Source organism: Ranitomeya imitator, chromosome 6, assembly GCF_032444005.1.
Source record: "Ranitomeya imitator isolate aRanImi1 chromosome 6, aRanImi1.pri, whole genome shotgun sequence".
Lineage (NCBI taxonomy): Eukaryota > Metazoa > Chordata > Amphibia > Anura > Dendrobatidae > Ranitomeya > Ranitomeya imitator.
This window is the reverse complement of record NC_091287.1, coordinates 315,277,860-315,422,038: the sequence shown is the minus strand read 5'-3', so window position 1 is coordinate 315,422,038 and position 144,179 is coordinate 315,277,860. Positions and strand designations below refer to the sequence as shown.

At 44.7% G+C, this 144,179-nt stretch overlaps 1 protein-coding gene across 3 annotated transcripts; it reads left to right on the top strand.

The window, feature by feature from the left end:
• Window positions 1–46,790: 46,790 nt before the first annotated feature.
• On the top strand, window positions 46,791–136,862 carry LOC138642549 (serpin B6-like). 3 transcript variants are annotated; one of them, XM_069730767.1, is made up of 8 exons: window positions 46,795–46,924; window positions 97,179–97,356; window positions 99,831–99,968; window positions 100,945–101,062; window positions 117,711–117,853; window positions 123,146–123,313; window positions 128,485–128,674; window positions 135,913–136,262. In XM_069730767.1, exons 2-8 carry the CDS (start codon window positions 97,189–97,191, stop codon window positions 136,134–136,136), a joined length of 1,149 nt encoding a protein of 382 aa, XP_069586868.1. In that variant the 5' UTR covers window positions 46,795–46,924; window positions 97,179–97,188; the 3' UTR covers window positions 136,137–136,262. The 3 variants fall into 3 exon arrangements, with proteins under 3 accessions (XP_069586866.1, XP_069586868.1, XP_069586867.1); XM_069730765.1 differs by lacking the exon at window positions 135,913–136,262 and having other exon boundaries at window positions 46,791–46,924; window positions 128,485–131,812; XM_069730766.1 differs by lacking the exon at window positions 128,485–128,674 and having other exon boundaries at window positions 135,732–136,862.
• Window positions 136,863–144,179: the final 7,317 nt, after the last annotated feature.

Sequence of the window (144,179 nt, the reverse complement as noted above, 5' to 3'; positions counted from 1 at the left end):
CTAGAGAGGGCATCAGCCTTAATATTCTTAGAACCCGGAAGATACGAAACTACGAAATCAAAACGGGAAAAAAACAAGGACCATCGAGCCTGTCTAGGATTCAGCCGTTTGGCAGACTCGAGGTAAATCAGATTCTTATGATCGGTCAAGACCACAATACGGTGCTTAGCTCCCTCAAGCCAATGTTGCCACTCCTCAAACGCCCACTTCATAGCCAACAACTCCCGATTGCCGACATCATAATTGCGTTCAGCAGGCGAAAACTTACGGGAAAAGAAGGCACACGGTTTCATCAAGGAACCAACAGGATCCCTCTGAGACAAAACGGCCCCTGCCCCAATCTCAGAAGCGTCAACCTCAACCTGAAACGGAAGAGAAACATCCGGTTGGCGCAACACCGGAGCAGAAGTAAATCGACATTTAAGCTCTTGAAGGGCAGAGACAGCCGCAGAGGACCAATTTGCCACATCAGCGCCTTTCTTCGTCAAATCTGTCAAGGGTTTAACCACGCTGGAAAAATTAGCAATGAAACGGCGATAAAAATTTGCAAAACCCAAAAATTTCTGAAGGCTCTTCACGGATGTGGGCTGAATCCAATCATGAATGGCCTGAACCTTAACCGGATCCATCTCTATAGACGAGGGAGAAAAAATAAAGCCCAAAAAAGAAACCTTCTGCACCCCAAAGAGACACTTAGACCCTTTCACAAACAGGGCATTGTCACGAAGGATCTGAAATACCATCCTGACCTGTTCCACATGAAACTCCCAATCATCGGAAAAAATCAAAATATCGTCCAAATATACAATCAAGAACTTATCAATATAAGTCCGGAAAATATCATGCATGAAGGACTGAAAAACAGATGGCGCATTAGTGAGCCCGAATGGCATCACAAGGTATTCAAAATGGCCTTCGGACATGTTAAACGCAGTTTTCCATTCATCACCCTGCTTAATACGAACAAGATTATATGCCCCCCGAAGGTCAATCTTCGTAAACCAACTAGCTCCCTTAATCCTAGCAAACAAATCGGTAAGCAAAGGTAAAGGGTATTGAAACTTGACCGTGATTTTATTCAAGAGGCGATAATCAATACAGGGTCTCAAGGAACCATCTTTTTTAGCAACAAAAAAGAACCCCGCTCCCAACGGTGAAGAAGATGGCCGAATATGCCCTTTCTCCAAAGACTCCTTAATATAGCTCCGCATGGCGGTATGTTCAGGCACAGACAGGTTGAAAATTCGACCCTTAGGAAACTTACAGCCTGGAATCAAGTCAATAGCACAATCGCAGTCCCTGTGCAGTGGAAGGAAACTGGACTTGGGCTCATCGAATACATCCTGAAAATCAGACAAAAACTGTGGAATTTCAGAAGAGGAAGAAGATGAGATTGACATCAAAGGAACATCATTATGAACCCCCTGACAACCCCAACTAGTCACAGACATGGACTTCCAATCCAACACAGGATTATGTACCTGCAACCACGGAAAACCCAGCACGATAGCATCATGCAAATTATGCAACACCAGAAATCGACAATCTTCCTGATGGGCTGGCGCCATGCGCATGGTCACCTGTGTCCAAAACTGGGGCCTATTTTTAGCCAAGGGTGTAGCATCAATGCCCCTTAAAGGAATAAGGTTTCTCAAAGGCTGCAAGGGAAAACCACAACGCCTGGCAAACTCAAAGTCCATTAAGTTCAAGGCGGCGCCTGAATCCACAAACGCCATGATAGAAAATGATGACAATGAGCAGATCAAGGACACAGATAACAGAAATTTAGGTTGTTCAGTACTGATGGTAAATGAACTAGCGATCCTCTTTGTCCACTTAGGGCAGACTGAAATGACATGAGAAGTGTCGCCACAATAATAACACAACCTATTCTGACGTCTGAATCCTTGTCGTTCCGTTTTAGACAGAATCCTATCACACTGCATTGGCTCAGGAGTCTGCTCTGAGAACAACGCCACAGCGCGCACAATTCTGCGCTCCCGTAAGCGCCGGTCAATCTGAATGGCCAGAGACATAGAATCACTCAGACCGGAAGGCGTTGGAAACCCCACCATAACATCTTTAACGGATTCAGAAAGACCCTTTCTGAAAATTGCCGCCAAAGCATCATTATTCCATTTAGTCAACACAGACCATTTTCTGAATTTCTGACAATACAATTCTGCCACCTCTTGACCCTGAGACAGGGCCAACAAGGTCTTCTCAGCTTGATCCACAGAATTATGTTCATCATATAATAATCCTAAAGCCTGAAAAAAGGAGTCTACATTAAGCAAAGCCGGATTCCCAGATTCCAGGGAAAACGCCCAATCCTGCGGGTCGCCACGCAGCAGGGAGATGACGATTTTAACCTGCTGAATGGAATCACCAGAGGATCGAGGTCTCAGAGCAAAAAATAGTTTACAGTTGTTTTTAAAACTCAAAAATTTGGACCTGTCTCCAAAAAACAAATCAGGAGTAGGAACCTTCGGCTCTAAAACAGGAGTTTGAACAATATAATCAGAAATACCCTGTACCCTAGCAGCAAGCTGGTCTACACGAGAAACTAATTCCTGAACATCCATGCTTGCACAAGGCTCCTCAGCCACCCAGAAATAAAGAGGGAAGAGAAGATAAAGCAGACTGAAGAAAAAAAATGGCTCAACACCTTTCTTCCATTCTTCTGAGATGCATTTAACTCATTATTGGCCAGTTGTACTGTTATGATCCGGTGACCTTGGAGCAGCATGAAAACTTTCACTGGAGTAGGTGGTAACTATACTGACCGCAAATCCTGATCTTAACACCGCAACTAGAAGTAGCCGTGGGGTGTACCTAACAAGCCCTAGACACCTCATCACAGCCGGAGGACTAAATACCCCTAAAGATGGAAATAGGAATACTATCTTGCCTCAGAGCATAACCCCAAAGGATAGGTAGCCCCCCCCACAAATATTGGCTGTGAGTAGGAGAGGAAAGACACACACAGTCAGAAAACAGGATTTAGCACAAGAGGCCGCTCTAGCTAAAATAGGAAAGGATAGGTCAGAGTTCTGTGCGGTCAGTATTAAAACCCTTCCAAAAATATCCACAGCAGATTACACAAAAATTCCTCCATCTAACTAAAGACGTGGAACGTACTGTATATCTGCAACTCCAGAGACTACCAAACTCAGAGCAGGAATACAATCAAAAACAAGCACACTGCTTGTGTGTCATAGAAAAAGAAACAGACACTTATCTTTGCTGAATTGGCAGCTAAGCAGAAGCCAGACAGAGATCAAATCCTTCCCAAGAAACATTGACAACTGGCAAGGACTAATGAGTCCTGCAAACCTAAATACTCCAGTCAGAACTGCAATCAGTAGATACACCTGTCCAGGACTGCAGCCCAGAGACAACTGCATTACCACCTACAACCACCGGAGGGAGCCCAAAAGCAGAATTCACAACACATTACATTGCCTCCACCATGCTTGACAGATGGCGTCAGACACTCTTCCAGCATCTTTTCAGTTGTTCTGCGTCTCACAAATGTTCTTCTATGTGAGCCAAACACCTCAAACTTGTATTTGTCTGCCCATAACACATTTTTCCAATCTTCCTCTGTCCAATGTCTGTGTTCTTTTGCCCATATTAATATTTTCCTTTTATTATCCAGTCTCAGATATGGCTTTTTCTTTGCCACTCTGCTCTGAAGGCCAGCATCCCGGAGTCGCCTCTTCACTGTAGATGTTGACACTGGCATTTTGCGTGTAATATTTAATGAAGCTGCCAGTTGAGGACCTGTGATGCATCGATTTCTCAAACTACAGACTCTAATGTACTTGTCTTGTTGCTCAGTTGTGCAACGGGGCCTCCCACTTCTCTTTCTACTCTGGTTAGAGCCTGTTTGTGATCTCCTCTGAAGGGAGTAGTACACACCGTTGTAGGAAATCTTCAGTTTCTTTGCAATTTCTCGCATGGAATAGCCTTCATTTCTAAGAACAAGAATAGACTGTCAAAGTTCACATGAAAGTTCATTCTTTCTGGCCATTTTGAGAGTTTAATGGAACCAACAAATGTAATGCTCCAGATTCTCAACTAGCTCAAAGGAAAGTCAGGTTTATAGGTTCTCTAATCAGCCAAACTGTTTTCAACTGTGCTAACATACTTGCACAAGGGTTTTCAAGAGTATTCTAACCATCCATTAGCCTTCTTACACAGTTAGCAAACTCAAAGTACCATAAGAACACTGGAGTGATGGTTGTTGGAAATGGGCCTCTATACACCTATGAAGATATTGCATTACAAACCAGACATTTGCAGCTAGAATAGTCATTTACCACATTAACAATGTATAGAGTGTATTCTGAATCATTTAATGTTAGCTTCATTGGAAAAAACTGTGCTTTTCTTTAAAAAATAAGGAAATGTCTAAGTAACCCTAAACTATTGAACGGCAGTGTATATTTTAAACTATCTAATAAAAGTTAGATTTTATCATAATAGTCCATACAGATCAGTGATTGTATTTAATATTGTGGATCTATTCATACATTATGGGTATATATCTGTGATATTTACCGTATTTTGCTGTTTATAAGACGCATCGGATTATAAGATGCATCCAAAATTTTGAGGAGGAAAATAGGAAAAAAAACTTTTTAATAAAATGGTGGTGCGTCTTACAATCCATGCATCTTATTGCTTACCGGGAATGGTGGCTGAGGTGAAGCGGGGTCCCAGGGTCGCTGGTGGCGGAGGAAGGAGTGGGGCAATGCTGTGGATCCAAGACTGGGAGAAAGGGGTGTTCAGATTAGAGTTGAGCGAATATGTTCGGGTTCTCTCTTATTCGGCAAGCTATAGCGTTTACTGAACAAGCTGCAGAGGGAACCCGGCTTCCTGAATTGCGCCGACTTATCAGCTGATCGGCGCCGCAGCTGCAGTGTGTCGCGGCTGTGTGACAGTCACAGCACATGCATGGAGAGCCTGTTTGTTGGGCCTGTGGCCTGCAGCAATGCTCCATTCTCATCTCCTTCAGCAGCGACCCTGGGACCCTGCTCTACTGTGGCCGATAAGGTATATTCGAATTATTGGACGCACCTCCTTTTACCAAAAACAGGGTAATCTCTTTGCCTACATCATGATGCTCTCAAATAAGGTAGCAAAAACTTGGCGACATATTCCCTTTAACCCTTTTACTCCCATGGGTGGTTTGTACGTTAATGACCAGGCCAATTTTTACAATTCTGACCACTGTCCCTTTATGAGGTAATAACTAAGTCTGGAACACTTTAACGGATCTTTGCGATACTGAGAATGTTTTTTTGTGACATATTGTACTTCACAGTAATGGTAAAATTTCTTTGATTTTTTTGTGTAAAAAACACAAATTTGGTGAAAATTTGGAAAATGTAGCAATTTTCAAACTTTGAATTTTTATGCTCTTAAATCAGAGAAATATGTCACACAAAATAGTTCATATATAACATTTCCCAAATGTCTACTTTACATCAGCACAATTTTGGAAACAATGTTTTCTTTTTGTTAGGAAGTCATAAGGGTTAAAAGTTGACCAGCAATTTCTGATTTTCACAACAAAATTTACAAAACCATTTTTTTAGGGACCACCTCATATTTTAAGTCACTTTTAGGTGTCTATATGACAGAAAATACCCAACAGTGACACCATTTTAAAAACTGCATCCCTCAAGCTGACCAAAACCACATTCAAGAAATTTATTAACACTTCAGTTGCTTCACAGGAATTAATAGAATGTGAAAGGAAAAAATAAACATTTAACTTTTTTTCAGTAAAATGTAACTTTAGAGCTTGGAAGGGAAGGGGCGCCGTTTGACTTTTTCAGCACAAAATTGGCTGGAATTGAGATCGGACATCATGTAGCGTTTGGAGAGCTCCTGTTGTGCCTAAACAGTGTAAACCCCCCACAAGTGACCCCATTTTGGAAACTAGACGCCCCAAAGCAACTTATCTAGATGTGCGGTGAGCACTTAGAACCTCCAAGTGTTTCACTAAAGTTTATAATGTAGAGCCGTGAAAATAAAAAATCATTTTTCCACAAAAATGATTTTTAGCTCCCAATTATTTACTTTCCCAAGGATAACAGGAGAAATTGGACCCAAAAAGATGTTGTGCAATTAGTGCTGAGTACACTGATACCCCATATGTGGGGGGAACCACTGTTTGGGTGCATGCCAGAGCTCGGAAGGGAAGGAGCGCTGTTTGACTTTTTCAAACCAAAATTGTCTGGAATTAAGATCGGACGCAATGTCAAGTTTGGAGAGCCCCTGATGTGCCTAAACAGTGGAAACCCACCACAAGTGACCCCATTTTGGAAACTAGACCCCCAAGGAACTTATCTAGATGTGTGGTGAGCATTTTGAACCCCCAATTGTCTCACTAAAGGAATCAATATCACCATTACACACTGAACGGGAAACCACTGGGTAAATCTGACAGGGAGAAGGACTTGGGAATCCTAGTTAATAATAAACTTACCTGGAGCAGCCAGTGCCAGGCAGCAGCTGCCAAGGCAAACAGGATCATGGGGTGCATTAAAAGAGGTCTGGATACACATGATGAGAGCATTATACTTCCTCTGTACAAATCCCTAGTTAGACCGCACATGGAGTACTGTGTCCAGTTTTGGGCACCGGTGCTCAGGAAGGATATAATGGAACTAGAGAGAGTACAAAGGAGGGCAACAAAATTAATAAAGGGAATGGGAGATCTACAATACCCAGATAGATTAGCGAAATTAGGATTATTTAGTCTAGAAAAAAGACGACTGAGGGGCGATCTAATAACCATGTATAAGTATATAAGGGGACAATACAAATATCTCGCTGAGGATCTGTTTATACCAAGGAAGGTGACGGGCACAAGGAGGCATTCTTTGCGTCTGGAGGAGAGAAGGTTTTTCCACCAACATAGAAGAGGATTCTTTACTGTTAGGGCAGTGAGAATCTGGAATTGCTTGCCTGAGGAGGTGGTGATGGCGAACTCAGTCGAGGGGTTCAAGAGAGGCCTGGATGTCTTCCTGGAGCAGAACAATATTGTATCATACAATTATTAGGTTCTGTAGAAGAACGTAGATCTGGGGATTTATTATGATGGAATATAGGCTGAACTGGATGGACAAATGTCTTTTTTCGGCCTTACTATGTTACCATGTTACTATGTATGTTACTAAAGTTTATAATGTAGAGGCATGAAAATAACCTTGGTCTGGGGGGCTCCAAAGGGGGCGTAACTAGTGAGCCCCAGGTAACCGCAGTATGATCCCTTGAAGAGGACCAGAGTGGAATACCTGGGGGACACAGGTGCTACCTCCAGTTAGACCCTGGACACGTTGCCTCTGTCTCAGCAGGACAAACGATAACAGATATAACAGATATGGTGTAGCTGACAGATGGACACCGGGTATGAGATATGAAGCTGGATCTGGCGAGGGAAGTCACATTCCGGGTAGATGGGAGATGGGAGGAAGCTGGCTCCGGCACCTTTAGCGTTGTCCAGGGGTTCGGATGGCGAGTGGCGGAAAGGGATGGCACTTGAGTATAAAGGTACATGTGTCGTCTTAGGATAGCCGAACAACTGGTCACTGATATTCTGCAGAAACCAACAGTAAAAGCAGAGTGCAAAATGGAATGCTATATCAGCGCATACAGAACAGGAACAGAACCGGAAATAACAAGAGCAGATACTCATTGCTCCGGCACCCTCCCTATGATGGAGGGGCCAGAAGTAGTAATCAGTTCGCTGTCATTGGTTAATTGAAATTTTAAAACAATGTGCACTGTCCTTTTAATAGACTTAAGGTAAGTGTGCATGTCCTAAGCATTCTCCCTGGAGGCCTGCTGGTAGCATGCAAGGAAGTGGGGGAGAGAGAAGCAGCAGCAGGACACTGAGGGACAGACAAAGAGGGTATGTGCACACGTCAGGATTTCTTGCAGAAATTTCCTGAAGAAAACCAGAAATTTTCTGCAAGAAATCCGCATTTTTTTTTTGCGTTTTTTTCCTGTTTTTTCTGCGTTTTTTTTAGCATTTTGCAAGCGAAATTAGCTTGCAGAATGCTAGTTATCCAAGCGATCTGTAGCATCGCTTGGAAAACTGACTGACAGGTTGGTCACACTTGTCAAACATAGTGTTTGACAAGTGTGACAAACTTTTTACTATAGATGCTGCCTATGCAGCATCAATAGTAAAAGATAGAATGTTTAAAAATAATAAAAAAAAATAAAAAAAATGATTATACTCACCTGCAGACAGCCGATCTCCTCAGCGGCGTCCGTTCCTATAGATGATGTGTGTGTGCAGGACCTTCGGTGACGTCGCGGTCACGTGAGCGGTCACATGAGCGGTCACGCGACCAATCACAAGACGTCGACGTCATCGCAGGTCCTTCACACACACCATCTATAGGAACGGAAGCGGCAGCATGCACCGCTGAGAGGCGGGAAGACTCCGGGGCCATCAAAGGTGAGTATATCACTATTTTTTATTATATTTCTTTTTTTTTACCAATTATATGGTGCCCAGTCCGTGGAGGAGAGTCTCCTCTCCTCCACCCTGGGTACCAACCGCACATAATCTGCTTACTTCCCGCATGGTGTGCACAGCCCCATGCAGAAAGTAAGCAGATCAATGCATTCCTAGGTGTGCGGAATCCCCGCAATTCTGCAAATTTAATGAACATGTTGCTTTTTTTTCCGCAATGCGATTTTTTCGCGGAAAAAAATGCAACATTTGCACAAGAAATGCGGAATACACTGTAAATAATAGCAGGCATATGTAAGCGGTTTTTTGTGGTTTTATCACGTTTCTATAGTGAAAAAAGGCGAAAAAAACGCGAAAAATACTGAACGTGGGCACATGGCCAGAGTGAGGATCCAGACAGGGACCTCGCAGAGGTACAGGAACAGCCTCGGGAGCAGGAGCAGGTGAGGGACCAGAACTGGGGGCAGTGCCAGAACTGGGTGTAACAGTATCCCCCTCTTGACGCCCCCTCTTTTTCAAGCTTGCGTGAAGTCTTTTAAGAAGGAGAGGGGCCTGCATGTTCTCTTTGGGCTCCCAAGACCTCTCCTCAGGACCAAAGCTCTTCCAGTCCACCAGGTAATAGGTCTTACCCCTAACTTTCTTAGTGGCCAAGATATGTTTTACCTCAAAAACATCATCCTCAGAGACAGGATCTGGAGTGGTACCTGGGTCCTTAAAGAAGGAACTCAAATCTACTGATTTGAGGAGGGAAACATGAAAGGAGTTAGGCATATGTAAGGAAGTAGACAATTTCAGTTTGTAAGAGACTGGGTTGATTCGTCTCAAGACTTCAAAGGGCCCAATGAAACGGGGACCCAATTTGTAGGATGACAACTTCAGACAGATGTACTTCGAGGAGAGCAATACCTTGTCTCCATGGCGAAAGGTGGGAGCATCCAGGTGTCTTTTGTCCACATGCCTTTTCATACATTGAGAGGCTTTCTCCAAAGCAGTCTTAGCATCCCTCTAGACTTTCAGTAAAGGTATCGGCTGCCGGAACGCCAGATGGTCCAGAGATAGGAAGAGGAATTCCGGTTTGGAGTCCAAATACAATCTGAAAGGGAGATTTTCCAGAAGATTCACTCACTTGGTTGTTGTAGGAGACTTCCGCCCAGGGCATTAACTCTACCCAGTCATCGTGGTGTACGTTGACGAAATGGTGCAGGAATCTGGCCAGGATTTAATTGGTCCTCTCCTCTTGCCCATTGGATTGGGGATGGTATGCCAAAAAAAAATCCAATTCTATTTTTACCAGTATACTGACCTCTCTCCAGAACTATGAGGTGAACTGGATGCCCCAGTCGGACACAATATGGAGAGGAAATCCATGGAGATGGAAGATGTGCTGAATGAAGTGATCTGCAAGTTCAGGAGCAGACGGGAGACCGGGTACCGGAACGAACTGAGCCATGTTAGAGAAACGGTCCACCACAACCCATACCACTGAACAGCCGGAAGAAATAGGAAGTTCCTTGATGAAATCCATCGCGAGGTGCTGCCAGGGAGCAGAAGGAATCAGAAGAGGCTGAAGCCTACCGGCTGGTAGGCATTTATCAATATTGTTATGGGCACATGAAGGACAATCTGCGACATACTCCTGGATATCCTTACCCATGGCAGGCCACCAGTAGTAATGGGTGATAAGTTGCTGAGTCTTTTTCTGACCTGCATGGCCAGCCACCTTGGAAGAATGACCCCACCGCAGGACACGATTACGTTCCGAGGCGGTCACGAGAGTTTTCTCTGGGGGAAGCCGGGCAAGATCAATAGAGGCAACTGAAACTAACCTTGAAGGTTCAATAATGTGCTGAGGTTCTTCTTCCAGCTCAGGAGGCAAAGAGACCCTGGAGAGTGCATATGCCTTGACGTTGGATGGAAATGAAGGACAAAATTAAAACGAGCAAACAACCGGGCCTGACGGGGGGGATTCAGCCTCTGTGCGGATTGGAGGTGAGCAAGCTTTTTTATGATCGGTGAATATGACTACCTCATGAAGAGCTCCCTCAAGAAGATGTCTCCATTCCTGTAAAGCGAATTTAATAGCCAACAACTCCCAATCTCCAACGGAATAGGTTCTTTCTGTGGGGGAAAAAAACCTTAGAAAAAAACCCACAGGAGATCATCTGACCGGTAGACGATTTCTGGGTGAGAACCACTCCTGCACCTATGGAGGAATCGTCTGCCTCAAGAAAAAATTGCTCACTAGAATTTGGACGATGGAGAAGGGGTGCGGAAGCGAAGGCTTTTTTGAGAGAAAAAAGGGCCTTTTCTGACTCAGGGGACCATTCCTTGGAGTTTACCCCTTTAAGGGTTAAAGCTGTGATGGGTGCCACTCAGGTGGAAAAGTGTGGGATGAATTGCCGGTAGTAGTTGATGAACCCTAGGAATCTTGCATGGCTTTTAGCCCAGATGCACATGGCCACTTGAGGACGGCAGACAACCTCTCTAGAACAGGTGTTTAACTAGAGGTGTTTTATTGTCAGGAAACATTAAAGATACATTTTAATAATTACAGGTACATAACATTACACATTACAAGAACACTAAACCATTTCATCTTGCCAGGACAGACGTCCACTCTCAGAAACAAAGTAGGACACAGGGGGAGATGTTCCGGGGAGAAGATCAATCGGACAGTCATACGACCTGTGTGGAGGTAGTCTATCAGCCTCTTTTTTCCCCAAAACATCAGAGAAGGACCAGTAAGAGGAGGGTAACCTTGGCAGGGAAACTGGTCGCACTGGAGGCGTAATGGGATGAATCCGGGTTAAGCAACGTTGCATGCAGCAAGCTCCCCAACACAGAACCTCTCCTGTTCTCCAGTTTAGGACCGATTCATGCATCTGAAGCCATGGTAGACCTAAAAGTAAAGGATGAGACAAACCAGGATACACATAAAAATGGATTCTTTCAGAATGCGTTAGACCTACCCGGAGTTCCACAGGCTTGGTCTGGAAGCAAACGGGCTTGGTCAGTGGTTTGCCATCTAAAGCGGTCACCTGCAACAGATCAGGAAAACATTGGACTTGGAAGCAGTAACGATGCACAACTGCCTGCTGGATGAAGTTCCCTGCAGCTCCAGAATCCAGCAAACAGAGTTCAGAGAATTCTATTGCTCTGACAGACACGGTGACCGAGATTTGCAATGATGGAGAGTAATGTTCTCTACCTAGGGTGGCCTCTCCAACCAAACATAGGCACTGGAGTTTTCTGACCTATTTGGACAGGTACGAATCAGGTTTTCGAAACAACCGCAGTAGAGACAACTTCCCTTTTTGAGATGCGCCTCCTGGCGGTGGCTGGTCAAACTTACATGATCAACCTCCATGGCCTCAGGGGAGGGAAACGAGGGTGACTTAGGTGAAGTATAGCCCAGGTGGTAAGGCCTTTTTTCTCATTTGATCTCCTTGGCACGTTCCAGAAAATGCAGATCTATTCGGGTTGCAAGGGATATCAGGTCATCCAAGGTGGTAGGCCTGTCCCATCCCTCCAGCTCATCCTTGATTCTTCCCAACAAACCCTCCCAGAAGGGTAGCCAGCAAGGACTCATTGTTCCAGGAAAATTCGGACGAGAGACGAGAGAGTGCAGAACCAAACAGCATACTGAGCCACCGACAGTGTTCCTTGACGTAGGCGGAGCAGAGCTGAAGCTGTGTACGTGACATGACAAGGTTCATCAAAGGTCCTGCAAAATGCTTCTGGGAAAGACTGGAGATCATTAACCAGAGGATCCTCTCTCTCCCATAGAGGGTTCAGACAGGTGAGCACCTCTCCGGCAAGGTGTGACATTATGAAGCAAACATATGACCCAGGATTTTGAAGTGCAGCGTGCACTGATTAATGAAACCCCGACACTGAGTGGGATCGCAATGGAAGCAGGTGGGGGCTGTCAGGTGAGGACCTTTACCTGCCATGCAGGCGGGTACCTGGGTGTGGGTAGACGAGTCAGTTGCTGTCGGGGACAGCAGGGAATCCATGCGGGTAGACAAGCTGTGAAGATAAGTAGTGATCTTATCCTGTTGATCCTTTAGACGGGTCACCTCTTAGCAAAGTTCCACAATCTGAAGTCTCTGGGATCCAATGAGTTCCATGACTGGAGCAATCTGTAATGAATGGAAGCGGAGGCACAGGTGATGAAGTTCACATTTGTTTTTCATTTTTTGAGTGGAACCTCGGTTCTGGGGGCTCTGAAGGGCACGTAACTAGTGGGCTCCAGGTATTCATAGCAAGATCCCACGAACAGGACCAGAGTAGAACACCTGGGGGACACAGGTGCTACCTCCAGTTAGACCCCGGACACATGGCAGCTGTCCCAGAGGGACAAATGGGTAAACAGATATAACAGATATGGTGGAGCTGATCGGCAGACACCGGGTATGAGATATGAAGCTGGATCTGGCAAGGGAAGTCACATTCCGGGTAGATGGGAGGAAGCTGGCTCTGCAACCTTTAGCATTATCCAGGGGTTCGGATGGCAAGTGGCGGAACGGGATGGCACTTGATTATAAAGGTACAGGTGTTATCTTAGGATAGCCGAACAACTGGTCACTGATATTCTGCGGAAACAAACAGTATAAGCAGAGTGCAAAATGGAATGCTATATCTGCGCAGACAGAACCGGAAATAACAAGAGTAGATATCCTATGACGGAGGGGCCAGAAGTAGTAATCAGTACGCTGCTATTGGTTAATTGAAATTTAAAAAAAGTGTGCTGTCCCTTTAAGATACTGTAGGTAAGCGCGTGTGTCCTTAGCATTCTACCTGGAGACCTCCTGGTAGCGTGCCAGGAAATGGGGGAGAGAGAAGCAGCAGCAGGATGCCAAGGGACAGACAGAGAGCGGGGATCCAGACAGGAACCTCGCAGAGGTACAGGAACAGCCTCGGGAGCAGCAGCGGGTGAGGGACCTGAACTAAGGGCAGCGCCAGAACCGGGTGTAACTCCTTGATGTGCCTAACAGTAGAAACCCCCCACAAGTGACCCCATTTTGGAAACTTATCTATATGTGCCTACACAGTGGCAATGCCCAACAAGTGCCCTATTTTCGGACCTAATCTACTGTTTCCTGGTACAGTGGGGGGAAAAGTATTTAGTCAGGCATCAATTGTGCAAGTTCTCCCACTTAAAAAGATGAGAGAGGCCTGTAATTGACATCATAGGTAGACCACAACTATGAGAGTGAAAATGAGAAAACAAATCCAGAAAATCTTGCAAGATTTATTTTGCAAATTATGGAGGAAAATAAGTATTTGGTCACCTAAAAACATTAAAGATTTCTGGCTCTCACAGACCAGCACAGCAGCAGATCCTGTAGCATGACAGCACTGCAGAAAACCTCAGCTACTGTGATGACCTGAAGCACGGTTACAGACAGGTGACAGAGTGGTCATACCGCTGCTGTGCCGTCATTGGTTCAATCGATCGCACAACTCAGAGCTGGCCCTGGTGATACTGGCATTGTCAGGCAACAGCCTAGAATCAGAGCTCTCACAGCCCTGTGGCTTTGCCCTGTGATTGGCGAGATCGATGTAATCATCAATTTCGCCAATCAGTGGGTGCTCTTACAGCTCCGATCATAGGCAAGTCACAGGCAGGGCACAGCGCTGTCACACTGCGGCTGTGCACTGTGATTGGCGCTATCAAAGTAATCGTATATCGCGCCAATCAGAGTCAGTTCAGGCGATGCCAGGAACCAGCCTAGTATCCGTGCTCCTGGAGCACCGATCGTAGCCTGTGACATCAGTGTTTCAGGCAATCTGATTGCCTGAAACATTGAGAAATGCTGCGAATTGCTGTTCAGAATTAAACAGCAAATCACAGCAATCGTGGTTGTCGGAGGGTGGCGACACCCCCCAGGATGATGGCACCATCTACCCAGAGGTAAGATGGCACCGGAATTTTAATGCGATTACTGCGACTTCGGTCGAAGTGTCGCATTAAAAAATGGCGTAATATTCCGTCCATGGTCAAATAGGCCCAGGTCACAAGGACGGAATATTACATCCAACGTCAGAAAGGGGTTAAAGCTCTATTTAGCCATAGTGTTTTTCTCCTATTTTAACTTACTTATTCCCGTAGGTTATATATTGTGCAAAGAACCCATTCAGGATGCTTATAAAAGTACAGTATCCTATATTCTGTGTACTTTAATTTTTAAGGATATTGTGCAACTTTATGGCATTCAAGTGGTTGTACACTTTCAATTAAATTTCTTCCTTGCCAGCATAAGAATGGCTTGGTAGAGGTCCACTGATTGGCTGCTCAGCTGCCAAGGTGATGTCAGTGCCACAGCCTATGCCAGACACCGAGAGCAATGGCAAGGACTTGCCGGTGGACTCAGGAAGGGCAGTACAGATGTTTGTTTCTTTATAGGGAACAGCAGTCAGAAGAGAAATTTAATTGAAAGGGAACCACTTCTTTAAGATCAACTCTTAACTGATGCTTAGTGTTTTTGTAACCTTTATGCTGAAAAACTTGCTAAAGGATATTTGATAACTCATTATGTATAATACTATTATTACATTGTGGCCACTATTACACAAGTGACCCAAAATGTGCACATTTGATACTATGTTTGGCCTATTGGTTACAATTACCATATTTTTTGGACTATAAAACGCAATGGACCATAAGATTCACCTAGGTTTCAGAGGAGGAAAACAGAAAAAAAAATGAAAGCAAAAAATGTGGTCTATTCTGTACTAATATCCTCCATTCTGGTGTATATGTATATATATACAGTTAGGGCCAGAAATATTTGGACAGTGACACAAGTTTTGTTATTTTAGCTGTTTACAAAAACATGTTCAGAAATACAATTATATATATAATATGGGCTGAAAGTGCACACTCCCAGCTGCAATATGATAGTTTCCACATCCAAATCGGAGAAAGGGTTTAGGAATCATAGCTCTGTAATGCATAGCGTCCTCTTTTTCAAGGGACCAAAAGTAATTGGACAATGGACTCTAAGGGCTGCAATTAACTCTGAAGGCGTCTCCCTCGTTAACCTGTAATCAATGAAGTAGTTAAAAGGTCAGGGGTGGATTCCAGGTGTGTGGTTTTGCATTTGGAAGCTGTTGCTGTGAGCAGACAACATGCGGTCAAAGGAACTCTCAATTGAGGTGAAGCAGAACATCCTGAGGCTGAAAAAAAAGAAAAAATCCATCAGAGAGATAGCAGACATGCTTGGAGTAGCAAAATCAACAGTTGGGTACATTCTGAGAAAAAAGGAATTGACTGGTGAGCTTGGGAACTCAAAAAGGCATGGGCGTCCACGGATGACAACAGTGGTGGATGATCGCCGCATACTTAATTTGGTGAAGAAGAACCCGTTCACAACATCAACTGAAGTCCAGAACACTCTCAGTGAAGTAGGTGTATCTGTCTCTAAGTCAACAGTAAAGAGAAGACTCCATGACAGTAAATACAAAGGGTTCACATCTAGATGCAAACCATTCATCAATACCAAAAATAGACAGGCCAGAGTTAAATTTGCAGAAAAACACCTCAAGAAGCCAGCTCAGTTCTGGAAAAGTATTCTATGGACAGATGAGACAAAGATCAACCTGTACCAGAATGATGGGAAGAAAAAAGTTTGGAGAAGAAAGGGAACGGCACATGATCCAAGGCACACCACATCCTCTGTAAAACATGGTGGAGGCAACGTGATGGCATGGGCATGCATGGCTTTCAATGGCACTGGGTCACTTGTGTTTATTGATGACATAAGAGCAGACAAGAGTAGCCGGATGAATTCTGAAGTGTACCAGGATATACTTTCAGCCCAGATTCAGCCAAATGCTGCAAAGTTGATTGGACGTCGCTTCATAGTACAGATGGACAATGACCCCAAGCATACAGCCAAAGCTACCCAGGAGTTCATGAGTGCCAAAAAGTGGAACATTCTGCAATGGCCAAGTCAATCTCCAGATCTAAACCCAATTGAGCATGCATTTCACTTGCTCAAATCCAGACTTAAGACGGAAAGACCCACAAACAAGCAAGACCTGAAGGCTGCGGCTGTAAAGGCCTGGCAAAGCATTAAGAAGGAGGAAACCCAGCGTTTGGTGATGTCCATGGGTTCCAGACTTAAGGCAGTGATTGCCTCCAAAGGATTTGCAACAAAATATTGAAAATAAAAATATTTTGTTTGGGTTATGTTTATTTGTCCAATTACTTTTGACCTCCTAAAATGTGGAGTGTTTGTAAAGAAATGTGTACAATTCCTACATTTTCTATCAGATATTTTTGTTCAACCCTTCAAATTAAACGTTACAATCTGCACTTGAATTCTGTTGTAGAGGTTTCATTTCAAATCCAATGTGGTGGCATGCAGAGCCCAACTCGCGAAAATTGTGTCACTGTCCAAATATTTCTGGCCCTAACTGTATATATATATATATCTCCCCAATCCAGGTATACATGGCCCCCTCTTCACCATCCTGTCACGGTGGCTGACCCGGTCCGTGGCCCTAGGGGAAAGGTCTTTAAAGGGATAATGTTCTTGATGCCACCTGTGGTATTCGGTCAGGGTGACCGACGCTGCTTAGGGGTCCGCTGGGGTGATGTTATGGCAGCTAGATGGTATACCTTCCCACAAGTGAAGTATGTCCCCAGGGCTTCCCAGTGTATAGATGGTGGATGATGTAAGGCGCAGTGAATAACGAGGACACAAGGTTGCAGTCTCTTTACCTTTACTGAAGGCTTCAGCATCCACAGTCCAGGGTAGGGACCACAGGGTAGGCAGAGTCCGGCTGGTCTGAAGGCAAATCCAGAGTCCCCTTATCCAGGTGGAATTCAATAGCCTTCCTCTAGCGCCTGGGCATTGTAGTACCTCCCTGCTGAGCAACTCGGTAAGGTCCTCACAACTATTGTAGATGTTAAGTCTCTTCTCTCTGTCCCCCTGACGGATAGGACAAACCCGTCTGACTGGTGGCCTGAGGCTTTTTATAGGGACCCTAGAGACACCCCGGCCTCCACAAGTTGCCACCCTGCCTCCTGGGTATATGGTCGGGCAGTCAATGTGGAATCAACTGTCCTGCCAGTCTCTGAAGTAACGGCATAGAGATCCTTACTCCCTCGGTGTTCTGGCTACTGGTAGTGCGCTTCAGAAGGAGGCAGCCTGCATCTAGCTGGTCTCCCACTGATGTTCCTCTCCTGTTGATATGACTTTGTTGCTCACTCACTGCAACACAATTCCTTTCAAAGTCTCTTTCTTGGGATGCTGCCGCATGGGATGCAGGCGCAGCTCCGTGTACCCTCGCCTTCCGCAGGCTGGAGCATGGGCGGACATACCGCCGGTTCAACCGGTGCAGCTGCACCGGGGCCCGGAGGCTCTGGGGGGCCCCTGCAGGGCGGCCAGGGACGCTGCTACCATTAGGCGATTTGACTATTTGAGCCCTTTGGCTCAGGCGGCAGAAGAGAGAGGGCGGCAGACTACTGGATTTGCGCTGCTAGGTTTTTTTTTTTTTTTATAAAACTCCGGGGTCAAGTGCCCGCCCCCCCTCCTGCCCGCCCCCCTCCTCCCTCCCTCCTGCCCGCCCCCCCCCTCCTCCCTCCCTCCTTTCCGCCCCCCCTCCCTGAAGACGTAATACTCACCTTCCTCCAGCGGTGGCTGCAACTGCGTCTCAGCGCCGGCAGCGCGTCCTGTCTTCAGCGGTCACATGGTACCGCTCATTTAAGGTCATGAATATGCGCATATTCATGACCTTAATTAGCGCTATCATGTGACCGCTAAAGACAGGAAGGAAGACGCTGCAGAAGAGATGCCAGGAAATTCTGTTCTGTGCCGCGCGGTGAGAGGTGAGTATGACAGGGAAAAAGGATGGGGAGCCATGCACACAGGGAAAAGGATGGGGAGCCATGCACACAGGGGAGAAAGATGGGGGAGCTATGCACACAGGGGAGAAGGATGGGGGAGGCATGCACGCAGGGTGGGAGGATAGGGGAGGCATGCATGCAGGGGAGAAGAATGGGGGAGCCGTGAACGCAAGGGAGAAGGATGGGGAGCCGTGAACGCAGGGAAGAAGGATGGGGGAGCCGTGAACGCAGGGGAGAAGGATGGGGGAGCCGTGAACACAGGGGAGGATGGGGGAGCCGTGAACGCAGGGGAGAAGGATGGGGGAGCCCAGCACGCAGGGGAGAAGGATGGGGTAGCCATGCACGCAGGGTGGGAGGATAGGGGAGGCATGCACGCAGGGGAGAAGGATGGGGGAGCCGTGAACGCAGGGGAGAAGGATGGGGGAGCCGTGAACACAGGGGAGAAGGATGGGGGAGCCGTGAACGCAGGGGAGAAGGATGGGGGAGCCGTGAACGCAGGGGAGAAGGATGGGGGAGCCGTGAACGCAGGGGAGAAGGATGGGGGAGCCGTGAACGCAGGGGAGAAGGATGGGGGAGCCGTGAACGCAGGGGAGAAGGATGGGGGAGCCCAGCACGCAGGGGAGAAGGATGGGGGAGCCCAGCACGCAGGGGAGAAAGATGGGGGAGCTGTGAACGCAGGGGAGGATGGGGGAGCCCAGCACGCAGGGGAGAAGGATGGGGGAGCCGTGAACGCAGGGGAGAAGGATGGGGGAGCCGTGAACGCAGGGGAGAAGGATGGGGGAGCCCAGCACGCAGGGGAGAAGGATGGGGGAGCCGTGATCGCAGGGGAGAAGGATGGGGGAGCCCAGCATGCAGGGGATAAGGATGGGGGAGCCGTGAACGCAGGGGAGAAGGATGGGGGAGCCGTGAACGCAGGGGAGAAGGAATTACGGGAGCCGTGAACGCAGGGGAGAAGGATGGGGGAGCCATGCACACAGGGTGGGAGGATGGAGTATAAATATGGAGTATAAATACTAGGCCCTATAGGGGGGACACAGTGTGAGAGGACAGTGTGAAGAGAGGGCCGGTATAGAAAGGAGAGGTCAGTGTGAAGAGTATGTACCATAAGAGGGACAGTGTGGGGGTCATATTTTGTGCAGACAATACAGTGAGGGGCAATTTTTTTTCCGGAGCATTATAATGACACTTGTATCTTTAAGGGCGTCATGTGGAGACTTTCTGCAAAAGAGCGGAAAAGATGGAAGTCTGCAGAGACGCTGTGGCTGAGAAAACTCATCATGGGGTCTGGACAAGATGAAGAAAAGAAGAACGGCTCCAGAGTCAACGCCATCTATAAGGTAACTGGATGTAAATGTTATTTGTGATACTAATTCTCATGTTTTTATTTATGTTAGGAGCATTAAAGGGGATGTCCAGGTTTGTAATGAGTCTGCAGTCATTCTTTGTGACTGCAGACTTCTGACTTCTCACAGTGCGCACTGCACGCTGTCAGGATTCTCTTGTGCTGGTGATTTACATACATGCGGTCATGTGCTGACTAGACATGTGTAGCCTCCATCATTGAAAATGAACTAAGCGAGGCCGGGCACGTCTAGGCGGAATGTGGTCAGAAGTAAACAAATCACATGCTTGTGCTGACATGACCGTCCACCGGCAAGGGAGAACCCTAGTAGTGTGCAGTGCATGCGTTGTGAGAATTCAGAAGCTGCGATCTCAGGATTCAGCTCTGCAGGTTCCAGTAGTTGTCACATGGACACTTCACTCATATGCGACTTTCATACTTATGGTCCTGTGACATCGAGCTTCTCTTCTGCGTCTCTCAGTTTATCACTGAACATTGAGAGCATTAGGGAGAGGAGCTCGTGGGCACATGACTGAGTGTGCAAATCGCATATGTCCTTGGCGGAGGGGGGGCACCAAAATGAATTCTTGTCCCTGGTGCCAGAAACCCTAGATACACCTCTGCTGGTATGCTACTGCGAGCGGCGATTACCGGGTCCGGTGGAGGGATGTGTGTGCACAGGCAGGGACTGTGGGGGGGGGCGCCATTTTTCCGTTCGCCTCAGGCAGCAGAGAGGCTAGGTTCACCCCTCAGGGCGGCTAATATAGAGGGCAATCTGGCCAGTCTATCCGGCCCCGAGGCTCCGGGGGCCCCCTGGCCAGATTGCCCTCATGTGCGGCAGGCAGGGAGCAATCCCTGCAGCTCCGCTGCCTGCAAGAGAAAATGGCAACGGATCTGCAGGGAATGGATGCTTCCTGCTTCCTTTCTCACACAGACAGCAGCGGCTCAGCTGAATGACATCATCATTCCGCGCTGCGGCTGTGCGAGACAGGAAGCTGCCGGCGTGCAGCTTCAGGATAGTATCCGTGCGCAGAGGTCTTCTTCACGGCTGCTCCTCCTCCCGGCTCGTCCTGTCTGGCACCTTCTCCCTGCACACACTTCCAGCCTGTGCAGAACGGCGTCTGCACACTCATGTCTGGAAGGAAGCTGCAGCTGTGTGCAGGACCTCAATCACCCCCTGAACAGGAGGTAAAGAACGGTCTGAATGTGACGGATTGTTTAGAGAGTTAAGAGAGGAGGCAGGTGCTGCAGTCAGAGACTAGAAGCAGTGATTTACTGACTGTGACCCCCGGAGCTTTGTGTTCTCTGGTCAGTGCAGGATTTTCATCCACACACAGCAGGGACCAGAGAGCTCAGAACTTGGGAACACAGTCAGTAAATCACTGGGTCTATTCTCTGACGGGACTCCAGTCATCACTGCAGTATCAGATCCAGGCTGGGACTGACCCCTGAGCCCATCCCCCAGTGAAGACTTTTTCACATATACTGTATCTGTTGCATTAAACACACAGGTACAATACATAGACACATATAAGGGTATGTTTCCACTGTCAGTAAACTCTGCGGATTGGACGCTGTGTACATCCGCAGCATCCAGATGTTACAGCATAGTGCATGAGATTTCAAGGAATCCAATGTCCACTATGTATGCAGCGGCACCCGCAGCTTCCCTGCAGAGACGGACATGCGGCACATCTTTCTAGACCGTAGCATGTCTATTTATCTTGCAGAGACGCTCAGTCTCCACAAGATAAATATCACAGTCCAATGTATAGGATGCGGTGATTCCGCATGTGTTCAATGAACACATGCGGAAGCATCACTCGTACAAAAGCCGGAAGCGCTTTGGACCGAGCGGACATGTGCTGCATCCAAAGCGCTGCCGATTCCTGACCGTGGAACCATACTCTTATACATTAATGTATACTATGTCACATATGCAGTAGACACAGGTGTTTATTACACATGGGCATATTCTACAGATATATATATATATAATGTAGCTTTGTCGCCTTTAAATAAGGGGGGCCCAGACACATTTCCTGCACAGGGGCCCCAAGCTGTCTGTGTCCGCCCCTGGGCTGGAGCTGGCTGGAACCCACTTCAACCAGCCTCTGCCAAACTCGGTCGGGACTCCCTGACTATCTCCTACTCCCTCCAGTCAGCTTCTGTCTAACTTCCTAACCAACCCACCAGTTTTACCTAAGTGTGAGGAGTGCCCTAATAGATAGAAGCATGGCTCCCCCTGGCGGACTGGAGTGTGAAGTGTGTTTTGTGGTTGTGATACCTGGACAGAAGATCTCCTTCATTGCCTTCAGACGTAACATCACTCCCCCTGGTGGAAGAATAACATTACTGCAACGACCAGGACTCTGGGGTGCTGCAGTCCCCTCATCCCCATCCTAGTATGCATGGCCCCCCTCATCCCCATCCTTGTATGCATCGTCCCCTCATCCCGATCTTGGTATGCATGGCCCCAATCCCCGTTCTTGTATTCATGATCCCCTCATCTCCATCCTGGTATGCATGGCCCCAATCCCCATCCTGGTATGCATGGTCCCATCATCCCCATTCTGGTATGCATGGCCCCCTCATCCCTATCATGGTATGCATGGTCCCCTGATCCCTATCCTGTTATGCATGGCTCCGTCATTCCTATCCTGGTATTCATGGTCCCCTCATCTCTATCATGGTATGCATGGCCGACCCTCTCATCCCCATTTTGGTATACATGCCCCCCTCATCCCAATTCTGGTATGCATGGTTCCCTCATCCCTATTCTGGTATGGATGGTCCCCTCATCACCAATCCGGTATGCATGGCCCCCATCCTTGTATGCATGGTCTCCTCATCCCTATCCTGGTATGCATGGTCCCCTCATCCCCATCTTGGTATGCATGGCCCCAATCCCCATCATTGTATGCATGGCCCAATCCCCATCCTGGTATGCATGGTCCCTTATACTCATCCTGGTATGCATGACCCCCATCATCCCCATCCTGGTATGCATGGCCTTCTCATCCCTATCCTGATATGCATGGCCCCCATCAGAAAAACAAACCCTTCTACTAACCTTCCCTGTGCTCCCTCGCAGTGTCCTGTTCTGTTGCCAGCAGCTGATTTATGCTTGTAAGCAGCATATAGCAGTGACATCATGTGCTGCTTACAAGTAGAGGACAGCTGCCGGAATACTCACTGCTCTCCACGCCCGGGGACAATGTGCTTGTGGAGCAGTGAATATTCATCTTCTTTCATACCAGGCACACTGTTAGCCACAGCTGCCGGCTTCAAGCGGCCGGGCGATCATGTATGCCCTCTACTAAAGAGAATGAATATTCACTGCTCTCCACTCCCATGGGCGTGGAGAGCAGCGAATATTCATTCTCTTTAATAGTAGACACAGTGATCACCCAGCAGCTGCAGGAAGCCGGCGGCTGCTACCACTGTGCCCGCTATTAAAGATCAATGAATATTCACTGCTCTCCACGCCCATGGAAGAGAAAGCCATGCCTTTCTGTTAGCTCCAAGATATCATAATTTTCCTTCGGCCTCTGAAGTGTCACACAAGGTACATTTTGTATTTCAGAGAATACTATCTTATTGCTTAAACTTATGGCCTAAATCTCTGAAATCATTTTTCAGGAACATCCACTTACCACTATCTTTGTCATTGGTGCCAATATGCACCATGATGGCTAGGTCCTTCCCAGTAATCTACAAACCTGATCACTAAACCTGAAACACTATTTGACAATATATTTCTTTGTGACAGATTGCCCTATCTGTTCTCCTAATAATTGAATGCTGACTACCAGACACTTTCCGGGTAGGCTCTTCACTGGCTTTCAGAGGTCACTCTGATGGCTTTCAGAGGACATGCCTTGCTGCAGAAATGCTACCCCTGTACTGACATCCCCTTCATTAGCAAACAATCTTCTCTATACCCCACCTTCTATCACCCAGCTAGCTGCTTCATTGTCTTGTTCTTCCATGCTACCATACTCCTTGCACATCACTGAATCTCAAGTCATAAGTTTGGACAAAACACACTTAGATCAAAACACTTGCTCACTTCCTTTTTCAGAAGCTTTTAAATGTATTTTCTTATCTTTAGCTGCAGTACATCCTGAAATTCACGGCTTTTTTTGGCAAAGATGAACAACATTTCATGTTATTGCAGTGCACTCTGCACCTACAATAATTATATATTTTACAAGTTTCTTCTGCGCGGTTTGCTGATGTAAAACTCTATATGTGAGTGTTTAAATACAAATCTTGCAAACAGATTAAAACATCTCAACAAAACCACTAAACCACAGGATTTGAAATTCTATTACATAATGGACACATACCAACTGTCATTTTTATTGTTTTTTTTCCATCTTAAAAGCATTGTTTATTATTACTTTCTTCAAGGTCAGTTAGGGCCAATTTGAAAGAGGTTCACACCTGAAAGTGGTTCACAGCTATTAAATGTTAATGCCCACTATTTCATATTTATGTGTTGATTTAATTAATAATTGAACATTTTTGCTATTCTGATCTCAAAAAATAATGTGATAATTTAATCTTGTCTGCCTGCATGCAACTCTAGTGGCAGACCTTATTTTGCCTTTATTGGCAGTTTCACATCATGCAGGAAAGTTCAGTGCTGAGATCTTTATAGCACTCATATACATGAGTGGGATTGTTGATAAACTGAGGTTCATTAGCGAAATCTGTAGGTTTCAAAAATTCATACACATATTTTTGTCCACTATTGTATTACTGTACGTTCTTGTACTACTATAACAAGAGACTGACTGAACGTGTGGCCGGGGCACAAGTGATCAGCCGACATCAAGTAAAGCAGGTATTTGTGGTCTATATATAGAGCCGATTCCCATAACAAGTATAACCGCATAAAATTTGAAAAACAAAACATAAATCTTTATTCACATAAGGTTAAAGTACAATGTGTATATACTAGGGGGTGACAAACAGCAGGAGAAGATGTGAAAATAAACCAATACACTTAATTATAATTTAATCCATACAGAGCTAATTCATATAAAGTGCATAGTGCCAAAAATAAATATATATAATATATACAGTTATATGATAAAGTTTGGGCACCCCTATTAATCTTAAGCTTAATGTTTTATAAAAAAATTGTTTTTTTTGCAACAGCTATTTCAGTTTCATATATCTAATAACTGTTGGACACAGTAATGTTTCTGCCTTGAAATGAGGTTTATTGTACTAACAGAAAATGTGCAATCTGCATTCAAACAAAATTTGACAGGTGCATAAGTATGGGCACCCTTATCATTTTCTTGTTTTAAATACTCCTACCTACTTTTTACTGACTTACTAAAGCACTTTTTTTGGCTTTCTAACCTCATTGAGCTTTGAACTTTATCGCCAGGTGTATGCAATCATGAGAAAAGCTACTTAAAGTGTCCACTTGCAAGTTGTTCTCCTGTTTGAATCTCCTCTGAAGAGTGGCACCATGGGCTCCTCAAAACAACTATCTAATGATCTGAAAACAAAGATTATTCAACATAGTTGTTCAGGGGAAGGATAAAAAAAGCTGTCTCGGAGATTTAACTTGTCAATTTCTACTGTGAGGAACATAGTAAGGAAATGGAAGAACACAGGTACAGTTCTTGTTAAGGCCAGAAGTGGCAGGCCAAGAAAAACATCAGAAAGGCAGAGAAGAATGGTGCGATCAGTCAAGGACAACCCTCAGACCATCTCTAGAGAGCTGCAGCATCAACTTGCTGCAGATGGTGTCACTGTGCATCGGTCAACTATACAACGCACTTTGCACAAGCAGAAGCTGTATGGGAGAGTGATGCGAAAGCAGCCGTTTCTGCAAGCACGCCACAAACAGAGTTGGCTGAGGTATGCAAAAGCACATTTGGAGAAGCCAATTTCTTTTTGGAAGAAGGTCCTGTGGACTGATGAAACCAAGATTGAGTTGTTTGGTCATACAAAAAGGCGTTATGCATGGCGGCCAAAAAACACAGCATTCCAAGAAAAACACTTGCTACCCACAGTAAAATATGGTGGAGGTTCCATCATGCTTTGGGGCTGTGTGGCCAATGCCGGCACCGGGAATCTTGTTAAAGTTGAGGGACGCTTGGATTCCTCTCAGTATGAGCAGATTCTTGACAATAATGTTCATGAATCAGTGACAAAGTTGAAGTTACGCAGGAGATGGATCTTTCAGCAAGACAATGATCCAAAACACCGCTCCAAATCTACTCAGGCATTCATGCAGAGGAACAATTACACTGTTCTGGAATGGCCATCCCAGTCCCCAGACCTGAATATCATTGAACATCTGTGGGATCATTTGAAGAGGGCTGTCCATGCTCGGCGACCATCAAACTTAACTGAACTGGAATTGTTTTGTAAAGAGGAATGGTCAAAAATACCTTCATCCAGGAACTCATTAAAAGCTACAGGAAGCGACTAGAGGCTGTTATTTTTGCAAAAGGAGGATCTACTAAATATTAATGTCACTTTTCTGGTGGGGTGCCCATACTCATGCACCTGTCAAATTTTGTTTGAATGCAGATTGCACATTTTCTGTTAGTACAATAAACCTCATTTCAAGGCAGAAACGTTACTGTGTCCAACAGTTATTAGATATATGAAACTGAAGTAGCTGTTGCAAAAAAAAAAACAATTTTTATAAAACATTAAGCTTAAGATTAATAGGGGTGCCCAAACTTTTTCATATAACTGTATATACTATATACAGGAGATAAATCACCGAAAAAAGATATCTTCACATACGGCCAATAAAATTAACATAATCTTTATTAAGCATATTAAAAACAAATATATGGGTATGTTCACACGTTCAGGATTTCCATCCTTTTTTTTTCAGGACAGTTTTTTTTAAAAAACTGCAGCTCTTGGCAGAAAACGCAGGTCCTTTTTTTGTCCTTTTTTGATGCGTTTTTGATGCGTTTTTTGATGCGTTTTTTTATCCTTTTTTTACTGTGTGTTTCCTAGGAAGCTTTTTAGGGCTAAAATGGCTGAAAATACCTAACCCTACCCCTAACCCTACCCCTAACCCTACCCCTACCCCTAACCCTAACCCTACCCCTAACCCTACCCCTAACCCTACCCCTAACCCTACCCCTACCCCTAACCCTACCCCTAACCCTACCCCTAACCCTACCCCTAACCCTACCCCTAACCCTAACCCTACCCCTACCCCTAACCCTACCCCTAACCCTACCCCTAACCCTACCCCTAACCCTACCCCTAACCCTAACCCTACCCCTAACCCTAACCCTACCCCTAACCCTACCCCTAACCCTAACCCTATTCTAACCTTAGTGAAAAAAAAAAAAAAATTCTTAATTTTTTTTATTGTCCCTACCAATGGGGGTGACAAAGTGGGGGGGTGTCATTTACTATTTTTTTATTTTGATCACTGAGATAGGTTATATCTCAGTGATCAAAATGCACTTTGGAGCGAATCTGCCGGCCGGCAGATTCGGCGGGCGCACTGCGCATGCGCCCGCCATTTTGCAAGATGGCGGCGCCCAGGGAGAAGACGGCCGGACGGACACCGGGACGCCGGGTAAGTATAAGGGGCGGAGATTAGGGCACGGGGGGGGGCATCGGAGCACTGGGGGGGGGCATCGGAGCACGGGGGGGGGCATCGGAGCACGGGGGGGGCGGGATCGGAGCACGGGGGGGCAGCCACACTCCGCCCACGCACTTCCGCCCGCTCCCCCGCACTTCCTGCTGCAGCGGTTCTGCACATCAAATCGCAGTAAAACCCGCAGATATATTTTTGATCTGCGGGTTTTACTGCGATTTTGACCTCACAATGGAGGTCTATGGGTGCAGAACCGCTGCGGTTCAGGAAGAAGAATTGACATGCTCCTTCTTTTTTCCGGGAGCTATTCAGCGCGTCTTTTTTTTTACAATTTCCGGACCATGTGCACAGTGTGTCCTGTTTTCCATAGGGTACAGTGTACTGTACCCTGCATGGAAAACAGCTGCGGAACCGCAGCCGCAAAACCGCCGCGGTTCCGCGGTAAAAAACGCACTGTGTGAACATGGCCTATAAGTACAACAGGTATATAACCACAGGCACAGGTAACAAAAGGTGGGTACCCCTGGTAATAACTCCAAATAGTGCATATATGTAATAACTCACAAGGTACTATGTAATAGCTCACAAAGGTACTGTGTCTAACAACTGTGTAACCATGCACGATCAAGCACAAAACTTGAGACAATAAAATACAAGTGTGTATAAGTATCAATATTATAGTATAGTTACCAAGGAGCACTCCTGGGGACCCACCACACCCGACGCGCGTTTCGCATGGAAATGCTTCGTCCAGGGGTGGTTGGGTGCTGGCCAGCTATGGTAATATATCCCCTATGGACCAATAGGACAAGCGCACTAATCAGACGGATAATAAATACCTGTTGTGCAAAGACATATACACATGGAATGCCGAAATACCGGAAATAGATCGCCACTAAAATGAGGAGCGCAGGCGCATACAATCCACTCCACCGCCCAAACATGCGGCCGCCATGTAACATGGAGTAAGGGCCGCTGACGTCATATCCGATGCGCACCTTCTAGTCATTGGGCACGACTCCTAGGAACTACACACTGCCGGACGGAAAGGCGCATGACCGGAAGTAGAAGCAGCTATGCGCAATAGCAGCACCGCATTCACTCAAAAACCGTGGAGTAAAGGCATCTGATGTCATATCCGGAGCGCACCCTCTAGTCATTGGGCGCGACTCCTAAGATAGACTGCCGGACAGAAAGGCGCATGACCGGAAGTAAAAACACCTAATGCGCAATAGCAGCACCGCATATACTCAAAAACCGTAATAAGCAGCGTAAAAAAGTGCGTAAAGTGAATAAAGTGCGTTGTGCAAGAAGAAAAGGTACAGGACCTATGGAAGAAAGACATTAGGACATATACAACGATACGCATATATATATATATATACACATACATGTGATAATTGTATGGACAAGTGGATTGTATGCGCCTGCGCTCCTCATTTTAGTGGCGATCTATTTCCGGTATTTCGGCGTTCCATGTGTATATGTCTTTGTACAACAGGTATTTATTATCCGTCTGATTAGTGCGCTTATCCTATTGGTCCATAGGGGATATATTACCATAGCTGGCCAGCACCCAACCACCCCTGGACGAAGCATTTCCATGTGAAACGCGTGTCGGGTGTGGTGGGTCCCCAGGAGTGCTCCTTGGTAACTATACTATAATATTGATTCTTATATACACTTGTATTTTATTGTCTCAAGTTTTGTGCTTGATCGTGCATGGTCACACAGTTGTTAGACACAGTACCTTTGTGAGCTATTACATAGTACCTTGTGAGTTATTACATATATGCACTATTTGGAGATATTACCAGGGGTACCCACCTTTTGTTACCTGTGCCTGTGGTTATATACCTGTTGTACTTATATATTTGTTTTTAATATGCTTAATAACGATTATGTTAATTTTATTGGCCGTATGTGAAGATATCTTTTTCGGTGATTTATCTGGCATTCGCTTCATGGCCCTATATATGGGATATACTTAGGTGTGTTTATATACAGGAGATGACACATAGGTATATACAATATACAGGAGGAGATGACATACAGCAGGTATATACTATTTACAGGGGAGATGACATACAGGTATATACTATATACAGGAGATGACATACAGGTGTATACTATATATAAGGGAGATGACAAACATGTATATACTGAGGGGAAAATGAGAGGTGTGAGGTGAAAATGAGGGGTGTGAGGTGAAAATGAAAAGGTGTGAGTGCAAAATGAGAGGAGTGAGGGAAAATAGTGGAGTGATCGGAAAATGACAGATGTGAGGTCCAAATGACAAGTGTTAGGGGGGAATGAGAGGAGTGAGGGGAAAATGAGAGGTGTAAGGGAGAAAATGAGAGATGTGAGGGGGAAAATGAGAGGTGTGATGGGAAAATAAGAGAAGTGAGGTGCTATAACTAACCACAGATACTTACTATGCCCAGGCGTTATATATGCCCAGTATATATATATATACAGTGGGGCAAAAAAGTATTTAGTCAGTCAGCAATAGTGCAAGTTCCACCACTTAAAAAGATGAGAGGCGTCTGTAATTTACATCATAGGTAGACCTCAACTATGGGAGACAAACTGAGAAAAAAAAATCCAGAAAATCACATTGTCTGTTTTTTTATCATTTTTTTTGCATATTATGGTGGAAAATAAGTATTTGGTCAGAAACAAACAATCAAGATTTCTGGCTCTCACAGACCTGTAACTTCTTCTTTAAGAGTCTCCTCTTTCCTCCACTCATTACCTGTAGTAATGGCACCTGTTTAAACTTGTTATCAGTATAAAAAGACACCTGTGCACACCCTCAAACAGTCTGACTCCAAACTCCACTATGGTGAAGACCAAAGAGCTGTCAAAGGACACCAGAAACAAAATTGTAGCCCTGCATCAGGCTGGGAAGACTGAATCTGCAATAGCCAACCAGCTTGGAGTGAAGAAATCAATAGTGGGAGCAATAATTAGAAAATGGAAGACATACAAGACCACTGATAATCTCCCTCGATCTGGGGCTCCACGCAAAATCCCACCCCGTGGGGTCAGAATGATCACAAGAACGGTGAGCAAAAATCCCAGAACTACGCGGGGGGACCTAGTGAATGAACTGCAGAGAGCCGGGACCAATGTAACAAGGCCTACCATAAGTAACACACTACGCCACCATGGACTCAGATCCTGCAGTGCCAGACGTGTCCCACTGCTTAAGCCAGTACATGTCCGGGCCCGTCTGAAGTTTGCTAGAGAGCATTTGGATGATCCAGAGGAGTTTTGGGAGAATGTCCTATGGTCTGATGAAACCAAACTGGAACTGTTTGGTAGAAACACAACTTGTCGTGTTTGGAGGAAAAAGAATACTGAGTTGCATCCATCAAACACCATACCTACTGTAAAGCATGGTGGTGGAAACATCATGCTTTGGGGCTGTTTCTCTGCAAAGGGGCCAGGACGACTGATCCGGGTACATGAAAGAATGAATGGGGCCATGTATCGTGAGATTTTGAGTGCAAACCTCCTTCCATCAGCAAGGGCATTGAAGATGAAACGTGGCTGGGTCTTTCAACATGACAATGATCCAAAGCTCACCGCCAGGGCAACGAAGGAGTGGCTTCGTAAGAAGCATTTCAAGGTCCTGGAGTGGCCTAGCCAGTCTCCAGATCTCAACCCTATAGAAAAACTTTGGAGGGAGTTGAAAGTCCGTGTTGCCAAGCGAAAAGCCAAAAACATCACTGCTCTAGAGGAGATCTGCATGGAGGAATGGGCCAACATACCAACAACAGTGTGTGGCAACCTTGTGAAGACTTACAGAAAACGTTTGACCTCTGTCATTGCCAACAAAGGATATATTACAAAGTATGGAGATGAAATTTTGTTTCTGACCAAATACTTATTTTCCACCATAATATGCAAATAAAATGTTAAAAAAACAGACAATGTGATTTTCTGGATTTTTTTTTCTCAGTTTGTCTCCCATAGTTGAGGTCTACCTATGATGTAAATTACAGACGCCTCTCATCTTTTTAAGTGGTGGAACTTGCACTATTGCTGACTGACTAAATACTTTTTTGCCCCACTGTATATATATGCTGGAGACATATCTCCCATCCCTGGACCCCCACATCTCATACCTCCCATTACTACTCCCTCCTATCACTCACTATCCAACATGAACTTCCGCACTCTTTCCAACATAAAACACGTGCCCCTGACGCCCACCCCCCTGCTTCCTCTCTCTGGAGCACTCTGGAATGCCCGCTCAATCTGCAATAAGCTTCATGGGATTCACGACCTTTTTCTCTCCCGCAATCTTGCCTTCCTTGGCCTCACAGAAACATGGCTAACACCCTCTGACACCGCCTCCCCTGCTGCGCTGTGTTACGGAGGCCTCCACTTCACCCACACCCCTCGACCCGGCAACAAACATGGTGGAGGAGTGGGTCTTCTCCTTTTTTCAAACTGCACCTCTAACCCAATCCCACCTCTTCCCTCCCTTATCCTCCCCTCTTTTGAAGTCCATTCTGTCCGCATCTACTCTCCCTCCAACCTCCAAGTGGCCGTCATATACCGACCTCCGGGCCCGGCCACTGCCTTTATTGACCAATTCTCCACCTGGCTTCTTCACTTTCTCTCTGTTGACACTCCCACCATCATCATGGGTGACTTCAACATCCCCATTGATACCCTTCAGTCAACAGCCTCCAAACTTCTGTCCCTTACCTCATCCTTTGGACTTACTCAGTGGTCCTCCGCAGCCACCCACACAGATGGGCATACACTAGACCTGGTATTCACCCGTCTCTGCTCTCTATCTAACTTCACCACCTCCCCTCTCCCTCTATCCGACCACCACCTGCTCACCTTCTCATCCCTGTCCTCCTCACCAATCATCCATATCCAGCAACATGCGCACCCACGCAGAAACCTTGCACACCTAGACACCCACACACTCTCTGACTCCATCCTACCACTGGCATCCATATCCTCACTCCACGACACAGACAGTGCTGCTGCTTTCTACAATGCCACTCTCGCATCAGCTATTGACACGGTTGCCCCTCTCGTCCATGGAAGAGCGCAACGTATCAATAGACAACCTTGGCATAATAACACCACCAAAAAGCTAAGGCAAGTGTCCAGGGTTGCGGAGCGGCGTTGGAAGAGAACACACTCGCAAGACGACTTCACTGTATTCAAACAAGCAACACTCGCTTTTAAATCTGCACTCACCTCTGCTAAACAGGCCTACTTCACAACCCTCGTATCTTCCCTATCCCACAACCCCAAACAGTTATTCAAAACATTTAACTCCCTCCTCCGCCCCCCACTGCCCCCTCCAACCTCCCTCATCTCTGCTGAGGACTTTGCCACACACTTTAAAAATAAGATCGACCAGACAAGGCAAGACTTTATTGTTCAACCACCACAACCCCTTTGTATACCAGACCAATGCCCAAACCCCATAACCTCCCTATCCAACATCACTGAAGGGGGACTTAATTGTCTCCTCTCCAAATCCCACCTCACCACCTGTGCGCTCGACCCCATCCCATCCCACCTCCTCCCCAACCTCACCACCACACTTATCCCATCCCTAACCCACGTCTTCAACCTATCACTAACTTCTGGCACCTTCCCCTCTGCGTTCAAACATGCCACAATCACGCCTATCCTTAAAAAGCCAACCCTCGATCCAACTGCTATGTCCAGCTATCGCCCAATATCGCTGCTCCCATTTGCTTCCAAACTCCTGGAGCAGCACGTCCATGCTGAACTCTCCTCCCACCTCTCATCTAACTTGTTGTACGACAATCTACAATCTGGTTTCCGCCCCCATTACTCAACTGAGACTACCCTGACCAAAATCACTAACGACCTACTTACCGCCAAAGCTACTGGACAATACTCTGTACTCCTCCTTCTAGACCTGTCCTCTGCTTTCGACACAGTTGACCACTGCCTCCTACTACAGATCTTCTCCTCCTTTGGCATCAAAGACCTCGCCCTATCCTGGATCGCCTCGTACCTTTCCAACCGCACATTCAGCGTTTCCCACTCCCATACTACCTCCTCATCCCACCCTGTCTCTGTTGGAGTCCCCCAAGGCTCTGTTCTAGGACCCCTACTCTTCTCAATCTATACACTTGGCTTGGGACAACTCATAAAGTCCCATGGATTCCAGTACCACCTCTATGCTGACGACACTCAGATCTACCTCTCTGGCCCAGACGTCACCGCTCTGCAGTCCAGAATCCCAGAGTGCCTATCAGCCATATCCTCCTTCTTCTCCTCTCGCTTCCTCAAACTCAATGTGGACAAATCTGAACTCATCATCTTTCCTCCATCCCACAAATCTTCCTTACTTGACCTATCTATCGCAGTCAATGACATCATGCTTTCCCCTGTACCCGAAGTCCGCTGCCTCGGAGTAACCTTCGACTCTGCCCTGTCCTTCAAACCACACGTCCAAGCTCTTTCCACCTCCTGTCGCCTCCAGCTCAAAAATATCTCCAGGATCCGTCCTTTCCTCAACCCCCAATCTACTAAAATGCTTGTGCACGCCCTCATCATTTCCCGCCTTGACTACTGCAACATCCTTTTCTGTGGCCTCCCTGCTAACACCCTTGCACCTCTCCAGTCCATCCTTAACTCTGCTGCCCGACTAATCCATCTCTCTCCTCGCTACTCCTCCGCTTCCCCCCTCTGCAAATCTCTTCACTGGCTCCCATTCCCTCAGCGTATCCAGTTCAAATTGCTAATACTGACCTACAAAGCCATCCACAACCTGTCTCCTCCATATATCTCTGAACTAATCTCTCGATATCTTCCCTCACGTGACCTCCGGTCCTCCCAAGACGTCCTTCTCTCCTCCACACTTATTCGCTCCTCATCCAATCGCCTCCAAGACTTCTCCCGAATATCCCCCATCCTCTGGAACTCTCTGCCCCAACACGTCCGACTATCAACCACAGTCGGATCCTTCAGACGGAACCTGAAAACTCATCTCTTCAGGAAAGCCTACAGCCTGCACTGACACCGCTGCTGCCTCATCACCAACGAAGCTACCGCCTCACCAACACCGGAGCTACCGCCTCACCAACACCGGAGCTACCGCCTCACCAACACCGGAGCTCCTGCAACCCTCAACCTACTGTCTCCTTCCCCATAATCCTGTAGAATGTAAGCCCGCAAGGGCAGGGTCCTCGCCCCTCTGTATCAGTCCGTCATTGTTAGTTTGTTTACTGTATGTGATATTTGTAACTTGTATGTAACCCCTTCTCATGTACAGCACCATGGAATCAATGGTGCTATATAAATAAATAATAATAATAATAATAATATACATATACTAGCTGAAGAGCCCGGCGTTGCCTGGGCATAGTAAATATCTGTGGTTAGTTATAGCACCTCACTTCTCTTATTTTCCCATCATGCCTCTCATTTTCTCCCTTACACCTCTCATTTTCTCCATTACACCTCTCATTTTCCCCCTCACTCCTCTCATTCCCCCCTAACACTTGTCATTTCGACCTCACATCTGTCATTTTCCAATCACTCCACTATTTTCCCTCACTCCTCTCATTTTTCACTCACACCTTTTCATTTTCACCTTACACCCCTAATTTTCACCTCAGTATGTAAATGTTTGTCATCTCCCTTATATATAGTATACACCTGTATGTCTTCTCTTGTATATAGTATATAACTGTATGTCATCTCCCCTGTAAATATATACCTGCTGTATGTCATCTCCTCCTGTATATTGTATATACCAATGTGTCATCTCCTCCTGTATATATTATATACCTGTATGTCATCTCTTCTGTATATACTATATACCTGTATGTCATCTCCTCCTATATATAGTATATACCTGTATGTCATCTCCTGTATATAGTATATACCTGTATGTCATCTCACCTGTATATAGTATATACCTGCTGTATGTCATCTCCTCCTCTATATACCTATGTGTCATCTCCTTTTATATAGTATATACCTGTATGTCATCTCCTCCTGTATATAGTATATATGTGTGTCATCTCCTCCTGTATATAGTATGTACCTGTAAGTCATCTCCTCCTGTATATAGTATATACCTGTGTATCATCTGCTCCTGTATATAGTATATACCTGTATGTGATCTCCTCCAGTATATAGTATATACCTGTATGTCATCTCCTCCTGTATATAGTATATACCTGTGTGTCATCTCCACTGTATATAGTATATACCTGTGTGTCATCGCCCTTGTATATAGTATGTACCTGTATGTCATCTCCCCTGTATATAGTATATACCAGGTTGTCATCTCCTCCTGTATATAGTATATACCTGTATGTCATCTCCTCCTGTATATAGTATATACCTGTGTGTCATGTCCTCCTGTATATAGTATATATCTGTATGTCATCTCCTCCTGTATATAGTATATACCTGTGTGTCATCTCCCCTGTATATAGTATATATGTGTGTGTCATCTTCTCCTATATATAGTATATACCTGTGTGTCATCTCCTCCTGTATATAGTATATACCTGTGTGTCATCTGCTCCTGTATATAGTATATACCTGTGTGTCATCTCTCCTGTATATAGTATATACCTGTGTGTCATCTCCTCCTGTATATAGTATATATCTGTGTGTCATCTCCTCCTGTATTAGACCGCGTTCACACGTTATTTGGTCAGTATTTTTACCTCAGTATTAGTAAGCTAAATTGGCAGCTGATAAATCCCCCGCCAACAGGAAGCCCTCCCCCCTGGCAGTATATATTAGCTCACACATACACATAATAGACAGGTCATGTGACTGACAGCTGTCATATTTCCTATATGGTACATTTGTTGCTCTTGTAGTTTGTCTGCTTATTAATCAGATTTTTATTTTTGAAGGATAATACCAGACTTGTGTGTGTTTTAGGGCGAGTTTCATGTGTCAAGTTGTGTGTGTTGAGTTGCATGTGGCGACATGCATGTAGTGACTTTTGTGAGATGAGTTTTGTGTGGCGACATGCGTGTAGCAGCTTTTTGTGTGTCACGTTGCATTTGACAGGTTAGTTTAGCAAGTTGTGTGCAGCAAGTTTTGCGCATGGCGAGTTTTGCGCGTGGTGAGTTTTATGTGTGGTGTGTTTTGAGTATGTGCAAGTTTTGTGTGAGGCAACTTTTGTGCATGTGGCAATTTTTCCGCGTGTGCAAGTTTTGCATGTGGCGAGTTTTCCATGAGGTGAGTTTTGCACGTGTGGCGAGTTTTGCGTGAGCCTAGTTTTGCATGTGGCGAGTTTTGCGCGTGGCAAGTTTTGAGCTACGACTTTTGTGTTTCGACTTTTATGTGGCGAGGTTGGTGTATGTGTGGTGAAATGTGTGCTGAGGGTGGTATATGTGTTCAAGCACGTGGTAGTGTGTGGCGCCTTTTGTGTGTGTTCATATCCCCGTGTGGTGAGTATCCCATGTCGGGGCCCCATCTTAGCAACTGTATGGTATATACTCTTTGGCGCCATCGCTCTCACTCTTTAAGTCCCCCTTGTTCACATCTGGCAGCTGTCAATTTGCCTCCAACACTTTTCCTTTCACTTTTTCCCCATTATGTAGATAGGGGCAAAATTGTTTGGTGAATTGGAAAGCGCGGGGTTAAAATTTCACCTCACAACATAGCCTATGACGCTCTCAGGGTCCAGACGTGTGACTGTGCAAAATTTTGTGGCTGTAGCTGGGACGCCTCCAACACTTTTCCTTTCACTTTTTCCCCATTATGTAGATAGGGGCAAAATTGTTTGGTGAATTGGAACGCGCGGGGTTAAAATTTCGCCTCACAACATAGCCTATGACGCTCTCGGGGTCCAGACATGTGACTGTGCAAAATTTTGTGGCTGTAGCTGCAAACGGTGCAGATGCCAATCCCGGACATTTACACATACATACATACACACACACACACACACACACACACATTCAGCTTTATATATTAGATATATATAAAATCTTTTTAGTCAGATGCTTTTTGTAAAATTCCTCCTCCTTTTGTCCGTTTTTATATATCTTTTAAACTATTTTTTGTAATATTTCCAAATACGCGCACACTTAGTGCTATGTTTTGCCAAATATTTGTGGTGATTTTCTCTATTTCTCAAATATATATTATATACAAATTATTAACTGGAAAGCAGGGTTGCTATACTATATATCTCTCGCTGAAACAGGACCAGAATGCAGCGAGCAGGGCGGCGCCTGGTCTCTTATACTCGGGATGATACTGTACGGCCAAGCCAATCACTGCACGACCAAAACAAAGATGGCTGCGGTGTTTCATGGCCTGGCAGACAATCCCTGCACTGTGATTGGGTCTCTAAAGTCTGCCAAAACTGCTGGGTGGAGACTGCAGTTACTGCCGAATAATCCCGGAAATGCTCGCTGCTCGCCGAGTACACCGAGTATAGTGATACTCGGGCGAGTAACGAGTAGTGGCGAGCACGTTCTCTCATCACTAGTGATCACGCTTCAAAAGTCTGGCAATTTCAAGACTGCTGCATTCCTCTGCAAGACATCTCACTATTTTGGACTTTTCAGAGCCCGTCAAATCTCTCTTCTGACCCATTTTGCCAAAGAAAAGGAAGTTGCCTAATAATGAAGCACACCTTATATAGGGTTTTGATGTCATTAGACAACACCGCTTCTCATTACAGAGATGCACATCACCTGATTTACTTAATTGGTAGTTGGCTCCCAAGCCTGAAAGGGAACCTGTCACCTGAATTTGGCGGGACCAGTTTTGGGTCATATGGGCGGAGTTTTCGGGTGTTTGATTCACCCTTTCCTTACCTGCTGGCTGCATGCTGGCCGAAATATTGGATTGAAGTTCATTCTCTGTCCTCCATAGTACACGCCTGCGCTAGGTAAGATTATTTTGCGCAGGTGTGTACTACGGAGGACAGAAAATGAACTTCAATCCAATATTGCAGCCAGCATGCAGCCAGCGGGTAAGGAAAGGGTGAATCAAACACCCGAAAACTCCGCCCATATGACCCAAAACCAGTCCCGCCAAATTCAGGTGACAGGTTCCCTTGAACAGCTTGGAGTAGGACAACATGTATAAAAAGTATCATGTGATCAAAATACAACTTGCCTAATAATTCTGCACAGTGTACTTGGGGGCTGCATTATACTCTGAGGGGGTTACTTTATACTCTGAAGGGGCTGCATTATACTCTGAAGGGGCTGCATTATATTGAGGGGGCTGCACTATACTGTGTGTGGGGGGGTGCTGCACTATACTGTGTTTGTGGGGTGGCTAAATTATACTGTGTATGGGGGGCTGCATTATTCCGTGTGGGGGGCTGATTATACTGTGTGTGGGGACTGCATTATATTGTGTGTGTGGGGTTGCTTTATACTCTGAGGGAGCTGCTTTATACTCTGGGGGCTGCATTATACTGTGTGGGGGGACTGCATTATACTGTGTGTGGAGGGGGGCTGCATTATACTGTGTGTGTGTGTGTGAGGGGGCTGCAATATACTGTGTGGGGGCTGAAGTATACTGTGTGGGGCTGCACTATACTGTGTGTGGGATTATTATACTCGGGGGGCTGCATTATACTAAGGGGCTGCATTATGAACTGAAGGGGATGCATTATATTCTGAGGGGGCTCCATTATACTGTGTTGGGGGGCTGCATTATACTGTACTCTGAGGGAGCTGCATTATACTCTGAGGGGGGCTGGATTTTAATGTGAGAGGGGCTGCATTATACTGTATGAGGGGGCCGCAGTATACTCTGATGGGGGCTACATTATTCTCTATCAAGGACCATGAGGAGTGCATTATACTATATAGAACCTGCATTATACATTATCGACGACTATCTGTACCCATCATTCTTCTTCAGCCGGAGTAAGGTTAGGTGCACACGGTCAGTAAACAATGCGGGTTGAATGCTGTGTACTTGTGCAGTGTTCAGATGTTACAGCATAGTGGATGGGATTTCAATTAATCCCATGCCCACTATGCGAGCACAGATGCCCACGGAGACGTACATGTGGCGAGTCTTTCCAAACCGCAGCATGTCAATTTATCTTGCGGAGCCGCTCAGTCACCCGCACGATAAATGTCACCCGTACAATGTATTGGATGCTGTCAGGGCCGGACTGGCCATCGGGCAGTTCTGGCAAATGCCAGAAGGGCCGATGGCAGTAGTGGGCCGCTCGAGTGTGCCGCTGTCGGCACACTCCGAGTCCCCCCCGCTGTCGGCACACTCCCGGGCCGGCCCCGCATTCAACTATAGCGGCGTCATAGACGCCGGTACAGTTGAATGCAATGATGGGGAGAGCGCGTCTGCTGTCGCTCCCTCTCCCATCATTCCCCGCTCTGTCTGCCGCTTACACTGCGGGTGCGCGATGACGTCATATAATCGCGCACCTGCTGTGTGACTGGGCGGGCAGACTGCAGCTGCTGAGACCGGAGGCTGGAGCAGCGCGAGGCAAGAGGAAAGGTGAGTAGGGTCAGTGTTTTTTTTTATTATTATTACATGGCATGGCTGCATTACATTCTATGGGGACTGGCTACATTACAATCTATGGGGCTGTGCTGCATTACATTCTATGGGGGCTGGCTACATTACATTCTATGGGGACTGGCTACATTACATTCTATGGGGACTGGCTACATTACAATCTATGGGGGCTGTGCTGTATTACATTCTATGGGGAAGTGCTGCATTACATTCTATGGGGGCTGTGCAGCATTACATTCTATGGGGCCTGTGCTGTATTACAATCTATGGGGCCTGTGCTGTATTACATTCTATGGGGGCTGAGCTGCATTACATTCTATGGAGGCTGTGCTGCATTACATTCTATGGGGCTGTGCTGCATTACATTCTATGGGGAGCTGGCTGCATTACATTCTATGGGAGCTGTGCTGTATTACATTCTATGGGGGCTGGCTGCATTACATTCTATGGGGGCTGTGCTGTATTACATTCTATGGGGGCTGGCTGTATTACATTCTATGGGGGCTGTGCTGCATTACATTCTGTGGGGGCTCTGCTGCATTACATTCTATGGGGGCTGTGGTGCATTACATTCTATGGAGGCTGTGCTGCATTACATTCTATGGGGGCTGGCTGCATTACATTATATGGGGGCTGTGCTGTATTACATTCTATGGAGGCTGTGCTGCGTTACATTCTACGGGGGCTGTGCTGCGTTACATTCTACGGGGGCTGTGCTGCGTTACATTCTATGGGGGCTGTGCTGCGTTACATTCTATGGGGGCTGTGCTGTGTTACATTCTATGGGGGCTGTGCTGTGTTACATTCTATGGGGGCTGTGCTGTGTTACATTCTATGGGGGCTGTGCTGTGTTACATTCTATGGGGGCTGTGCTGCGTTACATTCTATGGGGGCTGTGCTGCGTTACATTCTATGGGGGCTGTGCTGCGTTACATTCTAGGGGGCTGGCTGCATTACTTTCTATGGGGGCTGTGCTGCGTTACATTCTACGGAGGCTGTGCTGCGTTACATTCTACGGGGGCTGTGCTGCGTTACATTCTACGGGGGCTGTGCTGCGTTACATTCTACGGGGGCTGTGCTGTGTTACATTCTACGGGGGCTGTGCTGTGTTACATTCTACGGGGGCTGTGCTGTGTTACATTCTACGGGGGCTGTGCTGTGTTACATTCTATGGGGGCTGTGCTGTGTTACATTCTATGGGGGCTGTGCTGTGTTACATTCTATGGTGACTGGCTGCATTACATTCTATGGGGCTGTGCTGTATTAAATTCTATGGGGGCTGGCTGTATTACATTCTATGGTGACTGGCTGCATTACATTCTATGGGGGCTGTGCTGCATTACATTCTATGGGGGCTGTGCTGTATTACATTCTATGGAGGCTGTGCTGCATTACATTCTATGGTGACTGGCTGCATTACATTCTATGGGGGCTGTGCTGTATTACATTCTATGGGGGCTGTGCTGTATTACATTCTATGGGGGCTGCGCTGTATTACATTCTATGGGAGCTGCGCTGTATTACATTCTATGGGGGCTGTGCTGCATTACATTCTATGGGGGCTGCGCTGTATGACATTCTATGGGGGCTGCGCTGTATTACATTCTATGGGGGCTGTGCTGTATTACATTCTATGGGGGCTGGCTGCATTACATTCTATGGGGGCTGTGCTGTATTACATTCTATGGGGGCTGGCTGTATTACATTCTATGGGGGCTGTGCTGCATTACATTCTGTGGGGGCTCTGCTGCATTACATTCTATGGGGGCTGTGGTGCATTACATTCTATGGAGGCTGTGCTGCATTACATTCTATGGGGGCTGGCTGCATTACATTATATGGGGGCTGTGCTGTATTACATTCTATGGAGGCTGTGCTGCGTTACATTCTACGGGGGCTGTGCTGCGTTACATTCTACGGGGGCTGTGCTGCGTTACATTCTATGGGGGCTGTGCTGCGTTACATTCTATGGGGGCTGTGCTGTGTTACATTCTATGGGGGCTGTGCTGTGTTACATTCTATGGGGGCTGTGCTGTGTTACATTCTATGGGGGCTGTGCTGTGTTACATTCTATGGGGGCTGTGCTGTGTTACATTCTATGGGGGCTGTGCTGCGTTACATTCTATGGGGGCTGTGCTGCGTTACATTCTATGGGGGCTGTGCTGCGTTACATTCTAGGGGGCTGGCTGCCTTACTTTCTACGGGGGCTGTGCTGCGTTACATTCTACGGAGGCTGTGCTGCGTTACATTCTACGGGGGCTGTGCTGCGTTACATTCTACGGGGGCTGTGCTGCGTTACATTCTACGGGGGCTGTGCTGCGTTACATTCTACGGGGGCTGTGCTGTGTTACATTCTACGGGGGCTGTGCTGTGTTACATTCTACGGGGGCTGTGCTGTGTTACATTCTATGGGGGCTGTGCTGTGTAACATTCTATGGGGGCTGTGCTGTGTTACATTCTATGGTGACTGGCTGCATTACATTCTATGGGGCTGTGCTGTATTAAATTCTATGGGGGCTGGCTGTATTACATTCTATGGTGACTGGCTGCATTACATTCTATGGGGGCTGTGCTGCATTACATTCTATGGGGGCTGTGCTGTATTACATTCTATGGAGGCTGTGCTGCATTACATTCTATGGTGACTGGCTGCATTACATTCTATGGGGGCTGTGCTGTATTACATTCTATGGGGGCTGTGCTGTATTACATTCTATGGGGGCTGCGCTGTATTACATTCTATGGGAGCTGCGCTGTATTACATTCTATGGGGGCTGTGCTGCATTACATTCTATGGGGGCTGCGCTGTATTACATTCTATGGGGGCTGCGCTGTATTACATTCTATGGGGGCTGTGCTGTATTACATTCAATGGGAGCTGTGCTGTATTACATTCTATGGGGGCTGTGCTACATTACATTCTATGGGGGCTGTGCTGTATTACATTCTATGGGGGCTGTGCTGTATTACATTCTATGGGGGCTGTGCTGTATTACATTCTATGGGGGCTGCGCTGTATTACATTCTATGGGGGCTGCGCTGTATTACATTCTATGGGGGCTGTGCTGTATTACATTCTATGAGGGCTGTGCTGTATTACATTCTATGGGGACTGGCTGCATTACATTCTATGGGGGCTGTGCTGTATTACATTCTATGGGGGCTGCGCTGTATTACATTCTATGGGGGCTGTGCTGTATTACATTCTATGGGGGCTGCGCTGTATTACATTCTATGGGGGCTGAGCTGTATTACATTCTATGGGGGCTGTGCTGTATTATATTCTATGGGAGCTGGCTGTATTACATTCTATGGGGACTGGCTGCATTACATTCTATGGGGGCTGTGCTGTATTACATTCTATGGGGGCTGTGCTGTATTACATTCTATGGGAGCTGTGCTGTATTACATTCTATGGGGGCTGTGCTACATTACATTCTATGGGGGCTGCGCTGTATTACATTCTATGGGGGCTGTGCTGTATTACATTCTATGGGAGCTGTGCTGTATTACATTCTATGGGGGCTGTGCTACATTACATTCTATGGGGGCTGTGCTGTATTACATTCTATGGGGGCTGCGCTGTATTACATTCTATGGGGGCTGCGCTGTATTACATTCTATGGGGGCTGCGCTGTATTACATTCTATGGGGGCTGTGCTGTATTACATTCTATGAGGGCTGTGCTGTATTACATTCTATGGGGACTGGCTGCATTACATTCTATGGGGGCTGTGCTGTATTACATTCTATGGGGGCTGCGCTGTATTACATTCTATGGGGGCTGCGCTGTATTACATTCTATGGGGGCTGAGCTGTATTACATTCTATGGGGGCTGTGCTGTATTATATTCTATGGGAGCTGGCTGTATTACATTCTATGGGGACTGGCTGCATTACATTCTATGGGGGCTGCGCTGTATTACATTCTATGGGGGCTGCGCTGTATTACATTCTATGGGGGCTGCGCTGTATTACATTCTATGGGAGCTGTGCTGTATTACATTCTATGGTGGCTGTGCTGTATTATATTCTATGGAGGCTGTGCTGTATTACATTCTATGGGGCTGTGCTGCATTACATTCTATGGGGGCTGGCTGCATTACATTCTATGGAGGCTGTGCTGTATTACATTCTATGGGGCTGTGCTGCATTACATTCTATGGGGGCTGGCTGCATTACATTCTATGGAGGCTGTGCTGTATTACATTCTATGGTGGCTGTGCTGTATTACATTCTATGGAGGCTGTGCTGCATTACATTCTATGGGGCTGTGCTGTATTACATTCTATGGAGGCTGTGCTGTATTACATTCTATGGGGCTGTGCTACATTACATTCTATGGAGGCTGCGCTGTATTACATTCTATGGGGGCTGTGCTGTATTACATTCTATGGAGGCTGCGCTGCATTACATTCTATGGGGGCTGCGCTGTATTACATTCTATGGTGGCTGTGCTGTATTACATTCTATGGAGGCTGTGCTGCATTACATTCTATGGGGCTGTGCTGTATTACATTCTATGGAGGCTGTGCTGCATTACATTCTATGCGGGCTGGCTGTATTACATTCTATGGGGGCTGCGCTGTATTACATTCTATGGAGGCTGTGCTGCATTACATTCTATGGGAGCTGTGCTGTATTACATTCTATGGTGGCTGTGCTGTATTATATTCTATGGAGGCTGTGCTGTATTACATTCTATGGGGCTGTGCTGCATTACATTCTATGGGGGCTGGCTGCATTACATTCTATGGAGGCTGTGCTGTATTACATTCTATGGGGCTGTGCTGCATTACATTCTATGGGGGCTGGCTGCATTACATTCTATGGAGGCTGCGCTGTATTACATTCTATGGAGGCTGTGCTGCATTACATTCTATGGGGGCTGTGCTGTATTACATTCTATGGAGGCTGCGCTGTATTATATTCTATGGGGGCTGTGCTGTATTATATTCTATGGAGGCTGTGCTGTATTACATTCTATGGAGGCTGTGCTGTATTACATTCTATGGAGGCTGTGCTGCATTACATTCTATGCGGGCTGGCTGTATTACATTCTATGGGGGCTGCGCTGTATTACATTCTATGGAGGCTGTGCTGCATTACATTCTATGGGAGCTGTGCTGTATTACATTCTATGGTGGCTGTGCTGTATTATATTCTATGGAGGCTGTGCTGTATTACATTCTATGGGGCTGTGCTGCATTACATTCTATGGGGGCTGGCTGCATTACATTCTATGGAGGCTGTGCTGTATTACATTCTATGGGGCTGTGCTGCATTACATTCTATGGGGGCTGGCTGCATTACATTCTATGGAGGCTGCGCTGTATTACATTCTATGGTGGCTGTGCTGTATTACATTCTATGGAGGCTGTGCTGCATTACATTCTATGGGGGCTGTGCTGTATTACATTCTATGGAGGCTGCGCTGTATTATATTCTATGGGGGCTGTGCTGTATTACATTCTATGGGGCTGTGCTGTATTACATTCTATGGAGGCTGTGCTGCATTACATTCTATGGGGCTGTGCTACATTACATTCTATGGAGGCTGCGCTGTATTACATTCTATGGGGGCTGTGCTGTATTACATTCTATGGAGGCTGTGCTGTATTACATTCTATGGGGCTGTGCTACATTACATTCTATGGAGGCTGCGCTGTATTACATTCTATGGGGGCTGTGCTGTATTACATTCTATGGAGGCTGTGCTGTATTACATTCTATGGAGGCTGTGCTGTATTATATTCTATGGAGGCTGTGCTGTATTATATTCTATGGAGGCTGTGCTGTATTACATTCTATGGGGCTGTGCTGTATTACATTCTATGGGGGCTGCGCTGCATTACATTCTATGGGGGCTGCGCTGTATTACATTCTATGGGGGCTGCGCTGTATTACATTCTATGGGGCTGTGCTGCATTACATTCTATGGGGGCTGTGCTGTATTACATTCTATGGGGGCTGTGCTGTATTACATTCTATGGGGGCTGTGCTGTATTACATTCTATGGGGGCTGCGCTGTATTACATTCTCTGGGGGCTGTGCTGTATTATATTCTATGGAGGCTGTGCTGCATTACATTCTATGGGGCTGTGCTGTATTACATTCTATGGGGGCTGCGCTGTATTACATTCTATGGGGCTGTGCTGCATTACATTCTATGGGGGCTGTGCTGTATTACATTCTATGGGGGCTGTGCTGTATTACATTCTATGGGGGCTGCGCTGTATTACATTCTATGGAGGCTGTGCTGTATTATATTCTATGGAGGCTGTGCTGCATTACATTCTATGGGGCTGTGCTGTATTATATTCTATGGGGGCTGTGCTGTATTATATTCTATGGAGGCTGTGCTGCATTACATTCTATGGGGGCTGTGCTGCATTACATTCTATGGGGGCTGTGCTGTATTATATTCTATGGAGGCTGTGCTGCATTATATTCTATGGGGGCTGTGCTGTAATGCTGGATACAGCTGTGATTATATGTTATATAGTCGTGTTACACTCCCCTCACTTCTTGTAACCTACAAGTGTACAAAGATATTATACAGTCACCATGTGACAAGTGGGCCTGTGTGACTTCAATTGCCAGGGCTGAATTTTAGCCCCAGTCCGGCCCTGGATGCTGTGAATCTGCACTGTTCAATTATGTGGAATCACCTACGTTCGATAAACGGCTACCCTTTGGACGCAGCGGACATGTGTTGCCTCCAAAATGCTGCCAATTGCTGACCGTGTGCACCTACCCTAAAGGAAACAGGTGTCAAACGACATGCGTAGTAAGGTGAGGGGCAGTTCCTGAAGACCCTGCAGTGACAGGGCGCACTTGTACACCGCCACACACTGTACACAGCTGACAAGCTCCAGAACTGATCATATACTGACAGCAGCGCCAACCACCAGGTCCAGCCCGACTCCTCCTCAGCAGTCACATGACCATGACGTCAGCGTGCAGCCGCCCTGTGTGATCACGTGACTACTTCCTGCAGTCGCTACGCTGGTAGAGCGGCCTGTGGCGCTGTTCTCCTCATTAGTACTCTGAACTGTACGGACGGCGGCACACCCAGCTCTCCGGGCACACCCAGCAGTACCGCAGGTGAGTGAGGAGCGCTGTTACACACTTATTAATTAGTTATTAGCTGTTATTTCATAGAGGAGCAATGTGATAATCACACAGTGATAGAAGTGACGGGTCGTGCATCTCCCCGTCTCGTTACATGCTGGAGCAAGTAGGCGGAAAGCTGCATGTTCTCATACCCTAGTGTGGCACTACATGTCCCAGCTGCACTGCCACATGTTGTGTCCACAGTGTGCGGGACATGTGCTCTATCTTCTGTGTTTATAAATAAAGTTTATTGATACCCCCTGTATGTGCTGTGTAGCAGGTTGGGGGGCTGGGTTCACATTGCATTAATGGGAAAGCGCTAACGGACAGCGTTGCACGGTGAAATTAACGCCGTGCAACACTTCCGTTAGCGCGCCCATTCACAGCAATGGGAACGCGCAGCACTAGCGCGTGCCATGTTCGGCACGCGCTATGCGACGCGCCGGTGTTTCCTGGCGCGCCGCGGACGCTGCTTGCAGCGTCCGAGGCGCGCCCGCGGTCCGTTCCCCGCTCTCGCAGATCGGGGATCTGCGAGAGCGGGGACGTACCGCGACCCCGGGACGCAGCCCCATTAAAAACATTGCGTTAGCGCAACCCGCTAGCGCTAAACGGGTTACACTAACGCAATGTGAACCTACTGTCATGGTTTTTATCTTTTCGCACCCTCCTGTCAGAGTCCATTTTTACTTTTGCGCTTTCATTTACCTTCTTTCAAGACCACATGTAATTATTCACGGTTATCGCGTGGTCACGCAAGGGCTTGTTTTCATTTTACCTTTTAGGCTACGTTCACACGTTGCGGAAAGGTGTGCTGATTTTTCCGCACTGATTTTGGGAAATCCGCAGGAAATCCGCACTGCGGAATTACCTCATTTTTTCATGTTTTTTTTTGTGCAGATTCCACCTGCGGTTTTACACCTGCGGATTCCTATTATGGAGCAGGTGTAAACTGCTGCGGAATCCGCACAAAGAATTGACATGCTGCAGAATAAGCAACGCTACGTTTCCGCGTGGTATTTTCCCCAGCATATACACTGCGGATTTTGTTTTCCATAGGTTTACATGGTACTGTACAACGCATGGAAAACTGCTGCGAATCCGCAGCGTAAAATCCGCAGCGTGTGCACATAGCCTTAGAATTTGCTGAAAAATGTAGAAAAAAAAATCAAAGTGGGCAAATAGCGGAGGAGACTTTATTTTCTTTAAACGTTACTGCTGTTCTAACATTTAGAATGTAAAAATCTGCAAGTGATTTACAGTACAATGTAAATCAATGGTAAAAAAAATGCTGTGCTAATGGTGCGGAAAATTCTGTGTGGAAACACTGCGGATTAAAAGAAGGAGCATGTCACTTCTTTTTTGCAGATCTGCAGTGTTTTTGTACCCATTCCAAAACCGCAGGGGTAAAAAAACGCAGTAAATCCGCACCTGCGTTTTCTGCCAAGAGATGCAGAATCCGCACAAAAAAATTCCTTAGGCTAATCCGCAACGTGGGCACATAGCCTTAAAGTGTATATATTATTTTTTTTTTTACATTTTAAGTCATTCTATAATGCTGCACATAGGACTCCAATTCACTATTCTGCTACGGGACGGTCCGGTACGATGGACCTCACTGGTCTTGGTCCTGGTCCTGGTCCTGGTCCAGTGCCTCCTCTCTTCTTGTGATGCTGTACTCCTGTGTTTCATGTGCATGATGCGTCCCAGGTAAGTATAATATACTAGATGATGGCCCGATTCTAACGCATCGGGTATTCTAGAATATGCATGTCCACGTAGTATATTGCCCAGCCCATGTAAGTATATAACACAGCCCACGCAGTATTTAGCAGTGTGGGCACCATATCCCTGTTAAAAAAAAATAATTAAAATAAAAAATAGTTATATACTCACCCCTGGGATCCAGCGAAGCTGTGTGATGCGGCTGCCATCTTCCATTCCCAGGATGCATTGCGAAATTACCCAGATGACTTAGCGGTCTCTCGAGACCGCTAAGTCTTCTTGGTAAGTTAGCAATGCATCTCTGGGAACGGAAGATGGCGGCCGGCGCGAGCGCATCGTTCGACGACGGAAGGTGAGAATAGCAGGTTTTATGTTTTTTAAAATTATTTTTAACATTACATCTTTTTACTATTGATGCTGCATAGGCAGCATCAATAGTAAAATCTTGGTCACACGGGGTTAATAGCCACGGTTCCGGAGTGCGTTACCCGCGGCATAACGCGGTCCGTTACCGCTGGCATTAACCCTGTGTGAGCGGTGACCGGAGGGGAGTATGGAGCGGAGCGCCGGTGACACTGACTGCGGGGAGTATGGAGCGGGCGGCGGGCACTGTGACTGCAGGGGAGTAGGGGAGGGACTAATCGGACTGTGCCCGTCGCTGATTGGTCGCAGCAGCCATGACAGGCAGCTGGCGAGACCAATCAGCGACTTGGATTCCATGACACAGAGGCCGCGACCAATGAATATCCGTGACAGACAGACGGAAGTGACCCTTAGACAATCTATATATATAATTGTCTAAGGGTTTTTCTCTCTGTCTATCCTGGAAATCCCGCGTCTCTGATTGGTTGAGCCCGCCAGGCCTCGACCAATCAGCGACGGGCACAGCATGGTGACGATGATGTCATAAAGGTTGCCTCGACCAATCAGCGACGGGCACAGTCTGCCGCGAATTCGCCTCGACCAATCAGCGACGGGCACAGTATCGACGTAGATGTCATAATGGTTGCCATGGCGACGACGATGTCATAAAGGTTGCCTCGACCAATCAGCGACGGGCACAGTCTGCCGCGAATTCGCCTCGACCAATCAGCGACGGGCACAGTATCGACGTAGATGTCATAATGGTTGCCATGGTGACGATGATGTCATAAAGGTTGCCTCGACCAATCAGCGACGGGCACAGTCTGCCGCGAATTCGCCTCGACCAATCAGCGACGGGCACAGTATCGACGTAGATGTCATAATGGTTGCCATGGCGACGACGATGTCATAAAGGTTGCCTCGACCAATCAGCGACGGGCACAGTCTGCCGTGAATTCTGGAATCATCATTGTCCATATACTACGGGGACATGCATATTCTAGAATACCCGATGCGTTAGAATCGGGCCACAATCTAGTTATATATATATATATATATATATATATATATATATATATATATATATATATATATATATATATATATATATATATATATATATAGAAGGGTTGCGAATTGGAGTCATATATGCAGCATTATAGAATGCTGTCACATGGGGCTTTAAACGTGGTGTCCGTAGGTTATGTTGGAAAAAACTGGTGACAGGTTCCCTTTAAATGCTGCTGTCAGCGATTGACAGCTGCTGTTTAGCCACATAGATGCCGCCATCAGAGCCTGCACTAAGTGCTGCTGTGAGTGGTCTGCAGTTCTCTTGTGACATAACAATATCACTTTACCTGCCTGTAATGGGAGCGCCTAAACTGCATGAGCTGCACTGGTTATTTTCTGTCTATTCTTCCAGCATTGTTGCACCCATAGAAAGCAAAGACAGTGCAAAAAAACACACCAGCATTTTGCGTTTTTGGTGAATAAAACGAACTTCATTAAACATGTTCTGTAGACAAATCGCACATGTAATCCACAGCAAACGTATATGCTGCAGAGCTGCAACAAAAACCTGCGTTTTAGAGATAGCAGGTTTTGGCTGCAGAAAAAAATACTACAAAATCATGGGTGTAGACATAGCTTAAAGGGAACCTGTCACCCCGCCCCCCCGCGTTTGTAACTAAAAGAGCCATCTTGTGCAGCACTGATGCTGCTTTCTGACAAGGTGGCTCTTTTAGTTCTTGTTCCTGCCACTGCTGAAATAATCGTTTATCAAATTTGTCCCTCATACCTTGAAATCGTCCAGGGGCAGGTCTTTCCCCCCTAACAGACTCATCACAGCCGTCGGTTACTTCCTCATGTTTACAGGGCGCCGCCTCCTCAGCGTTATTGAATTGTCCCTGCGCTGTGATCTTAGGCCTTGGGCATGCGCAGTTAGCGCTGCCCGTCCACTGACATCACTTGATCTCTTTCTTATTGCGCCTGCGTGGACGCGTGGCTCAGGATCCCGCCCCGCAGTCTCTTCTGAATTATTCACACTGCGGGGCTGAGAATCTTGGGTTGGCGCAATAGTTCTCTGCGGCTCTCCCTCATCTTCCTCCGCCTCTTTCCTACTGTGCAGCGTCATAGGAATCGACAGATTCTTATGACGCTGCACAGTAGGAGGAAGGCGGAGGGAGAGCCGCATATAAGTACTGTGCATGCCAAAGATTCCCAGCCCGGCAGTGTGAATAAATCAGAAGAGACTGCGGGGCGGGATCTTGGGCCACGCGTCCACGCAGGCGCAATAAGATAGACATCAAGTGATGTCAGTAGATGGGCAGCGCTAACTGCGCGTGCCCAAGGCCTAAGGTCACCGCGCAGGTGCCGGGAAAATTCAATAACGCTGAGGAGGCGGCGCCCTGTAAACATGAGGAAGTAACTGACGGCTGTGGTGCGTCTGTGTTAGAGGGGAAAGACCTGCCCCCCGGACGATTTCAAGGTATGAGGGACAAACCTGATAAACGATTCTTTCAGCAGTGGTAGGAACAAGAACTAAAAGAGCCACCTTGTCAGAATGCAGCATTAATGCTGCACAAGATGGCTCTTTTAGTTACAAATGTTGGGAGGGGTGACAGGTTCCCTTTAAAACTGCAGCATGGCCAGTGTAGCTTGGATGACTAGTCTTAGGCCGGGGTCACACTTGCGAGTGCCATGTGAGAAACTCGGGCATTAATACCCAACAATACCCAACACTGCTGCCGGTGCTCGGACCGGAGTGTGCGGCTGCATGTATTTCTATACAGCTGCATGCTCCGGTCCTGATTGCTGGTGGCAGTGCCAGGTATTGATGCGAGAGACTCGCGTGAGTTTCTCGCATGGCACTTGCAAGTGTGACACTGGCCTTAGAGTTATGTCCCTACCTTCATTCCTCACCCTGTGGACCTAGATTGTTCACACACTTAGGGGTAGGGCTGTCAGTGTGAGAGCTGTCAGTCTAATGAATAGGAAAGGTGAACAACACCTTCTGCTCACACAAGCTAATTGGCAGATATCTATAAACGTGACATTACCGACTCCCCTCACCTCTGATGCGAGTGAGTGGAGCCAAATTACTTCAGTAAATTAGACAGAACCTGCACCATCTGATGTGTATGGCGTCTTCTCGATTGGTGTCAGGTAACAATGGTGAAGCAGTATGAGTTCACAGGACGATCTTTGATCTCCAGTTAGATTAGCCTCTGCCATAGGTGGCTTCCTCCACTCGCCGCATACAGAACACATGAAGGATCAGCCGAGCATTGAACTTAGATATGTAATATTAACCTCATCACTCGTCCCTGTGCTGTGACTAATATCTCATGTAGGTGCGACTCTCCTGACCCTTCACTAGAATAGTAACTGCTTATAGCCTCATAGAGAAGGTTGTTCTTCCGTATCTGAAAAATGGTTGCCTGTTCTTGTATGTTATTTACCATTTTCTTCTAGAACGACCATAATAGAATTAATAAACTTAAATTGTCGTTAATCTATTCCTGCCCTGTGTTGTAAGGGGCAGTAGGCAGTTCGTGTAAAACACTTTCACAGCAAAGCCAGAGAAAGCTGCAGTCCTAGTTATTTAACCAGCTAGTTGTGTCAGTACTGATCAAGGTGTCTATGAGGTGTATATGACTGTCAGGGGGAATAAAGGAGTTTCAACATTTACTTTGGTTGACTGTTGTATTATGCCACGCCTGTCTCTTAGTTGTTCTAATGGGTAATGATGCCTTAAAATAATGTAGTAATAAAAAATTAAAAGTATGGTGAGCTTGAAAAAACTATACAGAATAAATAAAATAAAAATCACAAAGGAGTTTTAATTAAGAAGTAATAAAGTTCAACATATAGTATTGATAGATCCTAAAATAAAATCAAAATGAACAAATAACCTTCAGTAAGTAAATAGTAATTGTACATGATGTAGATAACAACAGGGTACATAATTGACACTGTTTTGATTAAAAGTATAGGCCATCCCACCGCAACAAGGAGTTTCCACTCAGGGTGGTCCTACCTCTAAAGTAAAACCTTTCTATGGGTCAGCTGGCCTTGGTAGATGCTGGCAGAGCAGGACCATTTAATATTGGTTAACAGTTTGAACGGAGTCGATATAAAAAGAACAGACTCCTAAACTTTATAATACAGTGGGTACAGTACAATACAGGATGTGCTGTAAAAAAAATTTTCTTAAAGGGAACCTGTCACCCCCAAAATCGATGGTGAGATAAGCTCACCGTCATCAGGGGCTTATCTACAGCATTCTGTAATGCTGTAGATAAGCCCCCGATGTTACCTGAAAGAGGAGAAAAAGAGGTTAGATTATACTCACCCAGGGGCGGTCCCGGTCCAATGGGTGTCTCAGGTCCGCTCCGGCGCCTCCTGTCTTCATTCCATGACGTCCTCTTCTGGTCTTCACGCCGCGGCTCCGGCGCAGGCGTACTTTGTCTGCCCTGTTGAGGGCAGAGCAAAGTACTGCAGTGCGCAGGTGCTGGGCCTCTCTGAACTTTCCGGCGCCTGCGCACTGCAGTACTTTGCTCTGCCCTCAACAGGGCAGACAAAGTACGCCTGCTCCGCAGCCGCGGCGTGAAGACCAGAAGAGGATGCCATGGAATGAAGATGGGAGGCGCCATAGCGGACCTGAGACACCCATCGGAGCAGGACCGCCCCTGGGTGAGTGTAATCTAACCTCTTTTTCTCCTCTTTAAGGTAACATCGGCAGCTTATCTACAGCATTCCAGAATGCTGTAGATAAGCCCCTGATGCCGGTGGGCTTACCTCACCATCAATTTGGGGGTGACTGGTTCCCTTTAAGAATTAGGGAAAGTTATGAAATGTCCAATAAATGTCTGTTCTGTTCCTGATCTGAGGGTCTCAGCTTTTAGTTGAGATGAATCTGTGCTGCACTTTATGTATATGCTTAAGGCCGGCTTCACACTTGCGAGTTTTACGGACGTAAGAGCGCAGAAACTACGTCCGTAAAACTCGCAAAAAATACGGCACAATTATTCTCTATGCCCCTGCTCCTATCTGCCGTATTTTACTGATCAGTATTATACGGCTTTCTACGGCCGTACAAAATCGCAGCATGCTGCGTTTGTCACCGTACTGCGCAAGAAATACGCCAATGAAAGTCTATGGAAGCGTGAAAAATACGGATTACACACGGACAAGCAGTGTAACTTGCGAGAAATACGCAGCGGTGTTAGAGAGAAAAGCCGGCAATTCAGTGCGGTGTACAGTAAAATCACACTGACAGCTTACAGTAGAATAGGTAGAATAAATGTGTACACATAGAATAGGTATGTATATATATATATATATATATCAGTGAGACACATATATGTATATATATTAATATTTATTCCAGCGCTATACAGCTTGAAAGCCGGTAATTAAATTACCGGCTTTTTCTTTCTCCTTCCTAAAACCCGACATGATTTGAGACATGGTTTACATACAGTAAACCATGTCTTCTCTCCTTTTTTTTTGCAGATTCCACACTACTAATGTCAGTAGTGTGTATCTGCTAAATTTGGCCGTTCTAGCTCTTAAAATAAAGGGTTAAATGGCGGAAAAAATTGGCGTGGGCTCCCGCGCAATTTTCTCCGCCAGTGACTGAGGGCAGATATTAATAGCCTGGAGAGGGTCCATGGTTATTGGCCCCCCCCTGGCTAAAAATATCTGCCCCCAGCCACCCCAGAAAAGGCACATCTGGAAGATGCGCCTATTCTGGCACTTGGCCACTCTCTTCCCATTCCCGTGTAGCGGTGGGATATGGGGTAATGAAGGGTTAATGCCACCTTGCTATTGTAAGGTGACATTAAGCCTAATTAATAATGGAGAGGCGTCAATTATGACACCTATCCATTATTAATCCAATTGAATGAAAGGGTTAAATAAAACACAAACACATTATTTAAAATTATTTTAATGAAATAAAAACAATGGTTGTTGGAGTATTTTATTCTACGCCCAATCCAGTCACTAAAGACCCTCGTTCTGTGAAAGAAAAAACATAATAAACCAACAATATACTTACCCTCCGCAGATCTGTAACGTCCAACGATGTAAATCCTTCTGAAGGGGTTAAAACAGTTTGCAGCAAGGAGCTTTGCTAATGCAGGCTGCTCCTCGCTGCAAAACCCCGGGGAATGAGTCTAAATATAGATCAATGAGCTATATTTAGCTTCATTTGCGGTGAGGCGCCCTCTGCTGGCTGTTCATAGATCGTGGGAAATTACCTAGAAAGCTCCCAGGCTGGATCCAGGCTGGATCCAGCTCTCATGGGGTTAATCGACAACTTCCTTTCTCCTGAGTTATTGTGCTCTAATACTACAAGTTCCATGATGCTTTGCACAGGCTTCTAAGCCTGAACCTAGCACACCCACTCCAAAACACACCCAAACCTGTGGACTATACTGCGCGGGCGGTGGACTATACTGCGCGGGCGGTGGACTATACTGCGCGGGCGGTGGACTATACTGCGCTGGCACTTCATGAAGAAAAGAACCAACATCATACAAATGGGATCACCACACCAATAATACAGGTACAAAAGTATAACAAATTTTTATTATTCTATACAACACCACACAAAGAAAACTGGAATTTAAAAACAATGAAAAACTCTCATAAACAACAGCTGGAGATAAGGGTCCATACAGTATGAGTTAAATACTCAAAAGAACATTGCATAGTCTATACCACCTTTATAAATACCATTCTCAGGGTGTGACCACATGAAAAATGGTGCGGGTAAAAATATATAAGCATGCTGGGTCTTCCATCAACTATAAGAAATTCCAACAGATAGTGTCTCAATATCATACTAGCTGTACACATAGCAAGCACATCAATGTATAGATTCAATAATACAATATCCTATTAGATGTACATATAGCATGCAGGCTTATGAGGCAAATGCTCATGCAAGTTGATGGAGATGTCCTAGTCTCTACAAGAGTGTAAAAGACCTAAGTAAGTATCACAGAGTAAACTGCACCTAAAGACCCGATTGGTCTCACATTGCGTTAGTCTGCCTTTTCATCTACTAAGGTGACCCTGTCTGATGGTGGGGTGGTAAGATCCCGGGTCTTTAGGTGCAGTTTACCCTCTCCCCCCCTCTTATTTGAGTTGGATGGTGCCTGCTCAATCTATATCTTTATATAGTACACGGGCTGCGCAATATAGTACGCATGTTCTAGAATAACCGATGAGTTAGAATCGGGCCACCATCAAGTATCATATATATATATCTATATATATATATATATATATATATATTCTATGTATACACTGTTCAATATGTGGCCTGTATTTTTTACACAAAATACTGAATATAACGAGGGTTACAGGCAGCCAATACAATGGAATGGAGGTCTGAAATGCCCAAATTTGTAGCCCACAGATAGATCAGGCGAATGACAGAGGTACCACACTGTCCAATATGTGGATTGCATTCAAATAAAATAATCAGCATTAGGCCGGCGTCACACTACCGTGTTTTATGGACGTAAGAGAGGGGCTGAAAATACGGATTGCATACGGTACAATGCTTCTCTATGCTCCAGCTCCTATCAGCCGTATTTTACTGATCCGTATTATACGGTCTTCTACGGCCGTAGAAAATCGCAGCATGCTGCGTTTGTCACCGTATTGCGCAAAAAATACGCCAATGAATGTCTATGGGGGCGAGAAAAATACGGATTACACACGGACCAGCAGTGTGACTTGCGAGAAATACGCAGCGGTGTTAGAGAGAAAAGCCGGCAATTCAGTGCGGTGTATATATATATATGTGTGTATATATATATCAACAAATCAGCACTTCCAATGTGAACACGTGCAAGCTGCAAACTGAAACACAGAGATAAAAAAAGACCACAGCAGCACATGTACATGAATCGGCCATGTGAAAACACAGACTCCGCGTCTCCGCGGTGTTGGATGTTTTGGTCTCCCCGAGGTCATTCATCTGTACCTTCACAGCCTTTTACTAGGCACTGCTCCTAATAGCCAGTTTCCTACTCCACACTGATAAGGGGCAAAAACCCCGAAACAGCTGTCTGTGGATGGATACCATGCTTGGCATAGGTGGTTTTCCTTTATTGGATGCTGCCCTTCCCGTGGTTGTTCCTTCCCGGGGAAAGGCCTGGCTATTCATTGCTTGCGTCGAGAAACACGTGATGGTGTCTCCGCAGCTTACTTTACGAGTTCATATGAGGACATCCAGCAGAGGGCACATCACCGCGACTGAAGGTAACTACAGGTCATTGACCTACATTCCATTCATTCCCCGGGGTTTTACAGGCACCAGCACAGCTGCATTATAGCAGAGCTCCTGCCTGTAAAATAATTTAACCCCTTCAGATGGATTTACATCGTGGGACATATAGACGGAAGGTATGAGATATTGTTGGTTTATTATTTTTAAAGGGACTCTGTCACCTGAATTTGGCGGGACTGGTTTTGGGTCATATGGGTGGAGTTTTCAGGTGTTTAATTCACCCTTTCCTTACCCGCTGGCTGCATGCTGGCTGCAATATTGGATTGAAGTTCATTTTCTGTCCTCCGTAGTATACGCCTGTGCAAAGCAATCTTGCCTTGTGCAGGCGTATACTATGGAGGACAGAGAATGAACGTCAATCCAATATTGCAGCCAGCATGCAGCCAGCGGGTAAGGAAAGGGTGAATTAAACACCTGAAAACTCCGCCCATATGACCCAAAACCAGTCCCGCCAAATTCAGGTGACAGAGTCCCTTTAATTTGTTACAGGTCGAGGGTGTTCAGGTGGATTGAGAGTAGAATAAAATATTACAACAACCTGTGTGTTTATTTCATTAAAATACTTTGCAATATTGTGTGTGTTTTTTTTTAACCATTTCATGCTATTGGATTAATAATGGATAGGTGTCATAATTGACGCCTCTCCATTATTAATCTGGCTTAATGTCACCTTACAATAGCAAGGTGACATTAACCCTTCATTACCCCATATCCCACCGCTACACGGGAATGGGAAGAGAGTGGCCAAGTGCCAGAATAGGCGCATCTTCCAGATGTGCCTTTTTTGGGGTGGCTGGGGGCAGATGTTTTTAGCCGGGGGGGGGGGGGGGGGGGCAATAACCATGGACCCTCTCTAGGCTATTAATATCTGCCCTCAGTCACTGGCTTTACTACTCTGGCGGAGAAAATTGCGCGGGAGCCCACGCCAATTTTTCCTGCCATTTAACCCTTTAATAGCTAGACAGCCCAGATTTTTCACATACACACTACTAACATTAGTAGTGTGGATTGTGCAAAGAAAATGGGGATATGACATGGTTTACTGTTTGTAAACCATGTCTCATATCATGTCGGGTATAGGAAGGAGATAGCTTAAAAGCCGGTAATTCAATTGCCGGCTTTTGCTATCTCGCTGGATGAAATGTATGTATGTATATATGTGTCTCACTGATAGATAAACACACCTAAGTATATCCCATACACAGGGCCATGAAGCAATATACCAAATAGAACACCAAAGGAATCTTCACATACGGCCAATAGAGTAAAATATAATCTTTATTAATAATACTAAAAGACAAATCTATCAGTAACAGGTACAAAATCACAGGCACAGGTAACAGTAGGTGGGAAACCCCAGGTAATGACTCCAAATTTAGCAGAACAGGGTATATAGTAATAACTCACAGAAAGTGTAATGTGACACTTAACGCAAATACCATGTCTAACAGCTGTGTAGCCATGCACATAAAGGCACAAGACATAAAATACAAATGTAGAAACAATCAATGTTGTAACATATTTACCAAGGAGCACTCCTGGGGACCCACCACACCCGACGCGCGTTTCGCAAGGAAATGCTTCGTCCAGGGGTGGTTGGGTACTGGCCAGCTATGGTAATATATTCCCTATGAACCAATGAGACAAGCGTCCTAATCAAATGGATAATAGATACCTGTTGTGCAAAGAACGCACATGTACACATGGGACGCCAGGATACCGGAAGTTGGTCGCCGCTATAGCGTAATTACATGCCACTATCACAACCGCCCAGAAATGCGGCCACCGAGTAGCAACAAAGATGGGACGCCAACGTCATATCCGGTGCGCCCTCCATAGTCAACAGTACGCGACACCTAGTGACTACACACCATCGGCGAGACTGCGCATGACCGGAAATGCCCACGTAGTACAGCATCCCAGTCGCGCAGAAATCATAGGGTAAAACAACCGATGATGTCATATCCGGTGCGCGCCCTATGTTCAGTTAATGCGACTCCTTAGAACTACTACATGCTGGGTTAAAATGCGCATGACCCAAACGAGACACCAATGCGCAACAGTAAAACCGCGGTTACTCATGAGCCGTAATAAGCAACGTAAAAAGTGCGTAAAGTGATTAAAGTGCGTAAGTGCAATAGGATGGGAACAAAACCTATAAAGGAAGAGTATTAAGGCATATACAACAAAACACAAAAGTATATATATAGATATATGGACACATATAATATCCATATAATATAATATGCAAGAAAACATAAATACATATATTTATTTGTAAGAGAGAGTATATACAACACATATAGTGCAAACAGTGCATGGACACACAACCGCACGACAGAGGGTAGATTCAAAGGAGCCAACAGCGACGAATATCACATAAGTCCAGTACTTGACGATCCACTGTAGATAACATATCCCGGTATTGAAAAATCCTTCAAGGGAAACAAAAATAAACAAAGGAATTAAAAATAACAAGAACCATAAAAACAAATAAAACCAAGCTAAAAAGCCAGAATCAAAAGACAGCAATGAGAACAAGACGACCGTTACAATAAGGGGCAACTGACTCAAACAGGTAGAAAGGGGGCGAAGCTGTTATGATCATTAAGGCCAGATGGTGAGATGGTGTCTAATTTAAAAATCCATCTGGCTTCTTTCTGTGCCAACATCCTTTTCCAATTTCCACCTCTAAATCCCACAAAAACTCTGTCAATGCCCTTTATGCTCAGTCCCTTAGGATCACAACCATGAAAGGCTCTAAAATGCCGTGGGATGGGCTTGAGTTTGTAGGGATCATCTTCAGTTTGGGCTCTCTCAATATCAAGTACGTGCTCCCGTACTCGCCTACGAAGCTCCCGTGTGGTCATCCCGATGTAAATGAGACCACACGGGCAAGTGGCATGATATACAACAGCTTTCGTTGTGCAAGTAATAGTGTGCGTAATCCGAAAAGTCCTATCATTCCTGGAATTAGTAAACTCCAGGGCATTGCACACATTCTTACAGGCTACACACTTCCCACAGCTAGTACAACCCCATTTGGGGCCCTTTGCTCCAAAAATGCGGTTCGGGCCAGGTCCTTTATGATAGCTGTGGACCAGCTGATCCCGAAGATTCAGTGACCGCCTAAAGGTGATGGCGGGATTTTTGGTGATACATTTAGCAATAACCTTATCCGTCATCAGTATTGGCCAGTGTTTAGTGATTGCATTTCTGACTTCATCACTTCTAGAATTAAAATCCAGAATACACCGTACCTGATCCATGTTCTTATCCAGTTTCTGTTTTTGTAGAAGTGTGTTTCTTCTACTATACTGTGCTCTTTGGTAGGAACGGCAGATAGACTTCTTCCCATATCCACGATCCTTGAATCGTTCATAAAGATCTGAGGCTTGTTTTTCAAATAGTTCGTCATTGGAGCAAATCCTCCTCGCACGTAGGAATTGGCCCGTAGGGATATTCCTAATGAGATGCTGTGGATGCTGTGAGGAAGCATGCAATAAAGCATTAACGGACGTGTTCTTTCGAAATAGATCGGTGTGAATATTACCATCATCATCAACCATAATGGATATGTCCAAGAAGTCTATTTTCCGAGTTTCGTATCTATACGTTAGTTTGATGTTCCTGGTATTGCAATTCAAAACATTGATGAAGGTACATAACTCTTCTCGTGTCCCTTGCCAGATCATAATGACATCATCAATGTACCTCCACCAAGAAACCACCTTATGGCTTAGGGCATGTGGGTTAGTCTGAAAGATTTCCCGCTCCCATAATCCTAAAAATAAATTTGCGTAAGAGGGCGCACAAGACGCCCCCATCGCGGTGCCTTGTAATTGCAGAAAAAACGAGTCACGATAGGCAAAAAAGTTATGTGTGAGAACAAATTCTAAGGCTTCACAAAGGAACAAACATAAATCCTGATCCAGTCCACTGTTGGTGAGGTAAAATGAAGTAGCCTCAAGGCCATCCTGGTGTCGAATCGAGGTGTATAACGATTCGACATCGCAGGTGACCAGGCTCATATTTTCTTCCAACTGTAAACCATCGAATTTCCTTAGGACATCGGTAGTGTCCTTAAGAAAGGAAGGCAACACCTCAACCAGCGGTTTTAAATAAAAGTCAATCAGTTTAGATACTGGGTCGGATAGGCTATTGACCCCAGACACAATTGGCCTACCTGGAGGTGTGACCGGGTCTTTGTGTATCTTTGGTAGAAGATAGATACTAGCCACTGTTGGCTCATCATTCCATAGCCCATCTCTCTGTTTAGACGTCAAAACACCTTTTTGTACAGCCTCCTGCAATAGATCAAACAGTTCACTCTTAAATTTAGACAGGGGATTGAATGTCAATTTACTATAACATGAGGTGTCCCTAAGTTGCCTCATCATTTCCTTTTCATAAGCCTTGACTGACCACACCACCACGTTGCCCCCCTTGTCAGATGGCTTAATGATTACCTCATCAAGGTTTCTCAATTCCTTTAATGCATGTCTCTCATTAGACGTGAGGTTATCCCTTTTTATAGTTTCAGGAATTTCACCCACCTCTTGCATCACCAACTGAACAAACAAATCGATAGCAGGAACAGTGTTAATCTGAGGAAAGTTTTTTGATTTGGGGAGAAGGTACTTCGGATACTGTCTGGGAGTACCAGACTCATTGGCCAGTTCTTCTAGAACCTGGAGAATCTCTTCCTCGGTTTCTGTAGGGGACAAAACATTTTGAGACTGCTGCAAATATAATCTCTTAAAGAACAATCTACGTGCAAATAATTGCAAGTCTTTAAGGATAGAGAAGCGATCAGGGGCAGAGGATGGAGCAAACGTCAGACCCTTGCTCAACACTGCCAGATGGGCCTCAGATAAGACCATCTCCGACAGATTAATTACCTTCATGGATTTCCTCTGTGGTTCCTCGATTCCACCATCGGAGTTGGTATTAAGTCTCCTCCTGGTATTATATCCATGAAAGCGGTCATCCTTCCTCCTTTGATTGAAACGCATGTACCCCTGATCCTCAGTATTAGATGACAACCCAGACACACTGGTACTAGAAGTACTAGCCATCTCAGATGCAGCTCCTCCTTTATTTGATGTATCCATATGACTCCACCTATACATTTTGTTTTCTTTTTTATCCTGTAGATCTCGCTGAAATTTCCTAGTTTTTTTATTGGAGATCTCCTTTTCCCAATCATCACAGAGACCATCCATCTCTTTTTTAAAAATGTCAAATTCCTCTTGTGTACATTCCTTTAGTAATTTGCTGTAAATTTCATCAATCTCCAATCCTAATTCATTAATGGATTTGTTGTTAATATCCACAAGAATAGTCATAAAAGTCATAGAACACGTATGACAGGCAGTTTCCCATCGGTTTCTAAGGGATATATCATTAACAGGAAAAGATGGAAAAATCTGAACTCTAAGTCCTCTAGGGACTAGATTCCTAGACATATAATTTTCCAAAGTCGTCTTGTTCCACCAGATACGCGTCCGACGGTTCAATAAGTTCTTAAATGTTTTCTTCAAAGCTGTCTTTTGGACTGGTTCCTGTGCCTGTGAGTTACCCTCACCAAACACGTTCAAAGCATGTACCGTCCAAGAAGCATCTCTACTCCTAAAGTCCATATTGAACCAGGATATAGTCACAATCTGTAACCAACGAGATAAACACACCTAAGTATATCCCATACACAGGGCCATGAAGCAATATACCAAATAGAACACCAAAGGAATCTTCACATACGGCCAATAGAGTAAAATATAATCTTTATTAATAATACTAAAAGACAAATCTATCAGTAACAGGTACAAAATCACAGGCACAGGTAACAGTAGGTGGGAAACCCCAGGTAATGACTCCAAATTTAGCAGAACAGGGTATATAGTAATAACTCACAGAAAGTGTAATGTGACACTTAACGCAAATACCATGTCTAACAGCTGTGTAGCCATGCACATAAAGGCACAAGACATAAAATACAAATGTAGAAACAATCAATGTTGTAACATATTTACCAAGGAGCACTCCTGGGGACCCACCACACCCGACGCGCGTTTCGCAAGGAAATGCTTCGTCCAGGGGTGGTTGGGTACTGGCCAGCTATGGTAATATATTCCCTATGAACCAATGAGACAAGCGTCCTAATCAAATGGATAATAGATACCTGTTGTGCAAAGAACGCACATGTACACATGGGACGCCAGGATACCGGAAGTTGGTCGCCGCTATAGCGTAATTACATGCCACTATCACAACCGCCCAGAAATGCGGCCACCGAGTAGCAACAAAGATGGGACGCCAACGTCATATCCGGTGCGCCCTCCATAGTCAACAGTACGCGACACCTAGTGACTACACACCATCGGCGAGACTGCGCATGACCGGAAATGCCCACGTAGTACAGCATCCCAGTCGCGCAGAAATCATAGGGTAAAACAACCGATGATGTCATATCCGGTGCGCGCCCTATGTTCAGTTAATGCGACTCCTTAGAACTACTACATGCTGGGTTAAAATGCGCATGACCCAAACGAGACACCAATGCGCAACAGTAAAACCGCGGTTACTCATGAGCCGTAATAAGCAACGTAAAAAGTGCGTAAAGTGATTAAAGTGCGTAAGTGCAATAGGATGGGAACAAAACCTATAAAGGAAGAGTATTAAGGCATATACAACAAAACACAAAAGTATATATATAGATATATGGACACATATAATATCCATATAATATAATATGCAAGAAAACATAAATACATATATTTATTTGTAAGAGAGAGTATATACAACACATATAGTGCAAACAGTGCATGGACACACAACCGCACGACAGAGGGTAGATTCAAAGGAGCCAACAGCGACGAATATCACATAAGTCCAGTACTTGACGATCCACTGTAGATGACATATCCCGGTATTGAAAAATCCTTCAAGGGAAACAAAAATAAACAAAGGAATTAAAAATAACAAGAACCATAAAAACAAATAAAACCAAGCTAAAAAGCCAGAATCAAAAGACAGCAATGAGAACAAGACGACCGTTACAATAAGGGGCAACTGACTCAAACAGGTAGAAAGGGGGCGAAGCTGTTATGATCATTAAGGCCAGATGGTGAGATGGTGTCTCCAGCATCCACAGCATCTCATTAGGAATATCCCTACGGGCCAATTCCTACGTGCGAGGAGGATTTGCTCCAATGACGAACTATTTGAAAAACAAGCCTCAGATCTTTATGAACGATTCAAGGATCGTGGATATGGGAAGAAGTCTATCTGCCGTTCCTACCAAAGAGCACAGTATAGTAGAAGAAACACACTTCTACAAAAACAGAAACTGGATAAGAACATGGATCAGGTACGGTGTATTCTGGATTTTAATTCTAGAAGTGATGAAGTCAGAAATGCAATCACTAAACACTGGCCAATACTGATGACGGATAAGGTTATTGCTAAATGTATCACCAAAAATCCCGCCATCACCTTTAGGCGGTCACTGAATCTTAGGGATCAGCTGGTCCACAGCTATCATAAAGGACCTGGCCCGAACCGCATTTTTGGAGCAAAGGGCCCCAAATGGGGTTGTACTAGCTGTGGGAAGTGTGTAGCCTGTAAGAATGTGTGCAATGCCCTGGAGTTTACTAATTCCAGGAATGATAGGACTTTTCGGATTACGCACACTATTACTTGCACAACGAAAGCTGTTGTATATCATGCCACTTGCCCGTGTGGTCTCATTTACATCGGGATGACCACACGGGAGCTTCGTAGGCGAGTACGGGAGCACGTACTTGATATTGAGAGAGCCCAAACTGAAGATGATCCCTACAAACTCAAGCCCATCCCACGGCATTTTAGAGCCTTTCATGGTTGTGATCCTAAGGGACTGAGCATAAAGGGCATTGACAGAGTTTTTGTGGGATTTAGAGGTGGAAATTGGAAAAGGATGTTGGCACAGAAAGAAGCCAGATGGATTTTTAAATTAGACACCATCTCACCATCTGGCCTTAATGATCATAACAGCTTCGCCCCCTTTCTACCTGTTTGAGTCAGTTGCCCCTTATTGTAACGGTCGTCTTGTTCTCATTGCTGTCTTTTGATTCTGGCTTTTTAGCTTGGTTTTATTTGTTTTTATGGTTCTTGTTATTTTTAATTCCTTTGTTTATTTTTGTTTCCCTTGAAGGATTTTTCAATACCGGGATATGTCATCTACAGTGGATCGTCAAGTACTGGACTTATGTGATATTCGTCGCTGTTGGCTCCTTTGAATCTACCCTCTGTCGTGCGGTTGTGTGTCCATGCACTGTTTGCACTATATGTGTTGTATATACTCTCTCTTACAAATAAATATATGTATTTATGTTTTCTTGCATATTATATTATATGGATATTATATGTGTCCATATATCTATATATATACTTTTGTGTTTTGTTGTATATGCCTTAATACTCTTCCTTTATAGGTTTTGTTCCCATCCTATTGCACTTACGCACTTTAATCACTTTACGCACTTTTTACGTTGCTTATTACGGCTCATGAGTAACCGCGGTTTTACTGTTGCGCATTGGTGTCTCGTTTGGGTCATGCGCATTTTAACCCAGCATGTAGTAGTTCTAAGGAGTCGCATTAACTGAACATAGGGCGCGCACCGGATATGACATCATCGGTTGTTTTACCCTATGATTTCTGCGCGACTGGGATGCTGTACTACGTGGGCATTTCCGGTCATGCGCAGTCTCGCCGATGGTGTGTAGTCACTAGGTGTCGCGTACTGTTGACTATGGAGGGCGCACCGGATATGACGTTGGCGTCCCATCTTTGTTGCTACTCGGTGGCCGCATTTCTGGGCGGTTGTGATAGTGGCATGTAATTACGCTATAGCGGCGACCAACTTCCGGTATCCTGGCGTCCCATGTGTACATGTGCGTTCTTTGCACAACAGGTATCTATTATCCATTTGATTAGGACGCTTGTCTCATTGGTTCATAGGGAATATATTACCATAGCTGGCCAGTACCCAACCACCCCTGGACGAAGCATTTCCTTGCGAAACGCGCGTCGGGTGTGGTGGGTCCCCAGGAGTGCTCCTTGGTAAATATGTTACAACATTGATTGTTTCTACATTTGTATTTTATGTCTTGTGCCTTTATGTGCATGGCTACACAGCTGTTAGACATGGTATTTGCGTTAAGTGTCACATTACACTTTCTGTGAGTTATTACTATATACCCTGTTCTGCTAAATTTGGAGTCATTACCTGGGGTTTCCCACCTACTGTTACCTGTGCCTGTGATTTTGTACCTGTTACTGATAGATTTGTCTTTTAGTATTATTAATAAAGATTATATTTTACTCTATTGGCCGTATGTGAAGATTCCTTTGGTGTTCTCACTGATAGATAGATACATTATATATATATATATATATATATATATATATATATATATATATATATATATATATATATATATATATATATATATATATATATATATATACAGTTAGGTCCATATATATTTGGACAGAGACAACATTTTTCTGATTTTGGTTACAGACATTACCACAATGAATTTTAAACAAAACAATTCAGATGCAGTTGAATTTCAGACTTTCAGCTTTCATTCGAGGGTATTCACATTAAAATTCGATGCTGGGTTTAGGAGTTTCAGATCCTTAACATGTGCCACCCTGTTTTTAAAGGGACCAAAAGTAATTGGACAATTGACTCCAAGGCTATTTCATGGACAGGTGTGGGCAATCCCTTCATTATGTCATTCTCAATTAAGCAGATAAAAGGCCTGGAGTTGATTTGAGGTGTGGTGCTTGCATGTGGAAGGTTTTGCTGTGAAGTAAACATGCGGTCAAATGAGCTCTCCATGCAGGTGAAACAAGCCATCCTTAAGCTGTGAAAACAGAAAAAACCCATCCGAGAAATTGCTACAATATTAGGAGTGGCAAAATCTACAGTTTGGTACATCCTGAGAAAGAAAGAAAGCACTGGTGAACTCATCAATGCAAAAAGACCTGGGCGCCCACGGAAGACAACAGTGGTGGATGATCGCAGAATAATCTCCATGGTGAAGAGAAACCCCTTTACAACAACCAACCAAGTGAATAACACTCTCCAGGAGGTCGGCGTTTCAATATCCAAATCTACCATAAAGAGAAGACTGCATGAAAGTAAATACAGAGGGTTCACTGCATGGTGCAAGCCACTCATAAGCATCAAGAATAAAAAGGCTAGACTGGACTTTGCTAAAAACATCTAAAAAAGCCAGCAAAGTTCTGGAAGAACTTTCTTTGGACAGATGAAACCAAGATCAACCTCTACCAGAATGATGGAAAGAGAAAAGTATGGTGAAGGCGTGGTACAGCTCATGATCCAAAGCATGCCCCATCATCTGTAAAACACAGCGGAGGCAGTGTGATGGCTTGGGCATGCATGGCTGCCAGTGGCACTGGGTCACTAGTGTTTATTGATGATGTGACACAGGACAGAAGCAGCCGAATGAATTCTGAGGTATTCAGAGCCATACTGTGTGCTCAGATTCAGCCAAATGGATTGGTCGTCGTTTCATACTACAGATGGAGAATGACCCAAAACATAAAGCCAAAGCAACCCAGGAGTTTATTAAAGCAAAGAAGTGAAATATTCTTGAATGGCCAAGTCAGTCACCTGATCTCAACCCAATTGAGCATGCATTTCACTTGTTAAAGACTAAACTACAGACAGAGAGGCCCACAAACAAACAGCAACTGAAAACCACCGCAGTGAAGGCCTGGCAGAGCATCAAAAGGGAGGAAACACAGCATCTGGTGATGTTCAAGACTTCAGGCAGTCATTGCCAACAAACGGTTTTCAACCAAGTACTAAAAATGAACATTTTATTTAAAATTATTGAATCTGTCCAATTACTTTTGGTCCCTTTAAAAACAGGGTGGCACATGTTAAAGAGCTGAAACTCCTAATCCCTTCATCCAATTTTAATGTGGATACCCGCAAATGAAAGCTGAAAGTCTGAACTTCAACTGCATCTGAATTGTTTTGTTTAAAATTCATAGTGGTAATGTCTATAACCAAAATTAGAAAAATGTTGTCTCTGTCCAAATATATATGGACCTAACTAATATATATATATATATATATATATATATATATATATATATATATATATATATATATATATATATATATATATATATATATATATATATATATATATACCGTATATACTCGAGTATAAGCCGAGATTTTCAGCCCAAATTTTTGGGCTGAAAGTGCCCCCCTCGGCTTATACTCGAGTCACGGTAGCGGTGGGGTCGGCGGGTGAGGGGGTGAGGGCGCTGAGGTATACTTACCTAGTCCCAGCGATCCTCGCGCTGTCCCTGCCGTCCCACGGGCTTCGGCGCTGCAGCTTCTTCCTCTCTTCAGCGGTCACGTGGGACCGCTCATTACAGAAATGAATAAGCGGCTCCACCTCCCATAGGGGCGGAGCCGCTTATTCATTTCTCTAATCAGCGGTGCCGGTGACCGCTGATAGAGAAAGAAGCTGCGGCACCGAAGACAGGAGGGGACAGCGCGAGGATCGCCAGGACTAGGTGAGTATGTTATATTCACCTGTCCTCGTTCCAGCCGCCGGGCGCCGATCCATCTTCCCGGCCGGCGCCTCCATCTTCCCGGCGTCTCTGCTCTCTGACTGTTCAGGCAGAGGGCGCGATGACGCATACAGTGTGCGCGGCGCCCTCTGCCTGATCAGTCAGAGCAGAGACGCCGGGAAGATGGAGGCGCCGGAACGAGACGCCGGGAGCTGCAATCAAGGGAGGTGAGTATGTGTTTTTTTTTCTTTATTGCGGCAGCGGCGGCACAAATTTATGTGGAACATCTATGGGGCACAGTGAACGGTGCAGAGCACCGTATATGGCACAGCACAGCTATGGGGCACAGTGAACGGTGCAGAGCACCGTATATGGCACAGCACAGCTATGGGGCACAGTGAACGGTGCAGAACACCGTATATGGCACAGCACAGCTATGGGGCACAGTGAACGGTGCAGAGCACCGTATATGGCACAGCACAGCTATGGGGCACAGTGAACGGTGCAGAGCACCGTATATGGCACAGCACAGCTATAGGGCACAGTGAACGGTGCAGAGCACCGTATATGGCACAGCACAGCTATGTATGGGGCACAGTGAACGGTGCAGAGCACCGTATATGGCACAGCACAGCTATGGGGCACAGTGAACGGTGCAGAGCACCGTATATGGCACAGCTATGGGGCACAGTGAACGGTGCAGAGCACCGAATATGGCACAGCACAGCTATGGGGCACAGTGAACGGTGCAGAGCACCGTATATGGCACAGCACAGCTATGGGGCACAGTGAACGGTGCAGAGCACCGTATATGGCACAGCACAGCTATGGGGCACAGTGAACGGTGCAGAGCACCGTATATGGCACAGCACAGCTATGGGGCACAGTGAACGGTGCAGAGCACCGTATATGGCACAGCACAGCTATGGGGCACAGTGAACGGTGCAGAGCACCGTATATGGCACAGCTATGGGGCACAGTGAACGGTGCAGAGCACCGTATATGGCACATCTATGGGGCACAATGAACGGTGCAGAGCACCGTATATGGCACAGCTAGGGGGCACAATGAACGGTGCAGAGCACTATATGGTTCACACCTATGGGGAAATATGAACGGTGCAGAGCACTATATGGCACAGCTATGGGGAAATAATGATCTATTTTTATTTTTGAAATTCACCGGTAAATGCTGCATTTCCACCCTAGGCTTATACTCGAGTCAATAAGTTTTCCCAGTTTTTTGTGGCAAAATTAGGGGGGTCGGCTTATACTCGGGTCGGCTTATACTCGAGTATATACGGTATATATATATATATATATATATATATATATATATATATACATACATACATACATACATACATACATACATACATACATACATACACAGGTCCTTCTCAAAAAATTAGCATATAGTGTTAAATTTCATTATTTACCATAATGTAATGATTACAATTAAACTTTCATATATTATAGATTCATTATCCACCAACTGAAATTTGTCAGGTCTTTTATTGTTTTAATACTGATGATTTTGGCATACAACTCCTGATAACCCAAAAAACCTGTCTCAATAAATTAGCATATCAAGAAAAGGTTCTCTAAACGACCTATTACCCTAATCTTCTGAATCAACTAATTAACTCTAAACACATGCAAAAGATACCTGAGGCTTTTATAAACTCCCTGCCTGGTTCATTACTCAAAACCCCCATCATGGGTAAGACTAGCGACCTGACAGATGTCAAGAAGGCCATCATTGACACCCTCAAGCAAGAGGGTAAGACCCAGAAAGAAATTTCTCAACAAATAGGCTGTTCCCAGAGTGCTGTATCAAGGCACCTCAATGGTAAGTCTGTTGGAAGGAAACAATGTGGCAGAAAACGCTGTACAACGAGAAGAGGAGACCGGACCCTGAGGAAGATTGTGGAGAAGGACCGATTCCAGACCTTGGGGAACCTGAGGAAGCAGTGGACTGAGTCTGGTGTGGAAACATCCAGAGCCACCGTGCACAGGCGTGTGCAGGAAATGGGCTACAGGTGCCGCATTCCCCAGGTAAAGCCACTTTTGAACCATAAACAGCGGCAGAGGCGCCTGACCTGGGCTACAGAGAAGCAGCACTGGACTGTTGCTAAGTGGTCCCAAGTACTTTTTTCTGATGAAAGCAAATTTTGCATGTCATTCGGAAATCAAGGTGCCAGAGTCTGGAGGAAGACTGGGGAGAAGGAAATGCCAAAATGCCTGAAGTCCAGTGTCAAGTACCCACAGTCAGTGATGGTGTGGGGTGCCATGTCAGCTGCTGGTGTTGGTCCACTGTTTCATCAAGGGCAGGGTCAATGCAGCTAGCTATCAGGAGATTTTGGAGCACTTCATGCTTCCATCGGCTGAAATGCTTTATGGAGATGAAAAAACCACTGGTAAATGGTTTAGTGACCATGGTATTACTGTGCTCAATTGGCCTGCCAACTCTCCTGACCTGAACCCCATAGAGAATCTGTGGGATATTGTGAAGAGAAAGTTGAGAGACGCAAGACCCAACACTCTGGATGAGCTTAAGGCCGCTATTGAAGCATCCTGGGCCTCCATAACATCTCAGCAGTGTCACAGGCTGATTGCCTCCATGCCACGCCGCATTGAAGCAGTCATTTCTGCCAAAGGATTCCCGACCAAGTATTGAGTGCATAACTGAACATTATTATTTGTTGGTTTTTTTGTTTGTTATTAAAAAACACTTTTATTTGATTGGATGGGTGAAATATGCTAATTTATTGAGACAGGTTTTTTGGGTTATCAGGAGTTATATGCCAAAATCATCAGTATTAAAACAATAAAAGACCTGACAAATTTCAGTTGGTGGATAATGAATCTATAATATATGAAAGTTTAATTGTAATCATTACATTATGGTAAATAATGAAATTTAACACTATATGCTAATTTTTTGAGAAGGACCTGTATATACACACAAAATACGCTGACACACCCTGCCTACGGATGAGATACGGACCACTATTTTGGGGACTTTTCTGCGTATTACGGCCGTAAATTACTGACCGTATTTTTATACGCTAAGTGTGACGCCGGCCTTAAGATGCCAAAAAAATTCTTCCTAGACACTGATACCTGGGGCTAGGTATTTATGTAATAGGCAGCAGCAGACAGTAATGGAATGGACCCTCCTGATGTTTCCATAGATATGTCCATATTCATGTTTCTAAACCCCTTCACCCTTGGAGCTTTTTTTGCTTTCGTTTATCGCTCCCCTTTTTTTCCAGAGCCATAATTTTTCTGTCAATATGGCCATGTGGGGGCTTGTTTTTACGGGACAAGTTCTACTTTTGAACAACATCATTGGTTTTACCATGTTGTGTAACAGAAAATGTGAAAAAAATTCAAAGTGCGCTGAAATTGGGGAAAAAAAGTGCAATCACACACTTGTTTTTTGCTTGGCTTTTTTGCTAGGTTCACTAAATGCTAAGGCTGTGTGCACACGTTGCGGATTTGATTGCAGATCCGCAGCGTTTTTTGCCGCATGGAATTGCATCAAATCCGCAGTGTAGTGCACAACCAATGTAAGTCTATGGGAGCCGCAGACTTGGGCACATGCTGCGAAAAAAGCCGCACCGAAACGCAGCTTTTTTTCTGCAGCATGTCACTTCTTTTGTGCAGAACTGCAGCTTTTCTGCACCCAAAGACTTGCATTGAGTCGGGCACATCAACAGCAAAACCGCAGATGTAAAAAAGATCTGCAGTTTTGCTGCAGATGTGGGTCCGAGAAACGCTGCAGCTCGGGAGGAGGGAAGTGTGTGGGCGGTGACTGTGTGCGTGTATGTGTGTGCGGGAGGGGTCTGCGGGCTGTTCGGGTGTGTGTGGGGTTGTTCGGGTGTGTGCGGGGGGTCTGCGGGGGTGTGTGTGCAGGCATCATCCGATGGGATTACAAGTACGCAGCATCCAATCTGCAGCTAATCCGGATGTAATCCGGACAGTGGGCGCGTACCCTACAATATCTATACATCTATCAATAGATATATCTATCCATAGATATATCAATCCAGATATATCTATAGATAGATCTATAGATGCATAGATCTATCTATTCATATATCTATCTATATGTAGATTTGTCTATCCATCTCATCCATCTATCTATCTTTCTATCTGTGTGTGTAATGGAGTGTGGGTTGGACAAATGTAAAAGAGGATGTTGGCCAATAATTACATCACAAATCTTTTTTTTTTTGTTCAATAATACATCTTTATTTAGCTTTTAAAAACGCATACAAAAAAGCATTAAAAAAACGCATAAAAATCGCGCAAAAACCACACCAAAATATACATCAAAACCGCCAAAAAACTGCATAAAAAACGCATCAAAACTGTTATGAAGGAAATCCAGTAACACAGTGTGCCAGTAATCAGAGCACATACAGTGATCTGACAATAACCCAAAAACAATAGAACGAGCTCTGAGACGTGGAATCTCTGTAGACCGCAATACCTGAACCTATCCTAAACACAACTAAAGGCAGCTGTGGATTGCGCCTGACACTACCTATGCAACTCGGCACAGCCTGAGGAACTGACTAGCCTGAAGATAGAAATACAAGCCTGACTTGCCTCAGAGAAATACCCCAAAGGAAAAGGCAGCCCCCCACATATAATGACTGTTAGCAAGATGAAAAGACAAAACGTAGGGATGAAATAGATTCAGCAAAGTGAGGCCCGATATTCTAGATAGAGCGAGGATAGCAAAGAGAACTTTGCAGTCTACAAAAAACCCTAAAGCAAAAAACCACGCAAAGGGGGCAAAAAGACCCACCGTGCCGAACTAACGGCACGGCGGTACACCCTTTGCGTCTCAGAGCTTCCAGCAAAAACGAATAGACAAGCTGGACAGAAAAAACAGCAACAAAAGCAAAGAAGCACTTATCTAAGCAGAGCAGCAGGCCACAGGAAAGATCCAGAAGCTCAGATCCAACACTGGAACATTGACAAGGAGCAAGGAAGACAGAATCAGGTGGAGTTAAATAACAAGGCAGCCAACGAGCTCACCAGAACACCTGAGGGAGGAAGCCCAGAAGCTGCAGTACCACTTGTGACCACAGGAGTGAATTCAGCCACAGAATTCACAACACAAAACTGCACCAAAAACTACATCAAAAACGCATCAAAACCGCCAAAAAACTGCATCAAAAAGGTACCAAAACCATGCAAAAAACGCGCAATATATTTTACAGCCAGAAAGGCTACGCAGACAGCTGCTGGCTGATATTCATAGCCTAGAGATGGGCCATGGATATTGCCCCCCCCCCCCCCCAGCTACAAATACCAGCCCACAGCCGCCCCAGAAATGGCGCATCTGTAAGATGCGCCAATTCTGGCACTTAGCCCCTCTTCCCACTCCCGAGTAGTGGTGGGATATGGAGTAATAAGGGGTTAATGTCACCTTGCTATTGTAAGGTGACATTAAACCCGGTTAATAATGGAGGGGCGACAATAAGACGCCTATCCAGTATTAATCCTAGAGTAGTGAAAGGGTTAAAAAAATATAGACCCAGCCAGAAAACAGTATTTTAATATTCTTAATTTAACCATACTTACCATACTCGATCAACTGCAAAAAATTAAAAATAATAAACCGTATACTCCGTCCGACGCAGTCCAATTAATAACGAGGGTCCTATGACGATCTCCCCTATAGAACAGTGACATCGGGTGATGTCACTGCTCTATAGGACCTAAAGTGACACACTGACAGGAGACAATGTCTCCTGCTGTGTATCACTAAGGTTACCTTAGTTCAGGGTCTCACTTTATGGCATTGCTGCGTGGCAACTTTCTCACACAGCAGTGCCAGAAGTGAGACTAGGGACTATTTTCTCACAGGGGCGTAGGAATACATTGTGGAAGGATCTCTTCCATCATTGTATTCCTTGAGCCCATGGAGAGCCGTCGCATCAGCTGATGCTGCTGTTCTCCATGGGAGATCGTCGAGGGGCACTCGTTTTAATTGGATATCTGCGGATCAGGGAGTATAGTGTTTGTTTGTTTTAATATTTTTTTACAGATGACACTGGCTTAGGGGATCAAAGTGACAAGTGATGGTGAGTGTGTACTCTGTTATATGTACTGTATGTTCTGTACGGTGCCTGTCGCATCGTGCATTTTTGCATGGTGCATGCGCATGTTGTATGGTGCATGTCGCATGGTGCATGTCTGTATGTATGGTGCATGTCTGTATGTATGTCTGCATGTGTGTTCTATGTATGTATGTTGTATGTACTGTATGTGTTTGGTTTTTTTTAACTTTCAACACATTAGCCGGATGATGGGACTACTACTGTCCCATCATTGCCTAATGTGTAACTCACTGTCACTGTAGCAGGCATAGCCCGATGGGACTTGTAGTCCCATCGGACGATGCCTGCACACAGAGACACAACACACACCCCGGCCGCCCGCCCATCCCATCACACAGCGTGCCCCACATTCCTGCCTAGCCCCGCCCTCACATCCCAGCATAGCCCACAGCCCGACCCACAGCCCAGTCACTCTTGATGAGTGACTGCTGTCTGTGGAGGCTGGGTCACGCCTGCTCATGACGTCATGTCAATTTCCAGAGTCGGCGGAAATTAACGGCGCCTGCAGCCTGGGGATCACGTGACCCGGACTCAGCCGCCGCCATAGCGCTGCTCACAGGCGAAAACGGCTACAAAAGGTATTTACAAAATTCAGTAGGGGCCCCGGGGAATACATTGGGAGGTTAATTGAAAGTAGTGGACAACCCCTTTAATATGCTATATTCCTTCGCAGCCGCTATAAATCAAACAAGTATTTGTTGCCTACTGTAATTGCTCTTCGGACCTGTCACTCTAAGGATATGGGCAGATGTTGCATTCACATTGCAGTTATGGTGCAGGTTAAAACCTTAATGGCCGCTTATCATGCTTTTCAAATTATCTATTGAACAATTGTTTGATTTTTCCCAGTGGGAACACCTGCAGAATCGCGTAGACAACTGTTAGATCTTTGATGTTTTGTGGGGGAAACAGCTGATCCACCTGCAAAATCGGACAATTTCTTGGCCACATCACCAGGCACAGTGTGAGTTCCTGAACTGCTGTGACTACCACAGTGAAAAAAGTCTCTTGGGGTAAAATCACTGGATATAAAGAACTCACAAAATTGTGTAGTATACTAAAGACAGAAAAAAAGTGATTGTACATCATGTGCTTCACCCAATGATGCGTAAAGTATGCTTAATGGGAACCTGTCAGCAGTTTTGGCCGATATAAGATATGTTCATCACCTTTCAGGGCTGATATATTTAATTCTATAATGTTGTATATAAGCCCCCAACCCGACCTGGAAGGTTTGAAAAATAAGTTTTATTATACTCACCTGCAGGGCTATCTAGTCCGATGGGTGTCGCTGGTCCTGGTCTGGCGCCTCCCATCTTCTTATGATCGCCGCCCTCCTGCTTGCTTCTTGTGGGTGACACGACCTTGCATCATCCACACGGGCTCCCCGGCATAGACCTCCTGTGTAGATGTACTTCTCTGCCTTGTTGAAGGCAGAGCAAAGTACTGCAGTGCGCAGGTGCCAGAAAAGGTCATAGAGCCCCGGCACCTGTGCACTGCAGTCTTTTGCTCTGCCCTCAACAGGGCAGAGAAGTACGCCTGCGCAGTAGTGCAATGCTGGGGAGCCTGAGTCGATGATGCCGGGTCGTGTCATCCACAAGAAGTAAGCAGGAGGGTAGCAATCATCATATGAAGATGCAAGGCGCCGACCAAGAAGAGCCACGCCCATCGGACCTGACTGCCCTGCAGGTGAGTATAATAAAACTCATTCTTTTCCATTGATAACTGCTTTGACCACATGTGGGTTCACAGCAACAGCTTCCAAATGCAAATGCCACACCTTAAATTGGCTCCAGACCTTTAACCTGCTTGATCAATTGTAAATTAATGAGGTATCGCCCATGTAAGAGCTTTGTCCATTTACTTTTGGTCCCTTTAAAAAGAGGCTGCCACATGGCCATAACTCCATTGGAAACCTTAGAACTCATAATACCAGATCTTAATGTGAAAGATTGGACCAAATGGGGCATTGTACTAGTGAAAGATTTGTATGAAGGTCCTAACATCCTCTCTTTTGCGTCTTTACATAATCATTTCAAAATTCCCAATATAGAGTTCTATAAATATCTCCAAATTCGGCATGCATTGCAACACAGCTCCTGCACTGTGCTTTCCTTTTTTGGGCATGCAGAGTTTGCCCGAAAAAGGAAAGCACAGCGCAGGCGCCAGGTACGTTACTGAAGGTAGAGGAGGCGGCGCACAGAGGGGCTGAGTGATGGCTGGGAGGCGGTTGTGTCCGGGGGAAAAGACGTGCCCCCCGGACAGAATAAAAGTATGGCGCGCAAATTATAAAAAGTGATATTGCAGCGTTGGAAGGGACCACAAAAAGAAGAGCCACAATCACATAATGGCAGCATTAGTGCTACACAAGGTGGCTCTTTTAGTTAAAAACCGGGGGGGGGGGGGTTACAGGTTCCCTTTAATAGACATGAAAAATGTTTTTATAAAGTCAACTCCATTTTTATAGTGATAAAAAGAATTGAATAAAACATTCTCGAGCAATGAATGGACGAGTTCAATAGTGTTTGCAGCTCACACCTTCAAATGTGCCTCTTATATTGACTCCTATATGAAAACAGTTTTAGGATGGTATTACACCCCAATGAGGCTTCACTCTCTGTTCCCCTCTTCTACTCAACTCTGCTGGCGTAACTGGCCAAAAAGGTTCTTTAATCCACACATTTTGGAGCTGTCCAGTAATCTCTTCAACCTGGTCGTTTACTTTTCATCTGATCTATTCTCTACCAAAAAATAAAACCATCTCCTTCTTTAGCACTACTTTTGTTAGATATACATTCTGTTCCCTCCAATGGCGGAGTAAGGCTGTGTGCCCACGATGCGGATTTATTGCGGATCCGCAGGGGATTTTTCCACGCAAAAACGCTGCAGGACCGCACTGTGATTTACAGCACAATGTAAACCAATGGGAAAAAAAAAAGCTGTGCATATGGTGCAGAAAAATCCACGCGGAACGCTGCAGATTTAAAATAAGTGCATGGCTATGTGCACACGTTGCGTAATGGGCTGCAGAATTTTCTGCACAAAATCCACATCTGGCAGAATCCGCAGGTGCAGATTTGCCACGGATTTTATGCGGATTTTGTGCGTTTTTTTTTAATGCGGAATTGATGTGGACTTTCTGCAGTTTTTACCACTGTGGATTTCTATAATGGAAGGGTGCAGAAACGCTGCAGATCCGCAAAAAAGAAGTGACATGCACTTCTTTTAAATCCGCAGCGTTTCCGCTCGGATTTTTCCGCACCATCTGCACAGCTTTTTTTTTTTCACATTGATTTACATTGTACTGTAAATCACAGTGCGGATCTGCAGCGTTTCTGCGTGGAAAAATCCCTGTGGGACCGCACTAAATCCGCATCGTGTGCACATAGCCCATGTCACTTCTTTTGTGCAGATCTGCAGCGTTTCTGCACCCTTCCATTATAGAAATCCGCAGTGGTAAAAAACGCAGAAAATCTGCATCAATTCCGCATAAAAAACGCATAAAATCCGCTGCAAATCTGCACCTGCGGTTTCTGCCAGGAGATGCGGATTTTGTGCAGAAAATTCTGCACCCCATTCCGCAACGTGTGCACATAGCCTAATTGCCTCACATATAAAATATTGTTCTAATTTAATAGTAGTCATTAATTATTGAAATCCTTGAAATCTGTTGAATACAGCCCTGTATGTTATGTTGTATTTTATTTTCTGTAGGTTTAATACCTATGTAGACTTCAATGTTTGTCAGTAGGGTTGAGCGACTTTTACTTTTTTAGGGTCGAGTCGGGTTTCGCGAAACCCGACTATCTCTAAAGTCGAGTCGAGTGAAATCGGCCGATTATGGCGCAAAGTCGGGGATCGACCGAAACCCAATGCAAAGTCCAATTATTTTTTTTTTTTTTTTGTTCCCTCTCTCTCTCCCTCTCCCACATCTCAGTACCATTGCTTTCTGGCTGATGTTTTGGTCACTGTTGAATGTTGGTTGTGTTTTCACACTCATGGTAGCATGAGACGGACTCTACAACCCACACACGTGGCTCAGATAGTGCAGCTCATCCAGGATGGCACATGAATGCAAGCTGTGGCAAGAAGGTTTGCTGTGTCTGTCAGCGTAGTGTCCAGAGGCTGGAGGTGCTACCAGGAGACAGGCCAGTACACCAGGAGACGTGGAGGGGGCCGTAGGAGGGCAACAACCCAGCAGCAGGACCGCTACCTCAGCCTTTGTGCACAGGAACAGAAGGAGCACTGCCAGAGCCCTACAAAATGACCTCCAGCAGGTCACAGATGTGCATGTGTCTGCACAAATGGTTAGAAACAGACTTCATGAGGATGGGCTGAGTGCCCGACGTCCACAGATGGGAGTTGAGCTCACAGCCCAACACCGTACATGTAGAATGATGAGAGCATTCTACTGCCTCTGTACAAATCCCTAGTTAGACCGCACATGGAGTACTGTGTCCAGTTTTGGGCACCGGTGCTCAGGAAGGATATAATGGAACTAGAGAGAGTACAAAGGAGGGCAACAAAATTAATAAAGGGGATGGGAGAACTACAATACCCAGATAGATTAGCGAAATTAGGATTATTTAGTCTAGAAAAAAGACGACTGAGGGGCGATCTAATAACCATGTATAAGTATATAAGGGGACAATACAAATATCTCGCTGAGGATCTGTTTATACCAAGGAAGGTGACGGGCACAAGGGGGCATTCTTTGCGTCTGGAGGAGAGAAGGTTTTTCCACCAACATAGAAGAGGATTCTTTACTGTTAGGGCAGTGAGAATCTGGAATTGCTTGCCTGAGGAGGTGGTGATGGCGAACTCAGTCGAGGGGTTCAAGAGAGGCCTGGATGTCTTCCTGGAGCAGAACAATATTGTATCATACAATTATTAGGTTCTGTAGAAGGACGTAGATCTGGGTATTTATTATGATGGAATATAGGCTGAACTGGATGGACAAATGTCTTTTTTCGGCCTTACTAACTATGTTACTATGTTACTATGTACAGGACGCTTGGGATTTGCCACAGAACACCAGGATTGGTAAATTTGCCACTGGCAGCCTGTGCTCTTCACAGATGAAAGCAGGTTCACACTGAGCACATGTGACAGACGTGACGGAGTCTTGAGACACTGTGGAGAGCGATCTGCTGCCTGCAACATCCTTCAGCTGGTTTGGCAGTGGGTCAGTAACGGTGTGGGGGCCGCCCAGCCCTCCATTTGCTCGTCAGAGGTAGCTTGACTGCCATTAGGTACCCAGATGAGATCCTCAGACCCCTTGTGAGACCATATGCTGGTGCGGTTGGCCCTGGGTTCCTCCTAATGCAGGACAATGCCAGACCTCATGTGGCTGGAGTGTGTCAGCAGTTTCTGCGAGATGAAGGTATTGAAGCTATGTACTGGCCCGCCCGATCCCCAGACCTGAATCCGATTGAACACATCTGGGGCATCATGTCTCGCACCATCCACCAACGTCACGTTGCACCACAAACTGTCCAGGAGTTGGCGGATACTTTAGTCCTGGTCTGGGAGGAGATTCCTCAGGAGACCATCCGCCGCCTCATCAGGAGCATGCCCAGGCGTTGTAGGGAGGTCATACAGGCACGTTGGAGGCCACACACAAAAAACAGAACATAATTTCCTTGTCTTGAGGCATTTCCACTGAAGTTGGACCAGCCTGTAATTTGATTTTCCACTTTGATTTTGAGTATCATTCCAAATCCAAACCTCCATGGGATATTAACTTTGATTTACGTTGATCATTTTTGTTTTATTGTTCTCAACACATTCCACTATGTGATGAATAAAGATTTGCAACTGAAATATTTCAGTGATTTCTAGAATGTGGGATTGTAGTGTTCCCTTTATTTTTTTTGAGCACGGTATTTCGGTAAACAGCTAAAGTGACGACTTGTGTTACTGTCCATCAGGGCCGGACTGGGACTAAAATTCAGCTCTGGCATTGGCATTTGAAGTTACACAGGCCCACTTGTCACATGGTGACTGTATAAGGCCTCTTTCACACGTCAGTGTCTCCGGTACGTGTTCTGACCGTTTTCTCACGTACCGGAGACACTGACACACGTAGACCCATTCAAATGAATGGGTCTATGCACATGTCTCCGTGTTTTCACGGACCGTGTGTCCGTGTTGAAAACACAAAGATATGTCCGCTTTTCTCCGGCAGCACGGTCTGCAAAGTGTCCTGCACACAGAGAACAGTGTGCACTCTCCTCCGTGTGCACGTACCGCATAGGAGAGACAGCGCTACAGTAAGTGCTGTCCCCCCTGCATGTGGTGCTGAAGGCGCCATTCATCTCTTCTCACACACGACAGGCTGCCGGCGCTGAGAGCAGACATCGCAGGAGCTGGGTGAGTATTTCTCAGCAAGCGGGCGGGCGCACAGGAGATGGGAGGTGGGAGGTGACCCCAAACTTTATTTTTAGCAAAAAAAAAAACCTTGATTTTTCATTCCTTCTCTCCAGCGAACGCTGCTGGGGAGAAGGAATGAATGCCGGCTTCAGCACCAAAAGCAAGGGACAACGCTTAATGGTCCATGTGGTCCTCAGTCGGCATACGGCTGCCGCACGTGTGCCACACTGATGTGCTACGTGAGGACACGGATAACTCCGGTACCGATTTCTCCGGTACCGGAATTATCTGGACGTGTGAAACCGGCCTAATATCTTTGTACACTTGTAGGTTACAAGAAGTGGGGGGAGTGTAACACGACTATATAACATATAATTACAGCTGTATCCAGCATTACAGCTCAGTCCTATTTATAGCTTTTAGTTGCATTACCAAGAAAAGCCGCTACTTTACCTACATAACTGGATCTCGTAGATAATGAAGGGATGAGACGACCAAAGGCTATGGAACCTCATTCTGATGCTCCATAAACTTTGCCTACAGCCACTTTTTGTTCCGCTGCGCAGCACGAGACCCGGTGACTCTGAAAAGCGGTGACATCAGTAACGTCACCTCTCTTCAGATATTCGGGGTCTTGCGCTGAGCTCGGCGACTGTGAAGAGCAGTATTGATACTACGGTCAGAGTCGCTGGGTCTCGCCAGGTCTGGGCTAGTAGTGGGAATGTCTGATAGACACCTCTCCATTACTTAGACCAGGGATTGATAGCCGCTGACATTACGCAGCTGACATCAACCCTAAAAATCATTACACATACCAGAATTAAATGCTTTGGCGGCTGGGAAAAGCAGTAGAGTTAGCACTATTCCCAGGCGTCGGGTGCTAACTACCACTGTCATCATCCTTGCCTCATCTCCCTGCGAAGCATTTCTGCAGTATTTACATGCACTGATCTAGGCAACTAAACGAGTGTGATCGACAATACTGAAGTTGTTCGCTTGCTTCCCAGCCTCTTTACACCAACTGAGAGAATGATGTGGACAGAACAATCACAATTAGATCAATCTGTCCCCATACAGTATTGTGTTATCAGCAGCACAACTACAGTTTACACCAGCAATGTGCTGCTGAGAATAAGGATTTCTGTTCCCACATAAACAATCCAATCACTCGATGAATAGGCAGCATTTTGCTTGTTTAGTATAATACACCCCATAGTCCTCCATATATTATAATGTAGAAGATCGGAGGAAACAGGAGTATTTAGGGTTACAAAATAGTAAGCTTTATTACAAAAACATTTCAAGTCATATAAATATATTCTAAAAAGTGATACTAAAACCGGATGATGTATCAGATCAATAGCGCCACCTATGCCCCAATAGTACATAATACATAGTGAGAGGTAAAGGTATATATATATATATATATATATATATATATATATATATATATATATATATATATATATATATATATATATATATAATGTTCTGACCAAGTGGTCAAAAATGTGCAAATATGCAGCAGGAACAACACTCACCAAAGGAAAGATGGGGGAAGTGGCACTAGATCGCATCCAAGAGTGCCCCAATATATTATAATGTGCACCTCAGTCCTCCATATAGTATAATACACTCCTCAGTCCTCCATATAGTATAATACACTCCTCAGTCCTCCATATAGTATAATACACTCCTCAGTTCTCCATATAGTATAATACACTCCTCAGTCCTCCATATAGTATAATACACTCCTCAATCCTCCATATAGTATATAATACACTCCTCAGTCCTCCATATAGTATTATACACTCCTCATAGTCCTCCATTTATTAAAATACACTCCTCAGACCTCCATATAGTATAATGTACTGCCACAGTCCTCCAAATAGTATAATACACTCCTTCTAGTTCTCCATATAGTATAATGCACCGCCATTGTCATCCATGTAGTACAATTCACTTCCCATAGTATAATGCACCCCATAGTTCTTCATATTAGTATTACCCATAGTCCTCAATACAGTATAATGCAGCCCACATATAGTATAATGATGCCACTCCAGAGTATAATGCAGCCACCCCACAGAATATATTGTAGCCACCTGAGTATAATGTAACCCATCAGAGAATATAATGCAGCACCCTCATATAGTATAATCTAGCCCCTGCATATATATGATAGCCCCCTCATAGAGCATAGTGCAGCCCCCCATAGAATATAATGTAGCCCCTTCATAGAATACAATGCAGCCCTCCTCATATAGTATAATGCAGCTCCCATAGAATGTAATACAGCACAGCCCCATAGAATGTAATGCAGCCAGCCCCCATAGAATGTAATAAAGCCCCCCAATAGAATGTAATGCAGCCAGCCCCCATAGAATGTAATAAAGCCTCCCCAATAGAATGTAATACAGCACAGCCCCCATAGAATGTAATGCAGCCAGCCCCCATAGAATGTGATGCAGCCAGCCCCCATAGAATGTAATACAGCACAGCCCCCATAGAATGTAATACAGCACAGCCCCCATAAAATGTAATACAGCACAGCCCCCTTAGAATGTAATAAAGCCCCCCAATAGAATGTAATGCAGCCAGCCCCCATAGAATGTAATAAAGCCTCCCCAATAGAATGTAATACAGCACAACCCCCCATAGAATGTAATGTAGCCAGCCCCCATAGAATGTAATGCAGCCAGCCCCCCTAGAATGTAATACAGCACAACCCCCCATAGAATGTAATGTAGCCAGCCCCCATAGAATGTAATGCAGCCAGCCCCCATAGAATGTAATACAGCACAGCCCCCATAGAATGTAAGAAAGCCCCCCAATAGAATGTAATAAAGCCTCCCCGATAGAATGTAATACAGCACAGCCCCATAGAATGTAATACAGCCTCCCCAATAGAATGTAATACAGCACAGCTCCCATAGAATGTAATGCAGCCAGCCACCATAGAATGTAATACAGCACAGCCCCCATAGAATGTAACGCAGCACAGCCCCCATAGAATGTAACGCAGCACAGCCCCCATAGAATGTAACGCAGCACAGCCCCCATAGAATGTAACGCAGCCCCCCCCAATTGCCCCACAATCCAGTTATTACTCACTGATATATTTAAAAAACCAAAAACACGCTCTCCTCACCTCTCCTCGTGCCCCGTGCTGCTCCTGGCTCCATTCTCAGCAGCTGCAGTCTGCCCGGCCACACAGCAGGTGTGCGATGATATGACGTCATCGCGCACCTGCAGTGTCAGCGTGAGGCAGAGTGGGGAATGATGGGAGAGGGAGCGACAGCAGACGCTCTCTCCTCCATCATTGCATTCAACTGTATCGGCGTCATAGACGCCGGTATGGTTGAATGCGGGACGGGCGCTGGGGGGTCGGCCCTGGCGCCGCTGATAGTGGCAGCGTGCCTCTCCTGGCACCGGCCCCTCTGGCATTTGCCAGAAGTGTCTGATGGCCAGTCCGGCCCTGCTGTCCATATACTTCTGGACCTAACTGTATGATACCTGCTAAACCCACAGATAATTATTATGGACCATTACTCACGCAGACAAATGCTGGGCTTATTTACTACTATGGCGAGAGAGAAATCTGCTGACCAGTTTTACCTTACTCTTTGCCGCTCTACATAATGATATGTTTTGTGTATATTTTTTAAATATTTGACAACCAAGTTTACCAAGGTTATTAAGCTGTTTTTGTGGTACTATTTTCATTAAGGTTTACTCTATTTTGTCTTTCACATTTGCATTCTAATTTATTTACTACTTTTTATAGTTGCCTTTTGTTCTACTAGCGTCAAGATTTATTGTAGGTTTTTTTATTATTATTAGTAATAAATAGTGGCAAAAGCCACCTGAAGAATTGGTTACATGACTTCTGTTAGCTGCTTCACTGCTCTTTGAAGTGGTTAATAGAAGTTACAAAAGATGGAATGTATGCACTGCAAGTTATTTTGACTTGCCCAAAAACAAGTTAGACAGCAGAACAATTAAACTTGTGTCTGAACACTGCTGACATGGAGATGAAGAGTATTCAGATTCTGCTTTGTTAGGTTGTTTTTTTCATGAAAAGGGAGTGACTCAAACCCTATGAATGCACTAGAGCAGACCTGGGCAAAGTTGGGGGCTCATGCCGCATAGGGGGGAGGCCGTGCGGGGCTCATGCCGCATAGGGGGGAGGCCGTGCGGGGCTCATGCCGCATAGGGGGGAGGCCGTGCGGGGCTCATGACGCATAGGTGGAGGCCGTGCGGGGCTCATGACGCATAGGGGGGAGGCCGTGCGGGGCTCATGCCGCATAGGGGGGAGGCCGTGCGGGGCTCATGCCGCATAGGGGGAAGGCCATGCGGGGCTCATGCCGCATGGGGGGGGGACCATGCGGGGCTCATGCCACAGTGAATTGACTCTTCTTAATTTTCAAAAGATTTAGAGGCGTGGCAATAGATGACACCATTTAGTCTGTAAGCACGTACATATGCTGAATTTCATAGAATCATAGAGTGTTAAGAGTTGGAAGGGACCTCAATGGTCAGTGTGTCCAACTCCCTGCTCAATGCAGGATTCACTAAATCATCTCTGTCCACCCTGTTTGAAAACTTGCATTGCAGGAGAACTCGCCACCTCTCGTGGCAGCCTGTTCCACTCAGTGATCACCCTCACTGTCCAAACATTTTTTTCTAATATCTGTATTTTCTCCCTTTCTGTTTCATGCCATTGCTTCTCGGGTTTCCATGAGCAAATGAGAATGATGATCCCTCTACTCTGTGACAGCCCTTCAGATATTTGTAGACCGCTATTAAGTTTCCTCTTAGGCTAGGTTCACATTTGCTGTTGAGTCCGCAGCGTTCTGTACGCAAACGCATGGTAACGCTGAGGTTTTTTATCTGCATCAACTTACCAATGACTGATGAAAAAAAGCAACATTTGCATGCGTTCACGTTATTTATGCGCATGCGTTTGTTATGAATTTTTTTTTAAGGAGAATGTAATTGATACAAGCCACGCCCAATGGGCGTGTCTCATGGGACTTCTGTATATAGACTCTTGTGCAAATGCAAGCGAACGCATGTACATGCGTTCCCATAGACTGTAATGCATTGTTTTGATGCACTCCTTCCGCAAGCGTCCACATGCGTATGGCGGCGGAAATTTGACGGCAAAAAATTCTAACATAGTGCGTAAGCCGCACACCACGAAAATACGCATGCGTAAGCAAATGCAGGCGAACACATGCACCTGTGTCTACAATGTTAAAGATAGGAAATCGATGCGTGCGGATGTATGCGTCAGAAACGCTGCGGACACAACCGCAAATGTGAAACCAGCCTAAGCCTTTTTTGCAAGCTAAACATTCCAGATCCTTTAACCGTTCCTCGTAGGATATACTTTGCAGTCCGCTTACCATCCTGGTTGCTCTTCTCTGAACTTGCTCTAGTTTTTCAATGTTTTTTTTTAAAATGTGGTGCGCATTTTAAATCTGCACACAGTATTCCAGATGAGGCCTGACCAAGGAGAAGTAGAGGGGGATAATTACTTCACGTGATCTTGACTTGATGCTTCTCTTAATACATTCTAGAACAATGCTTGCCTTTTTTTTTTGCTGCTGCATCACCCTTTTTCACATGTGCTGTTGCTTAGTTCTATACCTCCCATCCTATAGATGTAATTTTTGTTTTACTTGCCCAGATGTAGAATCTTGCATTCCTCCCTGTTGAATACCATGCTATTAGTTGCTGCCCATTGTTCAAACTTATGTAGATCCTTGTGAATCCTTTCTCTGTCTTCTCTAGTACTAGCTAACCCTCCTAGCTTTGCATCGTCTGCAAATTTGAATATTTAACCTTCAGTTCCCTTATCTATATCATTTATAAAAATGTTGAACAACACTGGGGCCATGACAGAGCCTTGTGGTACCCCACTTGAAACACTTTTCCAATTGGTTCGTATCGCTCTTTGAGTACGATCACTGAGCCAGTTATGAAACCACCTAGCGTAGCCTTGTCAATCCCATACTTGGTCATTTTTTTCAATAAAGATAGTATGAGATACTTTATGAAATGCTTTGCTGAAGTTGAGATATTCTGGATCTATCGCATTTCCCTGATCCACTCAATCAGTGATTCCATCAAAAAAAGGAAATTAGATTATTCTGGCATGACTTGTTTGCTACAAACCCATTCTGGCTCGGGTTTATAAGCCATCAAATAGTCAACCTTCTTTGTCAAAATGCCATATAAATTGACTGAGATGGCAGATTACAGTGCACTCATTCTCCATTTGTCCTATAGTTTTTAAACGGAGAACTTGGGACCCCCATCCTGATTAGTTGGGAGTTGCCAGTGGTTGAACAACCACTGGTCTAGCAGTTGTGTGATGTGCGAGGTTTCCAGTGGTAGTGCTTGAATTGTCCTTGTTTTGGTGGCAATCTTGACTACATTGCCGTACTCCCTTCAAAAAATTATTTCTGAACAACCGAAGACCTGCACAGGAAACTATTTTGATTTGTGTTCCTAGAAGAGGTAAAGTAGGCCAATCTCATGGAAGTTTATCCTACAAAGCAAACATTAAGATTATACTGGCTGGCGGCCCAGGAAATGGAATAGCGAGTGGGTATTTGTTTTTCTTTGCACAACTTGTGCCAGTGCAGGTATACGCATATACATGCTGATGGTGATATCAAATCCAGATTTTGTGTAGCTTAGATTAGCTATGGCTTCTGCATTGCTCTTCTTTAATAATAATTATCTTCAGCAGTACTATAATAAAAATACCAGGTAATGCCCATTGATGTGGAATCCAGTCATCAGAAAGTCAGGTAAGGTTTTGTTTTATGGAGGAGAGTCTTTCGGGTGAAACTGACAGTATAAGCTAAGCACTTATAGGGCATAAAGTCTCTAAGGCCATGTTCACACAGTGCGTTTTTTACCGCGGAACCGCGGCGGTTTTGCCGCTGCGGTTCCGCAGCTGTTTTCCATGCAGGGTACAGTACACTGTACCCTATGGAAAACAGGACACACTGTGCACATGGTCCGGAAATTGTAAAAAAAAAGACGCGCTGAATAGCTCCCGGAAAAAAGAAGGAGCATGTCAATTCTTTTTCCGGAGCCGCAGCGGTTCTGCACCCATAGACCTCCATTGTGAGGTCCAAACCGCAGTAAAACCCGCAGATCAAAAATATATCTGCGGGTTTTACTGCGGTTTGATGTGCAGAACCGCTGCAGCAGGAAGTGCGGGGAGCGGGCGGAAGTGCGTGGGCGGAGTGTGGCTGCCCCCCCCGTGTTCCGATCCCGCCCCCCGTGCTCCGATGCCCCCCCCAGTGCTCCGATGCCCCCCCCCCAGTGCTCTGATGCCCCCCCCGTGCCCTAATCTCCCCCCCTTATACTCACCCGGTGTCCGTCCGGCCGTCTTCTCCCTGGGCGCCGCCATCTTGCAAAATGGCGGGTGCATGCGCAGTGCGCCCGCCGAATCTGCCGGCCGGCAGATTCGTTCCAAAGTGCATTTTGATCACTGAGATATAACCTATCTCAGTGATCAAAATAAAAAAATAGTAAATGACACCCCCCCCCCCTTTGTCACCCCCATAGGTAGGGACAATAAAAAAAATAAAGAATTTTTTTTTTTTTTTTTTCACTAAGGTTAGAATAGGGGTAGGGGTAGGGTTAGGGGTAGGGTTAGGGGTAGGGTTAGGGTTAGGGGTAGGGTTAGGGTTAGGGGTAGGGGTAGGGTTAGGGTTAGGGGTAGGGTTAGGGGTAGGGGTAGGGTTAGGGTATTTTCAGCCATTTTAACCCTAAAAAAATTCCGAGAAAACACACAGACTCTGGCTAGAAAACTGCATCAAAAAAACGCATCAAAAAACGCATCAAAAACGGACCAAAAAAGGACCAAAAAAAGGACCTGCGTTTTCTGCCAAGAGCTGCAGTTTTTTAAAAAACAGTCAGGAAAAAAAAAGGATGGAAATCCTGAACGTGTGAACATACCCTAAGAATCTCACCTTAACCCCTTCCCGACCCATGACGCCACGTAGGTGTCATGAAAGTCGGTGCCAATCCGACCCATGACGCCTATGTGGCGTCATGGAAAGATCGCGTCCCTGCAGATCGGGTGAAAGGGTTAACTCCCATTTCACCCGATCTGCAGGGACAGGGGGAGTGGTAGTTTAGCCCAGGGGGGGTGACTTCACCCCCCCGTGGCTACGATCGCTCTGATTGGCTGTTGAAAGTGAAACTGCCAATCAGAGCGATTTGTAATATTTCACCTAAAAAACTGGTGAAATATTACAATCCAGCCATGGCCGATGCTGCAATATCATCGGCCATGGCTGGAAACACTTATGTGCCCCCACCCCACCCCACCGATCGCCCCCCCCAGCCCTCCGATCTGTGCTCCGCTCCCCTCCGTCCTGTGCTCCGCTCCCCCGTCCTCCTGTCCGCTCCCCCCGTGCTCCAATCACACCCCCCGTGCTCCAATCAAACCCCCCCGCACTCCGATCACCCCCCCCCCCGCACAGCGATCCCCCGTGCTCCGATCCACCCCCCGCACAGCGATCCCCCACCCCGTGCTCCGATCCACCCCCCCGTGTTCCGATCCACCCCCCCGTGCTCCGATCCACCCCCCCGTGCTCCGACGCCCCCCCCCCCCCCGTGCCCTGATCTCCCCCCCTTATACTTACCTAGCCTCCTGGGGTCCGTCCGTCTTCTTTCCTGGGCGCCGCCATCTTCCAAAATGGCGGGCGCATGTGCAGTGCGCCCGCCGAATCTGCCGCCCGGCAGATTCGTTCCAGAGTGAATTTTGACCACTGAGATAGGTTATATCTCAGTAATCAAAATAAAAAAAATAGTAAATGACCCCCCCCCCCCCCTTTGTCACCCCCATAGGTAGGGACAATAAAAAAAATAAAGAATTTTTTTTTTTTCCACTAAGGTTGGGGTAAGAACTAGGGTTAGGGGTAGGGTTAGGGTTCGGGATGTGCACACGTATTCTGGTCCTCTGCGGATTTTTCCACAGAGGATTTGATAAATCCGCAGTGCTAAACCGCTGTGGATTTACCGCGGTTTTTCTGTGCATTTCACTGCGGTTTTATAACTGCGATTTTCTATTGGAGCAGTTGTAAAACCGCTGCGGAATCCGCAGAAAGAAGTGACATGCTGCGGAATGTAAACCGCTGCGTTTCCGTGCAGTTTTTCTGCAGCATGTGTACAGCGGTTTTTGTTTCCCATAGGTTTACATTGAACTGTAAACTCATGGGAAACTGCTGCGGATCCGCAGCATTTTCCGCAGCGTGTGCACATACCTTTAGAATTAGGGTATGTGCACACGGTGCGGATTTGGCTGCGGATCCGCAGCAGAGTTCCATCAGGTTTACAGTACCATGTAAACATATGGAAAACCAAATCCGCTGTGCCCATGGTGCGGAAAATACCACGCGGAAACGCTGCGTTGTATTTTCCGCAGCATGTCAATTCTTTGTGCGGATTCCACAGCGTTTTACACCTGTTCCTCAATAGGAATCCGCAGGTGAAATCCACACAAAAAACACTGGCAATCCGCGGTAAATCCGCAGGTAAAACGCAGTGCCTTTTACCCGCGGATTTTTCAAAAATGGTGCTGAAAAATCTCATTCGAATCCGCAACGTGGGCACATAGCCTTAGGGTTAGGGTTGGGTTGGAATTAGGGTTGTGGTTAGGGTTAGGGGTGTGTTGGGGTTAGGGTTGTGATTAGGGTTACGGCTACAGTTGGGATAAGGGTTAGGGGTGTGTTGGAGTTAGAATTGAGGGGTTTCCACTGTTTAGGCACATCAGGGGGTCTCCAAACGCAACATGGCGCCACCATTGATTCCAGCCAATCTTGTATTCAAAAAGTCAAATGGTGCTCCCTCACTTCCGAGCCCCGTCGTGTGCCCAAACAGTGGTTTACCCCCACATATGGGGTACCAGCGTACTCAGGACAAACTGCGCAACAATTACTGGGGTCCAATTTCTCCTGTTACCCTTGAGAAAATAAAAAATTGCTTGCTAAAACATCATTTTTGAGGAAAGAAACATGATTTTTTATTTTCACGGCTCTGCGTTGTAAACGTCTGTGAAGCACTTGGGGTTCAAAGTGCTCACCACATATCTAGATAAGTTCCTTGGGGGGTCTAGTTTCCAAAATGGGGTCACTTGTGGGGGGTTTCTACTGTTTAGGCACACCAGGGGCTCTGCAAACGCAACGTGACGTCCGCAGACCATTCCATCAAAGTCTGCATTTCAAAAGTCACCACTTCCCTTCTGAGCCCCGACGTGTGCCCAAACAGTGGTTTACCCCCACACATGGGGTATCAGCGTACTCAGGAGAAACTGGACAACAACTTTTGGGGTCCAACTTCTCCTGTAACCCTTGGGAAAATTAAAAAATTCTGGGCTAAAAAATTATTTTTGAGGAAAGAAAACGTATTTATTATTTTCACTGCTCTGTGTTATGAACTTCTGTGAAGTACTTGGGGGTTCAAAGTGCTCACCTCACATCTAGATAAGTTCCTTTCAGGGTCTAGTTTCCAAAATGGGGTCACTTGTGGGGGGTTTCTACTGTTTAGCCACATCAGGGGCTCTGCAAACGCAACGTGACGCCCGCAGAGCATTCCATCAAAGTCTGCATTTCAAAACGTCACTACTTCACTTCCGAGCCCCAGCATGTGCCTAAACAGTGGTTTACCCCCACATATGGGGTATCAGCGTACTCAGGAGAAACTGGACAACAACTTTTGGGGTCAAATTTCTCCTGTTACCCTTGGGAAAATAAAAAATTGCGGGCTAAAAAATCATTTTTGAGAAAAGAAATTTTTTTTTTTTTCATGGCTCTGCGTTATAAACTTCTGTGAAGCACTTGAGGGTTCAAAGTGCTCACCACACATCTAGATTAGTTCCTTTGGGGGTCTAGTTTCCAAAATGGGGTCATTTGTGGGGGATCTCCAATGTTTAGGCACACAGGGGCTCTCCAAACGCAACATGGTGTCCGCTAACAATTGGAGCTAATTTTCCATTCAAAAAGTCAAAAGGCGCGCCTTCCCTTCCGAGCCCTGCCGTGTGCCCAAACAGTGGTTTACCCCCACATTTGAGGTATCGGCGTACTCGGGAGAAATTGCCCAACAAATTTTAGGATCCATTTTATCCTGTTGTCCATGTGAAAATGAAAAAATTGAGGCTAAAATAATTTTTTTGTGAAAAAAAAGTACTTTTTCATTTTTACGGATCAATTTGTGAAGCACCTGGGGGTTTAAAGGGCTCACTATGCATCTAGATAAGTTCCTTGGGGAGTCTAGTTTCCAAAATGGGGTCACTTGTGGGGGAGCTCCAATTTTTAGGCACACGGGGGCTCTCCAAACATGACATGGTGTCCGCTAAAGAGTGCAGCCAATTTTTCATTCAAAAAGTCAAATGGCGCTCCTTCCCTTCCAAGCCCTGCCGTGCGCCCAAACAGTGGCTTACCCCCACATATGAGGTATCAGCGTACTCAGGACAAATTGGACAACAACTTTCGTTGTTCAGTTTCTCCTTTTACCATTGGGAAAGTAAAAAAATTGTTGCTAAAATATCATTTTTTTGACTAAAAAGTTAAATGTTCATTTTTTCCTTCCATGTTGCTTCTGCTGCTGTGAAGCACATGAAGGGTTAATAAACTTCTTGAATGTGGTTTTGTGCACCTTGAGGGGTGCAGTTTTTAGAATGGTGTCACTTTTGGGTATTTTCAGCCATATAGACCCCTCAAACTGACTTCAAATGTGAGGTGGTCCCTAAAAAAAATGGTTTTGTAAATTCTGCTGTAAAAGTGAGAAATCGCTGGTCAAATTTTAACCCTTATAACTTCCTAGCAAACAAAAATGTTTGTTTCCAAAATTGTGCTGATGTAAAGTAGACATGTGGGTAATGTTATTTATTAACTTTTTTGTGTCACATAACTCTCTGGTTTAACAGAATAAAAAATCAAAATTTGAAAATTGTGAAATTTTCAAAATTTTTGCCAAATTTCCATTTTTTTCACAAATGAACGCAAAATTTATCGACCTAAATTTACCACTAACATGAAGCCCAATATGTCACGAAAAAACAATCTCAGAATCGCTACGATCCGTTGAAGCGTTCCTGAGTTATTACCTCATAAAGGGACACTGGTCAGAATTGCAAAAAATGGCCAGGTCATTAAAGGGAACCTGTCACCCCCAAATTCGAGGGTGAGCTAAGCCCACCGGCATCAGGGGCTTATCTACAGCTTTCTGTAATGCTGTAGATAAGCCCCGATGTATCCTAAAAGATAAGAAAAAGAGGTTAGATTATACTTTTTTTTATTATTATAGCGCCATTTATTCCATGGCGCTTTACATGTGAGGAGGGGTATACATAATAAAACAAGTACAATAATCTTGAACAATACAAGTCACAACTGGTACAGGAGGAAAGAGGACCCTGCCTGCGAGGGCTCACAATCTACAAGGGATGGGTGAGGATACAGTAGGTGAGGGTAGAGCTGGCCGTGCAGCGGTATGGTCAATCGGTGGTTACTGCAGGTTGTAGGCTTGTCGGAAGAGGTGGGTCTTCAGGTTCTTTTTGAAGGTTTCGATGGTAGGCGAGAGTCTGATATGTTGTGGTAGAGAATTCCAGAGTAGGGGGGATGCACGAGAGAAATCTTGTATGCGATCGTGTGAAGAGGAGATAATAGGGGAGTAGAGAAGGAGATCTTGTGAGGATCGGAGGTTGCGTGCAGGCAAGTACCTACTGTATCCTCACCCATCCCTTGTAGATTGTGAGCCCTCGCGGGCAGGGTCCTCTCTCCTCCTGTACCAGTTGTGACTTGTATTGTTCAAGATTATTGTACTTGTTTTATTATGTATACCCCTCCTCACATGTAAAGCGCCATGGAATAAATGGCGCTATAATAATAAATAATAATAATAATACTCACCCAGGGGCGGTCCTGGTTCGGACCAGTGGGTGTCGCGGTCTAGTCTGTCGCCTCCCATCTTCATCAGATGATTTCCTCTTCTTGTCTTCACGCTCCTGCGCAGGCGTACTTTGTCTGCTCTGTTGAGGGCAGAGCAAAGTACTGCAGTGCGCAGGCGCCGGGCCTCTCTGACTTTTTCCGGCGCCTGCACACTGCAGTAATTTGCTCTGCCCTCAACAGGGCAGACAAAGTACGCCTGTGCCGGGGCCACAGCGTGAAGACCAGAAGAGGACATCCTCCTATGAAGATGGGAGGCCTCGGACCGCGACGCCCACCGGATCAGACCGCCTTTCCAGGTGAGTATAATCTAACCTCTTTTTCTCATCTTTTAGGATATATCGGGGGCTTATTTACAGCATTCCAGAATGCTGTAGATAAGCCCCTGATGCCGGTGGCCTTAGCTCACCCTCGATTTTGGGGGTCACAGGTTCCCTTTTAAGGTCAAAATATGCTGGGTCATCAAGGGGTTAAAGATAATCCTCTAATGCAGTGTTCCCAAAGTCCGGTCCTCAAGAGCCACCAACAGGTCATGTTTTCAGTATTTCCTTAGTATTGCACAGGTGATAATTGCATCACCTGGACAGGCAAGCATTCCATCACCTGGGCAATACTAAGGAAATCCTCAAAACATGACCTGTTGGTGGCTCTTGAGGACCGGAGTTGGGGAACACTGCTCTAATGGATAGCAGAAGGGAGTCTTGTCCCGAGCTTGGAAAGCCACCTCAAGCATCAGCTGGAACAGAAAAACAAGCAGAGTACTTAAAATCCTTTGACTCACATTTAGAATTTATGAATTGAGATTTTACGAACGGCGTTCATGATAGTAATGAAAGTCATGTTTTCAGAGTAGCGACAAAGTGCTGAACGTAACACATTGTCTTGTGTCACTGGGTGGTGACCATAACGCCTTCAACATGGACCTGATGGATTATGCTATCCATGCCATGTTTTCTATCTCTTAAAGGTAAAATCGTGATCGGAGACATTACCATAATATCTCCCGCGGGCACTGTATTTAGATAATGCTTATGCTATCCAATGCTGTCAATCGCCAATGAGGGAGGTGTAAATACAGACTGTTCAGACATGTCAAGGGTACATGCTTATTAGAGTTGGATAAAAGAAAGATTATTGATTAGGTTATAGATTTGACTAAATTCAGTTTCTGAAGAATGGACGCAGTGATTACATATCCCTTACAAGGCTATGCACTTAAACTTCCCTTATACTGTCAGTTTGGCCTTTTGTGCATGGTTAAACTGCCTGTGTGTCCTTCCATCTCTATTTTCTCACTCTAGGCGTGTGCACATGGAGCATGTATGGAATGGATCTTCTGTTTGTAAATCTGATGTATTTTATAGTACGAATATTAAGAATAACATTTTTACAAAATCTCATCCTGTAGTAAACTTGACTTGTAGATTTTACATCTGCATCATTCCAATTTATGCTGCAGAAATACACTGCAAATATCACTCTTTGCCAATCCTCAGTATTTCTGCAGCAAAATCCACATGAAAATCCCATAATGAGCTGCAGCACCATTCAATACCTGCTAGTCTGACAGCGCTAACAGCTGCTTGTAGGATATCCCGCTTCAGTGACCTCTAGGGCCCCCAATGATCACATAAATGGGATCCTAAAATTCCCTGTTGGACTGGATCAGTAGCAAATGGGGCTTTATCCAGTGTGTATGGAGCCTCCTGACTCTTCCCCTCACAGATATGGAGAGAGAAAGGGATGAGGCCATTGAAATTCCAATAGTCAATCATTTTGTTTGATGGAGAGATAAGCTGCTGCCAGAGGCTTGTGTCAGCATCTCTTTTATACAGAACACAGGAACATTCCAGGGAGCCTTCCTGTGTGAGTCGGGGAGGAAACTGACAACCAATGGTCAATCAGCTGTTATCTAGTGTGTGTAGATGCCTTTTTTTCTGGTAATCCGCTGCCCAATGGGCTCCAGATGTATTGTTCTATCATCATAACAGTAGTCTAGACTTTTACGCCGGGAATGATGGAGAAATATACTGTATGAAGTGTCAGTTGTATGAAGTTGCCACTTCCTGTAAAACACTTAGGCTAAGTTCCCACATTGCGCTTTTTGAAGAGTTTTTAATGTTGCAGATTTTCTGCTCCGTGTCTGCACTATTTCTAAATAAGTTACGGTAGGTTACTTGTGTTTTTTTTCATTGTGTGTTCAGTTACAATTTTTTACACATGGTTTTAATGCTGCCGCTTTTGTCTTTTAGTATGTCATTTTTTTTTAAACAAGGCGTCTTTGTTTTTGATGCTTCCTGATACTTGGCTTTGATAGTCATGTGTGGATTACATGAAAACAAAAACGGAGTAAAAACGCATTAAATTGACCCGTGGAAGCGCTAGCAGGCGTGAAACAGCTGTCGTCAAACCTCTACTCCCATACTCACTCCCCATCCTCTTTCTATAAAAGACCTGTGAGTGCTATCTGCTTTTCTTTGGAGGATTTGACACTGTGTTTTCCTAGACTAGCACCCGGGGTCATAAAGCTAAGCCTGAAGTATGGTATGACATTGACAGCACAGGAATCAGCAGCACTAGCTGTGCCGTCTTTTTGCCTTATAGCTCAGTAGAGACTATTCTATGCTATGACCAGTTTAACATGTTCAAACTGGTGAGAGATCCTCTTTAATAATATCCCCTTTACAGTGGTATTCGTTTTGTTGGATGCATATTAATTATGCTTGATTTCTCTATGAATCTTGCAGGCTCTGAACAATGGATTCTCTCAGTGCAGCCAATGGCAACTTTGCTATTAATATGTTCAAGAAGCTTACAGAAAACAACAACAAATGCAACTTGTTTTTCTCACCATTAAGCATCTCCTCCGCTCTAGCAATGATTCATCTAGGAGCTAAAGCAAATACGGCCTCTCAAATGTCAAAGGTAGGCGCTACATTTTCAATGTCTGATTTATCTGTAGTCATATTGTGATTTCGGACTTTAATTTTTATGTATTTATTTTTTGAAACCGTTATGGTATGATTGTTTACTATTGCCAAGAGGGTTGTTTTGCTTTTTATTTTTTTGTTAGCCAAGTCTAAAAGAGCATTAGATTGAAATTGGCATCTGTTCTATTCAGAGTGTGGGTGTTCCTTTTGAGATTTCCATCCAAGTTTCTAGTATTCTGTTCTAATTTCTGGGAATAGAAAATAAATGTAGTCTTCCATTATCCTTTCAGTGCTCTGTATTTTATTATACTCTGGCTATCGGTTCTACATTCAATTACATGCATTTTTCACGAAATTCCCCACCACCATTTACTTTCTTTTAAATTTTTAGCTGTAATATCAGAGATCACTATTCTCCCTCATCTCCGAACCCTAGCGTGGTTCAAATGAGACCTTCTCCTCTGCGAAGTCCTATAGCTATGCATGCTACTGTGGTAGTAATACCTTTTGGGATAATATCACTATTATCATCATTTATTTATTTTAGAGCACCATTGATTCCATGGTGCTGTACACGAGAAGGGGGTTACGTACAAATATAAATTACAGTCAAGAAACTAACATTGACAGACTGGTACAGAAAGAAGAGGGCCCTGTACTTGTGGGTTTATAGGGTAATGGGGAAGGAGATAGTAGATTGGGGGTTGCAGCAGGTCCGGTGTTGGTGAGGTGGTTATTACAGGTTGTAAGCTTTCTTGAAGAAATTCATTTTCAAGTTCCCTCTGAAAGTTCCAAATGTGATGAATAATCAGATATGTCGAGGCACATAGTTCCAGAGGATGGAGGATACTCAGAAGACCTTATGGTGGCAATTGGGTGAAAAACGTATTAGTGTGGAAGTGAGCTGGAGGTTTAGGGAGGACCACAGATTACGTGTTATAATATGTCGACATATGAGTTCAGAGCTAGACAGATTATGGACGGCTTTGCAGGTCAATGTTAATAGTTTGAACTGGATACATTGGGGTATTGGGAGCCAATGAAGGGTTTTGCAGAGGGAAGAAGTGGGAGGAGGAGAGAGGTGGATTAGTTGGTCAATGGAGTTAAGGACGAACTGGAGAGGTGCAAGAGTTTTCGCAGGGAGGCCACAGAGGGGGGTATTGCCGTAATCGAGGCGGGAGATGATGAGAGCATGGACTAACATTTTTGTAGATTGAGGGTTGAGGAAAGGACGAATTCTGGAAATATTTTGAGTTGAAGGGAGCAGGAGCTCGGATGTGCTTTTTAATGGGCAGAGTCAAGGGTTACTTTGAGACAGCGGACTTCCAGTACAGGGGAAAGTGTGATGTCACAGATCAGGTAGGGTAGTTTGGTGAGATGGAGGAAAGATGATGAGTAGAGATGAGCGAATTTTATCAGGTCAGGACTTATTACGCAAGTTATAGCGCTTACCGAAAAAGCTGCAGAGGGAACCCGGCTTCCTGGATCGATCCGGCTGATCAGCTGTTTGGCTCTGCAGCTCCATGTGTCGCAGCTGTGTGACAGTCACGACATATGCATGGAGAGCCTGTTTGTTGGGTGGCTTTGGAGGACCATAGAATAAGACCAAAGCAAGAAGGAAGCGACTAAAGGCTATTCCTTTATCGACCACTTCTCCAGTTAGATTCTACATTTTCTCTATGATGACAATCCCATCATTATGGGTGACTTGAACATCCCCACCGACAACAGCCAGTCGGCAGCCTCCAATCAGGTTTTATGTTGCAGAGATTTTGGTAGCTTCTAGTAGTTGGTGGGTGATATGAGGGAGAAGTGGGGGGGTGGTGGTTTATCAGCTGTAGAGGTCCAGGATTGGGCGATTATATATCGCCAGCAATGAGGAAGTAATGAGTGCAAACAAGTGGATGACAGATAGTGCCCTTCTTGTTTTTTTGTTTTAGTAGGAGGGATGTGAAGTTTAGGAGCCGGACTACAGATGAGGTCACATGGGGGGCTAGCAGGGAAGGAGGAATAACTATGGTATTTGTTTTGAAGAGGGATAGCAAAGGAGAGTAAGGATTAGTGGAGCAAAAACTGTAAGGGCAGATGTAAGCATGGTGAATGACTAAGTGTGGGAAACTAAGAAGGATAACACAGTTAATAAACAGTGGTAGCTCTTACCTTCTGGTTACTTCAGCAACATTTCTGGTGTGCACTAAAATATAATGAAAGTACAGCCGTTAGTATGACCTACAATTTTAGCTTTGCTATCGTAATTCTGATCTGTTATTTTGTAGAATCCTCCTGACACTTAGCTGTTCTATTGCCTTGAGAGCTGACATGGAAGAAAAAGGTGGTGACCAGTGATGCTTTGTGTAGTTACTGACAATTTGTCTGGAATCAGTACCCATTTGAAACACTATAGTGAGGTGATAACTACTACATGATATCTGCTTTGTAAATTGCTCAATGTGAAATATTTTGTTCCAGGTGCTGCAGTTTGAAAAGGCAAAGGATGTCCATGCTGCATTTCAGGCCCTGATAAGTGAAATCAACAAACCGGGCACAGATTATCTTCTAAGAACGGCTAACCGCCTGTATGGTGAAAAGTCTTTTTCATTTCTCGATGTAAGTGAATTCTTCTCATGAACTTGTGCAAAACACATTATTTTAGCCCATATAGCCAAGATCTGGGAAAACTTTGGTTTATGGACCATATCCGGCATTTAGTTTATCCAGTCTGTGGCTAGACAGAAACAAAGGGCTAGAAATTGTGGTTCAGCGCCTGTCAGATTAGGGAAGGGTGATGTCCGCAATTCGATTTCAACTTTGGTATATTAAGGTGCCTCTGGCTCCCTATTCTACTATTTACCTGGTTTGTTGGACTCTCAGTCCAGGTCTAAGAATGTTCTGGAAACATTCATTTAAAGATCATTCATGGACTAGCGTGTCGTCTTCTGAATGTTAGGGTTGAACTAATAAATTTTCGGCTAAGGCTTCTTTCACACTAGCGTCGGGCTCGGCCCGTCGCAGTGCGTCGGGCCGAGGTTACCAACGCTAGCGTTGTCTCCGCCGCACAACGGGTGCAGCGGATGCTGCTTTTCAGCGCATCCGCTGCCCCAGTGTGAGGTGCGGTCCGTCGGCTGCAAAAAACGTTACATGGAACGGTTTTTGCGGCCGACGGTCCGCCACAACACAGCGCAACCGTCGCGCGACGGTTGCGACATGTGGCAATCCGTCGCAATGCGTCGCGTAATGTTAGTCAATGGAGAAAAAACGCATCCTGCAAACACTTTTGCAGGATGCGTTTTTTCTGCAAAACGACGCATTGTGACGGATTGCAGTTAACGCTAGTGTGAAAGTAGCCTAATTCAGTTAAATGTGGCCACCTTTAAAAGTCATCAGTTCATTTTTTTCTGCAAGACCTTTGCACAAAAGAAACAAAAAAGAGAAGTTTGTAATTGTAAATTCTCCACATCTCACTTAGTACTAGAAACCTCATAACAGAATAGTGATGTGAGAATTTTATGATGCAGCATCTTCCGCCAAACAAACATATTTTTTTGCAGACTGATGTAGCCAAGGTGCTATTTGCATTTTGCAGGAATTCCTGGGATCTACTCAGAAACACTATCATGCTGATTTACAGTCTGTGGAGTTTTCTACAAGGGCAGAAGACTGCAGAAAGGAAATAAACTCCTGGGTTGAACAAAAGACCGAAGGTACTGACCGAGAATACTTTATCAATCTATGCTATTCGCTCTAATTTAAAGATGTTGTCCAATCGAGGAAATTTCTGGCATATCCTCAGACGTTCACATTTTTCTGTTTTATAGTAGGTAGGAAAGAAGAATCCCTTTGCTACTACGTTTTTTTTTTTCTGTCTTTGAAAATTATTACTGAAGCTTTCTTTTGTTATTAGGGGACAAATAAATGCCGGAAAATGTCATTCGATGACATGCTTTTTATGCAGTATGTCAGACCTCTTATAAATAAGAAGTATAAAATACATAACACTTAATTTGTCAAAAGTTTCTCTAGAAGACAACTCACCTGAAGCACTGCTATGTGTAGCAGAATTGATCATCTGCTATGAACGCCGACCACTGGGCGGCAGTCATAGCAGATCGGCAATGACAAAAACAAGGGTCTCCCATCATGTGATAGGGGCATTGTTGGGCGGAGCTAGTTACTTCTATCCGGTTTGTGCTAGTTAAATGCATTTAACATGTTGACTCCTGCGGGTGGATTGCAATCCACCCAAGTCTGTTAGCTGATCAGATCAGCGACCATGTGCCTGAAAACATGCAGGCTCAGCCCCGGAGCCCGTATCAAAGGCCGTGAAAATGACCTATGACGTATATATAAATTTAGTCTTTTCATTCTGTCCTATTTCCTTAGGTGTATAAAATCCAGTCCCAAACCATGCAGTCTGCCTTGGTCATTAGAAGGAGCTTTCTAAATTCAAGCATGATACTGTAATAGGATGTCATCAATTTAAGAAGTCGGTTTGTTAAATTTCTTCCCTGTTAAAGATCAACTCTGGCTGAGTATCTGTGGTTTCTAAATGTTTTCACTCTTCAATAATACCAACCACAAAGGGGAGCCTGAGTAAAGCTAACAAGCAGGGTTGCTGAGGCATGTAGGTGGTGCGTAAATGTTTCTAACCCTCTGCTGACTCTGCAGAGTCCCTAACCTTGTGCTCACATGAACACAAAAACTGTGTCTCTGGAGGCTTATAAGCCTTGACCTCACAAAGTACAATGACAAACATCATGGTGTAAAGCACCCTGCCACTGGTCTGTGGAAATTTATTCTGTGACATGATAAATCATGCCCCTTTGGCAGTTTGATGTGCAAAGCTGGGCTTGTCAAATGACAGGAGAACATTATCTGTCTGAATGCATCATGCCAATTTGGTGGAGATAACCATATGGGGTTGTTTTTCAGTGTTTTGTCTAAGTCTTTTATTTCACCAAAGGTGTTTTGAGATTTTTCAACTGTTGTGGCCAGGAAATTTTTTTGCACAAGTTAATTCTCAAGGGCCGTTGAGGAGCCTGTATATTTGAAACACCCCCACCCACCCAACAAATCTTTAAAAAGACAACCCTCGTAAGTATTCAAAATAGCATATACGAGGCTAGCCCTTCAGGTGCATCATGTGAACTAATACTATGTGGAATTTAACCTTAGATGTTTCATTTTGACAAGGAAAAATAGGAGAAAATGCCCTCCACAATATTTACTCAATTTCTCATGAGTACACCAATTTTCTCCATGTGGTCAAACACTACAATTTGGCACATACCAGAACAGAGCTCTGAAAGGATGGAGTACCATTTGACGTTCAAAGCAGAAATTTTGCTGGAATGGTTTTTGGTTGCCATAGCACATTTACATCTCCCCTCAGGGCTTTTATAAAGGGGTGTAGTGACCATTTTGACCACCAAAATTGTTTGCAAGAAGTTAATGTGCAGCAGATGGCAAAAAGTGACAAAATCCATTTTCTTTTTTGTCCTGTGGAATTAGTTGCTATTTTTGGCTCCAAATTCTTCAAAATTGCGAACATGATTCAAGAAGTTGGCAAAAAAGTGTCTTCATTTTTGTCTTGAACTGCTTTTACAACTTTTTGGCACCAAAAGTTGCATGTTTCCCAAAATGAGACTGGAGTGGAGTTGCTCCAAATTTTGTTATTTTATTTTGTTGCAATTTATGAATCTGGTGAAAACGTCTGGAATATCACAATTCCCCCCCCCCCCCCCTCCCCACAAAGCGGGAAAAAAAACAGGCGAGCGCATATAAACTTCATAATAGAAAATTAGGCTGCCAACAAAAGGCTCAATGCACACAAGAAAATAAATGAAAAACAGGCGCAAAGGCAATGATGAATCTGAACCTTAACTTTTTTAAATTTTCTATTGACTGAGCTGTATGAGGGCTTTGGCAGGACGAGTTGTTTTTATTAGTTCTATTTTGGGTCATATATAACGCTTTTTATTCCATCTCTTTTGGCACCCCAAAAAAACTTTGTGCTTTACCTTATTGTAAACTATAATTGTGTGATGGCTTTTATTGTTTCTATTCCATTTTATCAATACATGTAATTTTAGCTCTTTTTTTTTAAATAAAGTTATGGCTCTAATAATATGATGACACAAGCATTTTTTTTTAAATGGGGGATTACCGTATATACTCGAGTATAAGCCGACCCCCCTAATTTTGGCACAAAAAACTGGGAAAACTTATTGGTATAAGCCTAGGGTGGAAAATGCAGCATCTACCGGTGAATTTCAAAAATAAAAATAAATGCTCCATACCGTTCATTATGGCCCCATAGCTGTGCCATATAGTGCTCTGCACTGTTCATTATTGCCCCATAGATGTACCATAGAAAGCTGTGCCATAGAGTTCTCTGCACCGTTCATTATTGCCCCATAGCTGTGCCATATAGTGCTCTGCACCGTTCATTATTGCCCCATAGATGTACCATAGAAAGCTGTGCCATATAGTGCTCTGCACCGTTCATTATTGCCCCATAGCTGTGCCATATAGTGCTCTGCACCGTTCATTATTGCCCCATAGCTGTGCCATATAGTGCTCTGCACCGTTCATTATTGCCCCATAGCTGTGCCATATAGTGCTCTGCACCGTTCATTATTGCCCCATAGCTGTGCCATATAGTGCTCTGCACCGTTCATTATTGCCCCATAGCTGTGCCATATAGTGCTCTGCACCATTCATTATTGCCCCATAGATGTACCATAGAAAGCTGTGCCATTGCTGCTGCTGCTGCAATAAAAAAAAAAACAAAATGCCATACTTGCCTCTCTTGCTTGCAGCTCCTCAGCGTCCCGTCTCTCCGCACTGATTGATCAGGCAGAGGGCGGCGCGCACACTATATGCGTCATCGCGCCCTCTGACCTGAACAGTCAGGGCAAGAGGACGCGGAAGACGGAGCAGCGCCCGGCGTGTGGAACGTGGACAGGTGAATATGTAATACTTACTTACCTGCTCCCGCCGTCCCGCATCTTCTCCCGGACAGCTGGTCTTCGGTGCCGCAGCCTCTTCCTCTATCAGCGGTCACCGTTACCGCTCATTAGAGAAATGAATATGCGGCTCCACCCCTATGGGAGTGGAGTCCATATTCATTTCTCTAATGAGCGGTCCCACGTGACCGCTGAACAGGGGAAGAGCTGCGGCACCCGGAGACCGTGGGACTGCAGGGACAGCGTCAGGAGCCCCGGAAGCAGGTAAGTATGCCTCAGCGCCCTCTCCCCCTCACCCGCCGACCCTGCCGCTGACCGTAACTCGAGTATAAGCCGAGAAGGGCACTTTCAGCCCAAAAATTTGGGCTGAAAATCTCGGCTTATACTCGAGTATATACGGTATGTTTGTCGCCATGTATTATTGGAGCCACAACTTTTATTTTTTATCCATGACAAGTATATGTGTGCTTCCTTTTTGTGGAACAAGCTGCTTTAAAGGGAACCTGTCACTTCCAAAATCGAAGATGAGCTAAGCCCACTGGCATAATGGGCTTATCTACAGCATTCTGTAATGCTGTAGATAAGCCCAGATGTATCCTGAAAGAAGAGAAAGAGAGGTTAGATTATACTCACCCAGGGACGGTCCCGCTGCGGACTGGTCCGATGGGGTCGCGATCCGGTCCAGCGCCTCCTATCTTCATACAATGACGTCCTCTTCTGGTCTTCACGCTGTGGCTCCGGCACAGGCGTTCTTTGTCTGCTCTGTTGAGGGCAGAGCAAAGTACTGCAGTGCGCAGGAGCCAGGAAATGTCAGAGAGGCCCAGCACCTGCGCACTGCAGTACTTTGCTCTGCCCTCAGCCATGCATACAATGACAGGGACGGGGGAGCCATGCATACAATGACAGGGACGGGGGAGCCATGCATACAATGACAGGGACGGGGGAGCCATGCATACAATGACAGGGACGGGGGAGCCATGCATACAGGGACGGGGGATCCATGCATACAGTGACAGGGACTGGGGTGAGCCATGCATACCAGGATGGGGGCGAGGGGACAATGCATACCTGGCTTATGTAGAGCCCAACAAAGAGAAAAGGAGCAGCACAGCCCTCGAATCAGAAAAAAGGTGGCACACAACCAGTGTGTACGGCAGTCTGAGAAACAGAAATGGAGGTGCAATCCGCATGAAAAAAAGTCCAAGAGAAATCCAACAACAAAAGAAAAGCAGATGCACTCACCAAAATGCAGTTTCAAGTGTCCTTTATTTCAATACCAAACGGTACATTCTTCACGGCACGGGGGAGTGGAGGGTAAAAAAGAAGAGTGCGGCAGGCGAGACGACGGCCGTTTCGCGCTACACTAGAGCGCTTCTACGGGTCCATAGCCAGAGGGGAAGTGACGCCAGGCTAAGTAGGTAAGTGAATACGAACTCCACCTGCGTCATCAACCCGTCAGGCAATAGAAAAAGTGCACGGTATGTTAAAAACATTTAAAAACAAATGCATATTACTGACATATAGAAAATACATATATATATAATCCTGCAATCAATATATGATGTTAATATATAAAGTCACAACCACGACATTACTTACAGCCAGTGCCCACAATGTCTGTATAGGGTCATTCCATGTCAAGTGAACCAATGATTTTTACCACTATATTTTTAATTCTTTTGAGATTTTGTTATTTGGTAAGTGTGTCAGAGAATGCAAATTGTGAAGAAGAAAAAAATTCTAGATTTTTTTTTTTTTTGTATTTTTTATTGATTTTCAAAGTTTGGAAAAAAATGCGGATTTCGCTGTTGCCTGCCTTTACATTTCTTCCTATAACTCAGGCTAGAAAAAAGATAGAGAAACAAAATAAACACCATTCTACTCAGAACTGTACAGGCTTTCACCACATAACGATTTCGTTAACGATATCGTTGCTTTTTGTGACGTAGCAACGATATCGTTAACGAAATCGTTATGCGTGACAGCGACCAACGATCAGGCCCCTGTAGGGAGATCGTTGGTCGCTGGGAATGATCAGGACCTTTTTTTGGTCGCTGATCACCCGCTGTCATCGCTGGATCGGCGTGTGTGACGCCGATCCAGCGATGTGTTCACTGGTAACCAGGGTAAATATCGGGTTACTAAGCGCAGGGCTGCGCTTAATAACCCGATATTTACCCTGGTTACCATTGTAAAAGTAAAAAAAAAAACACTACATACTCACATTCCGATGTCTGTCACGCCCCCCGACGTCAGCTTCCCGCACTGACTGTGTCAGCGCCGGCCGGCCGTAAAGCAGAGCACAGCGGTGACGTCACCGCTGTGCTTTATGGCCGGCGCTTACACAGTGCAGGGAAGCTGACGCCGGGGGACGTGACAGACATCGGAATGTAAGTATGTAGTGTTTTGTTTTTGTTTTATTACTTTTACAATGGTAACCAGGATAAATATCGGGTTACTAAGCGCGGCCCCGCACTTAGTAACCCGATGTTTACCCTGGTTACCCGGGGACTTCGGCATCGTTGAAGACAGTTTCAACGATGCCAAAGTCATTCCCCTGATCGTTGGTCGCTGGAGAGAGCTGTCTGTGTGACAGCTCCCCAGCGACCACACAACGACTTACCAACGATCACGGCCAGGTCGTATCGCTGGTCGTGATCGTTGGTAAATCGTTTAGTGTAACGGTACCTTTAGAAGCAGGAGAGGACAGAGGAGAAAGCTTTGTTAGGGTGGTTTCACACTTGCGTTTTTGTCTGCAGCGTTTTTTTTTTCAAAAAAACGCATGCGTTTTTTTTTTCCTATCTTTAACATTGAAAACGCATGCGTTTTTTTGTGTACGCGTTTGGTCGCGTTTTTTGACGCATGCGTTTTTTTACTGCATGCGTTCATTTTCTGAAATGCTACTTGTAGTATTTTTAGAAGCGTTTTTTGGACCAAAAAAAAACGCATGCGTTTTCATGCGTTTTTTTTGGGTCAAAAAATACATTGGAGTCAATGGGGACGCATGCGTTTTTTGGTGCATGCGTTTTTTGCAGTAAAAAACGCATGCGTTTTTTTATTAAAAAACCAGAAAACACACTGATATGCCACCCCCCAGCATAAAGGTGATAAAGGGAACCTAACCCTATCCCTAACCCTACCCCTAACCCTACCCCTAACTCTAAGGGATCCTAACCCTACCCCTAACCCTACCCCTGACCCTAACCCTACCCCTAACCCTAAGGGATCCTAACCCTAACCCTAATCCCTTTATGGTTAGGGTTAGGGGTAGGGTTAGGGGTAGGGTTAGGGTTAGGATCCCTTAGGGGTAGGGTTAGGGTTAGGGGTAGGGTTAGGGGTAGGATCCCTTTAGGGTTAGGGTTATGATCCCTACCCCTAACCCTACCCCTAACCCTAACCCTAACTATTTCTGTTTATAGTGGGTTTTTTACTTTATTTTGATGATTGGCAGTTGTCACACATTTTTCTGCATGCGTTTAAAAAACGCAAACGCATGAAAAAACGCATGTAAACGCGGTAAAACGCCGCGTTTTTTTCACCACATGCAAAAACGCATGCGTCAAAAAAACGCAGCGTTTACACGCGTTTACATGCGTTTTTTCACCATGCGTTTTTTTGCGTTTTTTACCGCAAAAACGCACCCGAAAAAACGCCAATGTGAAACCAGCCTTAGGGCTGAGAATGACCAGGGGTAGACAGTGAATGCAGAGCAGATGACAGGCCGGCAGCTCCAGCCTCCAGAGGCCACATTGACACCAAATCTTAATACCCAGGCAACTCCTCAAATGGAGGGAGAAAAATATTCTTAACATCCAGTTCATGATTTGTACAAACCAGGACTACGAGCAGGAGGAGAGTTTGTGAAAACCTCGGTTACAGGAAGCAGAAAGGGGACTCGGCAATACCGGACTGTCATCCCATTTAGTGAAGCAGAAATAAAAACAAGGATTTCTTTATCGCCTCTCATTGGGGGACACAGGAACCATGGGTGTATGCTGCTGCCACTAGGAGGCTGACACTATGCAAATAAAAAAGTTAGCTCCTCCTCTGCAGTGTACACCCCACCGACTGGCATTATACTCTTCAGTTTAGCTTAGTGTCAGTAGGAGGTGGACACGGGTCTTTCATTAGACCCATATCTACCTCAATGTGCGTCGTTTTCTTTCAGGTTTTCGGAGGGGATACAGGGTGAACAGTCACACCTGTAGTCCCACAATACGGACTATGAGTACGGTGTGTACTGCCACCCCGTATCCTCATAGATCCCTCTCCAGGACCAAGAGCCTAGCACACAAGCATGCTCAGAAGTCCGGTCCTGGCTCCCTCCCCCACCCACTCGCCCACCAGAGCCTGTCGGTTGGAGGAGACGAGGACGTCCATCATAGCTCCCTGGACGTCTGGTATCTTCACCGGTTTGAGGTTAGTAACAGACGGTGTGGGATGTTTAGGTGAGTATTCCTGCTCCCCTTCCTCTGGGTCCTTCTCGGGGTGGCATGGTAGGAGTCCTGTCTCCTTCGCGCGGCGGCCCCTTTGGACAGCCACGCTGCTCCCCCGCACTGTCTGGGCGACCGCACTACCCTTTTTGCTGCGGCCACTCCTGTTCCCGAGTGGCGCGGCGGTCCTTCTGGCTGTCGCGCTGAATTTTACTGCGGCCGCTCCTTCCTCTCTGGCACAGCAGCGCGGACGTCTCCTCGCGCGGCGGCCGCACTGCTTCCCCCCGCACTGTCTCGGCAGCCGCACAGCCCCTTTTTGCTGCGGCCGCTCCTTTACCCGAGTGGCGCGGCGGCCCTTCTAGCCGCCCTTAATTTTACTATGGCCGCTTCTTCCTCTCTGGCGCGGCGGCCGCGCTGCCCCTCTTTGCTGTGGCCGCGCTGCCCCTCTTTGCTGTGGCCGCGCTGCCCCTCTTTGCTGTGGCCGCGCTGCCCCTCTTTGCTGTGGCCGCGCTGCCCCTCTTTGCTGTGGCCGCGCTGCCCCTCTTTGCTGTGGCCGCGCTGCCCCTCTTTGCTGTGGCCGTGCTGCCCCTTTTTGCTGCGGCCGCTCCTTGCTCTGGGTGGCGCGGCAGCCCTACTGGCACCTGCGCTGGTTTTGTGCAGCAGACGCTCCTCTGGGTGGCGCGGCAGCCCTACTGGCACCTGCGCTGGTTTTTTGCAGCAGACGCTCCTCTCTCTGGGGCGACCGCGCTCTTTCTGTGGGGCCGTTGCGGCGGGCCTGCAGGCAGCCGCGCTGCCTTTTTCTGTCCTTGCGCGGCTGTCTTGCGGGCGGCCACGCTGCTTCCTGGCTGCACGTCCGCCGCCGCGGCCCTCTCCGGCTTCTAATTTAGGCCCCGGCTTCTCCCGGGGCCTACTTCCGGCCACGACTCCGCCCACTTCCTTCTCTCCATCTGGCGGGCTTTTCTCCCGCCCGACTGGTTCTTTTCGGCGCATTGTGAGACACAGCAGGCGGTCCTGACATGGCGGTTAGCCCCGCCCACTTTCCCTGCGCCCCCAAGTTTTGTTTTTTGGCGCCAGGAACGCTTTGCTCCACTCTTTGTGGCTGCAGTTGGTCCTGGACTGAAGGTGCCAAACAGCAGTGTCCCAGAAGTCTGCTGTCTGTCTGCATTTCTACGTTAAGGATCATCGCTGAGGTGCATCTTCTATCAAGATCCTCCTCTGGGCAGCTATGCAGCTTTTCTGTCCGAAGATCGCTCCGCCTGTCGTGAGTAGCTCTGCTCTGCAGACGGACACTTTCCTCTACCCTTCTGTCCCCTAACCTTCTGGTATTTCTGCCTTAGGCAAACACTTTGCGTTGTCATCTCTCTGTCAGACCTGTAGCAACCCCCGCCCAGGACCCTCCCGCTGTTCTGCTACAGAGCGAAAACTCCGCTCCAGCCTGGTTTTCCTCTCTATCACAGTCCATAGCGGATCTAACACAGGTGTCTAAAACCCTTGTGTCTGTGGTTGATAGGTTGCCCCTGCAGACCCCCGCAGTAGCCAACGGGTCGCAGGAGGCTCCATCTGACCCTTCCGTTATAGGCCGCAAAAGGTCCAGACAGGAACGCTGGTCTGAGTCCTCTTTCAGTTCCATATCGCCCCACGGTCCTTCTCTGCGGTCGGCTTCCCCCCGGTCCTCCCTGAGTCAGGCGAGGCTTTTTCTGATGCGCCTTCATAGGTCGGCGCTGGAGTTGAACCAAATCTATAGCATGGGGGACATGGTTCAGAACCTCATTGGAGCGATAAATCAGACCTGTGGCATCAAAGCTTCCGCTACGGAACCCGCAGGCCAGGCGGTTTCGTTTAGACGGGCTAAACCACCTTCAATGGCTTTTCACTCCTCACACTGATTTAGAGGAAATCATGACGAGAGAAGGAGAGGATCCGGCCGGACGCTTTCAGAGAGGAAAGCGCCTTGTCGTTTTTATATCCCTTTTCTCCGGAGCTCACCGCTAATTGGATTTCTCCCTCGGTGGATCCTCGGGTTTCCAGGCTGTCGAAAGACCAATACTGTCCTTCCTCTATCTGGCGGAGCATCTCTGAAGGATTCTAATGATAATCATAGAATCCTTTGCGAAGTATCCAAGTGGGCCAAACAGCTCCGTCAGGGCATCCCGGATGGGGCTCCACTTGGACAGCTAGCTGAGCTTGCCAGACAGATTTCTCTTGCAGGTGAATACCTGGCCTCCGCTTCCCTGGATGCCGCGTCCTGTGCGACTCAGGCTTCCAGCAATGCTGTTCCCTTCCGTCGGACCGTTGGCTCAAGGCCTGGCAGGCGGATTTGTCTTCCAAAAAAAAAAAAAAGTCCCTTACCAGCTGGTCTTTTTTTCTGGGTCCACGCAGCAGAGGCCACAGGCACGTCAAGAGAAGAAGAGGGTATTTTGTTTAGACCCACTCCTTCTTAGCGTTCTCGCTACTCCCAAGGTGGATCCTCCAGGTCTAGGACTGGAAGATCCACCTCGGCATGACTCTCTGCAAGACTCCAGCCCAACTCCCAGGTTGGGCGACCGTCTTCTCTTTTTCTGGAACGTCTGGATTTCCGCAGTAGACGCATGGGTCAGGGAAGTTGTATCCTCGGGATACAAGATAGAGTTTCACGACCCCGGGATCGTTTCTTCAAATCCCGTCCTCCAAGAGATCCCGCTCTAGTTCCGGGTTTCTTCGCAGCTATCGCTTCTCTTCTCAAAGCCGGGGTAATCGTTTCCGTACCAGAAAAAGAACGGTTCACGGGTTTCTACTCGAACCTCTTTGTGTACCGAAAAAAGACGGCAAGGTTCGCCCCATTCTGGACCTCTTATTGCTGAACAGGAGAGTTCGTCTGAGACACTTCAGGATGGAATCCCTTCGTTCAGTAATTGCTTCCATGGAAGCCCAGGAATTTCTGTGCTCAATAGACATCCAGGACGCCTACCTCCAAGTCCCGATATTTCCCGGATATCACCGTTTCCTGCACTTTGCAGTGCTCCGGGAACATTTTCAGTTCGTCGCCCTGCCGTTTGGCCTCGCAACCGCTCCAAGGGTGTTCACGAAGATCATGGCGGCACTGATGGCCATCACGAGAGTCAGAGGCCTGGTCCTATTGCCATACCTCGACGACATCCTCATCAAGGCTCCGTCCTTTTCTCAGGCTCACGAAAGCCTGTCCAATGTTCTCGACACCTTAGCCCATTTCGGGTGGCTGGTCAACCGGAAGAAGTCCTGCCTTATTCCTTCTCAGCGCATCATCTTTCTGGGCATGCTCTTCGACACTCGTCAGACCAGAGTCTTCCTTCCCAAAGACAAGAGATCCACCCTTTGTCGGGACATACACTTGCTCCAGGGTCCTCGGCCTCCCTCCCTCCGATCGGCCGTGAAGGTTCTGGGGAGGATGGTAGCAACATTGGAAGCGATTCCCTTTGCCCAATTTCATTCGCGACCCATTCAGCTAGCCATTCTGTCTCAATGGGACAGGTCTGTCTTCTCCCTGGATCGGCCGATCCGACTCTCTTCTCGGGTCAAACGGCCTCTCAACTGGTGGCTGACGTCACCTCTCTTCTCCCAGGGCAAGTACTTCCTTCCAGTTCACTGGCAGTTGGTGACGACGGGCGCCAGCCTGCTCGGCTGGGGTGCAGTTTTTCGCCACCTGACTGTCCAGGGCCGTTGGTCGTCGCAGGAGTCATCTCTGCCAATCAATGTCTTCGAAATTCGGGCCATTTTTCTGTCCCTCCGCCACTGGGAAAGGATTCTCAGGGGCCTGCCAGTCCTGATCCAGTCGGACAACGCCACGGCTGTGGCATATGTTAACCATCAGGGGAGGACCCGGAGCTCCTTGGCCCTTGCCGAGGTATCAAAGATCCTCCTTTGGGCAGAGGCAACAGTTCCGGTGATATCCGCAGTGCATATTCCCGGCGTGGACAACTGGGCCGCCGACTTCCTCAGCCGCGAGGGCCTCGCGGCAGGGGAATGGTCCTTGCATCCGGAGGTCTTCCATCAGATTAGTCTTCGATGGGGGACTCCGGACGTGGATCTCACGGCGTCTCGAATGAACAGGAAGGTTCCGCAGTTCATCTCAAGGTCTCGAGATCCTCTCGCAGTGGGCGTCGACGCTCTGGCCATCCCTTGGTCACAGTTCGTGCTGCCCTACCTGTTCCCACCCCTTCCATTACTTCCCAAACTGTTGAAGAAGATCAAAGCGGAAGGGGTGCCGGTCATCCTGATTGGCCCAGGAGAGCTTGGTTCGCAGAGCTCGTCAACCTTCTCGCGGATGCTCCCTGGCGCCTTCCAGACAGGCCCGATCTGCTGTCTTAGGGTCCGATCTGCCACCCGAATTCTCGGTCACTCAGTTTAACGGCGTGACTGTTGAGACCGTGGTTCTAAGAGCGTCCGGCGTTTCGGACCGGGTGATTCACACCATGATTCAGGCTCGGAAGCCTTCGTCTTCCGGGATCTACTACCGTACCTGGAAAGCTTACTTCCGTTGGTGCGAGTCCAACCGCGTTCCATCTATGCCTTCTCTTTTGGCCTTCCTTCAGGCAGGACTGGGTTCGGACCTGGCTCTTAGCTCCCTGAAGAGCCAGGTTTCTGCGCTTTCCATCCTCTTTCAGAAGACTTTAGCTTCTCGGCCACAGGCTAAGACCTTCCTTCAAGGAGTAGCCCACGCTGTCCCGCCGTACAGGGCCTCTGTGGATGCATGGGGTTTAAACCTGGTACTGGACGTTCTGAGGGTTTCTTCCTTTGAGCTCCTTAGGGAGATTTCTCTATCAGTTCTATCTTGGAAGGTGACTCTTCTTGTGGCCATCACGTCTATTCACCGTGTTTCCAAGTTGGCGGCCCTGTCTTGCCGTACTCCGTTTTTGGTCATTCACCAGGACAAGGTGGTCTTCCGGCTCCCACCTTCCTTTCTTCCTAACGTGTTTTCCTCCTTCCGCCTCAACGAGGACATCGTTCTCCCTTCCTTTTGTCCAGCTCCGACTCATCCTCTGGAGCGATCGTTGAACAAGCTGGACCTCGTCAGGGCAGTGAGGATCTACCTGGATAGAACCTCCATTTTCCGGAAGACTGATTCCCTTTTCGTCATTCCTGATGGCACGCGCAGAGGCCAACCGGCTTCTAAAGCGACTATTGCTCGATGGATCAGAATGGCAATTTTGGAGGCTTACCGGGTCAAGAACAGAGTGCCCCCTCCTGGGATTAAGGCTCACTCTACCCGGGCAGTCGGCGCCTCCTGGGCGGTGCGCCACAGGGCTTCCGCCCTACAGCTTTGCAAAGCGGCAACTTGGTCTTCCTTCCACATGTTCGCCAAATTGTACAAGGTCCATACCTACGCTTTGGTGGACGCCAGCCTAGGCAGAAGGATCTTGCAGGCGGCAGTGGTGAGTCCTCTGACCTGATGGAAGTCTGTTTTCCCGCCCTAGGGACTGCTTTGAGACGCCCCATGGTTCCTGTGTCCCCCAATGAGAGGTGATAAAGAAAACAGGATTTTTGGTTGCTTACCGTAAAATATGTTTCTTGGAGCCTCCATTGGGGGACACAGCTCCCTCCCAATGTTTCTGTTATATGCTCTATGACTGTTCTCACGTTTACAGTTCTCAAGTTTGTGGTTATGGTTTTTCAACCTTGTTCATTATCTCCTACTGCTTTCTCACTAACTGAAGAGTATAATGCCAGTCGATGGGGTGTACACTGCAGAGGAGGAGCTAACTTTATTTGCATAGTGTCAGCCTCCTAGTGGCAGCAGCATACACCCATGGTTCCTGTGTCCCCCAATGGAGGCTCCAAGAAACAGATTTTACGGTAAGCAACCAAAAATCCTGTTTTCTTCATTCAGCAGAGACAGTGACATCCATGAAGTGGTAGAAGGCGGCACAAGATCGGCAATTGATGACATAACCGGTTATGTAATCTGTGAATATGATCGGCGCTGGTGGCGGCTACTGGACTCTCCAAAGATTGTGAAAATGAAGAAGTAGAAGTGACTTTTCTGCATCTTCTTGTCCAGCGCCGTCCTTTGTGTATCCAAGAAAACCAGACATTGTAAAAGTTAACAAAAATCAGATATTAACTCAGGTGGAGCCGAGCACCATGACAGCCGTACATACTGACACAAAAGGAAATGGCCATTGCTAGTATATGGACAAAATGACATTTCACCCACTAGAAGGGACACATTGATGATAAAAGGCCAGTGTAAAAACCTACTATTAATTGTTTGATTAGTTCATATTTTATACAACGAGGATTTAACTCCTGGACTATTCTTCTTAAACACTTCATAAATGACATGTTAAATGATGAATTGTTCCATGTATAAATAAGTGGTAAAATATTGGTTCTTTTAATCTTGTTTTTAACATATAATTAGGATGAGACTGTATTTGGGTAATCACACTTGAGGATGTGATCACCTTTTTCTTTTGGCTTGTTCAATGCATTCAGGTTGAAAATGCTGAGCAAGTTGTGTTATGATGATTAAGATGGATTTATTCTGGCACTTCAGTATTTGTTTTTTGTTTCTTTATTGTTGTATATAAATGTTGAATTCAATAAGTTGTAATTTGAAAAGAAAAAAGGAAGAAACTCCAACAAACAAAATCAGATGATTCAAGGCTTTAAAAAAAATACCAATTTGAAAGGTCCCAAGTTGAATCCCTGTACAAATATAAACAAGAACACAAGTAACACACATGCATGTTTCCACAATTTTAAAACATACGTTTTTTTTCACAATTGCGCATCAAAATTTTGAATTTGATTTCTCCAAAACAAAATATCAAGGAACATAGTCTTGTGACATATCAAATGAAAGCCGGTACCGTTCTGAAAACAATGATGCTTCTCCCACCTCTTTATCTTAATTCTAGCCCGAGATATGATAAAAAATGTAAAGCCATACCAGGCCAAAAATCGCACTTTTTCAAAACTTTAAAAATCTGTAAAAAATTAACTGATGAAGAAAAAAATTCTAAACTTTTAATTTGTAATTAACTAAAGTTGTACATAAAAACAAAAAATAAAAAAAATCTAAAGACGTCAGGTAAAAAAAATATTCATATTTGGATCACTTGATATGGAATGACCCTATAGATAACGGGGGAAGAGAATGACACCATAGACATACCTATCAGTATTGGTTATTCAAAAAACATATACAAACAATTTAACAAAAAATATAACAAAATCGCAGCGCTAAATAATATCAACAAGAGATTTGATAAAAAAGGGGGGGGGGGGGGAAACAAAACAAAAGAGACGTAATGAAACCAATCCTAAAGAAATACGGACATGTCAATTCTGTCGTTAAGACCAGCTGGACCAGTCTCTTTCGTTCGCAAAATCCATTTTGCCTCCTGTCTTAGGAGTATCTTATGGAGATCGCCGCCCTGTACTGGTAAGACTATTTTCTCGATACCCGCAAAGGTTAAAACCTCCGGATTGCCATCATGATTCTCTTTTATATGATCAATTAATCTCGGAACACCTTTACCAGAGGTAACTGATTTAAAGTGTTCTCTGAACCGCACGTATAACCTGCTGATAGTCTTACCAATATAGAATCGCCCGCAGGGACAGAAAATTACATACACCACGAACTCCGTTTTGCAGGAAATAAATTGTCGGACCTGATGTGTAACAGGTCCGATATGCAAAGTCTGGCCCAATAGATGGAACCGACAATATTGACAATGTCCACACCGATTGTTGCCTGTCGGAACGGCTCGCTCTAACCAATTGGATCTGTCTTTTGTAACTCGATTGCATATTAGAATATCTCTGATGCGGACTCCCCGCCTATTAGAGACCAATGGACCTCCTGCTGTTCTACCGGTTAGTTCTCTGTCCCTCTCCAGAACATGCGAGTGCTTACGGAGAGTAGCTCTAATTTCCTTATCTAAGGGACTGTATTGAAAACAAAAAGAGAAACGCTGCAACGCTGAGCCTGGCAAACTCTCTCCAGAACCAAAGCGTACATCTTCTACCCGTTTCAACGCAGAATTCAAAAATTCCTCCTGATATCCTCTTTCACGAAGCCTGCCACAAAGTTCCCCTGACTGTCGTTTGAAGCCTTCCTGGGTATTATTTACCCGTCGTGTTCTCAGTAACTGGCTGTAAGGTAGGGACTTTTTGGTGTGGTGAGGGTGGAAGCTGTTAAAGTGTAAGATGGAGTTCACCGCAGAGGGCTTCCGAAATATGGAGGTACAAACCTTCCCTTCTGCCACCTCCACCCACACATCCAAGAATTCTAATGCTGGACCCCCAAATATATATATTAACATCATATATTGATTGCAGGATTATTATATATATATCAGTAATATGCATTTGTTTTTAAATGTTTTTAACATACCGTGCACTTTTTCTATTGCCTGACGGGTTGATGACGCAGGCGGAGTTCATATTCACTTACCTACTTAGCCTGGCGTCACTTCCCCTCTGGCTATGGACCCGTAAGAAGCGCTCTGGTGTAGCGCTAAACGGCCGTCGTCTCGCCTGCCGCACTCTTCTTTTTTACCCTCCACTCCCCCGTGCCGTGAAGAATGTACCGTTTGGTATTGAAATAAAGGACAATTGAAACTGCATTTTGGTGAGTGCATCTGCTTTTCTTTTGTTGTTGGATACCTGGCTTATACTCAAGTCAATAAGCTTACCCAGTATTTCGTGGAAAAATTAGGTGCCACGGCTTATACTCGGGTCGGCTTATACTCGAGTATACACATAAATGTCTGCAGCAAATTTTTAACAAGTGCACATAACCTTAGTGATGTAAAGAAACGCTGGGTCCAATATTGAATAGCTGTTTTTTTTTTTTTCTTGCGTTTCATCACCTTTTTGATAAATATAACAGTTTTTTCATGGAGGACAGATACTGAAGGACTAAAAAGAACTTGTATTTTGAATATAGGACAGTCCTGCATTAATGCTTTCGACTTTAATTTTAGGTAAAATCCAGGACCTGTTGCCCAGTGGCAGCGTGGATTCCCTTACCAAATTGGTGCTAGTCAATGCAATTTACTTCAAAGGAAATTGGGCAAACCAGTTTGACAAACAACGCACACATGAAATGCCCTTCAGGCTAAATAAGGTATGCACAAACGTGTATGTCTTTAATATTTATTCTTCTGCATAACCAAATACTATACCTCTAGGTGATCTGGAAGCAAAGTTTGGGACTTGTTCTTTATCCTATCTGCCCAGAAGACCCAATGAATTGTGCTGTTTGGTCAAAAGAAATTATATACCGTATTTTTTGGACCATGAGACGCACCACAAATTTTCAGAAGGAAAATAGGGAAAAAAAATTAATGTGTCAAATGGGGTCCGTGGGAGGTATCGACAAAATGCCGGCGAAGCCCCTCCGCACCACAGAGCACCGCCGAACCTGCCGCATCGGCCTGGGAAGGGAGTGTGATCTTCGCTCTGCAGCGCCGGAGAGGGACCACCGCAAAATCGCCCGACTCCTGCTGCCGCCACACTACTTGTAAGTTTATTCCGGCTATAAGACGGACCCCCATTTCCCCCAAAATTTGAGGGGGAAAAAGTGCGTCTTATAGTCAGAAAAATACGGTATATGTAAAAGACAGCAGTCACATTTTATTAGTCCACTGTATTTTTCCTCCTTACCATGCTGCAAGGATGTGCAGTGTAGTATGCTAAAGGGTGGCTTTTAGTTCCTACACATTAGCGATGGTTGCTGTACATGTACAGTACAGACCAAAAGTTTGGACACACCTCATTTAAAGATTTTTCTGTATTTTCATCACTATGAAAATTGTACATTCACACTGAAGGCATTAAAACTATGAATTAACACATGTGAAATTATATACTTATCAAAAGTGTGAAACAACTGAAAATATGTCTTATATTCAAGGTTCTTCAAAGTAGCCACCTTTTGCTTTGATGACTGCTTTGCACACTTGGCATTCTCTTGATGAGCTTCAAGAGAACAAGCAGAAAAACACATGTAACTATAGGAATGCTGCAACAAACTCAGTATTACTGTTAACTGTAAACGCATATCCCATAGCCAAAATACTGGACTAATAGAGACCCACTGAAGTCGATATGAAAAACACCTCAAAAAAGAAATTCAGTGAACAAAGTTCCAAAGAAATTATGAAATATAATGCACAAAATATATATATATTAATACAAAAAGGTCAGCTGACAAGAGACATGACTAATAAGTGACAGGCAATGCCGCACATACATTGGCGGTAATAGAATGATACCCCCGGAATAATGAATAAATACAAACATATAGCTGCCCAAATAATGGTACTTTGGTATCAACATGTAAATCACATACCTAGTGGTACACAACAGGGGCACATGCATGTTTTTAAGTATATCATTCCACAATTGTTAATTCATAGTTTTGATGCCTTCAGTGTGAATGTACAATTTTAATAATCATGAAAATACAGAAAAATCTTGAAATGAGAAGGTGTGTCCAAACTTTTGGCCTGTACATGTATGCTATCACTTATGTAGCAGATTCAGGAGCTGAACCAGCTTTGTCTAATTCTACTGCAGGGTGTGTTACATGTAACACGGCTGACGCCTTAAAAGTAACTGATGCTTCAATCGCATCGGTTTAATCTCCTATTTGCCACGGTCAAACATGACAGCCTTCACATCCCACATGTCTTAATTGTTGGGTGTTGATTTATTGCCATGGCAGCCTGGTGAATTCTGTGAACCCTATGGTGGCCATGTGAGATTGCAGGTTCAAGTTCCCTAAGGGGACTAGTTATAAATGTGAAAAAAAATTGTAAAATAAGTATGTGTATGTTTGTGTATATATACATAATAAATATATCTCGCCCACCTTTTTCCCCAAACATAAATACACTGTGTTCCAAATTATTATGCAAATTATATTTTTCTCGGATTTTCCTAAATGGTTGGTGCAAATGAGTCAGTCTAATAAAAGTCATCACCCGTTAGATTATACATCAAATTTTATTGAAGAAACCTCCAAATGATAACAGTATATTCTCCAAAAAAAAAAAACTCAAAATGCACTGTTCCAAATTATTAGGCACAGTAGAATTTCTATACATTTGATATGTTTTAAAGAACTGAAAATGCTCATTTGTGGAATTTGCAGCATTAGGAGGTCACATTCACTGAACAAAACAGCTATTTAACTCCAAAACCTCCTAACAGGCCAAGTTACATGTTAACATAGGACCCCTTCTTTGATATCACCTTCACAATTCTTGCATCCATTGAACTTGTGAGTTTTTGGAGCGTTTCTGCTTGTATTTCTTTGCATGAAGTCAGAATAGCCTCCCAGAGCCGCTGTTTTGATGCCTCCCACCCTCATAGATCTTTTGCTTAATGATACTCCAAAGGTTCTCTGTACGGTTGAGGTCAGGTGAAGATGGTGGCCACACCATGAGTTTATCTCCTTTTATGCCCATAGCAGCCAATGACTCAGAGGTATTCTTTGCAGCATGAGATGGTGCATTGTCATGCATGAAGATGATTTTGCTCCTGAAGGCATGTTTCTGCTTTTTAGACCATGTAAGAAAGTTGTCAGTCAGAAACTCTAAATACTTTGCAGAGGTCATTTTCACACCTTCAGGAACCTTAAAGCGTCCTACCAGCTGTTTCCCCGTGATTCTGGCCCAAAATGTTACTCCTCCACCTCCTTGCTGACGTTGCAGCCTTGTTGGGACATGGTGGAAATCCACCATCCATCCACTACTCCATCCATCTGGACCATCCAGGGTTGCTTGACACTTATTTCCAAATAGCTTTGTTTACTGATAAGTGTTCATGTATGTCTGGGCCCACTTTAACCATTTCTGCTTGTGAACACTGTTTAAGGGTGGCTGAATATTAAGGTTTATGCACCACAGCAAGCCTTTGAAGGATCCTACACCTTGAGGTTCGAGGGACTCCAGAGACACCAGCAGCTTCAAATAACTGTCTGCTGCTTTGTAATGGTATTTTTGCAGTTTCTCTCTTAATCCCATGAATTTGTCTGGCAGAAACCTTCCTCATTATGCCTTTATCAGCACGAACACGTCTGTGCTCAGATTCAGCCACAAATCTTTTAACAGTACAACGATAACGCTTAAGTTTTAGGGAAATATCTAATGTTTTCATCCCTTGACCAAGGCATTGCACTATTTGATGCTTTTAGGGAGCAGAGATCCTTTTTCTTTCCCATGTTACTTGAAAACTGTGGCCTGCTGAATAATGTGGAACATCATTTTTATGTAGTTTTCCTTTAATTTGAATCACCAGGAAAACTAATTATCACATGTGTTTAAGATTGATTTCAGTGATCCATTGAGCCCTGAGACACAATACCATCCATGAGTTTATTTGAAAAACAAAACAATTAAATCTTTGACACTTAAATCCAATTTGCATAATAATTTGGAATACAGTGTAGTGAAATGTAAAGCATGAAAAGTGTAGCCTATTTAGTATTACTGCATGTGTAATTGACTGAGCTAATAAAATATAAAAATGTTTATCTCATAAAGTGTACAGCAAAATGCAAAAAGAAATCAAACCGCCAGAATTGTTTTTTTTGTTTTTTATTCGGTTGCTGCACTACGAGGTTTGACGTGACAGTGGGCTTCATACGCTCTGATCAGAATGTAAAACTAAGAACCTCAGTTCATGTGCGGTTCATGCTCTTTTTTTTTTTTTTTTTTTTTTTTTTGTGCATAGCATGTTCTTTTCCCTTTCTTGGACCAGCACTCCTCCCAATTAGCAGGAGACTGCAAAGTGTAAGGGGTCTAGCCCATTTTTGCTCTCACTGAAGAGTTTCAGTATTCCTTTCATTTGGTGTTGGTGCAGTGTAGTGGCCATTGTTGCTGTGATTTTGTGCTGGTGGGGCGGCGCGGTCTGGAGTCTTGGGGACTCAGTCTTGCATGCTGGGTGCTGTGGTGCACCAGGCAGTCTGCCCCTCGCCTTCCTCCAACTCTTCAGTGACAGCAAAAATGGGCTAGACCCCTTACTTTGCAGTCTCCTGCTAATTAAAATCATCTGTGCCAAATGGGAGGCGTGCACATCCAAAGAAAAAAAGGACAGATCATGCAATATGCTGAAAAAAAGAGAATGGACCTCCAAAAATCATACAATGATCTAATGCCGCTAAGCAAAAATAATATATAACTGAACATGAGGTTCTTAGTTTAAAACCATTTACTTCTGGCATAATTAAGAAAAATGTCCTCATAGTACCGTAATCCAATGACAAATCAGTTGTTTTATCCTCTTGGATAAGATTTGGTGCTCTTTGGTAAACAATTAGAGCGGACACGAGATCTAAATAGAATGTGCTCACACTTCAAAGTTCTACATTCCATTACATAAAAATAAGACCATCTGCAATCATCCCTAACTTATTGTTAACTTCTTTATCACCTACACACAGGATAGGTGATAACTTGTTGATCGCTGGGATCCGCACCAGTCTGCAGAACTGAGAACTTTTATCCCCATTAGGCTACGTTCACATTAGCGTTGCGTCGGGGGCAGCCGCGGCGACGCATGCGTCATGCGCCCCTATATTTAACATGGGGGGCGCATGGACATGCGTTGCTCTTGCGTTTTGTGACGCATGCGTCACTTTGGTGCAACTGTCAGGGCGCAGAGGACGCTACATGATGCAGTTTTTCTGCGCCAAAAATCATGAAAAAATGAACGCATGCGTCACAAAATGCTGCGTTGTGCATGCGTTCACATTTGCGTTGTGCGTTGCGTCACCGACGCTGCACCGCACAACGCAAATGTGAACTTAGCCTTAGAATGTAGTGGCTGTGCTCTTGCTCAATCGCCACTTTAGTAATTCCCTATGTGACTGCCAAGCGCTTTCTGCCAATTTCATAGATAATGAACAAATTGATAGAGGATCAGGCATTGAACATGAAGCTCCATTTTGTTACCGGAATTTAAAAAAAAAAAAAAAATCCCTCCTTCCCCTCTGCTTATCAGTGTGGGTCCTAGTGGTTGGAAACCCACAAATGAGCAAATTATCACCTAATACTGTAGATGCGTAATAGCTTGTTTTCAATGGACAACCCTTTTAATGAGACTAATCAAGTAGGTAGAGAGAAAGCGATGGATTTGGAGCTGTCACCAAGAAATGGAGCCTTCACCTGTTTAAAAATAGTTTACTAAATTAATAAGACCAACATTTTTGACTTGTTAAATAAAAACACCATGAAGGAGAGGTGCACTTTATAGTCTGCAAAAGCTTCATTCAATCCTCTTGACATGAAAAGATAAAATTAATCACACAGACGCTGCGTGTGTTTTTTGCCTCAAATGGTATTCTGTTACATCTGTCTGCATTTGTGAAAGCAACCCTTGAGCATTAAACAAAATGTCTTCTCTTATTCAGAATGAAACCAAACCAGTGCAGATGATGTATAAAAAGGCCAAGTATCCAATGACTTATGTTGGGGAATTGTTCACCAAAGTCCTTGAGTTACCGTATGTTAATAATGAATTGAGTATGATCATAATGCTTCCTGATGACATTCAAGATGGTACTACTGGACTAGAGCAGGTAAGGAACTCTGCACTATAAGTCAATAATCCTTCTGCTTTTCAGAAACAGTGTGCATTGATCTTGCTAAAAGCTCAGGGTTAACAGTTTTTCCTCGGCATCTATTGATTAGTAAGAACAGGGTTCCTCATTGTTCCTTGCGGAGATAGCCAGCTGACGTAGGGAGCCTTTTAGGTTAGGCAATGTGCCTTGGGAAAAAAAGCATATTTTACTTTCCTCCAGAAGAAAGAACTGTATCTTCCTGACTATAACGAAAGAGAGAAACTGGGGAAAAAAAAGCGCAACAGGGTCTTATCTGGTGACAATGTCAGAAAAAGTGGAGATGCACTCACCTTGTTAGGTTGCTGAATGGCAACACATAATGGGCATATAACAGCTGCTGCACAGATACCGGTCAGGGAAAACGACCATGGATATAAAAATGAAAACTGAGGTATCACTCATGCGCTGCTGATGGCGAATTGTCGGTGAAATAATTTGCTTTTTTTAAACCGGTTTAAAAGTCAAAGCGTTTCGAGTTCACACAGGACCTCCATCAGGACAAAACCCTCTGTCCTGATGGAGGTCCTGCATGACCTCGAAACGCGTTGAAACCTGTTTAAATAAAAGCATTTTATTTCACCGACAATTCGTCATCAGCAGTGCATGAGTGATACCTCCATTTTCATCTTTATATTCTTGACTATAAGACTTTTTTTTTTTTTTCCAAAAAAAATGTGGGAGGAAAATGGGAGTCTTATAGCCCGAATGTAGCTTACGGGGGGCTGCGGCGGTGGATCAGGTCACAAGAGGCAGGGTCACTCCTGCATGAAACCGCCAGTGACTGTAGGAGTGGGATGATCCTGCCTCCTGTGACCCCGCTCTGTAAGCTACTGTAAATTCAGACTATAAAATGGACCCCCATTTTATTCAAAGTTTTTATTTTAGCAAAATACGCTTAAGTTGTCTCCTTATTGCCACTTATTGGCGGTATCCTTATAAGTCAGAGCTTTCTCTTTATTAGGCCTTGCAACATGACTAGGATTCTGTACTAAATTAGAATCTCCTGGAACAAGAGTCTCCAATTTGCCGATGACTATTTTGGGGTTCTTGCCCCTCACCAATTCAGAGGAGGAAAACATTCAATGCAACCAAGCAGATATAGTGCAGCTGTAATAGGCGATGTTAAAATATCAACTTTTATAAATAGATAATTTTCCATTATGATAAGTTTTTTTTGTCCCAGAGTTTTATTTTTTTTTATTTGTTTAACATCAGGAAATATATGTAGGTTTTTAATTTTTCTTATTTCAAAAACCTGACCTGCACATCCAAACATAGACTAAGTGTGAACAGGTGCTGAACCTAGAGTCGCCTTATTTATTTAACTATATACGAGTTGGCGACTCTAGGTTCAGCACCTGTTCACACTTAGTCTATGTTTGGATGTGCAGGTCAGGTTTTTGAAATGTATTCTCTAGCCTTCTGATCGTGCACTCCGCCTTCTAGCCACAGGTGTTTTAATTACAGCAGGTCCAATACCCCTCCATAGAGAGAGAGAATTTTAGTCTAGGAAGAGGTTTCACATGTACCCATTCAGATGGAGACGTTTATTCTCAGCGAGGTAGGGCAAGCGTAGGACCTGGTATAAGAGAGATGCCGTAAAGTGGCTACCAGGTACACATAAAATTGGCCATTTTTATGCGCTAAACGCTCTCATTTTTCATATTTCTAGTGCAGTAATGCAGTTCAAATTTCGTATTTCAAGTTTGTATGTTCTAGCGCTGCAGTGTGCTGCCTTATTTATTTAACTTTAATTTTTCTTATGTGATGTACTTAATGACACAGATTTGCTAAAGAAATGACAGGTCTTATTACTTGCAACATCAAAATAAAAATGCATGTCTGATACGATAATCCATTTCAGACACTAATAATTATTAGAATTGCTGATTGCCCTATTAGCAAATGTGGAGACGGTTGTACTGTATATATGGTCATTACAGATAACTGTATTACACTTGTTCAAGAAGTTAAAGTGGTTATCCACGAATGTAGTAAAATGGCCCCGTCTCATAATTCTAACAGCAGTCCATCTTAGTTGCGTGTCAGGACGGGCTGCAGTCTGAAAATACACAGCTTTGGTGTCATGTGTCTCAACTGACTGAGGAGCTGTATTATAAGATCACGTACTTACTGTACATGAGCTAAGGAAAATAGCTGTGACATAAGAAGAAATAAAACTTTTCTTTGTCTGACAGCACACAGAATTCGTTTTTCCAGGCACAGTCTCTTGTGCTCAGTCAGCCAAAGAGATGATTTATTTCTTCTGATGTACAGCCCTTTTCTTTGGATCAAGGAGTTGTGTGCTTATGATTTAGCTCCACTGACAGTTGAGACACAGAGCGGGATGCAGGCTGAAGAAACGCAGCTTCGGAGGCCTGTCACATGACTGAGACGGGGGGCGGCAACTTATTACATTCTTAGGCCTCTTTGACACTTCCGTCTTTTGACATCCGTCGCAATCCATCGTTTTGGGCAAAAAACGGATCCTGCAAATGTGCTCGCAGGATGCGTTTTTTTGCCCATAGACTTGTATTAGCGACGGATCGCGATGGATGGCCACAACTCGCATCCATCATGCGACAGATCCGTCGTGTTATGGCGAATCGTCGTCACAAAAAAACGTTCAAGTGAACTTTTTGTCCGTCGCGTCCGCCATTTTCTACCGCGCATGCGCACCGAAACTCCGCCCTCTCCTCCCCGGACTTCAGAATGGGCAGCGGATGCATCCGTTGCCCACGTCGTGCAGAAATTTCACAACGTGCATCAGTACGTCGGCCCGACGCATAGCGACGGACCCATACCGACGCAAGTGTGAAGTAGCCTTAGAGAACCACTTTAACCCCTTTTTGACTTCGGACGGGATAGTACATCCGAGGTCAGATCCCCTGCTTTGATGCAGGCTCCGACGGTGAGCCAGCATCAAAGCCGGGACATGTCAGCTGACATGTGAGCGATCCACCCGTCGCTGTTAACTAGTTAAATGCCGCTGTGAAACGCTGACAGCGGCATTTAAATACCTCTTCCTGCCATTGGGTCAGAAATGAGCGCATCGCCGACATGACAACCTGAGGTCTCCTTGAGCGCTGTGGTCGGCGCTCATAGTAAGCCTGTAATTTAGCTACATAGGAGCGATCTGATGATCGCTCCTATGTAGCTGAGCCGATCCAGTTGTGCCAGCTTCTAGCCTCCCATGGAGGCTATTGAAGCATGGCAAAAGTTAAAAAAAAAAATGTTTAAAAAAATATGAAAAATATCTAAAAGCTTAAATCACCCCCCCCCATCCCCCCCCCCCCTTCGCTCCATTCAAAATAAAACAATAAAAAAAAACAAATATACACAAATTTGGTATCGCCGCATTCAGAATCGCCCGATCAATAAAAAAAGAAAGGATTAACCTGAACGCCCGAATTACATTTTTTTGGGGCAATCAAAAGAACGTATCTGCACCAAAATGGTATTAAAAACGACAGCTCGGCATGTAAAAAAATAAACCCTCACCCGACCCCCAGATCACGAAAAATGGAAACGCTACGGGTATCGGAAAATGGCTCAATTTTTTTTTTTCTTTTAGCAAAGTTTGGAATTCTTTTTCACCACTTAGATGAAAAAGAACCTACCCATGTTTGGTGTCTATGAACTCGTAATGACCTGGAGAATCCAAAAAACAAGTGTGGGATTGCACATTTTTTGCAATTTCACAGCCCTTGGATTTTTTTCCCGGTTTCTAGTACACGACATGGTAAAACCAATGATGTCCTTCAAAAGTACAACTTGTCCCACAAAAAACAAGCCCTCACCTGGCCATATTGACGGAAAAATAAAAAAAGTTATGGCTCTGGGAAGGAGGGGAGCGAAAAAACGAACACGGAAAAACGGAAAATCTCAAAGTCATGAAGGGGTTTAATTAAGTGTATAAAAATGTACCAGGGCCTTATTAGGCTGAATTACAGTTAGCTTGACTTGGATGATCTAGTTTCCTCACTATGCTCGATTAGTTATGTCATTAATAATGTATAATTTTTGTACATTTACTTATGCTTTCAGCAGAGTAGTTTTTAGAACCCTGAATACCCTGCTTATGCTGAATAATGTGGGTGCTTTACTCAGCCTGTTGGTAGGTCTGCTTGCTTGTCTTTCGGGTTTCTAACATTAGTGCTGTATAAGAACTCTAGCACTAACAAGAAAGATGTTTTGTGTAACATAGTAAAGAGGCAACAATTATTTTTATAATTTGCCGCTTAGGGCAGCACGGTGGCGCAGTGGTTAGCACAGCAGCCTTGCAGCGCTGGGGTCCTGGGTTCTAATCCCACCCAGGACAACATCTGCAAAGAGTTTGTATGTTCTCTCCGTGTTTGCGTGGGTTTCCTCCGGGTACTCCGGTTTCCTCCCACATTCCAAAGACATACTGATAGGGAATTTAGATTGTGAGCCCCATCGGGGACAGTGATGATAATGTGTGCAAAACTGTAAAGCGCTGCGGAATATGTTAGCGCTATATAAAAATAAAGATTATTATTACCGCTGTTTTTTGTTTTTTTTGTTGTTTTGTATGTTTTTTCTTATAAACATCAGGCACATAAACTGGCTTGGTATTGTTTAGGGTGTCCCATGTTGTACAATAAACTAGAGTGCTGACCATTCATAATGTCTTCTTTCAATTGCTAGCTGATTGGCTATATTCACATCTGTATCCAAGGTTGCTGTGTAATAAAGGCTCTTAAACGTAAAGTGTTGGTAGTTTAATATAACTCAACATTCCCTCAAAATCTGTCAACGAAATAAACTAAAGTCAAGCAGAATGTTTAATGAGAAAGAGATGCTGCCAACATTGTCTGGCAGGACTCCAGCTGTCCTCGCTGTCCCTGGATGATCCTAGTTTACATTGTTTAGTAGAAATGCTTTGTGGCCAAACAAGTGATCATATGAGTGTGACCAGCTTCATTTACTGTCCTTTTGCTGTCCCATTTTTTTTCTATCCTGTACACTCCTTTCCTAAATCTGACGAAATGGCAGCATTTGTCCTGAGCTCCAAGCTTGGTGCACTGTCCTACTACATTCGTAGTTTCTAAATTGCCAAGACCTCTTTGTAACATACAGTAACTCTTGTAATGTTTTGTTCTTTTCAGCTTGAAAAAGAGTTATCATATAGCAAATATTTGGAATGGACAGATCCCGAAAGAATGGACATTACAGAAATGGAGTTGCATTTGCCAAAGTTTAAGCTAGAAGACAATTATGACCTAAAATCTGTACTTAGTGACATGGGAATGCCTGATGCCTTTGACCAAGGCAAATCTGATTTCTCAGGAATGTCTAGTAATAATGATCTAGTCCTGTCTAAAGTAGTGCACAAATCTTTTGTGGAAGTGAATGAAGAGGGTACAGAGGCTGCCGCAGCCACTGCTGGCATTATGATGATTCGCTGTATTATGATTGTGCCAAAGATTGTCTGTGACCATCCTTTTCTGTTTTTTATCACTCATACACAAAGCCGCAGCATCTTGTTTGCTGGTAGATATTCTGCACCCTAAGAAATTACATAATTACACTTCTTAGGATCACTCGACCTACAGAAAAAGTTGAACAATTATTATAGTCACAGTTTGTCTAGGATTTCCACCTTTGCTCTTCATCCACAACTTAAATCCATTTAATTGTTGTGTGCCTTCTATATTACACTTATCACTTTTATCCACATAATAAAATAGCATTTAATAAATTATATTGAAAAACTCTTAGGATACAGCAACTCCAGATTTTACTTAGATAATTAGGCCATATAAGCTCCATTGTACTATGTATCACAGCATGCTTGGTGTGTACCACCCACAATCGTGTGGTTCTGCGAAGCCAGATTTGTAGCACCTTAGATTTTATGTACAAGGCCTATAAGTAAAGATATAAAAAAAAAACAATGTTAAGGTCCAATTTTTTTCCTTGTTTTTCAGTAACCCACTGTCATTTATAAAAATGTGTTGCTTTTCAATTGTTTGAACCTTCTGGTTTTTACACAGATTTTGCCATTAAATTGATAATAAATCAGCTATTCCCAATGGTGTCTATCCTCTTAAGGATTTGATTGTAGAATGTGTTAATACAATTGGGATTATATACACAGTCATGCTAAGGTAACCCTGCTTAAACTGTATGGTTTTATATATCTAGACATGAGGGAAAAAATCTGGTCTCGCCCTTAGGTCTAAACATTTGATAATAACAACGATCAGATAAACAATACCATATCATCATTTATTTAACAAAAACTGGGCCAAAATGGAGATGCAGTGTGAGAACGCTAAAGTACACCCCATAAATTAATACCTTGTGGGATGACTCTAGCAGTTGGAGTAATAATTTTCGGTATCAGTTTATCTGGCTCTCGCATCGTTCTGAGGGAATGTTGGGCTGCTATTCTTTACAACGTTGCTTAAGTTCATTGAGGTTTGTACATAATCATTTGTGCACAGGTTCTTTATGGCTCCTCCAATTGGATTGAGGACTGGGCTATTGCAGCACTTTGATTCTTTATCAGCCATTTTTATGTAGATTTATCATACGCTTAGGATCATTGTTCTGTTGTATGACCCAGTTTCGGCCAAGCTTTAGTTTTTAGATCAATGGCCTCATGTTTATCACTAAAATACTTAGAGTCAACCATGAGCTCCTCTTTGTACCAATTGATGACTGAAATGTGCTTGGACCCATTGGCTGCAAAACAAGTCCAAATCATCACCCCTCAATCATTGTGCTTCACAGTTGGTATGAAGTGTTTGTGCTGATATACTGTTTGATTGCCAAAGGTAGCATATGGCAATATGTCCAAACAGCTGCACTTAGGTCTAGTTTGTCCAAATTACCTTGTCCCAGAAGTCTTTTGGTTTGTTCAGATGCAACTTCACAAATGTTTATGCTGCCCTATTCATTTTGTGGGGTTTTTTTTTTTTTTTTTATAACAAAGAGGCTTTTTCCTGCCAACCCTTTCAAACAAGCCATACTTGTTTAATCTCTTCTTAATTGTTCTGCCATCAACTTCAACACTTAAGGTACCGTCACACATAACGATATCGTTGCTTTTTGTGATGTAGCAACGATATCGTTAAGGAAATCGTTATGTGCGACAGCGACCAACAATCAGGCCCCTGCTGGGAGATCGTTGGTCGCTGAGGAAAGTCCAGAACTTTATTTCGTCGCTGGACTCCCTGCTGACATCGCTGGATCGGCGTGTGTGACGCCGATCCAGCGATGTCTTCACTGGTAACCAGGGTAAATATCGGGTTACTAAGCGCAGGGCCACGCTTAGTAACCCGATGTTTACCCTGGTTACCAGCGTAAAAGTAAAAAAAACAAACACTACATACTTACCTTCCGTGTCTGTCCTCCGGCGCTCTGCTTCTCTGCACTGGCTGTGAGCGCCAGCTAGCCGGAAAGCACAGCGGTGACGTCACCGCTGTGCTTTCCGGCTGACCGGCGCTCACAGTCAGTGCAGAGGAAAGCACAGCGCCGGAGGACAGACACGGAAGGCAAGTATGTAGTGTTTGTTTTTTTACGTTTACGCTGGTAACCAGGGTAAACATCGGGTTACTAAGCGCGGCCCTGCGCTTAGTAACCCGATGTTTATCCTGGTTACCAGGGGACTTCGGGATCGTTGGTCGCTGGAGAGCTCTCTGTGTGACAGCTCTCCAGTGACCAAACAGCGACGCTGCAGCGATCGACATCGTTGTCGGTATCGCTGCAGCGTCGCTTAGTGTAACGGTACCCTTAATTTTCCGAGGCCTTTAGAGTCTGAGCTGTAGAGCTGGTATTTTCTGCAATTTTTCTGAACTAATATTCATGATCTCACCCTGGTGAGAATTTATTAAGATGTTCATTCCTTAGAAGAGTGACAACTTTCTTGAATATTTTCTCCTGGAGAGTGATGGACTCCAAATTGTTTGGAAAATACCTTATAACCCTTCCTAGATTGATGGTCAGTAACGATTGATTCTATACGATCATTTGATATCTTTCCTCTTTGGCATTGGGTTTACGCATTCAAGAATCTTTCAGACGAGGACATTGCTAAAATTTCTGCTTATATTTGAGGTGGTCATAATTGCTGATAAACAGTCAAGGACTTTTGATTAGCAGCACTTGCTACTTATCCTCTTAGTTGCTATGGAAGCAATGAGGGTGTACTTAATTTTTCACACACTGCATCTGCATTTTGGTCTAATTTTTGTTAAATATTGATAAAATGCAAGTTGCCATTTGATGGTGTTTATCTGAGGTTGCTTTTATGTAATATTCTCATATCCGTAGAATTAAAAAAGGATTGTACTTGTCATTTTTTCAGCATATTTACACTGTTCATCTGTTCATATGACACTTGCAATGATAATTTCTCTTATTTTTATATACAAGTAATGTGTTCTTAAACCCATAACATTTAAAAGCCACAATAAATTGTCCAAAGTAGTATAATGGGTCTGTTCAGTTATTTTTTTCTGTCAATGGTTTACATGTGTCCTTCACATGAACAAGCACATTTTCAGGCACTGTGATATATTATTTCCCTTTCTCTGGCCCAATCATATCAGACCTGTTCATGAGGAGAGATAACAAGAACCAATCAAACAGCACAAACTCATTTAAGCTGTTGCTGAGCCCCCAGTCAGATTAACCCCTGATAAACTGAACTCTTTATTAATACACTGCCAGGTCTGTGACATCATGCAACCACAATCTTATGCCGGCAGTGTTATTTTCCATGCCAGTTGAGAAGTGGACAGTACAGAGAAAAGTTCAGTGTGTTCTGTGACGCGCTAAATTCGAATCCGTGACCAAAGTGCTACATGAATATCGGCGCTTTTATAACAAAGCGCCACCACATAGGAATAACATTGCTCGGTGGGATAAGCAGTTGAAGGAAACCGGCAGTTTGGTGGAGAAACCCTGTTCCTGTAGGCCATCCGTCAATGACGAGTCTGTAGAGGCTATACGGGATAGCTACCTAAGGAGCCCAAAAAAAATATGTGCGTGTGCTCGACAATTACACCTAAGCAAGACTACAGTTCATAAGGTGTTAAAGAAATGTCTCTGTTTTACGGGGTACAAATTGCACTTGTTGCACGCTATCAAACCGGCGGATAGACCGAAACGCTAGCTACAGATATGCTTCATGAGATCGACAATGATGCAAGATTTTTGCAGAAGGTTGTGTTTAGCGATGGGGCGACCTTCCAGATCTGTGGACATGTTCATCGCCATAACGTCCAAATATGGGTTGCTGAACATCCCATATTTGTTGGAGTATGAACATACAGTGCCTTGAGAAAGTATTCGGCCCCCTGGAACTTTTCAACCTTTTCCCACATACCGTGCTTCAAACATAAAGATACCAAATGTAAATTTTTGGTGAAGAATCAACACAAGTAGAACACCGTTGTGAAGTTGAATGAAATTTATTGGTTATTTTAAATTTTTGTGGAAATTCAAAAACTGAAAAGTTGGGCGTGCAATATTATTCGGCCCCTTTACTTTCAGTGCAGCAAACTCACTCCAGAAGTTCATTGTGGATCTCTGAATGATCCAATGTTATCCTAAATGCCTAATGATAAATATAATCCACGTGTGTGTAATCAAGTCTCCATATAAATGCACCTGCTCTGTGAAAGTCTCAGGGTTCTGTTTGAAGCACATAGAGCATCATGAAGACCAAGGAACATAACAGGCAGGTCCGTGATACTGTTGTGGAGAAGTTTAATGCCGGATTTGGATACAAAATTATTTAAAACTTTAACATCCCAAGGTGCACTGTGCAAGTGATCATATTGAAGTGGAAGGAGTATCATACCACTGCAAATCTACCATGACACGGCCATCCCTCTAAACTTTCATCTCCAACAAGGAGAAGACTGATCAGAGATAGAGCCAAGAGGCCCATGATCACTCTGGATGAACTGCAGAGATCTACAGCTGAGATGGGACAGTCTGTCCATAGGACAACAAACAGTCGTACACTGCACAAATCTGACCTTTATGGAAGAGTGGCAAGTAGAAAGCCATTTCTCAAAGATATCCATAAAAAAGTGTCGTTTAAAGTTTGCAACAAGCTACCTGGGAGACACACCAAACATGTGGAAGAAGGTGCTCTGGTCAGATGAAACCAAAATCGAACTTTTTAGCAACAATGCCAAAAGATATGTTTGGTGTAAAGGCAACACAGCTCATCACCCTGAACAAACCATCCCCACTGTCAAACGTGGGGGTAGCATCATGGTTTGGGCCTGCTTTTCTTCAGCAGGGACAGGTAAGATGGTTAAAATTGATGGGAAGATGGATGGAGCCAAATACAGGACCATTCTTGAAGAAAACCTGTTGGAGTGTGCAAAAGAACTGAGACTGGGACAGAGATTTGTCTTCCAACTAGACAATGATCCCAAACCGAAAGCAAAATCTACAATGGAATGGTTCACAAATAAACGTGTCCAGGTGTTAGAATGGCCAAGTCATAGTCCAGACCTCAATCCAATCGAGAATCTGTGGAAAGAGCTGAAAACTGCTGTTCGCAAACGATCTCCATCAATCCTCACTGAGCTTGAGCTGTTTGCCAAGGAAGAATGGGCAAGAATTTCAGTCTCTTGATGTACAAAACTGATAAAGACATACCCCAAGCGACTTGCAGCTTTAATCGCAGCAAAAGGTGGCGCAGCAAAGGATTAAGTTAAAGGGGCCGAATAATATTGCACGCCCCACTTTTCAGTTTTTCAATTTCCACAAAAATTTAAAATAACCAATTTCAATGAACGTCACAATTGTTCTACTTGTTGATTCTTCACCAAAAATTTACATTTGGTATCTTTGTTTGAAGCATATGTGGGAAAAGGTTGAAAAGTTCCAGGGGGCCGAATACTTTCGCAAGGCACTGTAACACCCCTTAAGTGAATGTGTGGTGTGGCCTGATGCGTGATGGGTATGAAACTGGGAGAGTTTTTTTTATATTTTATTCGGAGCAGATTTCACATTTCTATAGGTTTTTTTGTTGCTTTCCAGTGACTGGCCAAAAGTGCACCATGACTTTACGGGCACACTGTATTTAAAAGTTAAACCTGATGAGTTTAGGATTATATTATACTCTCCTTCCAGACCAGCGCCACTTGTCCACGCTCGGTACTGTGTTCCCTGACAGTCTCCCGGCATCAGCATCCGGCAACGGACAACTGGTACAGCCGATCAGAGGACACTGGCTGCAGCAAGACTAGAAGTGCTTCTTCCTGTGAAGAATGAAGAGAAATAATATTTTGTTTGTAGTTATATGCTAAAAAAAAAAAATTATTGCAGTATGAAAATTTTTGGGGGTTGCCGGGCTCATCTTTCCAAGAAGGGTTTGTCTCTCTTGTGTTTTTTTTTTTTTTTTTATTATACAAGTTAGGCATTCTAACCACTGAGGATTCTGCACAATTAGTGGAACTTAAGTGTTCAACTCTTTCATCGATCCTTTGCAACAACCGTTATGAAGCTTACCTAGTCCCAAATAGTCTCTACTTTCTGCACCTGTTTAACACCCCAGAAATGGAAGAAATGACAAAGCCAGTGATTGACTAAACGGGCAATATCCAGTGTGTTGAGAATGGCTTAGTAATGACCAACAGGGACAAAGAAAGTGTCTGATCGCAGCTGCTTTATTTTCACTCTTAATCTTTTAACCCTGCTGTTCTGTTCGGTCTGGGGAGACCTATTTTGAACTTTGGTATTTTTTGGGGTGTTCAAGATGCGGTTCTGAAACTTGTGGTTGATTGACTTAAATGAGGATGGGTCGGTCGGCCACGGGTTTCAGAGCTGCATCTTGAATATTTTAAAGAATATTGAAGTTCAAAGTCGGTCATTTTTGACCAACAGAACAGCAGGGTTAAATGGTTCTCAACCCTACTCCACAGCAGAAATTCTAGGCTGACATTTTGTTGTTTGTAAACCTGATCTGTTTGACATTGCGACAAATGTATTATATAGGTCAGTGTCCTTTCCTAGAGCTAATTTTGCAAGATGGACGTAATAAAACTGAAAGCGCTTCCTGTTGCGTAGGTGAAACTATTGTATTTTAGTAATTCACTTTTCATTTTGCATGACTAATAATTATTATAATTTTAGGTCGGTCTCAGGGTATTGTAATATTGGCTAAAAAATATCTTAATTTTTTTTTGTTTTGCAAATCATCCCAGCCTAAATTGGTATAAATTAGCCATGATATTGGTGCAAAAAAGCATTTCTGTAATTTTGTGAGTAAAATTGAGATTTGTATTAATGGATGAAAAACAATCACCATAATCTAGCCTGAATGTGTCTTGTTTTACTCGTTCTCATCATGTTTGGTAATATGATTATATTTTATTTCCAGCTTGAACGGGAACTCACATATGAAAAATTTGCAGATCTGACAAATCCAGACAACATGGACAGAACTGAAGTGGAACTCTCTTTACCTAAATTCAAGCTAGAAGACTACTATGATCTAGAATCTGTTCTTGGAGCTTTAGGCATGACTGATGCATTTGACATGAGCAAATGTGATTTTTCAGGCATGTCTGGTAATCGTGATTTAGTTCTATCTAAAGTGTTCCATAAATCCTTTGTAGAGGTGAATGAGGAGGGTACAGAAGCGGCTGCTGCTACAGGAGCAGTCATTATGCTACGTTGTGCTCGGATAGTGCCAAGATTCACTTGTGATCATCCTTTTCTATTCTTTATCATACACAAACAAAGCCGCGCCATTCTTTTCTTTGGTAGATTCACTTCTCCTTAGAGCTGAATTTACACATTGCAGTCCTTAACAATAGCTCAACCGTTCATGCCATGGGTTTTAACGTATCGTAATGCCTTAGGCTGGTTTCACATTTGCGTTTTTTGCCGCTGCGTTTTAGCGCAAAAAAAGCATGCGTTTTTTTCCCTATATTTAACATTAAAAACGCATGCGTTTTTTTGTATGCGTTTTGCCGCATTTGTCGACGCATGCGTCGTTTCTATGCTTGCATTTTGTTGCGGAAATGCAACATGTAGTAATTTCTAGAGGCGTTTTTTTTTGCTGCAAAAACGCATGCGATTTTTTTGCGGCACAAAAACGTATTGCTGTCTATGTAAACGCATGCGTTTTTAAGACCATCTGTTTGGTTGCGTTTTTAAACGCATGCGTTTCAATAGAAAAAACCAAGTCTACACAATGATAAGCCACCCCCCACCATCAAGGTGATAAAGGGATCCTAACCCTACCCCTAACCCTAACCCCCCACCATCAAGGTGATAAAGGGATCCAAACCCTAACCCTAGGGATCCTAACCCTAGGGATCCAAACCCTAACCCCCCACCATTAAGGTGATAAAGGGATCCTAACCCCCCACCATCAAGGTGATAAAAGGATCCAAACCCTAACCCTAGGGATCCAAACCCTAACCCTAGCCATTTCTATTTATAGTGGGTTTTCTAGTTGATTTTTATGATTGGCAGCTGTCACGCAATAAAGACTTTTTATTCCAAAAAAAAAAAAAATTCTCATCAACGCAAACGCAGGAAAAATGCATGTAAACGCATAAAAACGCCGCGTTTTTTTACCACATGCGATAATGCATGTGTCTAAAAACGCAGCGTTTGTACGCGTTTACATGCGTTTTTTTCACCACCTGCGTTTGCGTTTTAAACGCTGCGTTTTTAAACGCAAATGTGAAACTAGCCTTACATAGAAAATTCAGACCAAATATAAACCAATAGAGAAAATGCCTCACATTTTAAAATCTACCGCTTGCTCTGAAAAATGTCTTTTTTTTCTTTCTGCAGTGTGATTATGGATTAAAATCCCCATTCACATGTATTACTTTATTTTACTTTGTGTATTGTTGTTATGATATCCTTTCAGAAACAAGTGACCATGGCCTCTGTCAATTAAGCAGCCTTTCTGTACATTTTTTTTGCGATTTTCTGAACACTATGCAATGATCAAACAATGGGCTGTTTTTGCACTATAATAAAGCTGACACAACGATATATATTTAGATATTGGATACCTTACTATTTCCTTTTGTTTTATTTTGAAATCTCACATTTACTGGGTGTTGTGCGATTGTCAGTTGCACTCCCATTGTAACAGCCAACATTGGAGACCTTCCTAACCCCCATAGTTTAACCTAGCATAATTAAAGCAGTGGCACTAATGTGCCCCAAAATTGTACTTCAATATTGACTTTTCTTATGTCAGTAATGACAGATTGTAATGTACTGGCATATTGGCATATACACAATTTTATTGTTGGTTCCAAATAATGATGACTAACTTTTAATCCCTTACTAAGATTAAACCAATGCTTAAAAAATCAAGTTAGGGGTTACCTGGGGGGAAGAAATTCATTGTATTACTCCTAGTAACAAGGTGTACTTGACTGATGGCTGCCTCTCTCCTCTGTCAAGTCATTAGTGACTTATTTTTTTATTTCTCAAGATAACTCCATTAAAGTCAGATGAAGGCATTTAAAAACACTTTTGTTTCCTAAACTGTTTCAAAATTGTTTCCATGGATTTGTTACACAAATGCCTTTTGCGTATTGTGCACCAAATATGTTAAGATCATTGAGAGCTTTGTTTTCAGTTGTGTAGTTTAGGGTTTAGTCAAATCCGTTAACTATCAATGGCTACAAAAAAATCACTAGCTTTTATCAACTTGCTAAAATACAAATCTTTCCTTTCACCCTGCCATTCGGACATTACGTTTGTCTGCTCTGTTTTGAGTAGCAGACAAATGGAATTTAGTGTGTGTATCTACTGTATAATTGTCTAAAGGTACCTTCACACTAAGCGACGCTGCAGCGATACCGACAATGATCCGGATCGCTGCAGCGTCGCTGGAGAGCTGTCACACAGACAGCTCTCCAGCGACCAACGATGTCGGTAACCAGGGTAAACATCGGGTTACTAAGCGCAGGGCCGCGCTTAGTAACCCGATGTTTACCTTGGTTACCATCCTAAAAGTAAAAAAAACAAACGCTTCATACTTACCTTCCGCTGTCTGTCCCCAGCGCTGTGCTTTCCTGCTCTGACTGGGAGCACAGCGGCCGGAAAGCAGAGCGGTGACGTCACCGCTCTGCTTTCCGGCCGCTCTGCTCACAGTGAGTGCAGGAAAGCACAGCGCCGGAGGACAGACAGCGGAAGGTAAGTATGAAGCGTTTGTTTTTTTTACTTTTGGGATGGTAACCAGGGTAAACATCGGGTTACTAAGCGCGGCCCTGCGCTTAGTAACCCGATGTTTACCCTGGTTACCAGCGAAGACATCGCTGAATCGGTGTCACACACGCCGATTCAGCGATGTCAGCGGGAGAGCCAGCGACCAAATAAAGTTCTGGCCTTCTAGCCCCGACCAACGACATCACAGCAGGATTCTGATCGCTGCTGCGTGTCAAACTGAACGATATCGCTAGTGAGGATGCTGCAACGTCACGGATCGCTAGCGATATCGTTTAGTGTGAAGGTACCTTAAGGGTCACTTCCGTCTGTCTGTTTCTGTCTGTCTGTCTTTCTGTCACGGATATTCATTGGTCGCGGCCTCTGTCTGTCATGGAAATCCAAGTCGCTGATTGGTCGAGGCAATACAGCCACGACCAATCAGCGACCAGCACAGTCCGGCGGAAAAATGGCCGCTCCTTCCTCCCCGCAGTCAGTGCCTGCTCCGTACTCCCCTCCACTCAGCCCTCACACAGGGTTAATGCCAGTGTTAATGGACCGTGGTGTAACACACTCCATTAACGCAGCTATTAACCCTGTGTGACCAACTTTTCACTATTGATACTTATGCGGCATCAATAGTAAAAAGATCTGTTAGAAATAATTAAAAAAAAGGTTATTCTCACCCTCCGCCGTCGCGTCCTCTCCTCGGCAGTGCAAGCGGCAGGTTCCGGGGCCAAGGATGGTATGCAAGAAGGACGTTCCATGACGTCACAGTCATGTGACCGCGACGTCATCACAGGTCCTGCGTTCATTCAACCCTGGGACCGCAAGCTGCTGCCTGCACCGTACACAGGCGACAGGACTACAAGGGCTCCCTCAGAAGGTGAGTATATGTTTATTTTTTATTTTAACTCTTTTTTTTTTTTTAACCTGTTAGATACGTGGCTGGGCAATATACTACGTGACTGGCCAATATACTATGTAGTGTGTGTATGTATGGGCAACCGATCACTAAGTGTGTGTGTGTGTATCAGCCACACCCACTCCACATAGTTGCCAATCACTAAGTATCTTTCATTTCACCAGAGCTGTTTATAAGAAGCTGAGCTGTGATTGGTTGCTATGAGCAACAGTTTTCCTTGTAGACAGTTGTTGTAACTGAGGACTATTATTTTTATTATTTCTATGGTGTTATCCTCCTTCTCTAAAGCTGGAAATAACATAATTTATTACCGTGCCAACACTGACCACCCTGTGATACAGACTGCAGGGGAATCCCAGTATCACACAAGATGGGATTAGATGCACGGCTCAGCAGACTGTATCACACAGGATAGGATTAGATACACGGCTCAGCAGACTATCACACAAGATAGGATTAGATACACGGCTGAGTAGACGGTATCACACAGGATAGGATTTGATACACAGCTCAAAAACTGGATGTGCCAAAGGAGAGGACCTTTTCATTCCAAGAATTCCTCTCATTCCATCTGATTTGCCTTTTGATTTTAAATTCCTCCAGTTTCCACTTCGACCGGCATTTGCAATGTCCATTAAAGCTCCGGGACAGTCCTTGAAAGTAGTAGGGATCGATTTGCAATCTCCATGCTTTTCTCATGGTCAACTTTACGTGGCCTGTTCAAGAGTTGGAGCTGCCAAAAATCTGTTCATCTTTGCATCAGAAGGAAAACCCCAAAATATTGTTTATCCAAAAGGCTCTTGAATGAGTTGAAAATAAAATACTATCAATACTTGAGTAATCATTTAGTTAATTTGTGTTGCAAATCTGTATTGTTGAGTATATGATGTGAAATGTTTTTATGTGCAATTTAATCATTGTAATTTGTTATAACTAACCACAGTTAGTTACTATGCCCGGGCATCGCCGGGCTCTTCAGCCAGTTTTATATAAATCTCAAATATATGGGCAATGCTTTTGGTGAATCTGCCAGAGCAGAAAATGCTTTAACTTAGCTGGGGACAGTAGTGTATAAATTTATCCTAATGTTGCATATGTGTAGTGGTTTTCTTCATGGAAAAAAACTTGGGTAACCCTTTCACTATACATGAGACTAAGCATTACTACTTTTTAAATTGTTTAAAGAAATCTTTGCCTTTTATGACCATAAATACAATAATTCATTGGATGCATACATTCTAATTTACTTGCAAAATATATATTTTTAAATATAGGTATGTTTGTACCAGTTTTATTACTAGTAACGTTGCTTTTTTGTTTTATTATGCGCAGAGCAGAGGGATTTATAAATCACGAACCACAAGTTTAAAACAAAGAATCTTTGCATTTATTTTATAGGTATTTTAAAATGTACTCAACTTTATTTTTGTAGCGATTGTAGTTTTCTATGAAATTCAATGGATATTTTTCTGGTTTTATATGAAAAAAACTTATTCATTGTACAATGAAAAGGTATTCAATAAAGATATTGTACAGGAAAATAACTTGATATAAATACGTCAAATTTATTACAGTATATGTTCCAATTACAAAGTTTCTTGGCTTTTTACTGTACAATGGATTATTTATATTTTCTTTTGTAAAGCCAGAATTTTTTTTTAGTTTAATTTCACGATGTACAGTATATTGGAATTTTCTCACTAAGCATAATATTGCATATTTTAATTTTAGGGTTTGATACTGATGTTACCTATTTTAGAAAGCTCATTAAGAAAGAATGATCTTTGATGGACTGTTACAATAGATTAGTAGAGCTTCCAATTTAGTTTCATGGCTGCCTTTCTTTCCAAATACCTTTATCCAAAATACATGTGCTTTGTTCATTTAGAAAACTGCAATAAAATATATTAAATGGTTTTTAAGATTGTCCTTATTTGTAATTTGCCCTCATAAGCAACTTCAGTTTTCATTTAAGGGAATCTGTCAGCAGGTTTTCGCGATCTGAGACCAGCATGATATATGCACAGAGAAGCTGAATCCAACGATGTATCACTTAGATTACTGAGTGCAGCCGTTCTCATACAGAGTTTTTAGATATAGCAATAAAGCAGAGCTGAGAAAACAATCAATCATTCTAAGGGTATGTCCACACGTAGTTTTGAGCTGTGTGAATTTTTCCGCAGCGGATTTGAGAAATCCGCAGGTAAAAGGCACTGCGTTTTACCTGCGGATTTACCTTGGATTTTATGCGGATTTTGTGTGGATTCCACCTGCGGTTTTACACCTGCGGATTCCTATTATGGAGCAGGTGTAAACAGCTGAGGAATCCGCACAAAGAATTGACATGCTGCGGAATGTAACCCGCAGCTTTTCTGCACGTTTTTTTCCGCAGCATGGGCACTGCGGATTGCGTTTTCCATAGGTTTACATTGTACTGTAAATGCATGGAAAGCTGCTGCGGACCCGCAGCAAAATCCGCAACGTGTGCACATAGCCTAAGGGCTCCTCACTTGCGAGAAATACGTCCGAGTCTCGCATGTTAAATCCAAGCTCTGGCGCCGACACTCCAGAGCGGAGCATACAGCTGCACAGCAATACATGGAGCTGCACGCTCCGCTCTGGAGTGCTGGCGCCAGAGCAGGGTTTTAACCTGCGAGACTCGGAGGTGTTTCTCGCAAGTGAGAAGGAGCCCTTACCAAACAAAACCTCCAGTGCTTGATAAGAAAGGCATCACTGACATCTGTTTTAACCCCTACAGCATGCTGTCTTCAGATTACATGGCAAAAACCTGATGACAGATTCCCTAATTGATAATGGTGATATTTTGCTCAAGACAAAGAATCACCGCACACACGGACTATACAGTTATATAAAAAAGTTTGGGCACCCCTATTAATCTTAAGCTTAATGTTTTATAAAAATTATTTTTTTTTGCAACAGCTATTTCAGTTTCATATATCTAATAACTGTTGGACACAGTAATGTTTCTGCCTTGAAATGAGGTTTATTTTATGCAATCTGCATTCAAACTGGTTGCAAAGAGTGTAACCTGGCCTGTGTGGGAGGGAGGCCTGTCGATGCCCGTGACTATTTCAGCTTGATGTACATCCGCGGACACACATTTAGCTGAAATCTATTGCGGCACAGATCTCCTCTGGCTCAATGCACTGCAATTCATGCTGCCGGCCAAACAGCTGGCAGCTGTGCACGTCACTGGGGTCCCATTGCAGTGACCTCATGCACTGCCCATCGCTATGTGGGTATAGGGGCACTCAGCAAGGGGCGCATTATTGCAGGATGAGAAACATTACTGGAAGGGACCCAAGATGGGGGACAGATACTGTATGACTGGAAGGGTCCCAGGATGGAGGAAATTATACCAGAAAATGGAAAAATTGAGGAAAAAAGAAACTGGGAAGGAAAACTAATTAAAACATTTTATTTAAACAGATTTTAAAAGTCAACGCGTTTCGAGGTCACGCAGGACAAAACCTGGTGACACTGTATGGTATAGCTGTGTTTCATCCTGTGTCTTTTGAAAAGAAAGCCAAACTGGGTACATGGTATGTCAAAGTTCAAATATGTCACGAGGATGATCGTAGTTACTAGTCCACTTTACAATTTCAAGGATAATGCTATGTGCCACTGCAGCTTGTCCAGACACAGTGAGTGAAAGAAGTACTTGTGGATCCAGTTTAGTCATTAAACTATAAAAACAGGTTCCCTTATAAAACTTCATTATATAGATATAAAGTCTAATGAAAAAATAGAATATTAAATTAATAATTTAAGATTAAAAGTGAAAATAAATCAATAAGTGAATAAAATTCAAACAACTCCAAGAACTGCAGTAGTGGGTTCTAAAAACCCGGGATATTACTGAGCGCTACTGCAGTGTATGCAGACTCGGTGTATAAAGACTGCAAGCTACGGTGGAATAAAACCGTATGCAGAATGAGATTACCATTTACATTTCATTCATAAAAAGATATAAAAGAAATACTCAAAAATCATGGGTATATAAATAAATGTATAAAAATGAGATCCATGTTATCTTCATAAAATAAATTAGATAAAAATGGAATGCAAACTTCTGAAGCATTGCAGGCTGTGAAGAGCTGCGTAACTGAAGTGGAATATTGTAGTGTGCCAATTTACAAGGCCTGAGAGCAAGCAGAGACTGGGGGTAAAATAGGGAGACCAAGTGTACATTTGGTAATGAGAATACCGAAAAAGTGGTATGGATTATGGAAAAGGAACGCAGTGTACAGTGTTGGTGTATGAAGGCACATCAGAGGGAGAGACGAGGAGGTGGGGGGTAGGACAATGGATAGAAAAGGAGTTCAAAATGACAAAGCACAATTGGAACAAGGGGCGTAGAAAGAAGAAAAGACAAGGTACCAAAAGATCACCACAGATCAGAAACGGCCCAAAGGCTGCCAGCAACATGAGAAGAAAATTGTAATCCTGTTTACATCTCCGTTCCTTCAGTTTTGTTTCTCCCTCAAGAAAGCACAAAAAAAATGTTTTTTTTTGTATCATAATATTTAATAACACCATCCTACCTTCCTTGGTTCTTGTCACCCGAATTGGTAACAGGCTGTTATCCAGACAACTGCATTTCACATAAAGGTGCGATTGGCACCTTATGCAAGCTGGTGTGCATTTTGAATACTATGGAACCACCACCTGATGTATAGCGGGTTTGCTATTGGTTGT

What these genes read in the sequence shown, in the direction of transcription:
- LOC138642549 (XM_069730767.1), top strand. Translation starts at nt 97,189, where the DNA reads ATGGATTCTCTCAGTGCAGCCAATGGCAACTTTGCTATTAATATGTTC. An exon ending in GGTTGAACAAAAGACCGAAG is followed by an intron (nt 101,063 to 117,710) that starts GTACTGACCGAG and finishes CTTTAATTTTAG; the next exon opens with GTAAAATCCAGGACCTGTTG. An exon ending in TGCCCTTCAGGCTAAATAAG is followed by an intron (nt 117,854 to 123,145) that starts GTATGCACAAAC and finishes TCTCTTATTCAG; the next exon opens with AATGAAACCAAACCAGTGCA.